The sequence below is a fragment of the Trichosurus vulpecula genome, chromosome 3, assembly GCF_011100635.1.
Source record: "Trichosurus vulpecula isolate mTriVul1 chromosome 3, mTriVul1.pri, whole genome shotgun sequence".
In the NCBI taxonomy this organism is placed as follows: Eukaryota; Metazoa; Chordata; class Mammalia; order Diprotodontia; family Phalangeridae; genus Trichosurus; species Trichosurus vulpecula.
The window spans coordinates 266479531-266601426 of NC_050575.1; the positions used below are offsets into that span (position 1 = coordinate 266479531).

A 121896-nucleotide genomic window follows, 5' to 3' on the forward strand; every position below is an offset into this window, starting at 1 on the left:
TATACAAGAAAATATAGGGCATGGAAAGGGGCAGTCTACCCTCTGGTCAGTTCTTAGAACTTTCATTTTTAGGAAAGTATCCAGTCCAAGCATGTCTTTATTTTTCTCCAGGGGTGGGGAATTTGCAGTCTGTAGGCCACATATGGCCCTCCAGGCGCTCAAGTACACCTTTTTGACTGAATCCAAACTTCACAGAACAAATTCGTCTAATAAAAGGATTTGTTCTGTAAAACTTGGACTCAGTCAAAAGGCTGCACCGAAGGACCTAGAAGGCCACATGTAGGCTCAAGGTTGCAGGTTCCCCTCCTCTGCTAGACTCTCCACGCTTACTTCAAATGCCACAGTAAGCTTCTCATCCTCACACTGTCTCTAAAGTCTTCTTAAGTCAGAAGTTCTCTCTCTGGATTCCCTCTCTACTTTACCTGTCTGTCCCATTCCCAGTTTTCAGCCTCCTTTCATGTGCTGTGTTCCCCAACTAGAATGTAAGCTCCCTGAAGGCAGAGACTAATCTTTCACAATTTTTATTTTTATTCCCAGCATAGGAAATTACTAATGATAGCTTGGTTATTAGGTCAAATAGATTGGCTAATTTGTCAAAAAAGGAAAATGATAAATGTTGGAGGGGATATGGGAAAATTCAGACACTAATACACTGCCAGTGGAGTTGTGAACTGATCCAACCATTCTGGGGAGCAGTTTGGAACTATGCCCAAAGGGCAATCAAACTGTGCATACCCTTTTACCCAGAACTACCACTACTAGGTCTGTATCCCAAAGAGATAAAAAGGGGGTAGGTGAAGAATCTATTTGTACAAAAATATTTATAGCAGCTCTTTTTGTGGTGGCTAAGAATTAGAAATTGAGGGGATGCCCATCAATTGTGGAATGGCTAAATAAGTTATGATATATGATAATTTGGAATATTATTGTGCTATAAGAAATGACAAACAGGATGATTTCAGGAAAACCTGGAAAGACTTACAAGCACTGATACAAAGTGAAGTGAGCAGAACTAGAACATTGTGCATAATAATAGGAACGTTGTTTGATGAACAACTGTGAAAGACTTAACTATTCCCAAGCAATACAATGATCCAAGACAATCCCATAGGACTTATGATAAAAACTACTATCCAATTCCAGAGAAACAACTGCCTTTGTTTGAATACAGACCAAAGCATACTATTTTTCACATTCTTTTTTTGGTTTGAGTTTTCTTGCACAAAATGACTAATATGGAAATGTTTTACATGATTGCACATGTATGACCTATATCAGATTGCTTACTGTCTCAGGAAGCAGGGAGAAAGGGGAGAGGAGGGTAGAATTTAGAACTCAAAACTTTAAAAATGAATGTTAAAAATTGTTTTTAGAAAAGAGAAAAATAAAATATTATTTTTTAAAAAATAGCTTGTTAACCTGACTGTTGATTGAAGGACATTCAGAGCACTGGACTAAAAGTTGAAAGACCTGGGTTCAAATCCTAACCAATGTTTCACTCAAGTGTTCAAATCATTCAACGTCTAAAATCCTCAATTTTCTTACCTATAAAAAGAGGCTAATTATAATTGTGCCACCTATGCCATGGGGCTATTGCTGGGAAAGTACTTTATACACCTTACATAGGGATAGGCACTTAGGAACTGGACCTGAGATTTTATTAGTAAAGAGAACACCTGAATGAGGAACCTCCTGAAGGCCAACATCTTCTTTGCAGCTTCCAGGCTTACAGCAGGAGTTCTTCATCTCTTTTAGAGCCATGAACCCCTTTGGCAGCCTATGGAACCCTTCTGAAAAGTGCTGCCTTTAAATGTATAAAATACATAAGATTATATAGGAAACGAAAGACTTTTTTTCCTATCCAAGTGAAAGTGCCCCCTCAAATCTATCCATGAAACCCCAGTAATGAATTTCTATCTTAGAAAGTTGCCTACACTCAGTTGAGTACAGAAATCTCTCTTATCCTATAGGAAAGTAAGAGGAGAATGGGATAAAAGAAGGGGGTAGTGCTGCTGGAAGGGAGGGCAGATTGGGGGATGCAGTAGTCAGAAGCAAAACACTTTTGAGGAAGGACAGGGTGAAGGGAGAGAGAGAATAAAATAAATGGGAAAATGGGATGGAGGGAAATACAGTTAGCAATATTAACTGTGAAAAAAATTTTGAAGCAAGTTTCTCTGATAAAGACTTCATTTAGGGCAGCTAGGTGGTGCAGTGAGTAGAGCACCGGCTCTGGAGTCAGGAGGACCTGAATTCAAATCTGGCCTCAGACACTTGACACATGTACTAGCTGTGTGACCTTGGGCAAGTCACTTAACCCCAATTGCCCTGCCAAAAAAACAAAACAACAACAACAACAAAGACTTCATTTATCAAATATATAGAGAAATGAGTAAAATTTATAAAAAAATAAATAAGACCCATTCACCCAATTGATAGATGGTCAAAAATTATGAATAGTCATTTTTCAAATGAACTAATCAAAGCTATCTATAGCCATATTTTTTAAAATGTTCTAAATCACTATTAAGTAGATAAATGCAAATTAAAACAATTCTGAGGTACTACCTCACACCTATTAGATTGGCTAATAGGTCGGAAAAAGAAAATGAAAAATGTTGGAGTGGATATGGGAAAACTGAGACACTAATGCATTATTGGTGGAGTTGTGAATGATTCAACCATTATATAGAGCAATTTGGAACTATGCCCAAAGGGCTATAAAACCATGCATACCCTTTGACCCAGAAATACCACTGCTAGTTCTGTATGCCAAAAGAGATTTTTTAAAAAAAGGAAAAGGACCTACAGGTACAAAAATATTTATAGCAGCTCTTTTCTGGTGGCAAAGAATTAGAAATTAAGGGGATGCCAATCAAATGGGGAATGGCTGAATGTGGTATATGATTGTGTTTGAATGTTATTATGCTATATAAGAAATGATGAGTGGGATGCACTCAGAGAAATCTGGAAAGACTTACATGAACTGATGCAAATTGAAATGAGGAGAATGAGGACAGCATAATATTTCAAGATGATCAACCGTGAATGACTTAGATACTGTCAGCAATACAGTGATCCAAGACAGCTCTGAAGGGCTTATGATGAAAAATGTTATCCGTCCCCAACGAAAAACTGATGGAGTCTGAATACTGATTGAAGCATACTCTTTAAAACTTTATTTTTCTTGGGGTTTTGGGGTCCATGTTTTCTTTTACAATGTGACTAATATGAAAATATGTTTTGCATGACTACATATATATACATATATATATATAAAACCTATATTAAATTGATTGCCTTCTCAATAAGGGAGGTAGGGAAGGGGAAAGAGAATTTTGAATTCAAAATTTTAAAAATCAATGTTAAAAATTATTTTTATATGTAATTGAGGAAAAATAAAATACTAAATAAATAATAAAAAAGAAAGAAAGTTGCCTACAGCACAAATGACTTGCTTAGGGTCTCAGAGCCAGGATGTTCTGGAGGGAAGATTTAAACCCAGATCTTCCTGGCTTCAAGGGCCAGTTCCATACGTACTATGCCCTGCTGCCTCTGTATAAACTATAAAACACTATGGAAACTTGTCAAACAAACAACAAAAATTTATTAAGCGCACACTGTACGTCAGGCACTATGTGTTAGGCTTTAGGGATACAGATACAAAAGTCAGATAGTCCCAGCCCTTGAGGAGCTTACAACTTACTAACTACAGAGGCAGCTAAGTGGCACAATGAGTAGAGCCCTAGACTTGAAATCAGGAAGACTTGAGTCCAGCCTCAGGCACTTACTAACTATGTGACCCTAAACAAGTCACACAACCTCTGCCTGCCTCAGTTTTCCCATCTGTAAAATGGGGATAATAATAATAGCACCTCTTGCCCAGTGTTATTTTAAGGCAAAATGAGATAACATTTATAAAGTGCTTTGTAAACCTTAAATCACTATGTAAATACTGGTTATTGTTATCAATAGGTTCAGGATATAAATAATGAGCTTGCAAAAGAGAGGGAGAAGGACTAATTAGACAGTGAGGAAGAGAAACACAGCAGAAAAGTATCATGTAAAACAAAGATGTCAGACATGTGGCCTGTGGGCCCCATGCAGCCCATAATACTCCCAAATGCAACCTGAATCAGATAAAAATGTTTCTAATTTTAGTGAAGCGATGTATTAATAAAAAACGAAATATATAAACATGTGTGGCTTTCTAAGTCAATATGGCCTGTAGGAATGCTTATGTTTAGAGGCACCTGTTTCTATTTTGAGTTTGACATCACTGGCATAACACCAGGGAAGAGAATATCCAAGAGAGAGCAGTCAATAGAGTTGGGCTTGGTAGAGAAGTCAACAGAGGTTAAAACTGAGGACAGAGAAAGGCACTGGATTTAGCAATGAAGAAGTCACCTTGGTGAGAGCAGTTTCAGTCACATGATGAGAACAGAAGCCAAACTGCAAGAGCCTGAGAAGTGAGTGAAAGTGTAGAAAGTGGAAGCAATGAGTATAGTCAGGTTTTCCTAGCTGTCTGTATATAAAAGATGGGGGAGATATATGAGAATAACTTAAGGAGATGATGGGGTCAAATGAAGGGTTTTGTTTATGTTTTTAGGATAGGGGAGATCCGGGCATGTTTTTAAGTAGAAAGGAAGGGGCCAGTAGATAAAGAGAGGTTGAAAATTAGGGAAAGAGACAACATGGAGAAGATGGGAGGGGATAGGATCAAGGGCACAAGTAGAGGGATGGGCATGAGCAAGGGTAAGGGCCACCACATCCTCTGGGACTGGAACAAAAGAGGAGAGGATGGGGAATGATGCAGCACTTCTTTGACAGCAGAATTGCTGCCAGTGAATGGTCTCAATGGCAAGTCAAAACAGAGGTGATTCATGGAGGTAGCAGTATATGTGAAAACAGAGGAGAGGGTTTATGTAGATCATCACATGAATATGAATTATTGCTTGAAAATGCCAGTGAAATGAAATTGGAGCATTCCCTGCTCTCCTTCTCTTCCATATCATTATTCTTTAAATACACTGAGGCATCTTTGCTGAAATTGAAGACAGCACAGCACTTATTATAGGGGCCTCCAGACAGCTGTAGCATCTCTGTGCAAGTTTCTGCATAATGAACACTTGTATTCCCAGAAACTCCAGTCTTGAAAGGCAGAGTCTTGCCAGATCAAGTATTTAAAAAGAAGTTTGTGGACTAGGAGTGGTGGGTAGCACTGAACTTTTCAGAAAATCAATCTGGAGAGACTGCAGCATCTCTACCTGAATTTATCACAAAAGAAACAGTTTTTTTAAAAAAGAAAATATTGGTTAAATCACAAAAGAGAAGACCGCAGTTAGGAATGATGGAGGAGTAATCAATGAACAAAGGAATTAAGCAAATAGATGTCAGGTGTATAATAATCAGTTAATGTGCATAAGCTAATCCCTAAGTTTGATCCATTTGGATTTTTCAGTTTTCAACTACAAAGTCTGTTTATTTTGGTGATGGCAATTATATTCACCAGAAGCTGCAATTTTCTTTATACTCAGAAAAAATGATAATATTTAAAACTGTGCTTCACTGGAACTTTCAAAAAAATGTTGGTTTCCTGAGAGTCTCTAATAAGGTCAATTAAACAACCAAACCATGAGAACTGAGAATTGAGATGTCAACAAAAGCTCATCCTATTAATTTTGGAGTCTTTATTACTTTTAGCACCAATAATGGTAATAACCAAGCTTCATAGAACATAGTCACTAATCCATGCTACCAACTTGATCGTTCTTTTCTAACTTTCCTTAAATGTGGCACCCAGAACTAAGCACAATACTCCAAATGCGGTCTGATGAGGGCAGAGTATGGGGGACTATCTCTTCCCTTATTCTAAATGCTATATCTCTATTAAAGGAGGCTTCTTTCCTCTGATAATGCCACCACACTTGCTGGTCCTGATTACCTTATGCCTGGATTATTGTAATAGCTTGTCTCTCCCCACTTCAGTCTAGCTGCCAAAATGATCTTCCTAAAGCACAGGTCTGACTGTGTCATCCCTCACAATAAACTCCAAGGGTTCCCTATCACCTCTGAGATCAAATATACAATTCTCTTCTCTTTATATAACCTGCCCCCCCACCTTTCCACTCTTCTCTACCTTAGACCCTCTCCTCCAACCAAACAATCTAATACTGGCCTCCTTACTATTCTTCATATAAGGCACTCCCCCTCCCAACTTTGGCCATTATTATTGGCTGTCCCTCATCCCTGGAAAGATCTTCCTCCTCTTCTCCCCCAACCGGCTTCCTTGGCTTCCTTCAAGTCCCAGATAAAATCTCACCATCTACAGGAAGCTTTTCCAGACCCCCTTAAATCTAATGCCTTTCCTCTGTTGATTGTCTCCAATTTATCCTGAACGTAGTTTGGTTGTACAGAGTTGTTTGTATGTGTTCTCTCCCATGAGTTTGTGAGCTCCTGGAGGCCAGAGTCTGTCTTTTGCATTTTTTATATCCCCAGCACTTAGCGCCATGCCTGGCATATTAATAAATGTTTATTGCGGCATACAGTCGGTGATTTTAAATGTTTATTGACTGACTAACTCATACTGCTCCAACTTTTGTGGCTAACAAATGCTGAACAGCACAAGGCCAAGAAGAAATTCCTGCGGTACTTCACTAGAGAGATTTCCTTTCCAAAACACTAATAACTACCGTTCAGGTCTGATCATTCCGCCAGATCCGAGTTCACCTTGTCGCTGTCATGCAGCCACGTAGCCATCTGTCCATAAGAAGTGCAGGAGATGACTGATGGTCGGTAACGGGACGAGGAATTCAAGGAAATAGCGGAACTAGTGAATTCTAGGGCGAAAGTTAAGCTACTTAAAGGCGGGGATTGTGTTGTTTTTGTATGCCCGTAGCCTAGTACACTGCCTTGCATTCAGTAGGTACTTAATAACTGCTCATTGAATCTAATTTAGTTAGAGGGAAAAATATGAATGGAGGCGGTTTAGATTGCAACAGAAAGGAATTGAGGAACTAGAGATCATAGCGAGAACAAACAATAGGCTTAAAGAGTCAGACAGAAAGAGAGACAGGATAAGATAGGAACTGATAATCATAGAGGACCACTTCAGAATTCAAGATCATGTGGGTGGTAGAGTTTTAGGTGATAGTGTCGTCCAAGGGATGACCACCCTGTCCAGTGGCTTAGAATGGAGTCGTTGGAATTGAGGAGGTTGATGAACCAGATAACAGAGAAAGGGTCACACAAATCATAGAGTATGCCGACGTCTCTTAGCTCAGTGGAAGGGCTGGGGAAGAGAGAGAGAAGAGGAAAAGTTCTATGAAAGCCAGAAGACTGGAGGAGTGTGAGAAGAAACTATTTAGAATGAAGGAGAATTTGCTAAGGATAGAACTGGAATCCTCGCCATCTGGTAGCTTCCTATTTTGTCTCACTCCTGCTAACTCAGTGCTGGTTCAGTTGTCTCTATTTCAAGACACCCTAAGAGAGAGACAGAAGGCAGCATGGGGCCAGACGGTCAAACCACCACTACCATCTTGACCACCATCTCCCCTTGTATCTTAATGGGAACACCAAGATCATTGAGCCCGAGAGCCATGGGAATAGCAATGCGCTCCAAACCACTCGATTTGCTTCCAACCCAGACTTGCTGAGCGTGTTGTTGGGGGGATTTGTGTTCAGGTAAAGGTTAGACAAAATAAGATCTCATGCTCTATGATTCTTGAAAATTAATTTTGCTCTGAGAATTTCATATATTGAGATAAGCATCAAGCAGGATATACTAATCAAAGCAAGCAATCAATTAAAATCAAACATGATAATGGAAGTGATAACTAGAGATATAATCAGGTTATAGGATGGGCCAACTGACTAAACTGAGAATGAATGATTTGAAAAGTGTCTCTTCAGGTTCGTTTCTTTAGATAAAGTATCTGAAGCATTTAGAGACTATGAAAAAATGATTATTTATTGAGTGCCTATTATGTTCAGGACATCCTTCTAAGGTCTTTGACTATCAGTGCTTGAGTTTGAATTGCAAAGTGATAGAAATGGCTTCCATGATGAACTAGGAGGCCTACAGATGTGTATTGAAGAATATATAGGATCAAATGAAAAGCAACAGAGCCCTAAGTGGCAGCTCTGCTTAGCTCTAAGTGCCGCAATAAACATTTATTAAGTGCCTGTCATTGCCAGGCATGGCGCTAAGTGCTGGGGATACAAAGAAAGGCTGTCTTTTGACAGACTCTGACCTTCATGAACTCACAGACTAATAGGGAAGACCACATTTAGGGCCCTAAACCTTGGCTTCTTGTACTTTGAGGTATTCTGCAGGTTCTGATAGTTAGAAGGTATGTGGCAACAAGTAGGACATTGCTCCAATGCAGAGCGGGTCACAGAGCCTGGCAAGAGATTGATTTTTGTACCCCAAAAGGAGGGCTGGATGGAAAAATTCTGACAACGGCCTCATAGTTTATCTGTCACATCAGTCTTATACAAGGCACCTTAAGCTGGAAGAAATGTGAGCTGAGAAAACCCAAACAAGCAGGAAAGCAAAATGCAAGACATGAAGGCTATTATGTTATCCCTTTGAGGTATTCACCGACTGAAATGTCAGGTCAAAGGACAGTAACATTTTAGTCACTACTGTTGGCATAATTCTAAACTGCTTTCCAGAATGGTTGTAGAAATTCAAAACTCTGTCAAACATTCAAATAACAATTAATTTCAACATTATAAAACAGTTTGCAAAAATATGAAAAAGAGATCCTACCAAACTCTTTCTATGATACAAATATGGTCTTAATACCTAAACCACAGAGGAACAAAGCAGGGAAAGAAAATTATAGACACATTTGTCTAACAAATATTGATGAAAAGTTTTTTAAAGAAAATATTAGCAGAGGGCACAAAAAAATTTAAAATGTCATACACTATGGCCAGGTTGTATTTGTACCAGGAAATCAGGTTGGTTTAATATGAGGAACACTATTAACATAAAAATTAAAATCACACAATTATATCAATAGACGGAGAATTTTTTTTTAGAAAATACAACACTCAAGAGTCTATTAAAATTCAAAAACAAGGGTAAATGGACCTTTCTTTAATATAAAAGTAGCATCTATCTAACATAAAAAGCCAACATTTTAGATAATAGAGAAATGCTATAGGCCTTTCTAATAGGATCAGAAGTAAAACAAGTATGTGGTTTGTCATCATTATTATTTAATATAATGCTACAAATGGTAATTCAAGCAATAAACAAGAAAAAAGAAATTGAGAAAATAAGCATAGGCAATGTAGAAATAAAATTATTCCTTTTGCAGATGACATAATTTGTACTTAGAGAAACCTACAAAATCAACTAAAATGTAATTGAAATAATAAATTCAGCAAAGCTGTGGTATATAAGATAAATTGTCATAAATCATCAGCATCGCATATAACCAACAAAACTAAGCAGAAAGGCCTAGAAACAGAAATTTCATTCAAAATAGCTTCAGAAGGCCTACAGTTTTTGAAAGTATATCTACACAGATTCACCCAGGAATTATATGAATCTACAAAACACTCTCTGAAAAAATAAAGACAGAACTACATAATTGCAGAAACATTAATTACTCCTAAATAAATTGAACCAATATAATAAAAATGATAATACTATCTAAATTAATTTACTTATTCAATTTTTTACCAATCTCCCAAAAGAATATTTCATAAACCTAGAAAAAATAATGGCAAAATTCATATAGAAGAGCAAAGGGTCAAGAATCATAAGAGTAATAATAAAGAGAAGTGGAAAAGAAAGCAATCAGTACCAGATCTAAAACTGTACTACAAAGCAATAATCATTAGAACAATTTTTGTGCTTGTTTAAAAAAAGGTAGGCCAACCAATGGAACAGATCAGGTATGTAGCATAGACTAGCAAAGAAGCATAGTTTGAGAAAAGTCACATAAACAACTTAGAACAAGGAAAAAAATTAATTTTCAAACTACAAATAAGGAAAGAGTCCATAACTTAAACAAATCATAGAAATCACACAAAATGAAATAGAAAGACTCAAGTTACTGAGAGAAGGACTCACTATTTGACAAAGCAATCTGGCAGAAATTAGGTTGGGACCAACACCTCACACCACATATCAATATAAACTTCAAATGGATACATAAGCAAGATATAAAAGGTTACATTAACAAATTAGAATACAGAAAAAATTACCTTTCTAATCTATGAATAAAGAGCCCATGACTTAAAGAAATGATAGAGATCATACAAGATAAAATATGAATTTTTAATCACATAAAAATTAAAATTATTTGTACAAATAAGTCTAATGTAATCAAAATTAGAGGGAAAATGGGTAACTGAGGAAAAAAAATCTTTGCAGCAAGCTTCTCTGATAAAAGCCTCAATGAACTGATTCAAATCTATGAAACTAAGAGTCAAAAGTTTTCAAAAGAAATTCAAGATATCAACAACCACAAGAAAAATGCTCTAAATCACTAATTAGAGAAACATAAATTAAAACAACTTAGATGTTCTACTTCATACCTTTTGAAAAAGTTGACAAATGTTAAATCACAAATGTTGGAAGGGCTGTAGGAAAACAAGTACATTTGTACACTGTGGAAGGGCTGGTAATGACTAAACAAATTGTGTATTATGAATGTAACAGAATATTATTGTTCCATAAGAAATGATGAAATAGACAAGTTCAGAGGAAACTTGAAGACCTTTATGAATAGATACAGAGCAAATTGAGGAGAACTAGGAGAACAATTTATACAATGATAATAACATTATGGAGAAAATTAACTTAGAAAGAGTTAAGAACTCTGATAGGCACAATGATAAACCATGAATCCAAAGGAATGAGGACAAAACACAGCACTCATCTCCTGACAGAGAGATGATGAACTTAAAATAAAGAAAGAGACATATTTTGGGACATGACTAATGTAGGAATTTGTTTTAACAGACTATGCTGCTATGAATTGAGGGATTTTTTTGTTTTTATTTTTTAATTTTCTGAATGAATGCAGGGGAGAGTGAAGTGGGAAGGGCGATTCAAAAACACTTGTTACTTGAAAAATAAAAATAATAATCTATTCAAAAAAGAAATTGGGGAAAATAAACATAGATAAAGGAAAAATTACTGCATTTTATAAATACTATGATGGTTTACTTACAGTACCCTATAGGGTCAATTAAAAGATTAGTTGAAATAATAACTGTAGGAAAGAAGTGAAATGTAAAAGAAATCTACAAAAATAACTGTCCTTTTTGTAGATTACAATAAAACCCAACAGGATAAAGAAAAAGAGATGCTACTCAAAATAATTAGAGAATGCATAAAATATTTGGGAGTCCACCTACCAAGATACGAACAGGAATTATATAGACACAAGTACAAAATGCTTTTCAGAAATAAAAGCAGACATAAATAATTGAAGAAACATTACTCATTCATGTTTGGACCATTTTAATATAATAAAAACAGCAATACTACCTAAATTGTAATTTATTTATTCAGTGCCATGCTAATCATACTATCAAAAGGTTACTTTATATTTCTAGAAAAGATGGTAGCAAAATTAGTCTGGAGGAGCAAAATTCAAGAATATCAAGGAGTATAAGGAAAAATGTAAGAAGGAAGAGGGTCTTTGGTATCACATATCATACTATTCTACTTAGTAGTGATAATTAAAATTATTTCATATTGCATAAAAAGTAGATCAGTAAAAAAATTACATTTCTATGACCCAAAGGCAGCCTAACATAATTAATATAGTGTTCGATAAACCCAGGGACTCCAATTCCTGAGGTAACGATTCACCATTCAACAAAAAGGAAAAAAAGCTAGAATGCAGTGTGGCAGAAATTAGTTTTAATCTGGCAACTTACACCATATATCACAAACTCCAAATGGATATTTGAACTAGATATTATAAAGGTTATATCACAAACAAATTAGAGAAACAAAAAAGATAACTTTCATAATTATGGAAAATAGAAGAGTTCTTGACTAAAGGATAGAGAGAATCTACAGGAGATAAAATGGACATTTTAATTAAATAAAATTGAAATTTTTTGTGAAAACAGAATTAATGCAGATAGAATTAGAAAGAAAACAGCTAACTGAAAAAAAAATCTTTGGAGAAAATTACTCTAATAAATGTATACTATCCAATATAGGTAAGAAATTGACACAAATATGTAAGAATAAGAGCTACTCCCAGTAGATAAATTGTTGGGGGCAGGGAAGAGTAAGAGCAAATGATATTGAAGGAACAGAGACTCAGGTCTTTGTGAAGAAAAGAGAGCAGAGGAAGAGGGACTTCAGGTCATTCTTGAAAGAAGAAATGCAACCTATCAACAGTCATATAAAAAAATTCAAATCACCAGTAAAAAGAGAAAAACAAATTAAAACAATTGTGAAGTTCCCTTTCATACCCACCAGCTTGGCAAATATGACAAAAAAGGAAAATGTCAATTCTTGGAGGAGTTAGACAATAGGTACACGAATGCACTGTCACTGGATCTGTGAAGCTGTCTGACCATTTTAAAAAACTCAAAAAGTCACCTAACTGAGCATATCCTTGGACCTAGTGATACCACTACTAGGCATACACACAATGTCAAAGGAAGAGAGAAATTACACATACTTCCAAACATATTTACAGCAGCATTTTTTGTTGTAAAGAGCTGAAAACTCAGGAGGTGCCTATCAGTTGGGGAATGGCTGACTAAATTATATTACATAAATGTACTGGAATACAATTGTGCTATAAGAAATGATGGAAGGTTCGAATCCAGAGAAGCCTGGAAAGTCTTATGTCAACTGATGCAGCGAATTGAGCAGAACAAGAACAATTTATAACCAGAATGCAATATCGAAATAGAAAATAACTGTGAAAGACTAAAGAATTATAATCAAGACAACAACTAATCACAACTCCAGAAGACTAATAGAGAATCATGCTTTCTGCCTCTTAGCAGAAGGGTAGTAGATCACAGGTTCTGAATGAGTTGAATATACATATCCAGACATGACCAATATGTAGATTTGTTTTGGTTGAGTATACTTATCTATTACAAGAAAGGTTTTATGTATGTATGTATTCGTTTGTTTGGTCGGGGGAAGTTGGGGCAGTGGGGAAAAACTAGTGATACTTTCTTAAAAAGAAAAAAAAAGTTTACCTATCATCTTGCACTTAAAAACAAACAAACAAAAAAAACCTTTTACATTCATTATTTCATGTCACAACAACAGCATGTATTAGGAAGACCAAATATCATTATCCCCATTTACACAAGGAAGAATTTAAATAACTACCCCAAGGTCACCTGGGTAATGAAATCATTTCTACTCTTTTAGTTCAAGGAGGGTGTGTTTGTTTTATCCAGGTCACCTGAGGTGAAAGCTTGGTAGACTTTCATTTTTTAAAAGTGACAGGCAGTACCAATAACTTGGCTTTATATGCCATACAGAGGCACCAGGGTATAGTGGGGAAAATTCATAGGATCAAGATTTAGAGCTGGAATGGTCCTCAAAGGCCATCTAGCCCAACCCCCTCATTTTTCAGAATAGGAAACAGAAAGGTTAAGTGACTTGCCCAAGGTCACACAGGTAGATTCAGAAATGAGATTTGAATCCAGACCCTCTGTCTCCAGAGTCAGTGCTCTTTCTATAATACCAGAGTGTCACACTTTAAGTCAGAAAACATTTGGATTTGAATCCCACCTCTGATACTTACTAGCTATGTGATCGTGGACAAATAACTTAATGGAGCTTCATTTTCTTCACCTGTTAAATGGAGAATTCATATGTACCTATATATGTATGTATATATATATATATGTGTGTGTGTGTGTGTATATACATATATGTGTATATATATACATATATGTGTGTGTGTGTATGTGTGTGTGTGTGTATATATATATACATATGTAACCTCATAAGAGCTATAAAAACCAAATTGAGATGCTATATGCAAAGACCTTTCAAACTCCAGGAGGCAGCTGGTGACACAATGGACAGAGCATAGGGCCTGGAGTCAGGAAGATCTAGGTTGAAATCTGGCCTCAGATACTTACTAGCTGTGTGACCTTCAACAAGCCACTTAAGTTCTGTTTGCCTCAACTTCCTCATCTATAAACTGGGGATAATACCTCTCTCAGTGGTTGTGAGGATCAAATGAGATCATATTGATAAAGTACTTACTGTACATACATACCGGGAATATTGCAGGTATTACATAAATTCTTATTCTCTTCCCTCCTTTCCTGTTCCTAAAGTGCTATATAAAATCAGCTATTTGTACTGTTACATGGGCCTAGGAAGTAAAATATAGATAGCCTACAACTATAGGTAAATGAGTCTTTATTGTGTACCCAATATTTCCAGGGTTCGATCCAACAAACAAACCAAAAAATTCCTGTAGTCTTTCAGGTAGTTGGCTATGCTTCATTCCAGCAACTGATTTATTTAGTTGTCAAGTTGAATTAATAGACCAATTTTATACCCAAATTTCTCATTTCTATTTAAATAAATGCTAAGAGAACAGGCATCATAAGTCAATGAGAACGATTTTGGGAAGGGATATTTAAGGAGTGGGGCATAGAATCCATGGTGTGAAAAAGTTATGTGAAGGAATTATGGGATTAAATCAAATTTCATAAAGCCCCAAAATGGTTTAGAAAAGCTAGGGCAAGGCATTGCTCATTGCCAAAATTCATAAAATCAGCCATCTGTGACTGAGTGCCAACAAAATGAATATGAAGTTCATGTATTCTATTATCTAGAGCACCTCAGATTATTGGTACTTTTTTAATTCAATGACCTTTGTCCTGCCCTAAAAGCATGAATCATAATCCTCCCTAATAGTAATAAAACGGTCATCCTCTGTACTCCTCCCATCATCCTTTCCAACAATTTATTCTATAAGACCTTGAATATTGAACTATGGGGGCAGGGAGGGAAATGTTGGCTAAATCCTTAATTTCACTAGTTTGCAAATTATCATTGTGAAAACTCTCTCATCTTTAATCTTCAGGAGCTGCTGGGGTTATGGAGAGGTTAGGTTATTTGCTCATGGTTACACCATCAGTACATGTCAGAGACAATACCTGAACCCAGGTCTTCCTGACTCCAAGACTGGCCCTTTATACCCTGGGCCACTCTACCTTTCTTGAATATTGATTCTTTTTCACTTTTTCTATGAAACTTTAAAGATATCTCTTAAATGCTCATTGGAAACACTTTATGACTTAATAAAAATTTAAGTGATTTTTAAGTCTTAGAAATGTAGGGAAGAGAGTACTTGAGCCAACTTAAAATAGAAACTTCATAAAATTAGATTTGGTGGAAAATAGTTGGCATAGACAATCCTAACTTCCAACGATATATAATTCCATTATGTTTTCAAAGGGATTGTGACCACTCCATTTAGAATGTGCAAAGTTTCAGAAAACAAATCTAGTGGAGTCCAGGGTAGACATGATGAGGGACTCCTCTCATCTTCACTTCTGGGATTTTGCTCCTGAAAGAAATAACCAGGGGCAAAGAGATAGAAATAGAGTGAGTGACCGTTTCCTACTAGAAATGAGAATGGATCTACTTTGGTCCTGGGAATTATCAGGCCTTAATGGGTCGGTTGTGTTTTTTTAGTTAATGGAACTTCTGCTTCCTCTCAGCTCATGGCAACTGAGCACATTTTTATTGTTCTCTTCTTCCTGCAGCTACCAGCACCAGAATAAATTATATCTTAAATGTGTTGAATGAGAGATACTAAGAAATCTCTATTATTTATGATCAAATTTGCCCAAAAGCTTCTCTACTAGGTCAGGAGCACAGGATAGGCAGTATTGCCATGCAATGCAATATATTCCAAATGTTTGGCTGCCATTCATTATGCTCTGACCACATTGGGACCATAGATGGCCATAGATGGCCTTCTGAGCCATCTGTACCATTTAAAATGCCAATACCATAACATCTCATTTACATTGACTCCACTCATTTGCTATAATTTAGGTACTATATGATTTTTTTATTGAGTAAAGAATTCACAATTTCTTTCTATGAATGTTCAGTTTCTTAAATCACATGGCAATGTAGTCTAATTTAAAATATGTGGTTTATTTAAATTGAGAGTTCAATTAATTAAGGATAAAGGAATGCTCTAATGTTTTTAGTGCAACAACTATCATTCTTCATTCAACAAACTGAGCAAAATAGGCAGCATGTTGTAGTGAAAATAACACAGGATTTGAAGTCAGAAGTCCTGGGTTCAAATTTCACCTCTAGTGCTTATTACCTCAGTGACCTTAAACACTCTGGACCTCAGTTTCCTCAACTCTAAAATAAAAGGATTGGACTAGTAAAGGAGGGAATAAGCAGTAGATGATGGTTAGTCATTGAAATTCCTTGGATAAGGAGGAGAGAAGAAGGGTCATTCAATTAGATCAATATTTGGGGAAAATTAATCTGACAGTGTACAGGATTAATTGAAGGAGGAAGACACTAGAAATAAGTAGTCCAGCTAGGTGGGTATTGCAATAATATGTAGAAGTGGAGGAATGGAGGTGGGTGGGGGCAGGAAAAAGAGCTTAAGAGATGGATTATGCCAAAAAGACTTAGGGTTATAAGACATTTAATTGGGCTTCTTGTAAATGGAAGTATACCTTGCCTGTGTCCCTAGCAATTGGCACAGTGCTTGAAACATAGTAATTCCTTTATAAATGATTGCTGATTGATTTTTATTACCTTACCTCATTTTAATATTAATGATTACATCTTGCATTTCTTCAGCGTAGTATATTTTAACCAAGTACTTTATGTATAGTTTATTATTTAACTCTTCCTGTGGTAGTGAAGTAAGACAAGTATCATTAACTTCATTTAATAAGAGAAAAACTGAGTGCTGGAGAGATTAAATGATGTGTCCAAGGTGATATAGCAAGTTAATGACAAAGCCGGGACAGGAATTCAGATTTTTTGACTTCTAGCTTTGTGTTTTCCCCTGTAGCACATGATTCCTCAAGTAGTGCCCATTTATTGTATGGCTTGGTAAATGATAGGAAAGGTCTCATCTTCTTCCATAGAGCTCATCACTGAAAATATGGAAACACAGTAGCTGACCTGGGCTTCGTATGTGTCTTTCCATTTCTCTTTTGATCACTCCCAACTTTGATTCTTTAGAGATTTTGGTATTCTAAGTCTTGCCCCACATAACATCACTGGGAGACTATTTGTATTTAAAAGATGGGTCTTTGCTAGGAAAGAACATGAAACTATTTAAAGTACTACACCATTCCCCAAATACAATACGGCCCACTTTCTTTCTCTTGTTTAGCTTTGGGCTTAATTCCTTGTCAATTGACCCAACCTTTTTTCTCCATTCACATAGGCCACTCCCTAGTATGGGCCTTCACCATTCCTTGCCTGTACTCCTGCAAAAACCTTCTAATTGATCTCTATGCCTCAAGATTTTACTGCTCCAAGCCTTCCTTCACACAGCTGCAAAACTGATATACCTAAAACAAAGGTCTGACCTTGTCACTCCTCTGCTCAAGAAGCTCTGCTAGCCCCCTCTTACCCCTGCTCTGTTTGGCCCCTAAAGGCTTTCACCCTCTTATTCCAACCTATCTCTTTGATTGATTTCATACACTCTGCATTCCAGCCAACTTGGCCTACTTGCTTCTTCTCATACACAATGTTCAATTTTCTCCTTCCAAGCATTTGTGCAAATTGTCCCCCATGCCTAGAAAGGTCTATCTGTTTACCTCTACACCTCTTAGGATTCCTAATTCCCTTCCAAGTTCACCTCAATGCCACCTTCTGAATGAGATCCGTCCTGATCTCCAATTATCATTTCTCTCACTCAATTCCCTAAAATTCCCTCATAATTATCTTACATATTTTTTAATTAGCTGAATATGTTATGTTTCTTCCACATAAAAAATAAGTTCCTTGAGGGCAGGGACTGTTCAGGTTTTAACTTTGTGTCCTCAGTATCTTAGACCAGGAATCTTGTAACTTCATAAATGCTTGTTGGAATGAACTGAACTGAATTTTAGTATTGTCTCTATTATTCAATGTGTTCTGGAAATTTTGCATCAGCTGCAAATTGGATGAGCATTATGTCTATGACTTTATTAAGTATTCGATAAATATATTTAATTCCCTAGGGCCAAGCACATATCCCTGGGGCACTCCAGGGGAGACCTCTTACAACTTGACATCATAAAACCATTTATGACTTCTCCAGCCATTCAATTGATTCCAAATCCACCCAACTGAAGGACAATTTAGAACATCTCTCCATCTTTTCCATGAAGTAAGGTTAGTCAATTATCATTTATTAAGCACCTACTATGTGTCAGACATTGTTCTAAGTGATAGGGACAAAAAAAGAAAGGTAAAAGTACCATCTTTCAAGAAGCATACAATCTAATGGGAGATGACAAACAATTATGTATAAACAAGTTATATACTGGATAAATTGGAAATAATGTAAATTAGATCTACAGCATTCTCTTAACCTGATGGCTTAGTAATGGTCAAAAAGCCATATAAGACCAGCCTGGCATGCTGTGTCTTTGATGGAGCCATGCTAGTCTTTTGTGGTCACTATATTCTCTCATAGATGTTTGCTAACCTTCCCTTTAATACTATGTTGTAGAATTTTGACAGGATTTCAAGGCAAGATCATTGGCCAATAGTTTGTAAACTCCATTCTCTACCTATTTGTGAGTACCAGAATATTTGCCCTTCTCTAATCCTACAGTATTTCTACTATTCTCCTCCAGCCTCCTAAGATCCTTGACTATGGTTCAGGAATCATATATGCTATTTATTTCTGTATCTGAGCATAGAGTTCAAGCTACGTGACTTGAACTCATAAAAGTGAAAATAGGTATTCTCTTAACATTTTTTTACCCATCTTGAGTATTAACTGCCTATTAGCCATATTTATTCTGTCCCTCCCAATCCTAATATAATTTTCTTGGCAAAGGAAATAGAGGCAAAATAGAAATTCAACAGCTCTTTCTTCTCTCTACCTCCATTTGTCAGCATCCCTTCTTCTCCGAGCAGTGGTAAAATATCTTCTTTGATCCTCTTTTAAGTAAGCCAAATCCTTTTCATTACCCTTAGCTTTCCTCACTAATTTCCATTCATTATGATCTTTAAAATTTCTGGAAAAATCCTTTCAAGACATTTAGGGGCATTCATCTTCTGTACCTGCCTTTGCAGGTACCTTGCCTACTATGTGTCAGGCATTGTTCTGAACCTGTCTTTTCAAAACTTAAGTCTATTAGTGAGTCGTTGTGTGTCCATATCTATGTTTCTGAACAACTCTCCTTTTTTCCTCCTTGTTGGAATAATTTCTCTTTGTGTCTTTATTTGATTCTTCCTATCTTTCCCAGGCTGATTTCTCCTATAGAATTTTATTCTGTAGGATCCTTCCTAGCCTGTCTCTGAACACATTGAAAGTTGTTCTCCAACATGTGCAGTATGTTCAGACTTGCTCAGTTTCCTCTCCTTTTTAATGAACTCTAAGAAGTAGAGTTCTGCCTTCAAGTTTCTCAGCATTTTGACTGTAGCAACTAGTTCTTTCCAGTTTGTAAGAATCAGACTCAGGTCCAAGTTTCCCTGTATTCCTATACCTTTTGAATGATGAAATGATCATTAAGGCATTTAAATTATTACCAGATCTGCATTTGGTGCTGAGAGAGCTCCAGTAGATATCTGGATAATTGAAGTTCCCCTACAATATCATACTTCTGTGACAAGCTCATGACTTTTTCCCTTGAATTACTCATCTAGTTCCCCCTTCTGTTCAGGTGGTCTCTAGAACTCTTTAATGATAAAATCACTTTTATTCTGCCTTCACTGATTTTCACTCAAATGATATCTGACATCTTTTTTGTAGTTTAGGAAACAAAGGGATCAGCTATATAGTCAGATTAAGGAATGACATATTAACCACCTGAATTGCTGCAGTGGTAATCATAAAATTTAATAAGACCTATAGTAAAGATCCAGACTATTGGGTGTATCCTTTGTGAAAGCTCCTCAGGAGAAACTATACATGAATTATACTGGATGAGAAGGAATGAACTGGTTGAATCTGCACTGATGAAAGAAGACTGATGAGATCATGGATCAACTGAATTACTGAGTATGTAGTAGATCTTGAGTTGAAAGAAACAAAACTATAGCTCTTTTAAGATACTGCTATTTAGACTGTTCTCTAAGTTAGAGTATATTCAGCAGTACTAACTGACATCCCACCTCATACACTTAACCAAATCCTGCAATATTCCTCTAGGAAAGGATTATAGATAGTATCTCCATATTACAGATGAGGAAATTGAGGGCAAAAGAAGTTAAGTGGCTTGCCCATGGTCATACAAATGGGAAGTGTATGAGGTAAGATTTGAACCCAGATCTTCTGACTCTAAGACCAATATTTTATTTGTTACACCATGTTTCTTCTTCTACTATCATATGCATTAGGTCTACATTTCCAGAAGACCCAGACACCAGTGCCTATTGCTTAAGTTATGACTTTTTTGTTTTATAGGAGCCCAAATAAACACTGTCCACTTCGCACGCCTTTTCAAAGGACAACTTGTAGCCCTAGTGGCTTTCCTTCCTAAATGTGTATATACGTGTCTTAACATGCCTTACAGGAAGGAGGATAGGGCCCTCTACTCTCTTGAGTCATTCTAATCTGGGGAGTGGCCTTGACTCTACAGTTGGTAAGAATTTTGCATAAGTAAATCATTATATTATTTGGTGACTGCCGTACCCATTTGGCAATTATATTGCCTTATACCCTCAATGATCACTTACTGTGTACATGTTTATTTTTCCATTTAGAATGCAAGCCCCTTGAGGGCAAGCACTACATCCTATATTTATTTGTGTGTTCCGCAGTGCTCTCAACACATGCCCAATATATTCAGTCGGTTGATTTTCTGTCATCCTTTTCCCGTCTATGGAAAACTCGTTAGTTATGTTAGTTATTCCTTTCTCCACAAATTCATCAGGAAGGGAAAAAATAATGCATTACAATTTAACAAGGTTTACTTAAAAATTCAAAGTATTTGGAAATTTGAATTTAGGCTTGAGGGGAGACAGGAAGAGATAGAAAGACAGAAACAGAGAGAGATTGTCACATCAGTATAAACTAGGTATGTATATGGACTTAGTGATCAACACAACTTCAGTCTGTGCCTTTTCACTCGTTCCCCTCATGCCTGAAATGTTCTCCTTCACCCATTACTGCTGTCTTCCCCGGCTTCTTCAAGACAACTCAAATCCTACCTTCGGCGAGATGCCTTTTCTATATTTCCCATGCTCATTCCTCCTTCCTTCTTAGAGTACATGTGGGAAGAAAATATTAGAACTTCTATTTCTGTTTACTTTTGTCTTTAAAAAGAAAAAAATTGAGCTTTACTAATATTTAACATGTGGATTAATTAATGGCACCGAGTGAGTGCCTTTACTCAGTCCAATGTAAAGTGGTAGTGTCAAGTATGCACCATGAGGAAGAGGAGGAGCTCCACAATGGTGAGAGCTTGACAGCAAAGTCCTCATTAATTTGTTCAGTTTTAGCGTGTTGCGAGTGATTACAGTTTCCATATGCCTGGGTAAGTGGATTTGCATATTGTATTATCTAACTAAACTGACCCTTACAAAATGGACAACTGGCTCAAAATTAGAGCTAATGCTAATAATATGAACACAATTGAGCAACAAGAAAATAGCAGGGCTGCTGCTTTTCATACTCCTGTCATGAGCTCTTTGTTAGCAATATAATCAGGTAAAAACAATAATAATCTAATCAGAACTGACAAGTGGGCAAAAAAATTAAAATCAAAATTACTTGAAATATCAACTTATATCTATGAATATTAATTGCACATCTCATCCTAAGTACATATGGTCCCTTGAGATATTAGCTAATGATAGTAGCATAAAGTTAATAATGAGTAGCAAGATATTAAAAACTAAGGTTTTCTTGTGACTGATACAAATGTGTCACCTATAAAATGTTTGATATCTGCATACTTTAAAAACTGGGAAACATGACTAGACAACAGTTTGTCTGTCTTGGGGTTTTAGTAGACTGCAAGGTCAATATGAGTCAACAGTTTGATATGGTAGCCAAGAAATTTGGCCAAGAAAGGCATACCATATTGGACTAGCCTGTCAACAGTTCTGCTGTACTCAGTGCTAGTCAGACCATAATGTATTGGAGTATTGTGTTAAGTATTTTTAGAAAATTTTCAGAGGAGTGCAACCATGGTGGTATAGGGCCTCAAGTTCATGCATATGAGATTGGTTGAAGAAGATGATTATCTCTAACCTGGAGAAAAGAAAACATATATTCTGGGTGGCAAATGGACCTTTCTTTAAGTATTTTAACTGTGGTCATGATAAAGATGGATTAGATTTATTCTTGTACCCAGAGGACAGAAGTAGGAGCAATGGAGGCAGAAGGAGGAAGAGAATTACAAAGGAGTGGATTTAGACTTAATGTCAGCAAAACCTTCCTAACCATCAGAGTTAGCCAAAAGTTGAAAGAGTTGCCTTGGGAGTTATTTGGTTTCTTTTCTCTAAAGGTCTTTAAGCAAAAGCTGAGTGCCTACTTCTCAGGTATATTATAATGGAAATTGGAAGGAAGGAGGAGTAACAGGTTGAACTAGATGGCTACAGAAGTCCCTTCCACATCTCAAATTCTGTGATTCTGTGACTTTCTTGATAGCTTTCCTCCACAAATATGAAAGGTATTAATGAAAATATAAGAAGGGAATGCACAGATCACACCCTTAGTTCTACAACTGACTAAAATGGGCAAAAACTATGCAATCCCTCTAAATGTATGTTTAGTTAATTACCAAAAAGAAAAATTCTAAATTAGTGGAGCTTTTAAAATGTTCTCCTCTGACAAAGATTCCTTTATCCAGGTGCTAAAATCATACAAGAATCCTTGATTAAAACAACCACAGGGAGAGTTGTTCAATAAACCTCTGAACATCCATGAACATCAATCGAGGCTCATAAAATAGGGAGACATATGCTCACATGAACCCATTGAGACTGCTTGACTGCGCACATGGCTTGGATGACATGAGAGTCACTGACAATCCCTTCCCACCCATGGCACTGCCATCTGACCTACTAATGTAACCTAAGGAGCCCTGGGGTCTTGCCATCAACTCAAAGCTTCACCCTTAGGACTTTCTCTAATCTTGTTTATCTGAACTTTCTCTTTTCTGGTTTGCCCAAATTAGAATGCGAACTCCTTGAGAGCAGAGCACCAAGATAACAGAGGCTGTCTTGATTTTTCTATTTGCATCCTTATTGCTTATCGCAGTGTCTGGCAAGGAGAAAGTTTAAAATAAATGCATGTTGAATAATTGACAAAGGGTACTAAAAGTTTGGGTTCCAACAAATTGGCCCCAGTTGGGAAGCTAACTGAAAAATAGATAGAAGCTTTATAAATTTGCACAAGGAAAAGATTTTGTTTTAAAGCAATAGCAAGCTAATTTTACAGATAGGAAGATTTGGGATAGGATGATCCAAACATTATGAACATGCCACAAAAATAACCTTGTTGCCATAGGCTCTAAAGTCAGTCATTCCTTTGCTAGAGTGCACAAGGGTCTGTAATTTGCTAGATGTTATTTCCTGCCACCTCTGAAATCTGTTTCTACCTTGTAATTATCTTCAGTGTTACCAGTTCTACCAAAGACATCACCAGAGGCAGATCAAATAAACAGAGACATATAAATAAATCTTGTAATCTCATTGGAGACAGGCTGATGATAGACAGAGGACAAACTAAGTGACCTTTCTACAAGGCATGCCTGCGGAAGAGAGAAATGCTTGGCTTCAGAGGGAAATTTATACACTGACACCTTCTGCTATTATATGAAATTGAACTCTGCTTAGAGAGTTTGGCAGCAGCAGTGGCTAAACAAATCTTCCCAGTGTGCCTGTCTCTGCTGGTATATTAACATCCATTTTGGAAGACCTCAGAGAGAAATTTCCAATTTGAAAATTGTTTGCATTCATTAGACACCTTTATTCAGAATGAAAACATCACCAATAACCCAGGAATAATGTATCCAGTTGTTAAGATTTAAACTCGATGTCAGAAGAAACTGTAAAATTTAATAGCTTTTTCCTTTGGCCATGGTCTAAATCACATGATCATTTAAGTTTGACTCCCCCAAAATGCCTGAAATGATGGAAGACATGCATAGTTAATTATATGAAGGTGATGGGATAGGATGGAAGCTCCTTTAGAGTGGAGATTATTCTCTTCTTTGTATTTGTATTTGCATGTAGCACAGAGCATGACACATGTTGTTTGTTCAATCGTTTCGGTCGTGTCTGAATCTTTGTGACCCCGTTTGGAGTTTTCTTGTCAAAGATATCGGAGTGGTTTGCCATTTCCTCCTCTAGCTCATTTATCAGATGAGGAAACCAAGGCAAACAGGATCGAGTGACTTGCCTAGGGTCACACAGATAGTAAGTATCTGATCCTGGATTTGAGCTCACGTTTTCCTGACCCCAAGCCCGACGCTCAGTCTACTATGCCACCCAGCTGCTGGACACATAAGGCCCTTAATAAATGCTTGTTGCTTGATTGTTGATTGACTGAATAAATTTAAATATTAGTTACAATGAAACTAACTTCAATTCTTATCATTATTTCTATGTCAAGGACAAGTGGGTTCTGACCACTCTATCCCTAGAGTCACATAGGTAGAATAAGAGGTGAGATCTGAACCCTCTCTCCCTGTCTCCAAATCTAGCACCCTAACCTCCATATCATGCTACCTCCTTAGTATTATACGTACAAGGATAGAAATGTAATGTTGGATGAATGAATGAAAAAGCATGTGTTAAACACTTACTTAGTGCCAGATACTGTGCTAAGCTGGGGATACAAATAAAAAAGTAGAAACAGTCCAGGTTCTCAAGGAACTAATGTATTAATGGGGGGAGACAGCACAAATAGGAGGCTTCATCTGAAAGCCAAATAGTTCTGCCAGCCCCTCAGGCTCACAATCTAAGAGTCATCCTGGATTTCCCACGATCTCTCATCCCCTCCCATATTCAAGTTGTCACCAAAGCCCATCAATTTCACCCTCTATTACATCACTCAAATATCCCCCCTTCTCTCCTCTGACCCTGCCACCACTCTGGCGCAGGCCCTCATCACTTCATGCCTGCATTATTGCAATAGCCTGTGGCTGAGTCCATCTGCCTCAAGTCTCTCCCCACTCTAATCTATCCTCCATTCAGCCATTAAGGTGATTTTCCTAAAATATAGGTCTGATCATATCACAAATCCCCCATCCCACATACACACACACTCAGTTCACTCCAGTGGCTTTCCTTTGGAGCAATTATAAAATTATCCATTTAACATTTAAAGTCCTTCATAACCTAGCTGACCCCTCCCCCTTTCTAGTTTCCTTACACCTTGCTCCCCATCAAGTACACTTTGATCCAGTGACATGTACTTCCTTGCTTTTCCTGCAACAAGACATACCATATATGGGCTCTGGACATGTTCTCTGGCTGTCCCCCATAGTTGGAATGCTCTCCCTCCCCATCTATACCTACTAGCTTTCTTGGTTTCCTTCCCCAGTTAAAATTCCACTTTCTACAACAGATTTCCAAATCCTTCGTAATTCTGATGCCTTCCCTCTTTTAATTTATATAACATATACATCACATGCATATGCATACATGTATGTATATGGATATATATACCCTTCTGGATCACTGCCTTATCATGGTAAAGGGGCTTGTGTACCTCAATGAAACTATGATCTATGCCATACAGGGTTACTCAAAACAGACAGGTCATAGTAGAGAGTTCTGACAGGTGATTCACTGAAGAAAGAAATGGCAAACCACTCCAGTATCTTTGCCAAGAAAACCCCATGGACAGTATTAAAATGATAAGAGATATGACACTCGAAGATGAGCCTCTCAGGTCAGAAGGTGTCCACCATGCTACCAGGGAAGAGTGGAGGACAACTATAAATAGTTCCAGTACTAATGAAGTGTCTGGGCCAAAGCCAAAAGGAAGCTCAGCTGCTGGTGTGTCTGGTGAAAGGAAAGCCCAGGGCTATAAAGATCGGTATTGAATGGCAATATAACCTGGAATATAAAAACTATGAACCAGGGTAAGCTGGATGTGGTCAAAGAGGAGATGGAAAGATTAAAAATTGACATCTTGGGTGTCAGTAAGCTTAAATGGAGGGGAATGGGTGAATTTAATTCAGGTGATCACTACATATACTTCAGTGGGCAAGAGTCCATTAGAAGAAATGGAGTAGCCCTCACAGTCAATAAAAGGGTAAGAAAAGCAGTACTGGGGTATAATCTCAAAAATTGCTGAATGACTTTTTGAATCCAAGGCAAACCATTCAACATGACAATAACCTAAGTCTGTGCTCCAAGCACTGATGCCAAAGAGGCCAAAGTTGATCGGTTCTATGAAGACATACAACATCTAGAAATAACAACAAAAAAAGATGTCATATTCATCATTGGGCATCAGAGTGCTAAAATAGGAAATCCAAAGATGATTGGAATAACAGGCAAGTTTGGCCTTGGACTACAAAATGAAGCTGGGCAGACACTAATAAAGTTTTGTCAGGATAACACTCTAGTCATCACATACACTCTTTTTCAACAATCCAAAAGGCAACTCTATACAAGGATGTCACCAGATGGTCAATATTGAAATCAGATGGATTATCTACTTTTCTAAATTTTTTTCTTTCTCTTTTTTGGAGGGGGGAAGACAAGGCAATTGGGGTTAAGTGACTTGCCCAAGGTCACACAGCTAGTAAGTGTGTCAAGTATGTGTCTGAGGCTAGATTTGAACTCAGGTCCTCCCGACTCCAGGACCAGCGCTCTACTCACTGCACCACCTAGCTGCCCCAATTATGTACTTTTTAACCAAAGGTGGAGAAGCTCTGTAGAGTCAATTAAAAACCTGGAGCTGACTATGGCTCAGATCCCGAGCTTTTCATTGCAGAATTCAGACTTAAATTGAAGAAAGTAGGGAAAACATCAGCCCATTTAAGTATGACCTAAATAACATCCCATAGGAATATAAAATGGAAGTGATGAATAGATTTAAGGGAGTATATCTGGTAGAGAGATGCCTTAAGAACTATTGGCAGACGTTCACAGTTTTGTGTAGAAGGCAGCAACAAAAAAAGAGCAAGTAAGCAAAATGGCTGTCTGATGAGGCATTACAAATAGCTGAGGAAAGAAGGAAGGGGAAAGGGAAAGGTGAAAGGGAAAGCTATACCGAACTGAATGCAGAATTCCAGAGAACAGCAAGGAGAGAGAAGAAGGTTCTAATAAATGAGCAATGCAAAGAAATAGAAGAAAACAACAGAATGGGAAAGTCAGGAGATCTCTTTAAGAAAATCAGGGATATGAAGGGAATGTTTCCTGCAAAAATGGGTATGATAAAAGACAAAAATGTTAGGGATCTAACCGAAGTAGAAGAGATTAAGAGGAGGGGGCAAGAAAATACAGAACTATACGAGAAAGATTTTAACATTACCAATAGCCATAATAGTATGATTACTAATCTAGATCCAGGCATCCTATAGAATGAAGGCAAGTGAGCTTTGGGAAGCATTACTAAAAATAAGGCTAATGGAGGTGACAGAATTCGAGCTAAGCTATTTGAAATGCTACAAGATAAGATGGCGGCTGGTAAGCAGGGACTAGTGTGAGCTCCGTACCGGAGTCCCTCCAAAAACCTATAAAAAATGGCTCTGAACCAATTCTAGAACGGCAGAACCCACAGAACAGCAGAGGGAAGCAGGGCTCCAGCCCAGGACAGCCTGGATGGTCTCTGGGTGAGATCTATTCCACACGGAGCTGGGAGCTGGGAACGGAGTGGAGCAGAGCCCAGCCTGAGCGGCGTGGACCATCCAGACCAGAAGCTGGGCGGAGGGGGCCCTAGCGCCCTGAATATGTGAGCTGCGGCAGTTACCAGACCCCTCGACCCACAAACACCAAAGGCTGCGGAGAAGGTTAGTGGGAAAAGCTGCGGGAGTGGAAGGAGTTCGAGGTTCGGCTTCCAGCCCCGGGGGCAGCGGAGGTGGGGCAGCTACAGCTGTTGTTACTTCCGGCTCCAGGCCCACCTGGTGGGAGGAATTAAGTGGCGGATCAGAGCAGGAGTGCAACAGCCTGCTAAAGATCTAAGCCCAGTCTGGACTGGGGGTCCTTGGGGAAGGAGGAGTGAGGCTCTGACAGAGCTGGCACCTCCCCCCCAATGTAGAACATAGAACTCGTAAGTCTACAAGCAGTCATACCCCACTGAAAAACTCAAGGGTCAAGTTAGTTGGTTGGGAATATGGCCAGGCAGCGAAAACGCGCCCAGATTCAGTCTCAGACTTTGGATTCTTTCTTTGGTGACAAAGAAGACCAAAACATACAGCCTAAAGAAGACAACAAAGTCATAGAGCCTACAACCAAAGCCTCCAAGAAAAACATGAACTGGCCCCAGGCCATAGAAGAACTCAAAAAGGATTTGGAAAAGCAAGTTAGAGAAGTAGAGGAAAAATTGGGAAGAGAAATGAGAAGGATGCGAGAAAACCATGAAAAACAAGTCAATGACTTGCTAAAGGAGACCCAAAAAAATACTGAAAAATACACTGAAGAAAACAACACATTAAAAAACAGACTAACTCAAATGGCAAAAGAGCTCCAAAAAGCCAATGAGGAGAAGAATGCCTTGAAAGGCAGAATTAGCCAAATGGAAAAGGAGGTCCAAAATGCTACAAGATGATATTGTTAAAAGTGAACAACTGACTGGAAAAGGTTTTATATGACAAGGCTTTATATTGTCACCTTATTTATTTAACTTACATGCAGAGTACATCATGCAAAATGCCAGGTTGGATGAATGAAAAGCTGGACTTAAGGTAGCCAGGAGAAATATCAATAATCTCACATATGCAGAGGATACAACTCTGATGGCAGAAAGTGAAGAAGAATTAAGAAGACTCTTGATGAGGGTGAAAAAAGAGAGAGGATAAAAGCTGGCTTGAAGCTTAACATAAAAAAAACCCTAATATCTTGGCAACTTGTCCAATCACTTCCTGGAAAATAGGAGAAAGAAATGGAAGCAGCAGCAGATTTTATATTCTTGGGCTCAAAGATCACTACAGATGGTGACTGTGGCCATGAAATTAAAAGGCACTTGCTCCTTGGAAGGAAAGCTATGGCAAATCTGGACAGTATGCTAAGAGGCAGAGGCATCATCTTGCCAATGAACGTCCTTATGATTAAAGCTATGGCTTCTCCAGCAGCAATGTATGGCTGTGAGAGCTGGATTGTAAGGAAAGCTGAGTGCCACAGAATCGACACTTTCGCATTGTGGTGCTGGAAAAGACTTTGGAGAGCCCCTTGAACAGCAATGAGATGAAATCGATCAATCGATATTTGAAGAAATTAATTCAGACTATTCATTGTAAGGTCAAATACTGAATCCACTGAATGAGAAGACAGGACGCTATGGAAAAGACCCTGATATTGGGAAAGGTTGAAGGCAAGAGGGCGACAGCAGACAATGAGGTGGATAGTGTCACTGAAGCAATGAAAATGAACCAGGACAGATTTTGGAAGATAGTGGAATATAGATGGAACATAGATGGGCCTTGCATGCTTTGGTCTCTGGGGTCACAAAGAGTTGGATATCGCTGAATGACTAAACAATAATATATACATATATACATACATATTACACATATATATGTGCATATTTGTTTGCTTGCTGTCTCCTTGAAGGCATTCTTTTGCCTTTTTTTGTATCTCTAATGTTTAGTACTTTACCTAGTACTAGTAGGCACTTAATAAATGTTTGTTGACTGATCACTTCATAAATGTGAGCTTCTTGGGGACAGGGATCATGATGCTTTTTTTTCCCTTTCTTTGTATCCCTAGTTCTTAGCATAATTCCTGGTATGTGGGTACTTAATACATGACTGTTGACTGACTGAAAGGTCCCACAGTCTTTAGTCCCACAGCTGCAAAGCAACTGGCAATACATCTTCTTTGGTGTCATTTCCACTGATAAAACTATATTTATTTCTAATGTTGAACCATTTAACAAAGCCAAGGACTCTGGTGGTGAGAACATTTTTTTCTGGGACTTCAGTATCTATGGTTGGAAGAGAAGGGATCAGGGTGGCAGGGCAGCAACAGCAGATACTATTGCAAGGTTCCATTTCCACAAAGTTTGCTTCCTAGGGTGATAGCTGCAAGAACCAAGCTATAAACTGAGCACGTGGATCCATATATATCCCATTAGATCGAAATCTCTCAGAGGGCAAGGACTATTTTTCTTTTTTCGTATTTGTATCCCCAGGACTTAACACAGTGTCTGGCAAATTTTGTTGTTTCATTTTACAGATGAAGAAACTGAGGCAAACAGGGGTAAGTGACTTGCCCAGGGTCACATACCTAGTAAGTGTTGGGGGCCAGATTTGAACTCAGAAAGATGAGGATTTTTCCTCCAGGGCCAGCACTCTATATACTTCAACACCTAGCTGCCCAATTATTTGTTGACTAAATGACTATTCCTGGAGCTCTTGAGCTTACCTGCCAATTTGTGGCAGTTGGTCAACTGGTGGTAGTGGTAGCAAGAACAGTGGGCCCCTCCTCCACAGTGGTTGCAATTGATGACAATCTTCAAAGAAAGTCTAGAAGTAGGTTGATAGTCTAGAGGGTACTGCTATCTCCAGGGCTCTTAGGTTCACAGTCCGAGGCTAGGCTATTCCCATTGGGGTCTGAATGGAGATTGCAGTCGAGGTAGTAGAGGTAATTTGACTTACCTTTCACATGCTACCATCTCTCTCTCTCTCGTTCTCTCTCTCTCTCTCTCTCTCTCTCTCTCTCTCTCTCTCTCTCTCTCTCTCTCTGTCCCTCTCTCTCTCTGTCTTTCCCTCTCTCTCTCCTTCCCTCCCTCCCTCTCTCTCTTGCTCTCTCTCTCTCTCTCTCTCTCTCCTGCCTGTCTCATAGATGGCAGGTGGTGGGAATGGCAAGTAAGTAAAACTTCCCCCGCCGCAAGTATTAGCACTGAATTTGGAGAAGACTTAAATTTTAATAAGTTGTAGGAAAGCAATTGCTTTTTTACTCTGTGGCAAATGAAATTGAATTTTGAATGCTATAAATACAACATTTTTCATGATACCTTTTATATGCACAGGTTAAGAAGTCCTTTGAGGGATATGAAAACAGTGTGATTAAATGAAAAATATTGAAAGAGAATCTTTACTGTATTTTTTTTAAACTCATGCAGGGGTTGTCAGATTAATACTGCAATCTCATACCTATTGAGAAGGCTTCTATTCTTCATTTTCACACTTATCAAACATTTTCAGCCACCTAGAAACAAATAATGTGAATTCTGAGCCTGTTGGGTGAGGATGTGCTTAACATGGGCAAATGCTGGAGCCCTAACCAAGCCCTGGGCCCCAGAGATGCTTTGGGATAAGATTAAGTAGCATTGTTCATTATTAGGAATAAAGACTCAGGCCTGAGGGAAGAAAAGTGCTGTTGGTAGAAGACATTCCTCCCTTCATCAAAGACAAAGTCATTTCTCATTCTTGACATCATTAAACTCAGACATATTAATGTGGGTTTTTATCTTTGCCATGTTAGCTACCATCGTTTTGTCACCAAAGACATAAAAACCATTAGAGCATTCACTCACTCCCACCCACTCTAAATTGCAAGTTGCCTTTTCGTGAGAACTAAAATACCAAACTGTCACGCTTCACACCTTATTTTAACCATTTACCAGAAAAGCACTTGGCTTCCCAAACCTTTTATACACTATTTTCAGACTCAAATGCTAGGCAGCAGAATGAGAGTGTGTCTGATTTTAGGAAATGCCATGCCCCTGAACTATTTTATGCAAATCAAGATTTTGTCAATTAAATATATGCAAAATCTTCTAGATGCTAAATGTACTTTAAAAATGTTTTTTATTAATATTTTAATTGTGTATTATGGATGTATTTTCCATTACATTTGTTTCTGACTATATCCCTCTCCTTCGCAATAAAGCTGTTTTTTTAAAGCAGTTTGACAAAACTAATAAACCCATCAACCTTGTGTGACAGTATACATTTCATATCTCACAATTGCTCATCTTGCAAAGAATCCTGTTGTAAAGTGCATCAAAACTGTGACATTGTAGAAAGCACACAATTTGGAGTCGGGGGAGGGGGCCCAGGTACAGAACTTCTACACAGAACCTGTGTGATCTTGAGTAAATCACTTCAACTCTCTGGGCCTAAATTTCCCCATCTGTAAAATGAGGGGGTTGGATTAGATGATCTCAAAGACCTCTTCTAGTTCTAGGTCTATGATCCTATAATCTGTTTTGTGGGTTGATGTTTTACAACCTGTAATTGTAAACAATTGAGGCTAATTTTGCCTCATCATGAAAATCTGTCTCCTTTAAGAGAAAGAATATATAATTACACCTTGAATATTAGATGTTCTTAAAGAGAGGCATAGTATAGGCAAGTAATCTAAGTAATTCAATCTCCCTAATAGCACATGGATTATATTTTAATAGGTTAATCATGCTCACTATTTGCAGTGATTTCTTTAATATCAGATGCTCCAATTTTAGCAATGATATTGTCCATGAACCTGATGTTTCCTAAGAAGCTGGTGGAGGAGGAAGCTCTGAAAAGACTTTTTTTTTGTCTGGAAGCTCCCAGAAGGTGCTTAGAGATGACCATTTTTCCTTTGTGACCCTTAGAGCTACTAAACATGTACTCGGTCTCTTTAAGTGACTAAGAGCTAATTATCAGCCAGCTGCGTGTCTCCCTATAGGAATGAACCCAAGGGAGAAATTGTAAAGAATTAGAGTAAACAATTATTGGACCATAGAAGCTGACTTCAAAAGATTTTTGCCCTCCTCCTGGAGTGGCTTAGCCCATCAGGAAGCATCCCCTTCTATGAAGGAAAGGGTTAGAGATGGGAAATTCATTTTTCTTAAGGATTAATCTTAAGGATTTTTAACTTGTTTTTTTAATTGATTGATCCAAAAACTAAGGGAATTGCTTCCATATGGGGCCCAGAAAATGATCTTTAAGACTAGATTGAGAAAACTAGCATAAACTTCTTCATTTGGTCCCTGAGGCCTCCCAATTTACCATTTCTTAGTAACAAGAAGATATCAAAGGGAATTAATCTACTTCCCCCAGGTTTTTTTCTCTCATCCCAAGAAAAACATGGAGAAAGAATGGGGAAAAAAGGAAAGCTTAGGAGGCAAAACCATAAGATTTGAAGACATGCCTTTGGAGAGTCACATAAGGCAGCAAGAACATTGGGTATTAGGATGTGCCAAGATATCCAGAACCACCCACCACTAACTACATTAATACATGAGAATTAAAAGGAAGGAAAAATAAAAGTGAGCCAGCTGTAAACTGCTTTGGAGAATGAATCAGCTTTGGGAATAATTAACCCACCTCCCAGATGCTGCTTCTAGGCCCTCCCACTCCTACCATTGCTTTTTGCCCTCCACCCCCTCCTGCTTTTCTTCTCCTTCTCCACAATAAAATCAACTCCCCTGCCCGGTTCAGATCACTTATTCCCTATGGCTGTTTCATTTTGCACAGCCTCTCTCCCTGTTGATTTACCCCAGAAGGCTCTGAGCCTCCTGCTAGTAGTAGCAGTCTCCATTCCAAACACGACTTGCAAGAAGAGCTGGGTTAATTTGGCTTCTGCATACACAGTTTTGTTTGTTTTCTTTTTCTTAAGCTTTATTGTTCACCTCCTTCCTTTCCTTTCCAAAGTTTTCGCCATTTTAGTAATGACACTGGAACTAGATGGTAATCCATAACTCTTCTCCCAAAGAGGAAATATGCATTATCAGCAGCCAGAGGGACGTAGGTTAGATTTAAGGGAGCACCTCTTGGCGGTTGTTGTTCAGTCATTTGTGTCCAACTCTCCGTGACCCTATTTGGGGTTTTCTTACAAAGATACTGGAATGGTTTACTATTTCCTTCTCCAACTCATCTTGCAGATGAGGAAACTGAACAAACAGGGTTAAGTGACTTGCCCAGGGTCACACAGCTAGTAAGCTGAGGCTGGATTTGAACTCAGTAAGAGAAGTCTTCCTGACTCCAGGCCCAGCACTCTATCTACTGTCACCTGGCTGCCTCACTTTTGGGAGTAAAGGCTATTAAAAACTAAAATCAGTTTCCAAAGAAGTTGGGAAATCTGTTATTCAGGAGATACTTCAGAGTGTGAGCAAAATGTGTCTTTTCCTCCAATGACTTCGATGATGTTGTCTGGACAAGGCAGTATAGTTCAAGAGAAGGACTACTTACTAGACAGTGAGTAAAGGTTCGTATCCCCCCCAGACACTTACTGATTGTCTGTCCATGAACAAATCACTTAATTTCAATGAAGATGAGGCTCAGGTTTTTCATTATAAAATGAGGATAATAACAACCATTGTACCTTCCCCAAAGAGCTGTTGCTAGGCTCAGTTGAAATTATCTACGTTTAGTGCATTGCAACGTTTAAATGCTATACAAATGCTATTATTATTAACAATAATAACAAAGATCATCATTAGCACTTGCCTTCCTTTCATCTTATGCTAACAATAGCAGCTAACATAGCATTTATATAGCATTTAAACGTTTGCAGAGTACTTTACCTACAACATCTCATTTGAGGCTTGATACTGCCCTGAGAGACAGTTTCTACAGGTATTATGGTTATTTCTCCCTTTACAGGGAAGGAAAGTGTGTTTCAGAAAAGCTAAATGTCACTAGTGAATATCAGAGAAGGAAATTTTTCTGAAGTCTTTCTACCATAGCACATGCTTAATTGGATTATAAACTCTACTGTTGGCATATTTCAGGGAAAGGGAAAGAGAATAAGTATTGGTGTACTATGTGCCTAGTATGTTAAGCACTTAAAAAAAAGAATATTGTCTCATTTGATTCTCTCAACAGCCCAGCAAGGTAAGTGCTGTTATCATCTCCATTTTACAGTTGAGGAAACTGAGGCAGACAGCAGTTAAGTGATTTGTCCAGAGTCATGCAGCTAAATAGGTATCTGAAGTGGGATTTGAACTCAGCTCTCCTCAGTGCTGTATCCACTGCTCCACCTAGCTTATGCCTTATGCTGTCTTCAATTTCCTTGTTACTCTCTCACCCCCCCTTTAGAGACTGAGAAGCAAAGTGACTCAGAATTATATTGGGCCCATAAGGGTCAATGGACATAAAAGCTATTCAATGCTAAGAATTTAGAATTTTTTAAATGGTTAAGGAAGAATCTGTGGTGTAGCAGAAAGAGTCCTAGGTTTGGAATCTGCAATCTGACAACCTGGCTATGAATTTCTACTTTGTCACTTAATACTTCTGTGACTTTGAGCAAGGCACTTAATTGCCTTGATTTCCTCACTGGTAAAATAACTGAGTGGGCTTAGAGGATCTCCAACAAGCAAAATACAATCAAAAGAGTGTGGGATTTGGTGCCAGAGAAACCTGGGTTTTCAAATCTCAACTCTGTCACTCATTACCTGTTGACCTTGGGCAAGTCTCTCCACCAGTCTGCCCCGACTCCCTTTCCTCATCTGTAAAATAAAGGGATTAAATTAAGTGACCCCTTCTGATTTAAACCTCTGATCCTATGAAACAAAGAGAAGGATGACATCTTGCTGCGTGCCAGAAACCGAGCCAATTACCCCCAGACTAAAAGTATTCAACATTGCATACTCAAAAGGGTGTGAATTCCACGGCAGGAGTGTGAGGCAGAAAACTTCCAATGTTATACAGTTGCAAAGTGTTAAGAAAAAGATACTTCAGTCAGTAGCTATTTGGGGGATCCATAGAAATTAAGATACTAAGTTCTCTCAAAGCTTCTTAAAGTAGCACGGGAGGAAGATGGCAGAGGTAGCCCAGTCTGATGTACTAGAAAGAAAGACTCCAAAGACAGTGACGATGTAAGTGCTCATGGTAGTGTCAGGCAACTCAGCAGTCTTTCATAACTTGCTGTCAAAACTGGTTTGCCTTGTGCTTTTATGTTTTCATTTGAGGAGGAGCAGCCAGAGTTAACTTGAAGGAATCAAGCCTGCCCTTTACCTTGCTTCTCACCATTGCAAAGAGCACGACAAACATAGTTATTTGTCGATGTCAGGGGAGACAGATCTCTTTGCCACATGTGGACCACCTTCACTTCCCCAACAGCTATTCAAAAAAAATAAAATAAAATAAACCTCACAAATGCTTTGGAATTCAAGACTTCAAGGGAACATGCTGACCCACCTCTTCACAAGACCTCTAGATGAACTCAAAGTCAAGGGGTGAGTTTCCCCTTTTAATCGCACAATTTCCTGCCTCTCCCCTTTCATTTGAACAAAATCCATGGGAAAGAGCTACTCCATTGTTTTGGGGTTGCCCCAGCACCATTCTGGGCTTGCCTGTCTTACTTTTTTAACTGGGGGAAGGGTGAGAAGGAGGAGAGGAGAAAAATACTCAAGGGCTGGGAGTTCATAGATGTGAGCTGGGGGGAAGGAGGTGGGAATTACATTTGTCTAATTTCTCTGTTTCGCAAAAACTATATTTAACCCTTTTCTTCTCCTCTCTCTCCTGGAGGGTTCTTTTAAAAATCTCTTGAGCCATATTATTCATTTGGTTTGATGCCTCGTCGCTGGAATTTAAGCCATTTGGGACCTCTCTTCCCTTACATGCTCTCAATTCGGGATTGTCTAGTCTTAGAAATCAGTACTCCATAGGGATTGTTTCTGTTGCCTGTGAAGCTCCCTACAGCCTCTCCTCAGTAGATGTTTAACTTCAAGAGACAAAGAATTTGTATCTTGTAGGGAGTTAGTGCCGACCCTGTGGCTGCTCGGACCCTAGCGCTTGGCCTGTTTCCTGGGTAATACCAGACAGGCTTAGTAGGAGTTGGAACGGTAGGCGCCCAGAGGAAAGACTTCTGTCCCTAGCAGCCCCCCTAACAGCACTCCCCCTCCTGCTCTGATAGCCATCCTTTCTCATGCAGGCAGAGTGCATCCACCAAGGACTCACAAGCCCAGTAGGAGGAACCCAGCTGGCCATTACCGAATGCTCTTGAACCAGTGCCTAACACAAACATGCTTTAATTAATGGGAATTTCTTTGATACTTTACAGGGGCATCCTGCCCCATGCCTCACATAGCTCATACAGCTCTGATATCCGCTGGCTACATGCCTGAGCCTTCCCATGCCTCCGTAGATACTGTAGGACAGCACCCCACTTTGTTCCCATACTCCCATGGAAACTACCTTACCACAGCCCTAGTTTTTCCCATATGCTTGTAGGAAACATAGTTTACAACAATCCAGATTCTTCCCACCAGATATCGATCTTCCCATGCTCTCATCCCCTTACCCCTTGAACACCTGCTTCTGCTTATGTAGTGCAAAACCCTATAAAACTGGATAATGTCTGCCAATAAATCGGAGTTATATCCATCTTGGCTCCCGCCTCATCATTGCGTACTGAGATAGGGCAACTTGCTGGTCAAGCCCCTAACAGTATCTGACTTTTCAAAAAATCTCAACACTGGCACATTTTTAATTCAAAGCTCAGGACATAAGACTGAGAAATATACTAGTATTGATTTGTTTGGTGGAGGCTGGGAAAGTGTCTGCTACCCATTCTACTTACTGGATTCTCACCAAATCTGGAATTCCAGAAGAAGAGACATTATGCCCCAGGTGTTAATAATGAAAATCAAATGGTAAAAAGTGTGACAATCCTATGTGAACCTTGGACCAAGGACCTTAAAACAATTTACAATGGTGACTGAATTAAGCCCTTCCCTAGAGAGTGAAAGTATCCTCTAGACCAGGGGTGGGGAGCCTGTGGCCTCCAGAACACATGTGGCTCTCTAGGTCCTCAGGAGTTGCCCTTCGACTTGAAGTTTGGAGTCAGTCATGACCTTTTAATGTTAGGTTTCAATCAATCAGGGAAATTGACTAGGAGAATTATTTTCTTTTTTTAAATAAGATTTTGTAGTATAAGATGACTTCCATCTACATGCTGGTATGTGGGTATGTTCAAAGTGAAGCGGAGGACTGAAAGATCAGCATAAATCAAGGCAAATTATAAAGTCAATAGTTCTGTTCAGTTATCTGGATTTGGAGGAGGGCAAAGGTCACTATCATCTTTACAAATAATTTATAAAACATATCCTTTTTTAAAAATTTTATTTTATTTTTCAGTTCTGAATTCCCTCCCCCCCTCCATCTTCCCCTCTTTCTACCCATAGCAAAGAAAATAAACAAAAAACAAAACAAAACACCTGTTACAAACAGTGGCAGGTGGTAAAAGAATGGATAGAGCATCATGCTGAAAGTCAGGAAGACCTGCCTGAATTCCTGCCTCTGACACTTGCTACTCTGGTGTCCTTGGACAAGTTATTTAACCTTCCTGTGTCTTGGTTCCCTTACCCTTCAAATGGAAGTAGATGGCCTCTGAGGCCCTTTCCAAATCTATGATCCTATGGCTATGGGGAAGGAAGATTTTTGTTGGTTGGCTGTTGAGTTACTTCAGTCATGTCTGACTCTGTGACTCCTTTTGGGATTTTCTTGGCAAAGATACTGGAGGGGCCGCTATTTTCTTCTCCAGCTCATTTTACAGATGAGGAAAGTGAGGCAAACAGTTAAGTGACTTGCCCAAGATCACACAGCTAGCAATTTCTGAGACTAGATTTGGACTCAGGAAGAGAAGTCTTCCCGACTTCCCAGAACTCTATCTGGGTCAACACCTAGCTGCCCCATGTAGTTGAGAATTAGGGAGTGGTATTCCTCTCTCTGAATGCTTACATTTATGACTAAACTTTTAATGTATACTAAATCCCCGTGGTGTTGTGTCACTGCAGCCGTGTCTTGACCCCATTTGGTGTTTTCTCAGCAAAGATATTGGAGAGCCTTGCCATTTCCTCCTCCAGCTCGTTTTACAGGTGAGGAAACTGAATCGAAAAGGTTAAGTGATTAGTTGAGTGAGGGTCACTCAACTAATAAGTGTCTGAGGTCAAATTTGAACTCAGATCTTCCTGATTCCAGGCCCGGCACTCTATCCACTGCTCCACCTAGTGGCCCTGTAGAAAAGTAACTTCTCTCAACTTTGGTTTCCTCATTGTAAGTCAAGACCTTTCAGCTCTGACTCTCCCTCCGGGACTCTTCCGTCCTGATTATTGAGCTCCTCGTATGTGGTTCACTATACATAGGCCTCATCGGCTGCCCTACCCTCCACTTCTACCCTGACAGTTCACCCCCTCTCCAGTTCAGAAACAGTGTCAACACTGCCATTGTTACTGGGAAAGCTACGTCAAGCTGCTGCCCTGTGGTTCCACTTACACGTCTGTGATGTTTTAGGAGAAAATGTCTCTCCTTGGTATCTCCTCCCCTATGTGAACTGTCTTTCCTTGCTCGAATGTAATATTCTTGAAGGCAGTGCCTATCTCTGCTTTTGGGTTTGTATCCTTAGAGCTTATTGTCTTCACAAGAACCCTCTGAGGTTGGTTACATTTTATTGTCCTATCACAAATGAAGGAAACTGAAGTTCAGAGAGGTTAAATCATTTTTTGGTGAGGATAGGACCAAGAAAAGCAGTGCTATATCGTGGAGAGCCAACGAGACTAGATGTCAATTCTGAGTTCAAATTCTGAGTCTGCCGCTTAAAAGCCTACATGACCCTGGACAAGTCACATAAATTTGAGTAGCCTAAAGCTGGGCCACCCTCCCTGGAGTGTTGTGAGGGCCTAATGAGATAATGTATCTGAAAGTGCTTTGTAAACTCTGAGGCACTATACAGAGATAATATCTACTTCCACTGTAACTGAAGGAATTACATAATTCTTAGTAAATCTGAATGCAGATTGAGATCATTGCATAGAAAGCAAGACATGGCAAATTTAGGTTAAAGCAAACAAATCTAATTTGACCACAAAGGAGGGGAAAGGGAAGGGAATGAGCATTCATTAAGCACCTACTGTTGCCAGGCACTTTACAAATACTGTCTCATCTGATCCTCACAGTAACCTTGTGAGGCAGTGCTTTTATTATCCTTTTTTTTCACAGATGAAGCAACCAAGGCAGACAAAAATCAAGTGACTTGCCCAGGGTCACCCAGCTAGTAAGTGTCTGAGGCTACATTTAAATTTAGGTCTTCCTGACTCCAGGCCCAGTGTTCTATCCACTGCACCCGCCTTTCTTCTGAAGACCGTGTCAGAAGCAAAAATGATGGGCAAACTTGTAATTGAGAAATACTAGTCGTGGGGGAAAATGAAGAATTTTCTTTTTATTTCCATTTGAGCATTTATCAGTGCTTACAGTTCTATTTTCAGTGTTGGGTTATACAGTACTATGCTCCCACCTCCAGCTACTTAATATAATTTCTAAGAAGTTGGAAAAATGCTAAAAAAAAAAAAAAGCTTTACTTTTTTCTATCGGTACATATCATCCTCTTGCCATAAAACAGCCAAACTACAGTGAACATTTATTAAATACCTATTGTGTGTAGAACACTATGCTAAGATAAACAACTATAAATCGATTTAAGGCTCTTTTCATAAGGAGTAGTTTAATAGTGAAAAAGACAGAAAAATATTGCTTTTGTGTAGACTAGGAGATTCATATTAATTGTAAGAGGATGTAAGATATTGCCGCTGTTACAGAAAAACATTTTGTTACTTAATCAGAGTGACACTTTGATACCTAATCTAAGAGAGGGAAGTTTTTGGTTTAATATATGCTAATATATGTATATAAAGAAACGTAGCTTCCAGACAGGATTTAGACAGCCTTTGGAGAAGAAAAAAAAATGGGTGGTTTAAAACATAAAGACTCAAGTCTCTTCATAAACCATATAGAGTATTGCCTTATTTGTGTGGAGGACAGTTTAATGCTGAGGCAGAGAAGATCTTTTATTTATTAAAAACTAGAGGAATGAATGTAAAGAATCAGTTTTAAGGGAACCAAAGAGATAAACAACTATGTTGAAGACTTGAGAGCTGCAAAGCCTTATGGTATGTTTGCTAATTTGCATTAACATGTTTTACAACTAATGAGGGTAAAGCTAAAAACATGATATCTAAACATTTGGAGTCTGAGGTATGATTTTTAAGAAGGACTATCAATTTAATAGTGCAGAATTGGGGAGCTGTGACTTTTGAAGTGAATTGCGAATGAGTTCTTAGTTGTATTTTCAGTGTTGGGTTATACAGTACTATGCTTCCACCTCCAGCTGTTTAATATAATTTCTAAGATGTTGGAAAAATGCTGAAAAATGCTTTATTTTTTCTATCAATGCATATCATCCTCTTGCCATAAAACAGTCAATAGTTCTAAGCCCATGAATTTTCCTCCCTCTTGTGCTTCTCTGCCGGGTTTCTGTAAGTGTGGTCATGCCCACTTTTCACCATAGATATTACATTCATTGTTGGGAAAGCGTGATCCAAGATTATTTATTTATTTGTTTGCTTGTTGTGTAATTTTATTACTTACGCATTTTAAATATTTTATTATCTATCATGTTATTTCTTTTGCCTTATTGTTAAGTAAATGGTTGTTTAAAATCTAAAAATGCCATTATTGTGAATGGCTTATGTAAATATCACATGCTGAAAAAGCTGTTCCCTCAGAATTTTGACAAGATAGCTGATAGAAAGCTTCAGTTGACTGTTTCCTAACTGATCAGAGACAATGGATTTCATTGGCCAAGAGCTCCAGTGACAGCTAATGCCTTCAGTGTCACCTGGGGTTGGAGTAAGGTCTATTACCCTCTGTGGCCATCTCTGGCCTGAGAAGGAAAAGCAGTGAGGGCTTTGCCTCTGTTTGGTTATCTTGATGTAATGGCTTGAAGAGTCTATTTGAGCTACGTTGCTATGAACTATGCTCTAACTGGAGAGTGCAGCATCTGGATCAATGAATAACTTTGCTGAGCTGGTCTGTATAGCCTGGAGACAGGCAGTTTGATAAGCTTTGCAGTTTTCTGGCTCAAACAGAGCTGCTATTCACATTAAGGGCTAACACTTTCACTTTAAGGGTCATGGTAAACTGAAAGAGCTTATTAATGCTTAATAATAATAATAACTAAGAGTAAAGCACTTAGCATAGCACAGTGCCTGGCATATAGTAGGAGATATGTTAATGTCGGCTGTTATTATGGTTTTTATTATTAATTATATAGCCCTTACTATGTACCAGGCATTGTATTAAATACTTTCTGATTGGCTGGTTGTGCAGATAGAAAATGCTTGGATGGGATCTCAGGATCTAGATTGGTGAGTAGAAGAAGTGTTTCTTCATCTCAAAAGGGTAACCTTTAGGAACTAAGAGAGTTTGAATGTAACCATGTGGTGCCAAACCATCTCTAGGAACTTAGATCTGCTAGTGTGAAAATAGGTTGGAGTGAGTAAGCCAAACTTAGAGAGAAGTGGGGGTGTCAACATTCCCTGCATGAGGGGCAATGTATCTGCATTGATATTGATATCAGTAGTGATATTGATATAGAAAGAAATATATTTATATTTTGTGACATTGCGGGCAGTGTTCACATACCACTCGGTAGCCCCATCATAATGGCAGTTTTGTCACATCACCTAAGCAAGAACGGAGACAGGAGACAAGAAGTTCCCACCCTCAAGGAACTTAGAGTTAGCAAGAGAATAAGACACCAATATTGGTGGATATAATATGCCATATTATATGATAAGCATACTAAAAAATCACAAATCAAAGAACCATGTGAGGTCTGAGGGCCCAGTAACACTCATTGCAGTAACCAAGGCAATCAGGGAAGCTTTCCTGGTGGAAGAGACATTTGAATTGCTCTCCAAAGAATAAGTAGGACTTCAATAAATGAAAAGGGGGAGGTCAGTAGAGGGGAAGGGGCTTTTGCTAAGTATGCTTGTTTACCAAGGTAACCAGCTAATTATTCCCCTGGTTATCTACAGAGTGTCAAGATATATCCCAAAGAGGATAGTTTTAGAAAAGGTGCAGTGATAGTGAATGCAAAATCCTGGCTATATGAGCCATTGTGTAGAGTTGGAGAAGCACTATCCTTCTCCAACTGAGAAAAGAGTCAGGAAGACTGTCCTATTAGGAGAACAGGACTAAAGTGACAAGGAAAGAGAGCAGTAATCTAAGAACTTGGAGCATTTAGGAATGATACAGAAAGGGAGAGTAAACCAATGTATGGAAGAGGGTGAAAAAAAATGTACAAGAGTTTGGAGCCAAGATGATGATTTAGCATATGGGAAAAATTATAAGTGAGAAGTGAGAAGCCAGGTATGACCTGGCTCAGCAATTACCCCTGAAGTGGGAGGATCTGAATGCAGGGCCCTGAGTCCTAGAGCTCTCCCACACAGCAATCCCAGTCTGGGATAACCAGATCATGTACTATATACCCGGTTGGAAAATTAGCAAGCTACTGGGAGTTTCTGAAAAAGAAAAGTGGGTATTCAGGAGTACAAATAGACTCAGAATCCTAGATGAAAGCATGTATTAGTGGGTCTGTGACAGCAGGAAGAGCATTTTGGGGAACTGGGAATATTCTGAGAAGAGGGATGGAAATGTGAGAGTGCATAATAATCCAGTTTGGCTTGAGCCAAGAGGATTAGGAAAGAAATAATGTGAAATAAGACTAGAAAGGTAGGAAGGTGCCGGATTGTGGGCAGCCTAGTTAGGCTGAAATTTTTCACTGTCTAAAATGTAACACTAAAACAATCAGGATTTGTTTTTATATATAATATAGAGAGGAATATGATCTAGGTAAGGGGAGAATAATGGGCTTCTTTAGCTTATGTTTTTATAACTGTCAAAATGATCTTAAAGCAAAAGTTCGACCATGTCACTTCCCACTAGATAAACTTCAGTGGCTCCCTATCACTTCTAGGATCAAATAGAAAACCCTTTTATCGGCATTCAAGGCCCTTCATAACCTCCCCCCGTCATCATTCTAGTCTTCTCACACCTTACACTACCACGCACTCTGGGATCCAGTCACACTGGCTTCATCGCCTTGCTTTTTCCTTGAAACATTCCAGCTCCCAACTTGAAGAATTTTCACTGGCTGAATGTTGTCCTTCCTCATCTTCACCTCCTGGCTTCCTTCAAGGTCCTAGATAAACGATCACCTTCTCCAGAAAACCTTTCCCAATCTCCCTTAATTCTAGTGCCCTTCCTCTGTTGGTTACTTCAAAGTTTATCCTTTATATAGCTTGACTGTCTCAATTGTTTGCACGTTTTCTCCCCTATTAGACAGCGAAAGCGAGGAGTGTTTTATTTTTATATCCCCTGAGCTTAGCACAGTGTCTGGTACATAGTAAGAACTTAATAAATGTTTGTTGATTGATTTATTGACTGACCAGCTCAGATTTATTTGCATGCTAAGTCAGGGATGATCTTGGGAGTATCTAAAACTAAGATAGGTATTTGTAACAGAGGACTTTGATCTCCAGTTAGACATTGGGGTTGAAAAAGTAAGTATTAATAGTAGTCTAGGGTTTTCTGTCTGGCTTGTCCCTGTTGGCTGGTGTATTTATGACAAAGAACCATCAGCCTACCCTTATTAGGAAGACGTTTTAGCCACCATAGCCTAGAGTAGCAACAGTAGCTTTTTCCATCTCATGCTTTTATCAGTAACACATTTTTGCTCAAGTACCCCCTATAAATATGTATTTACTTATTTATAAATTATGTGTACACAAAAAATATAAATTTTAGAAGTATGAGATAAAGATGAAATAGTATTGACCCTAGAATCTAGGAAGGCACTAGAATTTATTAAGCAGGGGACTGATATGGTCAGTCCTGTGCTTTGATAAAGATATTAAATCACTTTGGCAGCCATGTGAAAGATGGATTTGGAGAGAGGAGATACTTAAGTCAGAGAGTTCAATTAGGAGGCTATTGCAATAGTCTAGGGAGAGGTGATAAGAAGATGAAGTAGGATGCTATCTGTGTGAGTAAAGAGTTGGCAGAGATGACAGATGTTTCAGAGACAGAAATGACTCAATTTGACAACTGGTGGTTTAAGTGGGCTAAGAGTGAGGAGCTGAGAATGACAGTAAGGATGATGGTGGTACCCTTTGGGGAAATGAGGGTGGTCTTGTCTCTCTGTCTTACTGGCCATTGCCCCACGTAATGGAGACCATTACATCCAGGTAATCACTGTGTGGATAGAAAGGGACTGAGTGGGAATATGCCTGTTCAGCTGCTAGTACTGATCAGGTTACTGCTAAGGTTATAATCACCTTAAGGGTCCAACATCAGGTGAAGAAATAGAGAAACTGAGAGCTTGCACAGCCATGGAAAACCAGAGACAGAAAAGGGTGGGCAATAATCAGGGAAGTGAGTAAAAAGGCTATATTAGAGATAAATCCCGTAATTGGCTATTGAGAGGAAGGTGAGAGGTGACCTATATTCTCATCCCAACAATTGGTTGGTTATATACCCCTTATGGAAGTGCAATGTGTCTCCAGCAGGGCTGGGGTGCCATTTTGGAGAATATTAGCTTAGTAAACTGAAGCTAAGATGGCTAAAGTGAGCCTGAAGTTATGAAGCCAAAAGATAGTGATAAGAAGCAACATCTAGTGAAGATAATGTACCTGCTAATTACCAAAGCAATACTCACCTGAGATTCCATGCCCAGCTGTCACCACAAGGCTAGCAGGGATCATCAGAGCAGCCTGCCTCACAAAGACTCAGGTCCAATAAAAGTCACATGATGATATCAACAAATCAATAGAAATCCTAACAATGTATCACAGGTGTGAAGTGTTCTTCCACGAATGTGTCTTGGCCATACATGTTCCTCTTATGTACAATCTATCTATCTGGAAGTATATGTTTATGGTTAACAGGGACGAAGTGTAAAGGTCTCAGCTTTCTCTGGAACCTGTGATTAGTTAGTTATATCATTCAAGAATAGGAAAATATGGCATTTTTTTCTAATCACTGACAGAGGGTTTCTTTTGCCTTTTAAGCTGGAGTATTTACTCCAGGCTAACCTGTTCGGTCCTGTACCTATTGATTCAAGGGGCTCTCATAGGTCTCGGACCACAAGTCCTCCCTGGGGATCCAAACCCCTGGTTCTTTCTTCTTATTATTGTCACCCTCCAAGGGATTGCTGGAGACCTTTGTGGCTAGAACCTTGGCATCTGATATTTTCTCTTAAACCCAATGTTTTCCTTCTACCACCAAATGAAGGACATCTACGAAAGAAGGCTATTTCTTTATTAAAAGCTCACTGAATTGAATTGTAGCATACAGTAAATTAATGAGACAAAAAACAAGATCCATGTGAGAAGGGCTTTTGTTTGTTTGTTTTTACATCTGAGAAGCACTGCCACCTAATGGTTTGGATATTTTGAAGCTCAAGAGAAAGAGTTAATTCTCAAGCCATGGACTTGATGTCATTTAAACTTCTTTGGGTATTAACTGCTTTCTGTGTATAATAAGAAAATGTGTTTCCATACTATGTGTGAGTATCAACATGAATTAGCTCCAAAAGATGAACCTTCAGCCTAATACTCCCATTCTAGCTTTCAGGGTACATAAGTTCACCTTATCCAGTTGCTTCCAGGAAAAGAATCCCTGCTATTTTCTCCTACTACAAAGTGTGTATACAAGACTGTCCTCACCCTTAAAAAACAAACAAATTAATGCCGTTCAGAAACCTTTTACACTGTATCTCAGCCTTTGATCCACTGGTTAAAGAATCAGCTCAATCTTTGTAAAGTGTTTTCAGTTGCTAAGAGAAACACCATATAAAACGCAAGATATATTTTTAATTTTATTTATCGCTTTCTCATTAGGGTAGGAGAAGAGGAAGGGAGAGAAGATGGATTTTCTGAAAATAAAATATAATTTTAAAAACATTATTTATGCTCTAAGTGTTGAGAGATCAGACTTTCATAAAGTCAATCACTTTGAAAATACTCATGAACAAGAGAAAAAAGAGGGACGCCAAGGAAAATAGTTGTGCCCAACTTATGTACTTCGTTCCATAAGTGAAGTTTTCCTCAGGACTTCACACAATTGTATATAAAATAGGGCAGCAAATTAGAAGCAGTAATGACATACTAACAATTATGAAAAGTGACAGTGCTAGGTAACAGGGAGGAGATAAAAGAACTGTGAAAGGTGATATAATAGGAATGAGTCCCGCACCCCAAACCCAATTAATGCAATTAATGATATACTATAATATTCTGATACCTTTATCAAGTGAGAATACCTCTTTCAGTTATAGCATCAATCAACTAAAGATGTTAAGTGTAAACATGAAGAATCCCCGGGCATCTCTATTTAATCAGTCAACTGAAAGGCATAAAATAGATGTGAAAAAACTAGTTCCACAAGCTGGGAAGTACTGAAGCGCTTTGAGTCATTGCAGGAAATTAAGTGATGAAATGTCCTGGGATGGACACATACTGGTTGAAAGAATTAGACCCTCTACTGGGCCTATGTATATCAGAGAAGGAGATTCCATCAGAAGCATCCTAGCTCATGCATTGGGAGTCAAGCTTTGGAAATGCTCTGAGAAGTCAGTACCAGAGACCAGCAAGGTGGGGGAGGGGAAGGGGAGAGAGCCCAAGGAGCAGTAAGACACTTCTCCCCACACCATGTTCATAGAAACTGGACTAACAACAAACAATGCATTCAGCCAGGAATTGAGAGAAAATGAAACTAGATACACTGAGGAAAGGCAGCTTTAGTACTTGACAAGAGCCCTGACCTTCAAGACCCATCAAGGAACTTCGGGGAAACTTCATGAGGACTCTACATAAGGAAACACACAACTAGGAGCTGTGAGTCATCCCTATACTATACATACTCCCTAAGCTCAAGTCCCTTTTCCTCTGGACCCTTTTTTTATGTCCCATACTTTGGAAGTAATATTTTTGTATCACCTATTCTTGCTGTACTACCTTAGCAAATACTCATTTCTGAAAGCTAATTAACTCCGGCTAACTGATATCAACTAATAACTAATGGGAGAATGTGCCAGTTGGGACTTATTAGTGATAGTACTAGAAAACCACCACAAACTCCTCAGAGATACCACTAGAACTGAGGAAAGAAATAGTCAATCTGGTGAGTGCTGGAATCGAGAAGTGCCCCTGGAGGGGGTGCTATAGTGGAAAAGGGAAATCTAAAACCACAACACTATGGAACCACTGGGAGGAGCATATAGTCGTAAACAGTGCCATAGCTTAGGAGGGTATCAATGAACTATAGCTCAGTATAACCATCGATGTTTATAATGATGAACTTGAGTTATGAAGAAAAGGCTAAATTATGGTCCATATAATCTAAGACGACAGGTAATCCATTTTAAAAACAAAGTATGCCCTACAAAAGGTTAGGCTTAAATAACCTAAAAATTCATTAATATAGAACATTTCGTTGCTTGTAGATTGTTACTGTTATGACAGGTAATGTAAATGACAGTTACTAAAGGTACATGTGATGGTGTTGCCAGAGCCATATCCACCTATACCTGGCTGCTTCCTGTGCTTTCTAAAATCCACAGAATTGACCAGGATGTCATGTAATTAATTGATTAATTAACCATCTGGGGGGGGACATAATGTAGTATGTAATTTGGCCACCAGATGGTGCTTGTATGACATACATGTAATGGGCCCCCTTCCTTGGGTCCACTTTCTTTTCCAAGCCTCAAAACAATAGCAAATGAATGAATGAATGAATGAACGAAGCATTTTTTAAGCACTTGCTTTATGCAAATGGAAATGTAAGTCAGTCCCTGTTTTCAAGTCAAGGAGCTCACATTCTGAAGGGAGAGACAAAACATGGAAGGTTTTAGCAATAAGTCAAATTGAAAGATCCCATTGACCTTAGGGTATAGCCAGCAAAGCAGATGCTTCTTTAATGTAATTTCCACTGACGAGATATCAGTTTCTAATGGTGAACCATTTGATGGTGCCAAGAACTTTCTTTTCCTGTGTTTTCAATAGCTGTGACTGTAGTACCTATGGGAACAATTGTCAGGCTGCACCTCCACAAGGGTTGCTTTCCAGGATGAAGACAGATTGTGCTGGGCTGGAAACATTGCTATCCCCAAGACCCTTTCATCTGGGGCCCTAGGTTCTCTCTATCAGGGTCTAAGGGAAGATGTTGGTCAAAGTAGTAGTGGCAGCTTAACTTGCCTGGCACTTGTTGCCTCCTGTCTCTTCCTGAAGCCTTGCTGCTTCAGGTAGCCTGGCTTGCTTGCCTTGTCTGTGGCAGCTAGTAGGTGTTGCCTCCATGCTTAATGACTGTGAGGGCTGGGCTGGAAGCAGAACCAGTGGTCTGGAGATGCTGCCACTCCCAGGGTCCTTGCGCCTATCTGACTGTGGGTGGCAATTCGGTGGTGACAAGGAAGAAAGGTCCTCTCTCCACAATGATTTCTCCTTTCAGTGATGGTTGTGAGGGCAGACCAAGAAGCAGATCTGGCAGTTTTTGAGGGGTGGGGGACACTTCTTGGGCCCAGGGTCTTGGGTTGTCTCCATCAGGGTTTGAGGGGAGGTGGTGGTCAAGATAGTAGCAGTGGTTTGACTTGCTTGATAGATGCTACCTCCTGCCTCACCCTCAGGATGCCTTGCTTCAGCTCCCTAGCTAGTGAATGGGCCCTCATAAGAATTTAGAAGTATGATCAGAAATATGTCCAATGTTACCAAAATGGGTAATCCTCTTCACCTCCACTGCACGTCCACTCTTTTACGTTTAGAAATTATTCTTCTCATTTGTGGCTCCTCATTCATATGATTTGGCAATGTTCCTAATAGGCCATGTTCTTTCTTGAAACACTCTAAGGTAAGCAAATAAAATAGCATAGGAACACCCCACCCCAGCATAAAACTGTAACCAATCTTCAAATAGAAAAGTCAGGTTCTTTGTACCTTAGATAAGCTTCTCTTCAACGCCTCCCCTTTCCCCCACACCTCTTCTCAGCCTGTAGAAGGATGAAATAAGCAGGAAAAGATATGGCATATTTGAGAAAACATTGAGATTCCTTTGGTAACTGCTCTAATGGGCTGGGAAGGTGGGGTCACTGGGTTTTGTTATCACTGCGACTGTGGATCAGGATGAGCTTGCCTCCCCTTCATCAGGAGTGAATCTGATCCAGGCTACTCTGTTTCCTGTCTATTTTAGGTTCACAGAATTCTAAGTCTCTATTTGGAGCCCCAAAGTCCTCCAGGAGGAGTCTCAATTGTCCATTCATTCCACCCCCATTGGACTGTAGCAAGAGCAATATGGCACTTTTTTCTCCCTGATCTAGCCTCTAGGAAAGGAAAATCTAAACAGAAACTGGACAGGAAGACCTCAACTTGTGATAAAAAGTCTCTTCCAAGGGAAAAGGAAATTGAAAAATCTGAGGATTCTAGGAAGTATGGACCTGCATCCCTTTTCTAGCTGTCTTGAGCCCTAATGATTCTTTATGTCTGTCACTCCCAGGAGGCCTTGGATACTCTTTTTACACTATAAATAGGTCTAAAATCTTAATTGAATTAATTCTTTCACTTATTAAAGCACCTGTTACATACAAGAGACATAACTGAAACAATGCTAAGAACTGAGGATACAAATTTAAAAAACAAAATAATTCTTGCCCTCAAGCAGCTTACATTCCTATTACATTAAAATGTATTATTTATATTACATACATATATATCAGATATATGCACATATACATATATGTACTGTAGGTATTGTAGAGAATGTAGACTTCTTGAACACTTTTCTTTCCTCTTCCTCTACTCCTCCATGCAATCAGTTACCATAATACCTATCACATCTGTCTTTTCCTTTCTATTCTTAGTGTCACTACTCTAGAACAGGCACAAATTATCATCAGCTTGAACTTCTGTGGTTCCAGCTTCCTAACTGTTCTTATCTCTGGTCTCTTCCTCTTCCGATCCATCTTCTATTGTGATGTCAGTTTAAACTTTATTATTAACAGATATGGCCATGTCACTCAACTGAATAAAACCTTTCAGTAGCTCCCTATGGCCTTCTTGGTGAAGTTCAAGCTCCTAGCTTAGGCAGTTCAAGGTCTCTCATGATGATCTCTCCTTACCTTCCCAGACTTTCCTCACACTCCCCTCCTTTCACATGGGTTCTATTCTCGTCAAACATTTGCGATCCCTCGTGCATGCCTAACACTTTCTCACCTCTGTGGCTTAGCTCAGATCATTTTCTATGTTTGGAATATTCCCCTCCCTGCCTGTTGAAATCTTGCCAGGATATCCATTCCTTTGGAATAGCCAAGGTCATTTCCGTTGTAGGATGACACATTGTAACCTTAGTGGGCCCTTAATTTACTTATTTTAAAATAATGGACTTTAGTGTTGAAAATTCTGTTTCTCATTCTTTTTGTTCCATTCTAAGTATCTTCCCTATGATTAAAGAAAGGGAAATGTGTCATCCCTCATTATTATACATTTTGTTGAAGAAGAATGAAATTATTAGCAACTGATCTCCTATCTCAGGGAGGGCAGATTTGTTTGAAAGATTCTAAACTGATCAGGAAGTACTTTGCACTCATACAATGTCTCTCTAAATCTTTGTTGGTGTTTCACTTTAGACTATTAACTGTCATTGGCCGGGTGGGGAGGATGGAGGGAGGGCACTCTCTTCTTGGCATTAAGGATGATTCAGATCAGTCCTTATGATTTATATTCTTAATTTTTAAAAGATTTTTTTTAAAAAGTAAGATGGCCTTCAGGTATCGTGTTTCTTAAAGGCCCACTGAATTACTATTTACATTAAGGTCTATACTAACTGATGCCAATCTCACAGTTTACTCGTCAAACATTTGCAATCCCTTGTGCATGCCTTAACCTGGTTGCCTCAGCTTCTCATCTGCAAAATGAGCTGGCAAAGGAAATGGCAAACCATTCCAGTATCTTTGCCAAAGAAACACCAAATGGGGACACAAAGAGTTGTACATGACTGAAATGACTCAGTAGCACTCAGGCATAAACTCTCTCCATATCCACAAACTTGAAAGGTAATTTCTTCCTTGCTCCTCTAACTTATTTATAATGGACCTTTCATATCTAGGTCAGGTATTTGAGCTTATCTTGGTGAAAGCATGAAGTGTTGTTCTAAATCTACTTTCTGCCAGACTATTGTCCAATTTTCCTGGAAGCTGTTGTCAATTAGTAAATTTGGGTTTATCAAACTACTGTGTTTATTTGCTTCTGTATAATGTGTACTTTATCCATTCCAATAATTAATCTATTTTTTAGCTAATAGTAGTGAAGAATAGTGAAGATATTCTTTTGGGTTTATTTCTTGGGCATCTCTTGAGCCATAATATTTCTAATACTTTTTTATCATGTTTGGTATCTTCTTCTGTTTACTCATATTTCTCGACTCAGTTTCTGATTTGGGTTTTTGTTCTAGAACCAGGCTTTACCCCAACCTAGACTTTTGGATGGGATGGTCAGACCCTATTTAGTCCTGACCTCTATTTCTTGGGCTCTTACTATTGGCTTCCAATTCCCATAATGTATGTTTTCAAAGTGCTGGCAGGGTTCAATGTCCCCAGTCAGAATTCCATTGTTTATTGTCCCATATCTGAGTGCTGTTGCACATTTCTACTCCTCAAATGTCTTCCTTGGTTGGGGCAATATTGTGAATTTATTTTTAATCTGAGACCATGCTGGCTTTCCTGGTGGGGGGTACCTCTTCCACGGTTTGTGTATTCTGGTTGTCTTTATGTACAGAATCTTAGGTTGGATGAAGGATCTTATTGGTGTTTCTCTTTGGATTTCTTAGTGATTACTCAAAGTGTTACATTTTTTTTAATCACTGTTGAAGTCAATGTGGGAAATCTGTGCATTTCTATAAGCTTTTATGTTTTCATCTTAACTGAAAACCTAGTTGGTCTCTTCACAACCCTTATCTTACTACTTTACTGGTTGTTTACTTTGTGCTATGTTATTTTAACTACTTTTAATTAGTTGTGTACTTCTGGTTTTCTCCCCTCCATTCACTTTCTCATCCCCTAACTTTCCATACTTCTTCATAGCCATGCCTTTTTTCTCTTGCATTAGGGCTGCCCTGATGCATGGGCCTGGCCTGATTCACAGACCCCTAATTCATCCTGGAAGTGAAGTTCCATTTAGGACAATATTACTAGATTAACTTTTTTTTTTTTAAAAGCCGGTATTGTAAAATTGAAAATAGCCACACAGGTTACAGGACTGCCCTGGGCCAGCAAATAAGCTGTGGGTCAAGGAAGCAAAGTTGGAAGCAGAAAGCAAGCTTCTAGAAATTCAATCTCTGTAATATTAATTGAGTTGGGACCTTTTTTCCATTTCAGAATGCTAAATTAATTGTCTTTGATTGAGTCTTACTAGGTGCAAAGCCCCAGGCCCAAAGGAGAGTTGCTAAGACCAGAGCCAATAGTATGCGCCTAAGTTTTGGCAGCTCAGATGACGTTTGATACTGGCTAAAGAGTGTATAAAAAGAGAGAACAGAGATATTTGCTTGAGGCTCTCACTCCTGGGGGAGCGTTGGCGTGAGACTCTGGGTAGCCACTCTAAGAGCCTCCCAGCTGGTGAACCCAGATGTTGGTTTCTTGGTAACTATGAATTGTATTTGGTCTGTTTATAATGTATGTTTGTAATTTGTTTGTGTTTGCTCTGAAGTTCAGGGTGCTGGCTTTTTCCCCTGAACTAAGTGAATGATATTTGTATGTTGGATTGAAATAAGATTGTTAACCCCCTAACATTACTTTCCTTAGTAAAGCAGATCAAAAGAACTTGTGCTGGCAGCATTCTTGTTGTTTGGTTTGTGTTGGTTTTTCACCCCCACAACAGCTGCTAGCCAAATTGTTGAAATAATCTCTCACCTTTCTGAGCAGAACCAACCTCATCTCCCTGAGAAACTTTAAAAGCTAGGTATTTGAAATTGGAGAACTAGGTAGAGCAGAGGTTAGAGTGCTGGGCCTGGAGTCTGGAAGCGCTGAGTTCAAATCTGGCCTCAGATGCTTACTATCTATGCTATCCTGGCCAAGTAAATTAACCCTGTTTGTACCAAATCCACATCTGTAAAATGAGCTGGAGAAGGACATGACAAACCACTTCACTATCTCTGCCAAGGAAACCCCAAATGTGGTCACCAAGTGTTAGACATGACTGAAACGACTGAACTGTTGAAATTGCAACAATAAATGTCATAGGCTTGCCCTGGGGCTTAGGACAGTGCATGGGCCTTGGGAGCAGGCAGGAAAAGCAAGGAACACTCAAGACAAGGGGCTGGTGTATTGGTCCTGTTTTTTTTTTATGTAAGAATTGCGCATGAACAAAGTAGGAAGAAAAGGAGTCTAGCAGTACCAGATCTCAAACTATACTACAAAGCAGTAATCATCAAACCTATATGATAGTGGCTAGAAAATTTAAAAGTTCATCAGTGGAACAGATTGGGTACGCAAGGCCCTGATGAAATTGAATAGTAGTATAGTGTTCAATACAACCAGGGACTCCAACTACTGGCATAAGGCCTCAGCATTAATTGTTTCCCTTCCCATCCCAGCTGCACTGAATTTAAGCAAAAACTTTTACATTTTAAGTAATCAATACTGCCTACTTTACTTTCTGGAATCTTCTTTATCCTTCTTTAGTCATGAACTTTTCATCTATCCATAGATCTAAAAGGTAATGTCTTCCTTCTTTCTCTGTTTATGATGTGACCATTTATATCTAGGTTATTCATCTATTTTGAGTTTATTTTGGTATATAGTTTGAGGTGTTGGTCTGAATCTAATTTCTGCCACACTACTGTCTAGTTTTCCCAGTTTTTGTGAAATACACTGGAATGAGGGCTTACCTCAGTCTTTGTGTTTATCAAACACTGTTACTAAGTTCATTTGCTTTGGTATGCTATATATTTAATCTGTTCCACTGATCAAACTTTCTATTTTTAACTGATACCTAATTGTTTTAAAGATTACTGCTTCTCAGTTTGAGACCTGTTCCTGCGAGGCCTCCTTCTTCCTCTTTTTTCATCATTTCCCTTAAAATTTGAGACCTTTTGCTCCCCCAGGTTAATTTTATTATTTTTTTCTAGTTTTGTTAATTTGATTGGTACTGCACTAAGTAAATTAATTTAGGTAATGGTGTTATCCGTATTATATTGGCTCAGTCTACATTCAAGCAATTAATATTCTTCAATTATTTAGGTCTTTATTTCTGCAAACATTGTTTTGCTTTTGTATTCATGTAGTTCTTACATATATCTTGGTATGTACTCTCCCAAGTATTTTATACATTCTGTAGTTTTCTTTAAATAGAATTTCTCTTTCTACCACTTCCAGCTGCATCTTGTTTGTAATATCATGAAATGTTGGTGATTTATGTGAATTAATTTTATATCCTGAAACTTTGCTAAATGTATTGTTTCAATTATTTTCTGTGGACTCTCTTGGGTTCTTTAAGTACACCATTACATGATCTGTAAAAGTAATAATTTTGTTTCTTCTTTGCCTATGCTTATTCCTTCAATTTCTTCTTGACTTCTGCAATTTCTGGCTCTATATTAAACAGAAGTGGTGACAATAGACATATACTATATATGTATGTACACATATTATCTATCAATCTGTCTCTCTATCTAGAGACAGACACTACTTACCATGTTATGGAAGAACTTATTCCCGTTTTTTTTAAACATAAATGGGTGTTGTTTTTTGTCAAAAGCCACTTGTGCTTTATTTACATAATTGCATTATTTGTTGCTCACTTTTAATCTAGCCAATTATGTTCATAGTTTTCCTAACATCAAACTGACCCTGAATTTCTGATATAAATCAAACTGGGCCATAGTGTATAATCTAATATGTTGCTGTAGTCCCTGTCCTAATTTTTTTTTGCACCAATGTTCATTAGGGATACCGTGCTACAGTTTTCTATTTTCACTTTGCCCTCATACTGATGTCTGGGCACTTGTCTTTCATGATTTGTTGCAATATGATCTTTTTTTGGTCATGGCTTTCAGGTATTCCAGTGATTCTTAAATTATCTCTCCATCTGCTTTCCAGGTCAGTCATTTTTTATATGAGATACCTTATATGTTCTTTCATTTTTTTCAATCTTTGGACTCTTGTTTTAATATCCTTCTTTTCTCATGGAAGCATTAATTTCTATTTGGTACAATCAAATTTTTAAGAAGTCTGTTAGTTGGGTAAATTTCAATATCTTGTCCTAAGTTCAGTCTCTTTCCAAGTACCTCTTCTGTATTTCTCATTTCTTTTCCAATTCTTTCCTCTATTGCTTTAATTTCTTTTATATATTTTTAAAAATCTTATATCATTTCATCTAACATCTTGCTATTCAGCTCCTACTGCATGTCTCAGAGACATCTCACTATGGCTAAAATGGAATCTATTATCTTTCCCCTCCTCTTCTACCCAAACCTTTGTGTCCTTAAAACTTGCCTATTTCTGTTAAGGCATCACCCTCGAAGTCTTCCAGGGTTATAATGTTATAAACACCTTTGAATATTCTGTAATGCCTCACCCCTGTCCCATATTCAGTCAGTTGCTGTCTTCCTGATTTTCAGTTCATAATATCCTTTACATCTTTCTCTATAGCAACCACCCTTATTCTTAGACAATTATAATACCTTCCTAACTGATCTCCCTGTTTCTAATCTCTCCTCTTATACCCAGCTGACAAAATAATCGTCCCAAGCTACAAGTCCAAATATGATATTCCAATGCTCAAAAATCTCGAGCAACTCCTCATTGCTTCTATGATATAATACAAACTCCTTCTTCATGGCATTTAAGTTTAGACACAGTGTGGTTCCCACCTACTTTCCCAACTTTATTATATATTACTCTCCTTCAGAACTTTATAGTCCAATCAAACTCAACATTTGTAGCACAAGATTCTTCATTTCTGGCACTCCTGTATCTCTGCCTTTCATTTACTGAAGGCTCAGCAGAAATACCACTTCCTTTGTGAAGCTTGCCATGACCACTTCAGTTGTCAGTGCTCACTCTCTTCTTGGTTTCTCATCTCCACACTTACTTGTGTATACGTTTTATCACCACCTCACCCTAGCAGAATGTAAGCTACTTGAGGGAAGGGACTGTTTTATCTTATTTGACCCCCTGTGCTTAGTACAATGGTTTATACATAGTGGGTACTTAGATTTTTTAATTAACTTGGGCCTGTACCTGAACAATAATTCCATCCATAAGATACACAATGAGTGGTCACTGGGCCTTTACTTCAAGACCTCTAGGAAAGAGCAACCCACTACCTCCCAAAACAACCTGTTCCACTTTTGGATAGCTCTATCAGGAAAATTTTCCTTACATCAAACTTAAATGAGACAGAGAACACTGCAGTAAGAGACGATGGGACAAATTTAGGGAACAGCAAGTAACACAATTTGTTGAGATCATGATCAAGAAAGATGGGGTGTGGTCAGTTGGGGAGGGCCTTAAATGGCCAGCTAAGGGCTTTATTGAATTCTATTTCGCAAATAGTTTACATTAGTTTAAGCCATGTGGTTAATGCCAGTGCTTGAATTCACAACGTCAGCTGTGTACAAAACTGAGTGAGGGTGTATTTAGCACTATTCAGAGTTTCTTATATGAAAAAATAAAAAAGTCTCCTATTCTGTGCACAGAGGGTCATAACATCACAAATTTAAGGCTGGAAGGGGCCTTAGAGGCCTTCTCATACAACTGCTTCATTTTTCAGATGATGACATTGAGTCCCACAGAGATTAAGTGACTTGCCCAGGGTCACACAGGTGATTTGAAACCAGGTCTTTTGGTTCCAGTGTCAGTATTCTCTCCCCTGTATCACACTGAATATTCTGATCATGACCTAAAATCCCGACATTTATCCTGAATATATTAAATTACTTTAAAAAAGGATCTGTGTTAATAGTAGGAATAAAGGAATTATGATATTTCAAAATATGAAATTTTCTAATACGCAGTTTTCAGAGTAGCAATATCAAATTAATCTTAATTTTGCCTAATACTCTATTAAACTTATGGAAACTTTTTAATTTACTCTGTTAGTTTACAGTGGTAGGTGAAACACATACGCAGTTTCATTACTCTTTATAACACGGGCCTTACTGGCAATTTTTTCTTTTCAAATAAGTTCAGACTGGCAAACTGTTGACTGAATCTAGGGGAAAACAATGAACAGCTTTATTTTTGTAGTAAGTGGAAAAACAAAAGAAAGCCAAATGCAATGTTTTCTACTTCACTGAAAATAAAAGCAATAGTTATTTTAAGAGCAGAACTCATGAAACGTCACATTATTGTATTTAAATGGCAAGCTGTTATTAACAAGAAAAATACTATTCACAGTGGATGTTACAGGGTCATCATTAACTGAAGCAATACTAGTATTCTTTGTGTCTTTTCAAATATACACCCTGATTTGGCCTGACTATTTCTGATCTTTTCTCAGCTTGCTTGATATATCCTAGGATGAAGAAGTTAAATAGGAGCAACAAATAATTCCATGTATTTGGAAACTCCAAATCACTGCTTCAAATCTATTCCAAAAACACAGCCTCTAAACATAATAAAGCCAATGTTTTGAAATTAAACAGCAATGAAGACAAGACCTTTAAAATAAATAAATACTTTCACATTTCTAATTTACCTCAAATGCTAACTTGAGGATCAGAAGATGCTACAGATTGTGATACTTTGGCATATAAATTTAAAATATGTTGATTTACCTGTTTGTCTGAAATAAAAATTTTGTGTCAGACAACAATCAGCAAAAGGTTTCAGGTTTAATTACAAGTTTTGAAATAAGTTACACAGGAGAGCCTCAATACTTTTTGCATGCAAACATAAAGAAAACATGGGAAGACAAATTAATCCACAAGAATAACTCAATTTTATTTTGTGGTAAAGAATGTTTAAAAAAACAAATAAACAAAATACCATCTCTTATGTTGACCAAGATAAAAGTAAAAGGAGAATCTGAAAGGACTGGAATTTATATTTTAAAAACATTTTGCCCATGTGCCTGAAATGTTCAAAGACTAAGATTTCGATTATTTAGACTATAGTTTTCTCCAAAGATCATAGGTGGAATATAAAGTAAGACTATTGTACTGATAATTCTGCAAGGTGATAGAAATTTCAGTTTTAATTTAATTTAATTCAATACAAAAAGGTCCTTGAATTTGACAACTGACCTTTTTCAAGGTTTTAATACTTTTATAAAATGAAGATAGAACCATACTGGAGTTACTCATTCATGTGTTAAATACATAAAATACATAGACGACAGCACAAATTTTTTTTAAAAAAAGTGGCTTTGTACAAGGTTTTGAAATGCCATTAAGGGCAAGTAGTAATCAGTTTGCTTACAAAAATCCACCCCTCCCTCTTTTTCTTTAACTACAAAAAAAAAAGGGTACTCACTTGAAAATCCATTTGAATTTATAGTGTTCATAAATTTCTCTGATGGATAGATGTAAAGTGTAGTGTAGTATACTAATCTTTTTTGTATGAATCATTCAAAGAGAATTCATAAACAGCCCAATTACATTTAGTGCTCAGGAGAATAGCAAGATTATGCCCACTTTAACCTAAATTCCTAATCCCATAAGAGGACTTCAAAGTTAAACTAATGGCTCAACATATCTATCTCTTTCAAGCAGAATTCCACAACTTTGATGCTTCACTTTACTCATAATTTTTTTAAAATCAGATTTTCTTCATTATTTCCACTATCATTTCTTTGGACTTGGAAAGAACAACAAAAGAATAATTTTTTTTTTTTTACTTTAAGAATTAAGATTCAGTCAATCCATTTCAATAAGCAAAAAAATATGATAAAAATGTGAGTGTCTGCATTGTTGCTCAACCTACCTAAGAGATAAAACAGTGAGAAGTATTAGGTAATGAAAGGCAAAATAAAGTAAAAGTATCAGCCCTGCTAAAAAAAAAAAATAAGAATTATAGGTTTCACATATTGGCTGTATCCTCTCTGTTATCATTATGAAAGACTAGCAATCTTCAGTAGCAGCAATGTGACATCTAGGAGATAGAAATACAGGTTTGAAATGACTTGAAAGTAAAATTTGACACTGGGAAATTCTATAAAACCTGAGAATACTTCTCTTTTAGTGAGGATTGAACATAAAGGAAAGGGGATCCACATATGTATCCACAGGGCCAGATAGTATAAGCTTTAAAAAATTATAAAATCCATTAGATAACAATGTTTGGAGTGGGAAATCAATAGCAATGCAAAACTTTCATTTTGCAAAGAAAATACCATGCACTGCTTGTGTGTATAAACTCTTTTGAAAGGATTCTAATCTAAGCACTTTCCAGTACATTTTAGATCACTATTTGTGACAAATACAAAGATACTAATGCAAAAAAAAAATAAGACTTTGGCAATTACCTGAAGGAAATACACCACACATTTAAGTGTGAATTTAACAATTTTGAAAATCAGTTTTAATACTTCTTTAATTCACAATTTTGTTAAAAGTAATGTTATGCCTCTTTAAAAATATTTCCGTTCCAGGGTGGCTAGGTGATGCAGTGAGTAGAGCACAGGCCTTGGAGTCAAGAGGACCTGAGCTCAAATCTGGCCTCAGACACTTGACACACTTATTAGCTGTGTGACCTTGGGCAAGTCACTTAACCACAATTGCCCTGCCCTCCCCCCTCCAAAAAAAAAAACCAAAACAAAACAAAAATATATTTGTTCCTTTAACTTACCAAGAGGAAGTGAGTCTACTCAAGACACATTCTTAATTTAATGGTACTCCATAAATATGTTTTCTCTTCCTTTCAAAACCCTAAATGAAAACTTTGTTAGATAGGCTGTGTTCTTTCTTCTTAAACACTGAATTGGGGGCCATTTCCAGTCGTCCTAATCTGTATCATGCCACTGGACCTATGTGGCTCTGGAGGAGGGAATGAAGCTGGTGACTCTGCACAGCCCTGCCTCACTTAAATCCAATTCACTTGCAAGTCACCTTCCTGATGTCATGGTACTCTTCGAAAACAAAGGACAAACGACGAGGTTTAGACACTACTGAGTTTCGAAGATGTGGCCTAGAGGAAAGAATCTAAATGAACTATGGAATAACATAGGCGGTAAATGGAAATATTTAACTACTTGTAAAAATTACCCAGGATATCAGATGTTTAAAATAATCCCTTTTCACCAGGGCTAGAGATAAGCATATTTTGACAGCTGAAATACTGTTCTGTATGAGATGTTTAGTCTCCTTGACAATTTCTCCACAGATGATATTTATCTGAAATGATTAGCTTAACTAATTGGACTCCCCCAGGGAACTACACTGATTATGTAACCATATTTTATATGTAATACTCTCTAACAACAATATCAATGTGTCATCAAACAATGTGATTTTGTTTTAAGAATTGCTCAAAGAATAGCTCTTTTTTCCCTAAGAATACTAAAGATTATCGATAGCATTTGTGAAGTTTTAGGTAGTGTGCATCATATTGTTTATTAAGCTTTGTATTTCTTTTCTACCTTGTGGAGTACTATTATCTTTATTATCTAAATTAAATGAACCTAGGGGTAATCTGATAACAAATGATCTTAGTAATGGGCGATTTAAGCACATGGGTGTGGCAGGGAAGCCATGCTTCCCCAAATGGCTAACAATTTATCAAGTCTAACATGAAAAGATTCTTTATTACAAATCACAAATGGAAATATTAGATGAATACAGTATAAACATACTCTGCACAAGAGTATCTTAACTAATGTAATTTTTATTTATTGTGACTAATCACAATACAATTATGACTAAATTCCACCATAAAATCATGAAGTATCTTTGTAGTATTGTTTAACTGTTGGCAATAATTTATAAGATTGCTCCTCTGGAATTAACTGCCCCTTTAATCCTATTTTATCCAACACTGTGGTATCTAAGAACCAGTTTAGGACATTAGGTTGGGCATATGCCTGTTAAAAATGGTGATTTTAATTTATTTCAGAGTCCCCAGAGGCTTTTGCTGTATCCTACTGGTTTTTGATGAATAAGATTTCAGGCTCTGTAGGCTTTCCTTTGGCTCAATGATTGGAATGCTGCTTCTAATGCTATCATATCCTCCTTAGTATATTGTTGAATAGTATATTGTAACTTTCTGGTTCTCTCTTGTTTTTGTTCTCTTGTTCCTTGCTTGTAGAATTCAAGTTTTCTTGTATTCATATCTGATATTTCTTCTCATCCAATATCCAGCCTTTAATTTCACTACCATTCACAAATCTGGTTTTAAGAAAGGTGTATTGGTAACTGAGATGGGACTTTTTTACTGTTTTCTCTTTTAGAAATGCTAAAGTAATTAAATGCCTTTGATTAAGCCTTACTAGGTGCAAAGCCCCAGGCCCACACCCTTTTGCTAACTAGATGCTAAACCCCAGGCCCATACCCTTTTGCTGACTAGGGGTGAATCCTTCGGGCCCTGACACGGTTATATAAGATCCAAGGTTGGACTTTGACTTTTGGGGCTCTCAGTCACTGGAAGAGTGGTGTGGGACTCTAGGCGGCTGCTTTAAGAGCCCCCCAGCTCGTATATGCAGATGTTAATGCTTTCCTGGTAACTATGAATTGTGATTTGGTCCGTTTATATTGTGTATGTAATTTGTTTGTACTTGTTCTGAAGTTTAGGTTGCTGGGTTTTCCTCCTGAACTAAGTGAATGATATTTGTATGTTTAATTAAAGTGAGACTGTTAACCCCTTAAAGTTACTTTCCTTAGTAAAGCATATCAGAGAACCTGCGTTAGCGGCCCTTCTGTCTGCTGGTTGTTGTTGGTTTTACATAGCCACAGCGGCTACTAGCCAAATTGTTGCTACAGAAGACAATCATTATTTACCCCCTAGGAATTCCCTGGAGCTTGCTAATGACAACAGAATATTGGGTAAAGTGGATCACAGCATGGTAATCCCTATATTTTTAAATGACGCTAATCCTTTTTCTAAAAGTGGACCTAGAATGCCTTGCCTCTACACTGGTTGTATGAGAAACAAGAAATTTGTGGGGGAAAGAACATTGTTCCTTTGTTTCCACTTTGAAGTTCATCTTCACTGGGAGGGCAGAGAAGATGCAAAAATAAGCTGTCAAGGGCTAAAATTATCTTTTGTGGGAATTTTTTCACTTGTGACTAAGAACCTCAGAGAACTACTTTTTAGAAAACTATTTTCCTTCCTTTCTCTTTTAACTTTTGATAGTAAAAGGGGCTTTAGAGAAGCTTTAGAGAAGCATTTTGTGAAACCTCTAAGCTTGGCTAATTTTTCAATAAACATAATGGCGATTTGTGAAGATCAAAAGCATTTCTGCGAGTACTTTTATTCTTTCTTTACTCTGCTTCTGGCCTGAAGCCAATTTTATTTATTTTTTTTTTTGAGTTATGGGAATCTGGGAAGGAAGCGTTTTAAAATTCAATCCCATTTATTCACAACTAGGAACACAAACACTTGACAAGATTATAAAATGTTTCCCTATACTTTCATATACCACAGATGAAAACATGCCATTTCTTCTACCTATTCAGTGAATTCAGTGCTCTTCTTCCACCTGGCACTCACTGTTGACAACTCCCTTTCCTGACATTCTTTGTGAAATATTAGCACTTCTGTTTGGACTATAGGTCATGTAAGCAAATTTTCTTTATATTAAAACTATTCACCAATTTTTTCATATGTTCTTTTCACTATAATTTTTAACTTCTTTATGGTCCTTTCTCAAGTCCCACAGGAATGTCAATTCTCTATTTCCTTCCTGTGTTTCTGTCACTGTTTCAGTCACTCCTCCCACTTTAAATCCTAAGGCATTAAAAAAATTATTTCAACATCTGCTTATCATTATAGATTTTCCAAGAAGTGAGAATTGTGATACAAAAAAGCTACGTTGTCAAATATGATCTTACATTAAAGTTATCATCTCTATGTACCTATTCTCAGCTAACTGATATCTGAACAACAGACTACTCAGTGTGGACAGATTTCATATTTTTTAGACTGGACAAGAATATTATTGCTTGGGGTAAATTTAATATTTAAATGTTGTACAGAATTAGTAATACATGATGAATATCTGTAATAGTCACATCAAAACTGGAATAAGAACAAGGCAATGCTTTTCTTTATTTCATATTTATTGAAAGATAAATCTAAATAAGGAAACATTAGAATAAAGTAAAATGTTGTACAGTATCCACTACCTTTACATAGTTATTAAAGTTCCTTTAAATACTTTGTAGGCTTACTGTTAGGTTCATACCTCCACTTAAGTTATAATTTTGTTCACTTTAAATGTCCACATCAAATGAGTTCATGAAATGAACATAAAAGGGTAAAAAAAAATCAAGCTTTTCAGAGTGACTATACATGGTCAATAATTTGTCTACCTTGAGCCTTTTTTCACATAAACATACTTTTCAAAATGCGCTTGAAATTTGGATCAGTTTTTATCTTCAATGATGTATGACAGATCCAAAATCAAACTGGCTGTCTCCACAGCAACTTGTAGGCCATGCAGCTTTGCAGTAAAACAGTCCAAAGTCAGATGACCAGTGGAGTTTGTGGCTTGCTGGATAGAAGAGTTTTGCGAAGCAAAAGAATGAACGCCTTGTAAGAGGCACCAGTTTAGTTCTTCCTGGTTACCATAGAGTCCACAACCACATTTTGAAACCAAATCCTGCCATTTCATATTTGAGGGAAAATCTGGTTGAATTGACCAAAAGTGTCCATACGTCCTATCGGTAAGAATTTTACCCTTATCATGCTCTAGAGAGCAAGCAACAGATTGTAGTGCATTGCAAAATGCATTAACAACTATTTTATATTCTGCTTGTGTACAGTCATTGACTTTGAGAATGCATTCTGGAACACTGATACCCTGAAACGAAATAAAGGCATTGCAAAGAGATACATGCAGTTAAACAACTGTTAAAAGATTGGCCAGTCTTGTAATTTTTCAAAAATTGTTGAGAATTTCGGTTGAAAATCTCATTAAAGTAACTTTTTTTTTTAAATTTAAATTTATTTATTTAACATATTTGGTTTTCAGCATTGATTTTCACAACAGTTTCATTAAAGTAACTTTTGCTATCAACTAATCCAATTGGCTGGAGCATATTACTAAGAGAGCTATGTGGGTCAGGCCATAATAGTTTTGTTCCATGGTAATGAAACCCATGTAGCACATAATCGTTGTCAGCCATCTCAAAGGCATGCATTAATCATTAGCTAAGGTTCTGAATGCAAGAGTGGAGATGGATTAGTGAAGATTTATCACTATCATTGGACAAAAATCAAATTCACTTATCCTTGCCAGAAGTGGTATCTTCACAGAAAAGGGATAGCACGTCATAATAATATGTTTTTGAGACATATGATAAAATTCCAGAAGGGTGATGCAAGTATTTTTGCACTGATTAATACTTTTATAAACAAATGCAATGATTTACCCAAAATTGAGCCCCCAGGATTTGATAGTTTAAAAGTAAAAACTGAGGGGCATATTTACAGAAAGCAGTTCTGGGACACACGAATGCCTAGGTTCAAGTCCTACCTCTGATGCATACTTGCTGGGTGACCCTGGGCGAATCACTTACTCTCTCACTGCTTTAGGCAAGTCTTTAAGACTACAAGGTGCTGACATGCATTGGTATGAAGTGTTTCCTCACCTGGAAGCTCCTTATATCAATGAAATCATAGGTACAGACCCTATCCCTATTTAATTTTCAATCTGAGTTGGAACAGGAGGTGAAAATTTAAAAATATTCAGGGATCAATTTTCAAGGAAAGATTCCTATAAGAATGGAAAATATCTTGAAAGGTTATCACCACCAAAAATAGTGACAACCAAGACTTTGTAATCTTCATGAGCATAGGCTATACACATTTCAGAGGTATACCTGAAAATATAAAAAGGGATGGGCAAGTCTTTGTAGGTTATTCCTATAGAAGACTATATCTTTACAATAATACAATTGATTTAGTAATACAGAGAATATCAGATGTCTCCATGCTTACTGTTCTAGTGCCCTAAACACTACATAGTCTTTTCATTGATATTTAGAGTCACACATTTTCAGACAAAGCCAACATGTGGTTTTGTGTTGTATGACTATGTTTATTTGTTACAAGGGGGGTATGTATTCATTTTTCATTGTGTGTGTGTGTGTGTGTGTGTGTGTGTGTGAGAATAGTGATAGTGATACCACAAAAGGAAAACAAGAATTGTGTCAATGAATCATTAAAAAAGGAAACTGAAGAGGGTAGGAGGATGTTCAGAAAAAGAAAAAGAAAAACAAGGCCATGTTGGAACTACTACATTATATCTGAATTCTACAAAAACAAAACAAAAAGCAAGTTGTAAATCATGGCAAAAAAAAAAAGGCAAACTGTACATAACAGAGGTTCGTAGTTTCATGTGCAATTCTCTTTTTTGTTTTTTTGCATGTTAAAATGTTTATTAATATTTTTAAAATTCATAGTAAGATTATTTTTAAAAAAATTTACAAAAAGATTTAGTCTCTCATAAGACATCAGCCTAGCAACCCAGAGAGGCAAAACCAAATAGATGAAAAATGCATGTTGCCTAGATTATGACATGCAGGTGGTTGAGTCCAGCCATCCCTCTGTAGAGCTGGGAAAAATATACAGATGGAAAATGACCAGGTTCCGGAATTAAAATAAGAAAAAAATAAGATTAATCAAATTTGGGAAGTTGAACAGAGCTTTCAAATACCTCAAAATGTTCAATGACATTACAAATATTTTTATATATATATATGTGTGTGTGTGTGTTTGTGTGTGTATACATATATATATATGTATTTTAAATACTAATATTCTTCTGGTGATGTTATATAGCTACAGCTGCTAGACTGCAATGATCTTAAATGAATCAAATGGCAGGGGATCCAAAAGGCAATGAAAAGGGGCAGAGAGGACCTATGGAGGCAGCAAAAACATACCATGTCACTTTTTACAAGCAAGTTGAAATATATCAAGGACATGCATGATTAGGAAAGGGAAGTGAGCTGGTCATATACTGAGAACAAGGGGTAACAGATGGATAGCCCAAGTATTGCCACAGTATTCATAAAATACAAAAAAGATCTAGAGAAAGGCATCAACTAGATGCTCTTTGGAAAATTTATGGATGAAAATGAACAATAATTATGCTGGATAAAAAGGTATGGATGTATCTACCCTGGTGGAAGAAAGTGTCCACTGATAACATGGTGCTGAATTTTTTAAAATATATGATAAGCCCTACAGGAACAAAGACAGACAGGAATGAATTAATGTATGAATAAAGGATTTGCTGAGTGCCTACGATATGCATAGTACTATACTAGGTGCTGGAGATAGAAATAGATAAATCAAACACTCCCTGGTCTCAAGGAGCCTGCATTCTGATGGGGGAGGGTAGAGCTGGATCATGAAATAAAAGAGCTTACAAATTACTGAGAAGGAAAAAAAAAATCATGTATACCAGTAACTATGATTTATGGGAGAATATAATAAAGGCAGAGGAGAGGTTTAGGTAAAATGCTAGGAGAAATATGAGGGAAAGATCACTTTCAGATGGAGAAATGAGGTGCCCAGGTACAGAAACATAGAATTTTGGAGTTGGAAGAGATCTTAGAGGCGATCTAGTCTATATGTTTCTGAACAAGGGAAAAGATGACCAACAAATGGTCATCTAATCTTTACCTGAAGATCTTTTTCTAGTTTCAACATGTGGCACACTATACTTTCTCCAAAAAGCTACCATTGACTACTCTAATCTCATTTGAATATAGTTATTTCAAATACATCAGAGTCCATTCAGTATGTTAATTTATATTCATTTTATACTTTGTGGGTAAAAATTCTTATAGTTTTTATATTTTTCTATCAGTTTGGGAATTTAAAGATTCATGACTTTAAAATCTTCCCCTTCCTCTGAAACATCTAATGGATAATCTCTGCACACAGTAATCTCTAAAGAAATATTATGGCTGACCTACGACTGAATAGCAGACATAGAGAAAACTCTCCTAGATCCATTTCCAAATGAATAACATAGATATTCCTTAAATTAGATAATCATATAACTCTTAACATTGTTGAGGATTTTGTTTCTTGGTTGATTAAATATTTTGGTCAACAGTTATGTATATCATTTATATTACCAATGTTTAAGGAAGCATAATAAAATCACATATATGTAATACTAATTATACTGAGATTCAAAAGGCATTTCATTATCTTGTGATGTCTCACTAAGTATATGTTTTTGAATCCAGTAGAAATTCTATAAATAAATGTTTGTTAAACTGAACTGCACTGTACATGCGCAGAATTATTAAAGAATTTCAGTTCATAGTATTTAGAACTCACATCTACTAAAACCAACATTATCTGGAAGTACAGGAGATGAGATATCCTAAAAGGGCTAAATTGCTGGGCATGATACTTTGGTATACTGATATTAGATGTGATGTGCGCACTTAAACACCCCAAATTTCCTCTGTTGAGCACATACCCTTTGACAACATATTGCCTCAAATCTTTTACCCACGCCAATCCATCCTACACTGTTGCCAAAATGACTTTCACTAAGTTTAGATCTGACCACACTAGGACATGTAGGATAAAATAAAAAACTACTCTGTTTAGCCTTTAAAGCCCATCACAACTTTGAGTCCAACCTCTCTTTCCATCCTCGTTGTACACTACTCCTCACTCCATCTTCTACAACCCTGCTTTTGAGCAACTTTCTTCCATATTTTAAGAGACACTCCTTTTGTACCATCTTTCACCTCATAGCAAGATGCAGCTCAAGTACCAACTTCTGCAGGAAGGTTCTCATGTTCCCTTTCCTTGCTAATGCCTCCTTCCCAAAAAACCTTGTATTTTAACTATTTTGTGCCTGCTTATATTTATTTACTTTATAGTGATTCTGTACATATTTATATACATACTTGTTATCTTCCCCATTAGAATGTAAGCTCATTGAAAGAAGGGATTGTTTCATTCTTTGTACAGATATCTCAATGACCTGGCATACAGTAGGTGTGTAATAAATACTTGAATATTTTTTTTAAAATCAGCAATATAAATTTATACAATTTGAGTGACAAAAAATATATACTATAAAAAAGTTTCTAAACAAAGTTTCATAATTAGTGATTGTAAATTTGGGTACTTGGCAAAGTGCTAACAAAATCTAATTAGCAGTTCTTGGTCATGCTGGGTCCCAAAGACACCTCCAACCCCTCTGCTTAGACAGTGACATAGCTGAAAAGCCAAAGGGTTTGCAGATTCTGATGTTGGGTTGACTATAGGAATTGGCCCAGTGTAGTCTTCTGGCTCTCTTTCCAGTATTTATATCTGCCCTTCAAGGTTACAAGGATAAGCCTAGGGGGTTCAGGGAGTTGTGTCTAATTTTTTCCTACTGCTAGGCACTTGAACCCCCATCAGCTGCATCCTCCCCATTTGTGTAAGTCAGTTATTAATTCCATAGTTCCATTTAATCACTTAATACCCATTAGCTTTTACAAAAGGAAATTTTCTTTAAAGATTTATACATTTCCAAGTGTAAGCATTTTCTCCAGCACTGGGGGGCACATTCTCCCTTACACCACTTTGGTCTTTGGGGGAAGATTAATTGATTCTTGTTCACTGAAAATTACAATTGGAATCACCTCAGTCAAGTATTAACTTGGGGAATAGGGGCCACAGAACCAGATGAATAGCTGCAATGTGGCACACAGCCATCCTAGGAAGGCTACATGGTATGATGAGAAGAACTGGAATTGAAGTGAGAACCCAGGTTTGTGACTTATTAACATGTGACCTTGGCCAAATGACACTGCCTCTCTAAACCTTATTTCTTCATCTGTAACTTAAGAGAACTAGACTACATGATCTCTGAGGTCTCTTCAAGCTCTAAATCTATGATTTATGAGTAAGGTATCAGCATTAAATGTGTAGGGACTTAATAATCACTTTTTAAAAATGGATTTATGAAATATTCATAACATTCCATAGGATCTCTTCTTTGCTTCCCTGGTATTATCTATTGAGGAATCATGATATATACTGAATCATGAAATACTGGGAAAGAGTTAGGAAGACTTGGGTTCAAATTCTGATGTGGGCCTGGGCAAATCCTTTAATTTCTCAGGACTTAAGGTTTTTCACCTGTAAAGTGAGGGGCTTAGACTTAATGTCCTCCAAGATCCCTTCACACTCTAAATCTATGGTCCTATGATCCAATTTAACCACCTCAATGAACAAAAGTAGGATTCAGAAAAGCTCAGGGATTTGTTCAAAGTCATAAGAGGAGGAAGCAGAAGGTGGTATTCAAATCTAGGTCATAAAACTCCCAATACAATGTATTTCCTACAATAGCATGTTGTTTAAGGGGGTTTGTTGTATGGAGAACCTACTCAAGTGATTTGGTTATTCACTAATAAGGAGAACTCCGTAGTGTAATCCAGCTGATTGAGAAACTTACTCATGAGGGGGTTGAAATTATACCCACAATCTAAAAAAAATGTAAAACTAGTACAAATGTGGCTAATCTCAAAAAATGAGTTAAGGCTTACTTACCTTATGTCTTATAAAGGAGGCCAAGTGAGTTTCAGTACAGCCACCTCCCAGCAAAGCCAAAGGTTCCCTGATTGTTAACTGTAAGATATGTTGTGCTGTTTGACACACAAGCTGAAAAACAGATATGCATCCACCAACGTCAGAAGTTGTTATCACTCCTAAAAAGAAAAGAAAGCCCAAACCAAAAAAACTTTCAAAGGAACACATGACAGACTCAATAATCCAACTGCAATTTTCAAGGGACAAGAGTAAGTGCTGACATGGTTCAAATGCCAACTGAAATGGTTTTGGCCAACAAATAATAGAAGCTGCGAACATGTGCTTGCTTTAGGGCAATAGAATATTCATCTCTTTCATGACAGGTAACATGGTATAGTAGAAAGGGACCTTTTCTTGGAGTTGAGGTCTGGGTTTGAATCCTGTCTCTCATGCTGAATACCTGTGTTAGGACAGACAAGTCACTCAAAGGCTCTGAGCCTCAGGCTCCTCATCTTTAAAGTAAATGCTTGTACTACCTACTTCACAAGGTTATTATAGGGAAAGAACTCTGTAATTTTTAAATGTTTTTTTAAATGTCAGTTATTGTTATATGCAAATAGGCTTCAAACAGGATGGTTTTTAAATGTTTAGAAACCAAAGTATTAAGGATACTTCTGTAACTTGACTAGACTCTTCTGGACAAGAGTACTCTACAGAAAATGTGGATCAGACTCTTTTTGAGCAGATACAGCCACAACCTTGAAGTAGGGATAGGAATGGAGCCTGGATCTGTTTTCATTGGCATAGGGAACCCGTGGAGGAGGACCCTCTAGCTAATAATGCGAGCAGCACCTTCTTGGCAAATTATCATCTCTAAAGAGTAGGTGACACACAGCCAGTATGTATCAGAGGCAGGATTTGAATTGAGGACCTCCTGGTTCTCTATCTACTGCACTGAACTGATTCTCAGTAACCTTGTGGTAACAAAGAAAATTACAGCCTTATGCAAAACAGTGATAAAATTGAATGGACTTATTTGAAGCAATTTTGTCTCTCTTACTTCTGCTATTTTTGTTCTTTGGTGACAACTGACAACATTGTGGAGAAAGAAGAGTTCATCGAAGGATAAAAACACCACAGTGCCCGTCTTATTTCCCTATTTAACTTCTGTGCTTAGATGGAGAATTCAAGACTCTTGACCTACCTTCAGTTCATTCCAGGCAGTCTCATTTCTGTTACAGAGAAGCAAACTGCAGACAGTTGAATCATTAGGAATTAAGTGAAAGTAGTGTTTTGAACCAAAGTTTGCGGAGCACAAATCCTTCACATATCCATAACTGGTAGGTGAGATAAAATTCAGAGAACCAATAGGTTGTGCACCTATTCAACAAAACAATTTAATTTGAGAACATTTTTTCTCACAAATGGGCTAAACATGAAGCTGGTTTTGTAAAAGACACTAACTACTAACACATTATATATTTATTTAAGGGGAAAGTGGGGAAGGATGTATCACTGTGAATTAAGTCTGAATTATATGCTATCATAAAAGAATGCAATTTTATTTGTTATATTTATTAGGAATGCTGTAGAAAGGATTCATGATTTTGGTAGACATTGGACTATATGGCCTCACATACTTAAAAGTGGGCTAATAAATTGTTAATGAGATGAGTTCCTTTGGGGATCAGAGTTTGCTGACTGATCTTACTGAGAGAGATTTTTAATAGAGACAAGGCAGAGAGGCATAGGGAGAAAGGATTTAGTCAGAAGTCTTGGTTCAAATATCAGCTTTGTTATTTGCTTTCTCTATGACCTTGAACAAGTAATTTCTACTCTTTGGGCCTCAAATTCCTCATCTGTGAAATGATGGGGTTGTATTAGGTGACCTCTGGACTTTCCAGGTATAAATCTATGATTCTGTGTTTCCCTTGCATTCTCATTTGAGTTATGACTTTCACTTTCAGTTAGTTCAGCTGCTTGAAGCATGGTGTTCATGGAGCTTTTTGGAGGTACTTAGTTTTGTCCCATTATAATTTTTCTTATTAATCTTTTTTTTAAAGATATTCACTGGACAGTAGTAAGCTTCAGTTCAGCTCCATCCAAGAAGACAAAAATGAAAACAGTTCCTAATTCAAGGAGCACACATTCTCCTGGAAAGATATAACATACAGATAAGTAAATACAAAATAAATTGAATAAGAGAATGCTAATAAATGGGGAATCATAGAAGGCTGCACAGAGAAGAAGGCACTGGAGCTCAACTCTTTAGGATGAACCCTTTGGACAGGAGGAGAGATTGGGAAACAGTAAGATTAGTCACCAAACTCAGATCCCCAAAAGATCAACAGTTTATTAGCCTACTTTTATAGTATATGAGGCCATCTAATTCAATGTCTGCCAAAGAGGCAAGAGGCAAAAGGTCAGGTTCAAGGAACAGCTAAGAGTTCAGGTAGGCTGGAACACAGCTCACATAGAGAAATAGGAAATAACCTTAGAAAGGCATGAAGGAACCAGACTCTGGAAAATCTTAAATGTTAGAAGGAACATTTTGTATTTTAAACCAAATATATTTAATAAGCACATTTCCCAAACTTTTAAAGAATTAATCATGTTTTAAAGTAGAAAAATCAATATAAAATGTGCATTATTAGAAAGATAATTTTACAACAATTTTATCCTTATAACCTCTCCATAACATTTGATCCTACAGGCTACCACTTCTTCCTGCAAATGTACTTTCTGAGTTTTTTTTATTACAATGTTCTCTACTTTCTTTCTACCCTGCTGACCAGTTCTCATTCTCCTTTGCTGAATTATCATCCATGTCAGCCATTATGTGCCTCCTTAGTATACACTCTCACCAAGGCACTGTCTTATTCTCTTCTCTCTGACATACTCTTAGTGACCTCAAAAGGTCCCATGGGTTTAATGATAATTTCTATGTGTAACATGGTACAGTAGACACAGACTTGTTTTATACTTCTATATATCCAACCCTAGTCTTGCTCCTTTAACTCCACTTCTGCTTCACTAACTGCCAATCTGACATTTGAAATTGGATGTGCCACACACATCTTGAAGGGAACATGTCCAAATTAGAACTCATTATTTTTTTCCCTTAAAACCAAACATCCCTATTTCTTTCCAGTGAGCAGTTATGCTCCTAATCACCCAGTTTGTAATCCTCAACTCCTCTTTCTCCCCTCCATCCTACACATCCAATTAGTTGTCAAGTCTTGTTGCTTTTTACCTTCACAACAGCTCTTCTTTCTTTCTATTCACAGACACTCCACCCAGGTTCAGGTCCCCATCACTTATCTCCTGGAATACTATCAAAAGTCTCCTAAATGATCTTCCTGCCTTAAGTTTCTCCTTTCTTCATACACCCTACATACATTTGAAAAATTATTTTCCTTAGGCACTGGTATGACAATGTTGCTATCTCTATTCAATAAACTCCAGTGGTACTGATTTTGACCTTTGAGCCAAATACAAAATACAGAAAGCTAATATAGAAATAACATTAATGTTGGCAAATAATCCTATATTGTCTCTCAAAATAACATCCAATTTATTTTTGTTGTTATTCAATACTTTCCACATCTGACACTCTAAACCATAGTTGGGCATGGGTCTAACCATGTTACTTTCCTGCTCAAAATACTTCAGTAGATCCCTATTATCTCTAAATTGTCCCTGTATTGTCTACAAACTACTTAGTTTGTCATTAAGAGGTAGGTTAAAAGGGAGGATAATACAGGGGAAGGAATTCACAAGCAAATAAACTTCCTGATCATGAGGGAGGATTAAAAGAAAAAATGAAAACTGTAAATAAAAGAGATGGCTATCAGTTGGGGAATGGCTGAATAAAATGTGTTATAACTGTAATGAAATATTATTATGTTGTAAGAAATTACAAAAGAGATGATTATACAAAACCCTGAGAAACATGAACTTAGACGAAATGCAAAGTGAAGTGAAGGAACCAGAGTAATTTATACAATGTCAAAACTGTAGAGAAAAACAAATTTGAAAGACCCAAGAACATTGATCAAAGCAAAAACTAATCACATCTCTAAAGGACTTAGGCAGAAGCACATTATTCACCTCCTGATAGAGAAGCAATGGACTCAAGGTGTAGGAAAAGACATACATTTTTGGACATGGTCATTATGTGGCTTCATTTGAATTGACTGTGGCTTGTTAACTACAAAGACTTTGATTTGTTTTCTTTCTGTTTTTAATTGGGGGTTGGTGGGCAGGTGGTTAGCAATAGTGATGGCAAAAAAAAAAAGAAAGAAAGAAAAAGAGAAGGAAAAAAAAAGGAGGGCCACTAAAACATTTATAGTAGGGCACATAAGAAAATAGAAGGAAGTTCAGAATGAAGGGCAGGTAGGTGGCAGAAATGCAAACATGGATAGTGCTAGACCTGGAATCAGGAAGACCTGATTTCAAGTACAGCCTCTAACACTTATTAGCTGTCTGACTTTGGGCATGTCACTTAACTACTGTCTACCTCAGTTTCCTCATCTGTAAAGGGGGATAATAATATCATTTTTCCCAGGGTTTTTGTGAAGATACAATAATATTTTTAAAGCACTTTGTAAACTTTAAAGCATTATATAATTCCTATTTGTTGTTACTATTATTCAGAAGCACAGTCAAGCAGGACAAGGTAATTTTACTTATTTTTAAGGTAAGATATTTTAATCATAAAATTACAACAGCAAATAATTAACTCAGACCAAAGAAAATCCACAGAAATTACTTTAAACAGTGGAACATATCTCCACACATATTTCTATCAGAATTAGGAGCACCATCCAAACATCTTCAACTACTATTCTTAATTAAAATTATTTTTTATTGGAATGGAGTTGTAATGGAAGTGCCTTGAAGACTTAAGCATATGTAGATATTTTGTAACTGTTTTGGTCTGCTAACCTAGACCATACATAGAAATCTTTTCCGATTTGTTGCCAAAACATGAACTGGATGTGCTGTCCAAAATACTTGGTTAGTTTTGGCCATTCTTTTGTGCCACATTATTTTTGGCTATTCTCTCTTGGTTTGATGCCTTTGCTGATGATGTTCAGTAAGAGACAATTCTTTAAGGGGAAAGGTCTTAGGCCTTTTCTTTTCTGAGGCTGATAGGTGGCCCCAAGAAATAGGCTGTGGTTTAAGGTTTCTCTGAGTTTGTATTTTTCCACTTTAGGTGACAGGATTGAAGACTCTGACATTGTGAGTTGTTTTTTAAATTTAATCTTATTTATTTTTGTGTTACATTTTAAGTTCTGAATTGTCTCTCTCCCTCCTCCCCATCCCACATTAGAGAAAGCCATCATTTGACACAGACCTATAACATACTATACCTATAATATTTTTTTTAAAAAGCAAGCAGTATGGAAAAGAGATTTGCAGTTTCCCATATGATCTTGATATGCTTTCATTCATTTTATATATATAATTTTTTGGTGTTTAAGCTAGAATAAAATAGTTAAATTAATTTTTAAAAAAGAGCCATGTAGACTCTGTTCCCCACTCATTCATTATCTCTTTTCTTCCTTTACCCCAAATCCCCCTTCTCAACCACTGGAGCTTTCTTTCCTATCTTTAATCAAACCCTCAGCCTTACAACTTCCACTCTCAGGAAGGGGCAGCTACATGGCACAGTGGATAGAATGCTGGACCTGGAGTCAGGAAGACTCATTTTTGTGACCTGCATAAGTTACTTAACCCTGCTTGCTTCAGTTCACTCATCTGTAAAACGAGCTCTAGGAGGACATGACAAACCACCCCAGTACCTTTGCCAAGAAATCCCCAAAGGGGTCAATGAAGAGCTGGACTTGACTGAAAACTCTCAGGAGGTTGCAACCCATTTCCTGGACCTCTTTTTATACCAAATCCCAGGTTGGAACCCCACTGAAAACAATATTGTTACTCTTCCCACCTTTTTGTACAGTTATATAACTTTAATTTGACAGCTATTTCCAAAGGTTAGGAAGGACCCAGCACAATTTTGGGAAGAGTTAAAAACTGCTATAAATTGTTACAACCCAACTTGGACTAATGATCAATTAGTGAAATCTATTCCTCTTCATGTGCTGTTGTACAAAGCTGGAGAAAATCACAAATCTGCTAATTATGAGTCTACTACAAATTTTTGTTTTGTAACCTCAATTGGGCCTTCTCTGCAGCAAGGCAGATTTTCCTAATTGATTCAAAATTCCCACTTGGAAAAGTAGCTCTTCCCAATCTTTTCATCCCTTCTCAAACCTCCTCCCACCCTCTCCAGCTGAGAACCTTGTCTCATATTTCACTGAAAAAATAGAACTATGTGCTGAGAGCTCCTCTTCTCCCTTCCTCATCTTATTTTACTCAGTTGCTTTCTGGCACTCTCTCTTTTACCCATCTCCCATGAACACAAGTGAACCCATTCTATTCTGGCTTATCCATCAGATTGTCTCCTTTATCATCCCCACTTTTTCAATAAACTTCAATCTCTCAATGTCTACTGGCCAGCCACTTCTCTAGTGCCTAAACACATGCCCATGTTTCCCCTTCCTCAAAAAAAGCCTTCATTTAATCTATCCTTTCCTGCTAGCTAACATACTAGTTCTCCCTTCCTTTTACACTATATTCCTTGAGAAGACTGCGTACAACTGGTGTGTCTCCTTCCTTTCATTTCACTCTCTTAACTCTGTCATCTGGCTTCTATCATTCAACTGAAACTGCTGTCTTACAACTGATCTCTTATTTGACAAAGGGTGTTTTCTCAGTGCTAATCCTTTTTTACCTCCTCTTCTCCTTGATACTCTCTTGCTAATTTTTCATAGTTCTGCTGTCTCCTAGGGCTACTTCTTCCTACCTGACTTCTCAGTGTCCTTTACTAGATCATCTAAGTTGTACCTACTGTACCTACTAAACTTGGGTGTCTCCCAAGGCTCTCTCCAGGGCCCTCCTCTCTTCTTCCTTTATACTATTTTGCTTGATAATCTCATCAACTCCTATGGATCTATCATCTCTATGCAGATGATTCCAATTTTTAAAAAACCTAGCCCTAACTTCTCTTTTGAACTCCAGTAATACATCTCTAACAGCCTATTTGACATTTTAAACTGGATGTCCCATGAATAACTTAAACTCAACATATCCAAAACTGAACTCATTCTCTTACCATCTTTTAAGTCATTAAAGAGTATTGAGTTTGGCCATTCAACTGGTTTTGAATCCATCTAGCTATCATATTGTGTAACTTCCATTTTTCTATCTTTTCAATAATATTAGTATGAGATACCATATTCCTTTGTTAAAATCTAGATAAATCAATTAGATAGGCATTTATTAATTTACCACTATGTGCCAGGCACCATGCTAGGTGATGTCTATAGTTAACTATACCTATAGCATTTCCTGATCTACCAGTTTAGCAGCCATGTCACAAAAGAAACTGAAGTCTGGACCAACCTATTTTCAATGAAGCCATGCTAAATCTTTGGATTTAATGCTTTCTTTTCAGAGGATCATTAACTATCTTCTTGGTTGACCTATTAAAAATTTCCCCAGAAATCAAAGTCAAGCAAGCACAGTGATCCATCAACTATAGACTGTAAACTCTTATCTTTTTTGAAACTCAGGATATATTCTCTTTTCCAGTCTTGTAGTACCTCTCCCATTTTCCATGTTCTTTCAGCTATCATTAACAGTGGCTCAGCAGTTATACCTACCAGTTCTTTCAGTATTCAAATTAACCTGGGCCAATTGACTGGAGTTCATCAAGGACAGCTATACTCTTACTATATCCTTACTCATCTCGGGTACCCACTTTCAGTTATTTTTGTTCTCCTTTTCATAACAAGAGTAATTTTCCTTGGTATAGTAACAGAAATCAAGTAAGAAGTGAATAGCTTGCCTTTTCTGGAGTCAACATTCTAGCCCTTCTTTGATTTTTCTTTTCCCCAACAAAATTTCAAACAAAACAAAACTTGTCTTTGGTTTGTCTTGCTAGCTTCAGCTCATTCTGAGCCTTAGCATTCCTTATACGATTCTCTTAGGATCACGGAATACATTTTTGTATTCCTCCTGTTATCTCCTGAAAATCTGACTTGTTTGGTGAGTTTCTGATGCATACGTATCAGTCTCTACAGACAACTCAGTTTTCTTCCTCATACTTGTCTCATAAGATCATACAGATTTAGAGATAGAAGAGTGCTTTGAGGTAATCCTAGTCCATTCCACCAAACCATTTTTTGGTTATAAAGAAGTCAAGTGGCTTATGCAGCGAAACACAACTACTAAGTGTTTGTGGAAGGATCTGGATCTACGTCCTTCTAACTCCAAGTCCAATGGCCTTGCTGGACCAATATACCATGCTGCCTTGGTTTCCCATTATATCTCAATCTCCTTCTTCATAGTGTATCCATCCCTCTTGCACTGGCTACTCCTTCACAATATTGGTCCTTGGTATTCTACCTAGGCTTTCTCTGCATCTTCTGGTCCTCTAGATCATACTCTCTAACCATGGATATCCTCAGAGTTCTGTCCTGGGCCCTCTTCTCTTCTTCCTCTACATTACTTCACTAGGTGATCTCATCAACTCTCATGGATTTAACTGCCATCTCTATGCTGATGATTCTCAAATTTACCTTTCCTATACCAATCGCTCTGCTGACCTTCAATCTCACACCTCCAACTGCCTTTCAGACATCTCAAACTAGATATCCAGTAGATATCTTAAACTCAGTATGTCCAAAATGGAACTCATTATCTTTCCCCTTAAACCTCCCCTCCTCCTACCTTCCCTATTACTGTAGAGGGCAACACGATCCTTCAGGCTCATAACCTAAGAGTCATACTGGATTCTTACAACCTCTCACCTCCCATATCCACGATGTTGCAAGACCTGTCAATTTCACCTTTGCAACATCTCTCAAATATTATTCCAACAGCTGGTGGGCCTGTCTTCCTCAAGTCTCTCCTCACTCCAATGCATCCCTTCATGCTGCCATTAAAGTGATTTTCCTAAAACACAGATCTCATGTCACCCCTTGCCCCCAACTCACTAAATTCCAATGGCTTCCTATTGTCTCCAGGGACAAATATAAAAAGTCCTGTTTGGCATTCAAACTCCCTTCATAATCTAGCCCCCTACTACCTTTCTGGTTTTCTTACACCCTATTCCTTGAAATGTACTCTTTGATCCACTGACTCAGGATGTCCCATAAACAAGTTATTCCATCTCTAGAGTCTGGGCATTTTACCGGCTGGTATGCTTTCCCTTCCCTGCTCTTTGACTATTGGTTTCCTTTAAGTCCCAATCAAAATCCCACTTTCTACAGGAAGACTCCTCCAACCCCTTTTAATTCTGGTGCCTTCCTTCTTTTAACTATTCCTATTAATCCTATACACACCTCATTTTGAATATATTTGTTGGCATGTTGTATGCCATTAGGTTGTAAGCTCCTTGAGGACTATTTTTTTTTTCTCTCTTTTTATCCCCAGTGCTTAGCACAGTGCTTGGCATGTAGCAGGCACTTGATACTCATTAACTAATTGACCCATTATAATCTGCTCTTGAAAAAAATCTAGTTTGCATGTCAGACTATGTCTGATTTCCCTCATTTCTATGTCAAATTCTGGGAGTATTCACTTTCCCATAAGGTTCCCATATTTCTAGTTCCACAATTTCCTCTTGTTGGTTTCACCACCTTTTGAAAGACAAGATTAACATTAAGGCAAATAAAAAGTTATTAGCTGTTCTGCATTTAGTACTGCAAAATTCCTAGGAGGTCTGGATAAATGAAATCCTATATAACTATTCTATCATTACTTTTTTCTTAAACATCTTCATTTCCTTTCTGTCCAGGTAGTATATAATAAACTCTGATGACAAAAAAATCGCTTGTTTCCCCCTCCACTGATCTATGACCCATATGTTCTCCACCATCTCCTACTGCCCCCATCTATGGATTTCCTCATGATTTTATCTTCTTAGTATACAACGCTAGTAATTCCCTTGCCCTTTTAAATTTCCTGCTTCTTTAAACTAAGGAACGTATACCCAGAGCCATATTGTAGTCATAGATTCTTACCCACTCAATCTCAGCAGTACCTCTTAGGTAAAATTTGCTTCCTAGCATTAGGACATCTAATTGATTTTGCTTATTGTAGGAATTGACAAATGACCAAACCCTGGAAGGAAATGAGGAATTTGAAGAGGTGAAGGTAGGGGAAGGTACATTCCAGGCATGGGAAGAGTCTCTGAAAAGGCTGAGGCAGGAGATGAGACGCTGAATTTGCATGCAGACTAATCAGTAGGCTAGTTTGGCTAGGGCTAGAACTTAAGTTTGCATGAAGGAAATACTAGGGCCTGAAAGGCGGATTAGAGCCAGACTGTGAAAAGTTTTAAATACCAAGCTAATTAGTTGTATTTAATCCTATAAGCAATAGGGAGCTACTACAAGTTCTTGAGTAGAGGGAATGACATGATTAGACTGGCGCTTTAGTTATTTTGGCAGCTGAGTTGATGAATAGGAGGAATGAAGAATGTGGCAATATACTTGGAAAACTTGAGTAACTGTCCAGGTAAGAGGTAATGGATGAGGGTGTAGAGTGATGGCAACATGACTGGAGAGATACAAGGGATGTGGATTTAGAATAAGACGTGGCAACTGACTGGATGTGGGTGGTGAAGGAGAAGGAAGAGTTAATGATGACACTAAGTGTATGAACCTGAGTCATTTAAAGTTGTGTTGATGTTCTTCACAGAAATAGGTAATTCTGGAGAAGGAAAGGGCTTTAGGAAGATAATGAATTTCTCAATGGACATTCTAGCCCACCTTTTAGGCATCTGCTTAAGTTACCACAACCTAGGTATTTAATGGAGTGTGAGTGTTAAAAAGAAAAGGGAGTTTCTGAGAAATTAAGGACGAGTCCTATTTCATAGCTTAACTCCAACAAAGCTGACAAGAGCATGCAATAAATTATGAATTATTATGGGAATAAGTGATCTAGACAACCAATGGGGCAACTTTGACAGTCTGGACTTGGTAAACTAACGTTCTATGTGTACAAACAGATGCTTCAAATATTATGTTTAGGGCAAAACTTGAAATGCCATTCAAAAAGCATTAAATACTATGTGCCAGGAACTGTGTTAAGTCCTAGGGATACAAAGTGCCTGTATACATATGCATATACATATATCTATATGTATATAACATGGGGGAAGGTGGAAGGAAGGAGAAAGGGGAGGGAGAGGGTGCATTCTGCTTTCTTTCTTTACTGCTATTGACTTACTATTCACTTGGTGTCTGAGAGAAGCTGACGTGAAAAAAACCTTTGCTGTATAATCGACTATGTACTTATCTATCACATGGGGAATTACAAGCTATGCTAACGCTAAATATACCCCAAATGAGAAAATCTTAATTTGTTAAAAAAAAAAAATTCTGACTCAATATTACCTGTCATTTCACACAGGGGTTCCATCAGAGATATTCCAACTCTGTCTATGGTAATAATGCGATGCTGATGGAGGTACTGCTTCAAAGCTGGATGTATAACTTTTTGGCATACAACAATATCTACATGATCACTAATGAGCTGATTTCCCAATTTAAGCAACTGGTCCAAGACTGCACTTTCAAGAGAAACTCCGTAACTGACGACTAGGGCTCCTTCTCCAGGGTCAGAAATATCTCCAGACATAGATACACAAAAGAGTGCCACCTTGAGGGCATCTGAGGGTAATTTTTTGATAGGAAACTTGCTCATCAATTGAACTTCTGGCATTTCAATGACTATTCCAGGCAATACAGTAGAATTCATAACTCTTTCATCTTTTAAAGGTACAATTATACTTTTCCCCAAAATAGCATGGTCTTTAGCCTTTTCTGGAATTGTAAGCAAAAATGCCTTCAGAATCAAAGTACTGATATGTTCAGCTTCTTTTTGGTTGAGCAGGCAAGCAGGCTTGCTTGTTAATATGCTTTGTACCAAATATAGGAGAGTCTTCATATTGCTAAAATCTACAGATACTCGGCAGCCACAGGTCTCAGAGTTGAGATAGTCAGTGCAGAGACTCAAAAGATGCTTACTTATTTTAATGACAGTAGAAGTTGACAAGTTTAATCTCTGAAAATTTTCAACCAAGTTTAAGCAGAGAATGGCTGTGAATAAGCCACAGTCACTAAAGCGTAATATGTGATTTTGCACAGAGGTTGTCAAAATCTTTAATATAGGATGGGTGACAGAAAGGTTACTGAATAAGAATGATGATGATGACGTTGTACAAACGGAACCTCCAACACCATTGTGTAGTTGCTTCAGTCTACCAGAAGGGCCATAGCAAGAGGTTACAATTTCTTTTAATAGAGAGAGAGATTTACTAATAATCTCTTTTGTCAGTAGCTCGCAGGTACATAATGAAGGCTTTTTAGCTTTAACACGAGACATCTTACTTCAGGCTATATACAGGTAGTAAAGATACGTTTTATTTTCTTAATCATACTTTTCAGACAATGTATTTTCACAGATTTTTACAATTAACTCATCAAGGATCTGTCAGAACGTATGGCACACTAGCCATGCAATTTTTAAACAGTTTATGCTTCTGAAGTTCACTGGATCATGCTGACTGAACACTATACCATCAATACTTCCTCAGATGCTTTTACTTAACTTCTTTGATATTCTTTTCTTTGTTTTCAAATTGAGATTTGGCAGAGTGTTTTGCAGCTACCTGTATAAAATATGTGCCAAGATGGACACCTATGAAAGTTAGTCCAGCTACAAGGAGCCAGTTCTTTCTAATCCAGCTGGTTTGTTTCATCTCTTGATCTGAAGCCAAAGTGAAATTCAAGTTCCAAAGACAATTCTTTTGCTAAGATACTTCCTTCTGTAAGAAACACAAACATAAGACATTAGGGAGTTAGGCTAGGTGACCCCTAAGGTTTCTTCCCCAACTTAAACATTCACATATGCTTACAGACTACAATTTTTAAATGTTATTTCTAACATTCTGTGTCCTCAGAATAAGGTACAAAGAACTTCAAATTGGCACAAGCAGCAGCTTAGCCTCCAGAAGTTCAGATATGTAAATTAATTTGGATTTCAAGTCCCTGTATTTTTGAAGTTTTGAGAATAAACATTTACATTTTAATGATTTTGGAAAGCAAAACAACATGAATTATAAGTCCACAAGGGAAACTTGAATATGGTAGGTAATCTACAAATGCATTTCACCTCAAAATGAAACATATTCTTTGGTCTAAGTTTCTTTAGATAACATCAACTTTATTAAATGGGGTGCACACTTAATACTGTATTTCTGCCTATAATCAAATTCAATTTCCTTGGAAACCTGAGGTATGAATGATGTATTTACAGCAATTATATCTTACATATAGCCATCAAAACAAAACTTTTGACATCTTTAATTCTACAGTCACTATTTAATAGTTTATACTTATGCCATATAACCCTTGCATCCTAACATCTTGGAACAAAAAATATGAATAAAAATTGCACTGAATTTAAAGCAAAATTTTCCTAACAATTTTTCACTGTAATTTTTAGTTTTGAAGTCTTGTCCAGGGCAATATATCTTTAAAATCTTCAGTTATTAATAACACACACAAGAATGCCAATGATGTGCTGGGTAGCAGAGTGAACATAGGATCTGTCTTGATCTTTGATCTCAGATTCTCTGATCTTACAAATGAAACTTTATGAAATGCCAAATAAATGAACAAGCTGAAACAAAGTATGATTTTTATTAACTACAGTAGTAAATTATATATTATGAGGAATGAAATTCCTTTTAATATGGAACTACGTGAGAAGAATAAGACTGATAGTTTGAAATGGTAAAGCTTGGCCCTTCAACATACTTGCCATTTTAGTTTCTATTTATTTTTGGAAATAGGTTAACCTTGTGACTCTATAAAGGAAACTGAATTGTGTCTAAGTATAATGAAGCCAGTAGCACAAATTTTGAGGATAAGCAGAAATCACAGTGAAGAGAAGATCTGAAGATAGTCACTACTACAGAAGTCAATGGGGCAAAGTAAATTAAAGGAAGTATACAGTCTTTTCTTTCAAGGATTGTTTGTAGTTAGAGGAAAAATCATATTTACCTAATAGCTGAAAATCTAGTTCTTCTGAGCACAAATTGTCTATCTCTATGGTATGTTTAGGAACATCATAATTGTTTTCACTTTAGTAAAATCAAAAGAAAATGTTTACTTGAAATTCTGGTTTTATTTCTATGTGATAATCTCTACTTGTAAAATCAATAAATTGATGTAACAGATATGTTAATATATTTAGAAAACTTTTTCTATTTCTGTCATCAGCACAGACCAATACAATTATTTTTTTCATAGTAAAGAATTTTTTAAAATTTATTTTTAGTTTTCAACATTCATTTCCACAAGATTTTGAGTTACAAATTTTCTCCCCATCTCTACCACCCCCATCCCAAGATGGCATGTATTCTCATTGCCCCTTTCCCCAGTCTGCTTCTTCTATCACCCCACTCCCTCCCCCCATCCCCTTTCCCCTTACTTTCTTCTAGGGCAAGGTAGATTTCTATACCCCATTGCCTGTATATCTCATTTCCCAGTTGCATGTAAAAACAATTTTGTTTTCACATTTGTTTTTAGAACTTTGAGTTCCAAATTCTCTCCCTTCTTCCCTCCCCACCCACCCTCCTTGAGAAGGCAAGCAATTCAATGTAGGTTATACATGTATCGTTATGCAAAACACTTCCATAATAATCATGTTGTGAAAGACTAACTATATTTCCCTCCATCCTATCCTATCCCCTTTTTAGTACAACAATTATTAAGTCACTACTATATGCAAGATGCTGTGGTCAGCACTGTTTGGAAGATGTGAAGATGAATACAAAACAATCCTTGCCCTTAAAACGCTTATAACTCAATGCATGTAAATGGGGGTAAGTGGCAGGAAAGGGACAGTAAGAGAAAAAAAGGACAAGTGAAAAATAAGTGCAAAGCAAGAAAGGCACAAGCAGTTTTACAGGGGTTCAGAGGAAGAAGAAATTATATCCTGTGAAGGGAGTTTTACAATGGAGTTAACATTTGAGATGTCAGAAGTTGTACAGAAATGTGGAAAAAGCATGAGCTATAAAATGGTAGAAAAATTTGTCACTGAATGAAAGGCTAAAGGCTTTATTCAGTAGCCTGTGGTTTCTGAGCTAAGGGTTAGTGGTGAAGGCTGTGACATGATCAGACATGCACGTGAGGAAGACTGACAGTAGTGCCTGTAGGATGCATTAGGGAAGGGGAATGCAGGCAACAAAAAGACTTGTTAGAATGCCATGGCAGTAATCCAGAAAAGAGAATGAAGGGCAGGCAGCTCCATGTAAAAGTGACTGATTCGCTAATGTTAACTTCAGATTACAGTCCTAAATCTACACAAAATTAAGGATTATAAGAAATATCCTGGAGCCTTGTTTTAAAATTGGAACAAAATATCATCACCTACCATTCAATTTCTTGTTCCACTGTGCTAGAAATTTTCTCAATATCCAACCCTAGTATCTCCATCTACCTTATCCACTCACACTTATATGTTGCTGAAGATTGATACTAGTTTGCTAAACAGATTTACTAAAAATGTGTTTGTCAAGGTACTCACTGAAGGCTTTCTCTATTACACAGACAACAGAAAATAGTCTATGCCTCAAATATCCTACAATATTTCTGAAAAAATAACTACCACTTCCCTCTAGTCCCCTACCCTACACTTTAAAAAATCACCCTTCACTCTTTGGTCCTTTGTTCCAATCCCTGATGAGGAGGTGGCCATTCTTGCCAAGGCAAGCTCTCACTTTTCCTCTTGGTTCCTCCTGTTTCTGCAAATTTGCTACCTCCTTCATTCCCTCTCTTCTACCTTCAATCTCTCCTTATCTGCTGGTTCCATCCCTGGTGCCTGTAAACACACTAATTTCTTCCCTATTGCTAGAAAACCTTCACTTGACCTTGCTAAACACTTAAACTAACCTAGCACCCTAAGTTGGTTCTCCTTTTTCACTGCCAAACTTTTAGAGAAGAGTGTTTCTAATGCTCTCACCTCTCACTTTTTTCAATCACCCGCAATCTGGTTTCCAATTCCACTTCACCAATAAAACTGTTTTTCCCAAGGTTACCAATAATTTCTTAGTATCTAAAGACAACAGTCTTTTTCTCATTCATTATCCTACCTGGTGACTTTGCAGTTTTTCCCAATTTGACCACCTCTTTGTCCTATCCACTCTTTCCTTTGGCTTCTATGACATTGATTTCTCTTTGTTCTCTTTTCTTGTATCATATCTTCTCATCAGCGAAATCATTATCCTTTTCCCTCCAACTGTGGACATACCTCCAAGGTTTTGAAGTCGGCCTTCTCTTCTCTTTCTACTCCCTCTCTTTTAGTTATCTTACCAGCTCCCATGGATCCAATAGTCATTTAAGATCAGATAAATACTAAATCTACCCATTTCTAATCTCCTGAACTTCAATCCTGAAATTTGAAATTTCTATCTGGAATGCACTGCTGGCATCTCAAATCCAATGTGTCCCGCAAACATAACATTTCTAAAAACTTCTCTTTATCGAGGGCACCGATGTTTACCAATCTTGAACCTACCCTTGGCCTTCTTTCTCAACCTCCATATCCTACCAATTGCTAGGTTTTATTGATTCTACTTCACAACATCCCTCACATCTATTATTCTCTCCACTCACATACTTCCACTATACTCCAGGTACTCATCTCCTCTCTCTTATTATTGCAATGGCTTCATAACTAGTCTTTCTGCTTTCCATTTCTCCCTCTCCAAACCATTCTCCACACAGCTACCAAACTAATATTCCTAAACCAAATATCTAATCATATTATTCTTTTACTCAAGAGTTCCTGATTGCTTCTGGAATAAGGCAAAAAATCCTTAGCTTGGTATTTATAGCCTTTCATAACCTGGCTTTCACCTACCTTTCTAGTTATATCATTATTCACACACACACTCTCCCTTCTCATCAAACTAGATGGTTAGCTGCTCCTTGAATGACACTCCATCTCTCATTTCTGTGTCTTTGCACATGTGCCAGCCCCCCCCAGTACAGAATACACTTATTTGACTTAATATCCCTGAGAATCCCTAAGCTTCTTTTAAAATACACCTCAAGTGTCAATTCCTATATGAAGCCTTCCATGATATACATAACTGTTAATGCCTTCTCCCTTTTGAAAACACAGTTATTTACTCATCCATGTATATTGCATCCCTATGGCAGGAAGGAAAACTGCTTGAAGGTAGGGCTTGTTTTCTTATTTCTGTATCCCCATTGCTTGACATGGTGCTCTGCATGTAGGAAGTGCTTAAGGCATGCTTGCTGAACTGAATAATGGGGAAAACTAACTTTTATATGGCAATTTATGGTATTACAGAACATTTTTTCCCACAATAACCCTGGGAAATGGATAATGGGCAAGTACTACCAGCACCATTATATAAAGAAATCTGAACTTGTATCTTTTGAGCAGCTAGGTGGCATAGTGTCTGGCCTGGAGTCAGAAAGACTCATTTTCCTAAATTGAAATCTAGCCTCAGATACTTACTAGCTGTCTAACCTTGGGCATGTCACCTAACTACGTTTGCCTCAGTTTCCTCATCTGTAACATGAACTGGAGACGGAAATGGCAAACCACTCTAGTATCTTTGCCAAGAAAACCCAACTGGGATCACAACTGAAAAACAACTTCAGATAACAAAACATGTACCCTTTCTACTACACTATGCTGCTCCTCAATGTAACACAAAAATCCTTGGTATAATCCTACCCACTTTCAACTCAGAAATCTGGCTGATAGAAAGTTAGGGACTGAAAAAGAAATTTTAGTTGTCCAAATAAAACTTCAAAATCCAGTAGTAATTCTTATGTTTCAAAATGTAATTCTGAGTTCTTTAAAGAATTTCTCTCTTGATCTCCAGTCTCCTATCTCAAATGGCCTATCCAACATTTCAAATGGCTGTCCTACAGACATCTTAAATTCAACATGTCTAAAACTGGCCTCTACCTTTTTCCCAAATACTTGCCTCTTCTGAATGCCCTTATTACCATGGAGGGTGACATCATCCTCCCAGTCTGCTGGGCTCAGAATAACAACAGACCAATCCTCATTTTCTCTCATCCTCCATGTTCAATCTGTTGCCAACTCCTGTCTATTCTACCTTTTAAGTATCTCTTGTATCCAAACTCTTCTGAACTCCTTTGAAACTGCCATCACCCTGATGCAGACCCTCCTCACCTCATATGCAATAGCCTGCTACTGGCCTACCTGCTACAAGTTTCTCCCATTGCAGTCCATCCTCCACTCAGCTATCAAAGTGATCCTAAAGCACAAGTCTGTCCATGTCCTATCCCTATTCAATAAACTTTAGTGGCTCCGATTACCTGCAGGATCAAATATAAAATCCTTTCTTTGGCTTTCAAAGCCCTTATAACCTGGCATCTTCCCACCCTTTTCTATGTTCTTAACACTTTACTCCCCTTCAGTGATCCAGTGACACTGGCCTCAAACAAGGCAAGGCACTTTCACTGGCTGTCCCTCACACCTGGAATTTTCTCCCTCCTCACCCCTGCCTCTTCAATTCCTTTAAGTCTCAGCTAAAATCTCACCTTCTGCAAAAAAGCCTTTCCTAGTTCTCATCAATGTCAACATCTTCCCTCTGAGATCATCTCCAATTTATCTTGTGTGTATCTTGTCCATAACTATCTGCATGTTGTCTCCACTTTTAGACTGTCATTATCCTGAGAGCAGGGACTATTTACGTGTGTGGGGGGGTGGGAAGCATATCCCTAGTGCTTAGCACAGTGCCTAGCATGTTGTTGTTCGGTTATTTTTCAACCTTGTCTAATTCTTTGTGACCTCAGTTTGGGGTTTCCTTGGCAGAGATACTACAGTGGCTTGTCATTTCCTTCTTTACAGCACATTTTACAGGAAGCTGTGACAAACAGGGTGAAGTGACTTGTCCAGGATCACAAAGGTAGCAAGTGTCTGAGGTCAGATTTAAACTGGGGAAGATGAGTCTTTCTGACTTGAGGTCTGGCACTCCATCCGCTGCAACATCTAGCTGCCCCACCTAACTGACAGTAGGTACCTAATAAATTCTTGGTGATTTGATTTAAATTTCCCTGAAATCGTGCTACATAGTAGTTACTCTCTTGCAATTCTAATCTCTATGATCTCCAATCGGCCTTTATGGCATCACTTTTTCAAAAGTGCTAATGAATAATAAAACGATCCTAGAGGAAGAATACTATGTGGTTTGGTTGACTTTGCAAAAACGCACTCAAGATCTTAATAAATCAAATTGCAGTTACGCCTAATTCACTATACTATTCAAACCTCTCTAACTCTCCATATTCACATATTCACAGTTAAGAGACAAATAATGACCTGAATAACACACAAAAATGATTATATGAAAATTCTCTGGTGCTTCAATTAAGCAGATGATTTGTCCAAGTTTTTTTCTTTACACATTCTCTCTTCTCTTTTTTAAAAAGTGAAAGTTTCTCTTTAGTACATATTCTTTTAGTTGCTATGTCTAAATCACTTACCTAAGCATTGCATGATTGCTATTTGACTTGGTTTTGGCTCTTCTGTGAAATCATATGTGTCACAATTCCAGGTTCTGGAACACTGTCCTCGTTAGCATTAGCTGTTTGGAAAATTGGATTGCTCTTAATGCTCTTCCACCCTATGTGAATCAGTCCGATAGAAGGTATCATAACAAGAAGAACTTTGTAGTCTCTCCAAAAGGTCTTAAGACTCATAGTAACTTTGGCAACAATGTACCTACATAAAAAGTTAATTATTTTAAATAATATGCTCCCCAAATTGCTTTTGTAAACTACAAAAAGAAACAGCACTGGTCAAAACAGTAAAATCTGAATGTCAAACATCTTTAATTACTGTGTGCCACACCATTAATTAACAAAAAAGAATATGTACAGGCAGAAAGCAGAAGCAGGAAGCTTGGCAAACTCATAAAGTAATATTTGAAAATAACTTCTGTTCACCTTTCATTAAAGAACATTAATTATTATACCTGCTAGGAAACTTATAATATCAACCTTAGGAAACAGATTTACAAAGAGAACTAATTTTATTTAGATGACCATAACTATGTTTTTGAGTCATATTGAAGCTGATATTGATAAATTAGATAAATCTTTAACAAAAAGTAATCTTCTGACTACTAAAACCGATTAGCTGTTTATTATTTGGGCTCTGCAGTGAAGTAGAAGACTTAAGAGACAATTCAGAAGTAGGCAATGACAAAGCCTAAAGGTTTAAAAAAAAGACCCCACAAAGAAAGGCCAAAGGAATTAGGGTCAATTGGCCGAAAGAAAACAAGTTTGCATAACTATTTACAGTATTAAAGAATATGAAAGGATTTTGTTTATATGAACTACTGTGTTTGGGGCAATAAGGAATAGGCTCGAACTTATAGTAGCAGAATTAGATGTTTAAAATCATTTTTCTATTATAAAGACTGAGACAAATCATTGTTGTAGAATATTGTGCATATAAGGCACTCTTTTTTTTTTTTTCACTTAATCAGACAGGATTTTTTAAAATAATAAAAGATTACTCATCCTAGGTAGATTTAGGGGCCATCCTGCCCTACAGCTAGAGGAATAGTTTAGATTAGGAGCTCTCAAATATTTTGGTCTTAGAACCTCTTAGGGCCTCTTGACACTCTTAAAAATTACTGAAGAATCCCCCCAAAACTTCTGCTTATGTGGGTAATAATTACCCTTTGTTATATTCAACTTCATTTTCTTCAACACTTTAGGCAATACTGTCAACTCTCTAACATCCTATGTTTCTTCAAATCATTTAAATCTATGCAAAGCACATTTGAAGTAATGTCAAATTACTTTTTTAACTCAGTGTTTCCTCTATCCACCCTTTTCAACCTGCACTACCTCAGTACCTGTCATCTTTTGCTTAGAAAACAGAACATTTCTTGAAAGAAAACTTGGAAGAAAGAAAATTATTATTTCTGAAATCAGTATTTTGTAGGTGATAGAAAAAATAATTAAAAAGAGACTAAAAGTATTTTGGAAAAAGTTAAATTCATACTGAAATAGTAATGTTCAAAATATAATAGTAACATGCAATAAATCTACAAGGCAATTTCTTAATTGAGAAGCACTTCATATAAAATAAATGGACACGAAAATAGAGGTTGTCTAAAAATTCTTAATGTTAACATAATTTTCTACTACTTTATTTTGCGGTACTATAATTCAGGGAAGTGCTTCTACGGGGAGGTGCTTCTGTTTAAAGTTCAAGCTAGGAATCCAGTACAATTCATTATTTGCTGAATATCACCAAACCATAACATTTCCTATTTAATAAAGTATTTCATTTTGATGATTATTTTAATGTTTAATAACTTATATGTTCCAATCAACTTAGACTCATTATTTCTTACGCAATCATTATGATTAATGGGGAGAGAGGGTTGAGAAAGCAGATAATTATTTTCTGCTAGCTATCTCTAATGTCCTTTGTAAGCTTTGGATGTCAGCTGGATGGTATTTTATACTTTTAAAGGCTATTTATACATACTATCTCATTTAATCTTTATATTAACTCTGTGGAGTTTACTCACACTAAAGAGAAATATAATGACCTTTATTCTAACCAATAAGGTAGAAGCAAATTGCCATTTTTGAAATTTTAAAAAAGCTACTCCTATTCCATTACTTTATGAATTTTTAATACTTTCCAGTGTATTTCACATTTCTATAGAAAAGACCAGAAGAAAAGGAATGCTTTTTACCCATTTCATTGATATTAGGCAATTTATGAAAGGCTCAAAAAAGTACTATACAGATCAGCAACAACTTAGCAAACTGGAGTGAGGGGAATTGAGGGGCTAAGTAAATCACCCAGGTCTGCATGAATTAAAGTTGGCCAGACTGCCTCTGCTTTGCATTTGAAATATTAATTTTATTAATCTCATTTAATCTTCAGAATAACTGGACAAGTATCTCCTATTTATTACATTATTCCTCCCCCACTCATCCCAACTGTTATTTCATTTTTGCAGGGTTTGGTCTGCATTCAAGACAACACTGTCAATAGGGCTGAACTGGGACTAGAACCCTACTTGTCCAGATATCAAGGCAAGGCTTTTCCCACTAAACTTATCTAGTGTCAAAAGTCTGAACGCTGATTCTTACTGTTGTACCCTAATTTGTACAAGAGATCAAAGAAAAAGGAAAAGGATCTATTTGTACAAAAATATTTATAGCAGCTCTTTTTGTGGTTTCAAAGAGTTGAAAATTAAGGGGATGCCCATCAATTCAGGAATGGCTGAGCAAGTTCTGGTATATAATTTTGATGGAATTCTATTGTACTATAAGAAAGAATGGACTTATGTGAACTGAAATTAAGTGAAGTGAGCAGGACCAGATGATTATACACAGTAAGAGCAATAATGATCAATTGTGAAAGCCTTAGCTACTCTGATCAAGACAATGATCCTAGACAATTCCCAAGGACCCATGATAAAAAATTTTATCCACCTTCAGACAGAACTAAAGAATTCTTAGTACAGATTGAAGCATACTTTTTTTAAACTTTGCTGTTCTTGGGGTTTTTTAAAATGTGTATTTTCTTTTGCAAGATGGCAAATATAGAAATGTTTTGCATGACTTTACACATATAATCAATATACTACTTTGCTTTTCAAAGGGTAAGAGGGGCAGGATGGAGGGAAATTAGAACTCAAAATTTTAAAAACTGTTACTTTTTATATGTATTTTGGAAATATTTAATGAAATAAACATATTTTAAAAAGAATTGGTAGTTACTAAAATACTCAGGTAGATGATTAAAGAACATCAGATTGTAGCCTTGACAGGCAAGGAACTATGGAAAAAAGCTTAACAAATCTAGGGATTGACATCTGACATTAGCTCCCCTTTTCACCTGATCCTCTTTTACTTCTGACATATAAAGGATTAGCTAATGGTGATCCACAAATGAGTCCCACAATTTTTAAGCCAAGGTCAGTGGGCCTATTTATGGTGTGCTAGTGGATATGACCTTGGATCCTGTGTCTTCTGTCCTGCTGATATTTAATTAAATAATACAGCTAAACTAATTTTAATTTTCTCTAGCATGTCATTTGGTTCACTCACTCAGTGAACTTAGCTTAAATCAGGGGCTCATTGTTATTTCTCTCTCGTTTCAATCACCTGATTCCAGCTTTTAATTCATATTCTTTTGAATGTGATGTCCATTAGAGGAAAACATTAGATCACAATTACTCTTTAAAAAACAACCACGACTATAGGAATCCCTTTTTCCATCTGTATTTATTATCTAGGTTCCCCCTTCTTCCAATCATTATCTATGACTGTGACCTCTAAACTGAAGCACCTCAATCTGCTATATTTGAAATGTGAAGACTACTTGGGGATTCAAGGGATAGCAAATGTAAGCAGAAAAGTTCCTAATTGGCAATGAAATTAAGTGCAATTTTACACAGTATTTATGGTCCATGAAGGCCAAAACTGTCTCTTAACTTTAAAGTATATCATGGCATTTAAAATCAACTTAGAAGACTTCTGGGTTAACCAGATAAGATGGAAGAAAACTAAACATTTTCTCTAATCCATAGGGCCTCTCAAACCTCTGGAAAATAGAAATTATGCAGACATATGGTCACAAATATGGACACATATGTGTATACGTATATATACAATACACATACATACTTTACATATACATTCAGGATGTATGTGTGTAGGTGCCATATGTGTGTATACATACCAACATATGTTTGATCTACCTGGCTACTTTTCCTATTTTGGTTCTCTTTAGTGCATTTTTATTTGGTCTCCTGGTTAAATTAATAATTCCAACAACAACCAACAAATTCTTCAAGTGACCAGGAGTAAGATCTTCAAATGTAAAGGAAAGACAATTTGACTAACACAAGACTATTCTGCACTAGGGGCAGTAGAAGTGATGCAGTAGATAGAGGGCCTAGAGTAAGGAAGCCTCCTCTTCCTGAGTTCAAATCTGGCCTCAGACACTTAACTAGCTGCGCGATCCTAGGCAAGTCACTTAACCCTGTTTACCTCTGTTTCCTCATCTGTAAAATGAACTGGAGAAGGAAATGGCAAACCACTCCAGTATTTTTGTCAAGAAAACTCCAAACGGGGTCATGAGTCAGACACAACTGGACAGCAACAAATTCTAGACCCATCAAAAAATGCAGAAAGGAATGGCATGAATTCCAAAGAGCAAATGAGCTAAAAATGCAGCTCAAGGTGGCAAATCTCGCAGTAAAATCAACTAAGATCCTCCAGCTGGCCCTTCACAGAAAATGGAAAGCAAAGCATTTTCAGGGTCTAGAGTTTATAGGATTTCTTACATCCTCTAGCTAAGCTGATGTCCAAATGCTCCCCTTTAGGATACAATACAAAACAAACTTCAAGACACTCATCTTTATTTCTGCTTTTGCTTTAATTCAATAAGGATTCTGATTGAAGATACTCTCTTGCTCTTGTACTTGAGATAATTTAATTGTGAATAGACCAATTTTTAAAATGTTAACCAAGTGATCCTTTATTTTTAATGTGATTCAAGGTTTCAATTATTTGCAATCTTGAGTTTTCTTGAATTTTATTTGTTGGCGTTCATTCTGGTCACAAATTTTTTAAATGGCAATTGAGATGGGACATTTTTTTTGTTTGTAAACCAAAAAAGGACCGAGTTATCTTTGTTTCTGTAACAACTATATTAAAACTAATTAAACTAACTTCAGCTTTGCTAATTAGTCTCCCAGCTTGCAAACACCTGAGTGTGACTGGAGATCTCCACTACTCACTCAGATCCTAGCAATCATTTCTACAAACATACTATTCTCCTTGGCAACTTTCCTCATTGTTACACAGCCACTCTCTGGGCTTTCAATAGTAGGGCTAAGCCAAGAATTAGCTCATACTGGACACAGAGAGGTGGAATTATAAATCATATTTTTAAAATGCCTATTTTTGAAAAGTTACTTTTGCAAAGGTAACATGGCAAATAAAAGGAATGCTGGATTTGGAGTCTGAGAGCTTGTTCAAGTCCCTCTGTACCAACTACCACCTGTAATTAAACAAGTCAGTCTCTCTGAGTCTTAGTTTCCTCATTTGTAAAATATGGCAGCTGAAGTGGATAACCTCTAAGATCCCTCTAATTCTAAATCTGTGATCCTTACCATTTACGGTACTGTAGAAAATCAAAGATGAGGATGTATTTACAAATTTAAAGAATAATACCAAATAATGAAAACAGCCCTTTTCTGCAAATGTACTAATCTGTTGCTAATTTTTTAAATAAATTTCCATATCTATTTCATCATTACAGCAAGTCATCTATTTTTCCCCTTTCTGAGAATCATTTAAGGGTGACTGATGTGTGCTGGAATAAATGGGGGCTGAGGGAAGGTGTATGATTATGAAACAACCCAAATTATGTACATGTAAAGAATTTGCTGGCTCTTAACTGTAAAGGAGACAGCTGAAGGTGACTTAGGAGGTAATGGTGATCTGGGAATAGATTAAGTGCCAAACACCTTGGTCAGCAACCATAAACATTTAATACGTTTGTTGATTGATTGGGCTAGTGCAGGAGTTCTTAACTTGAGGTCTGTGACTTTGGATGAGAAAAAAAATTTATTTTTATTTCAAAACAATTGATTTCTTTGAAATTTTATGTATTTTGTTTAAAACATTCTTCTTAGAAGGAGATTTTACTAAAATGCCACAGGTGGCCAGGACAGATAAAAAATTAAGAACTCCTGGTCTAGGAACCGATCTTGTGGAATGAATTCAAGCTACAGAAGATGCTGATGGACCTACTCTAATTCAATGTGGCCTAGATTAATTTCTAGTCCAGAAGTCCTCTAGGCGTTGAGGGCAGTTCGGGATCTACATTTTAGCAGGACCTGGGATTTTATCACAGCCACAGAATATTTTCATTAGTGCAGTCCTCAACCTCAGAATTAGCAACCTGTGACATAACCCTTCAAATTCACTCCAGACTGAAGTAGATTCCTACTGTCTTGGGCCTAGGTTAAATGGATTAATTATTTTTTTAGAGAAGAGGTTTGAGTGTTACCTATCACTATGGAATATTAGCTTGAGTAAAAGTGTCAATAATCAACAGAAGATACATGAGACCAAATGAGGCAGTTCCTAATTGTAATTGGCTAACGTTTAAATAATAGCTTAAGATTTACAAAGTACTTTACATGTGCTCTCTCACTTGGTCTTCCTAACTCTTATAAAGTAGGTTCCATTATCTCTATTGTACAGATTAGGAAACTGAGGCTGAGAGAAATTAAGTGACTTACTCAGATTGACATACCTAGTTGTCTAAAGCAGGATTTGACTTCTCTTCTTCCTGTCACCAATTTCAGCACTCTACTACACCAACTAGCTTGCCGTAAGGTAGCAAACAATTCTTAAACTCTTAAAGTTTTCGATATCCCAATGACGTTAGGGAAATCTAACACATGGTCCCCTTCCTACTAGACACCTTCCAAAAGTGTACCAGAGATTGACAACGTGCCTCAATTATAGCATACAATTTATTAAAAATTGGGCTTACCTTAGCCACTATCATCAAGTATGAAGGCATAATTCAAAAACTCGGCTTCCAGTGTTTTGGACAGAGAACATTATGTATAAGACTGTGGCATACTATTTTTGTTTTGAGAATTCCAAAACAACCTAAGACAGTTTATAATCTTGGAATGACAAAAAAGGAGCAATAGGAATTGCTGCTGAGACTAAAGAGAACTCCAGGTAAGTGAAGTGAGTCCCTTATCCCAGGAAGAGAATTTGGACATTTGAAGAATAAAAAATTGATAGGTACATTATCTTCTGAGTTCTTGAGCCACATACCTGGCTTAGGTGGCCCGGTCACTGAACTTCAAGATGGATAAGTCAAGGTGAGAGAATAAGAGATCTAATCCTCAGGCAAGAAACACTGCTAAAGGAAGGCAAAAAAGAAGGAAGAATCCATTTCGTATGTTACTTGTAACGTTACTTTCATGTTTTTGCTTGAGATTTATTTGGGTTTCTGAACAATTTAAGGTTAGAATCCTAGTATAAAAAACAAAGGCAGCTCTGAACATTTTTAAATTATATCTACTCATCACAAATATAAATGTAACACTGATATTTGGAGGTTTCCTTTTTGATGGGCATTTCATGTTGTCTATCAAAGTTCCCCTGAGCTGTCAGTATTCAATATTCCCACTACTGGTTATACTTTACCCAAAAGAAAAGTACCCATCACTGCTCTGGGCCTCAGTTTCTTTACCTATAAACTAAGGAGATTAAACAACTTTAAGGGGCCTTCAAGCTCTAACACCATGTGACTATGAAAACATTTGTCTGTCTTTGTAAAACGGCTCAAAGGGAGACCCACAGACATTTCTTGATATTTTGGTTAAATGCTGAGTGCATGAAATGAATGAAATGAGAGAAAAATAATAATGTAGACTTGTTTTTGTAGCTTGCATTTAGTGATGGGTCTACCAATTTCCCTTTTAAAATTCTGCAAATTCCATTTGAAAATGCAAAAAAAACACCTTTACTCAAATGTTTTCAATTGAAACTAAAATTATCAATTTTTAAATTAATGGTTCTCCTGTTTCCTTCTCCACTTCTTCCTACCTCCAATCATACCATATGATTTAGAGTCTACAACACAATTACTAACTGCAACTTTCTATGATAAAATGTGGTATCTTTTCCTGGGATCCTTAAAAACAAGACACACATCTGAAATGCAAATTCTTTTGTAGTTGGTAGGCATTGTGGGTCTTTAACTTTGTGGCCTCTGAATACATTTCTCACTGCTATAAAACCATATTAATTCAAGATGCTTAACGACCTGATTAATTTGTCCTCTTGCTTTGATTCTCCTGGTCTGGAAGCAATCTAGTTAAATGGCTTCGAAAAGTGCAAAATGGTTCAGAAAAATTAGCCACAGGAGCTGTAAAGATAGTCCTACAAGAATGATCAATTTTAAAGCAAGCAATCTCTAAGATGTTCTTCCTTGGCCACACAAAAAGTGGACTACAGGGTAAATTCCTGGAAGAGTAGGGTTGTTTCCAATAAATAGGGGTCGCTCTCCTAAAAGATTATGTCTTTAAAGAGTCAAATGTGTCTGTGTGTGTGTACAAAATGAAAATTAACATACAGAGTTCACCCTCTTATTTAAGTCGGATTTTTTTTGAGAGGCGTCTCTCTTGGAATTTTCCAAAGGACCCCCTGCAAGTCAGCTCAATAAATTTGTTGAATAAATGAAGGAACTCTAGTTACTTTCCCCTCGGTCCTTATTTTCAATGATATATCAAAATTCTTGGGACCTAAAGAAAGGAGTTCCTTGGCAAAACTGATCCGGATAATCGGAAGCAAGACAGAGGAATGTGGAGTCCAGTTCGCGTTTTGATACACAACTCAAATTTACTTGCTATGTGTCAATCTTATCTCGCACTGGAACCATTTTGATGTACAGCTTCAAGTCTGAGCATGACTCCGAATCTCAGACCGTAGGAGGCACCTCCCAAAAGGACCGGAGTTCAAGTCCTGCATCTAACACTTTCTGTGAGACCTTAGGCCGACCACTTAACCGTGTTGGAACTCGCTTTCCTCATCTATAAAATGACAGGACTGGACTAGAAGGCTGTTATTAAGAGCTAGGAGGGCCCTCTTAAACGTTTATCGCTTAACTCCTAACGCAAAGGGTTAGTACAGCACCAGCCGCAGTCAGCGTTCCAGTCTCGGCGCACCTGGACACATAGGGATCACACAGAGGTTAGTGTTTGCGCGAGACTAGGCAGGAACTTCCTGAGAGGCCAACTGCCCCACCCCCACCCCCGCCTCCCGGCATCCTTCAGGCCCCACCAGGACCCCGTCGACCTTCACCCAGAAGCCCCAAGGAGCCTGGCTTAGCCCCTGCGCAGGGAAAGCAACTCTGGCCTCTTCCCACCCGGCCCCTGGCCTCCGCCTCCCTACTCTTGTCTCTCTCTTTGTCTCCTTCTCTCACCTGCCCACCCGCAGCGCCGCCTCCGCAGGCCGCTACTCCGACACCGGCCGAAGAGAAGGAAGCCCGCCTTCCAACGTCCGCAGCAGGTGATAGGCGCCGGCCACTGAGCATGCGCCCCTTGGCGCGTGCTGGCTCCGCCCCCTTGCATTCCACTCTCCGGGTTTTACCCAGGAGCGCCTCGAAGGTTGCCTAGCTGTGCGGAGAGAATCCAGTAACCTGACCTTGGAGGTCAGGAGAATGGGAATCCATGGACTGGACTATACTGGCATGGATTCTTTGAAAACAGATTTCTTTTTAAATGGAAGAAGAGCAGCCCCAGGATGAGCAGTCCTTGATAAAACAGTTTAAGATGTCAGAACATGCCACAAGGCCTATGCCCGGGTGACCTCACACTGTTCACACTAGGCAAAGCAGTCATTGAAGTAGTATTGATTAAGAGCTTATTATTTCCTAGCTCTGTGCTAATGGTTAGGGATGTAAAGAAAGGTGAAAATAAACCCCTTACCGCTAGGATCTCACATTCTAATAGGGAAGACACTTAATACATGTATCTATCTATGGGATATCCGTACATATACATAAAGGGACGTTCATATAGCTCTCTATATATGTATAACGCGTTGATACGTACATATACTTCTCTATATACACACTGGATTTTAAGATTAAAGACTTTTGAAATCCCCTATATGTGTGTATGCATGTCTACATAATGTGTGCATATGTATACAGGTACACATGTAGACATAAATACAACACATTTGCATGTGTAACTGTGCATATGTGTACCTATGTCTACTAAGTGACCCAATGAATAGGCCTGGAGTGAATTCAAGACCTGAATTCCAATTTTACTTAGGGCAGTTTTTAGTTATGTGGCCTGCTGATATATATATACAGAGTGGATGGAAGACAATCCCAGAAGGAAAGACAGAAGCAGATGAGGAGATAGGACAAGGCATTTTGCAGAAGAAGGTGGGATTGGATTTATTGATACAGATAGATAGATACATAATATCTATATCCATATATACAGATAGACATACATGTATATGTATGTGGACAGCTAGGTATCGGCAGTGAAGACTCATCATCCTGAGTTCAAATCTGACCTCAAACACTTACTAGCTGTGCGACCTTGGGCAAGTCACTTAACCCCGTTTGCCTCAGTTTTCTGATCTGTAAAATGAGCTGGAGGACAAGTCAAACTACTCCAGTATCTCTGCCAAGTAAACCCCAAAATGGGGTCACAAAGAGTTGGAAATGACTGAACAACCAAAAACTTGTATACACACATGTGTGTGTAAAGTGACCGAGGGAATGTTCACTTTTCAGGGGGCCAAGTGGAAACTTCTTAGAAGGAAATTGCTTGCTTCGAAAGTGACCCTACTTGTAGGGCTGTTTTTTTTTTACAACTCATGCGGCTAATTTTTCTGAACCCTTTTGCACTTTTTGGAAGCCGTGTGTGTGTGTGTGTGTGTGTGTGTGTGCGCGCGCGCGCGCTTCCTTAGGATACATATGCATATATTCTCCATATATGTGCGTAAATATGTAGATACACACACACACCTCTCCTGAAAATATGTAACACACACACATATATGTATATTTGATCAAAGTTGAGAAATCTTGGCGCTCCTCCAATCCCTCGGCTTTCCGAAAACCCAGAGGAACGGAACTTGAGGTAGAAAACCCCCAGAAAACGTGGGCAAAAAGGTCTTGGAGTGTCCACTTTTACTGGGCTGGTTTCAAGCCGAGGCCATCAACTTACGGGGCTTCATGGAAAGGACCGAAAAACTTATGAAATTTGACTTCATTACACATATGTTTACCGACTATATCCTTTTTCCTACCACTTGGGCTTTATTGTAGCACTTTTTCTTCTCACCGCTGGTAAAGCTCCTATTTTAAAAAGCGTATATTCTGTGTTTTATCAGATCTTCCAAACAAACCTCTTTATTCCCTAGCAGTCTGTGTCTTAGGACATTTTAAATTCCTGCACTGGTTTTCTCACGTTCAGGGAGATGTCATTGCACCTGGGGACAAAGATACACCCCTTAATGCTGTCTCCGCCCAGATGATAATTATCGACCTTAAGCTCCAGGATGGTGGGCAGCGAACCACGTGACCAAGCTGGGGGGCGGCCCGAAGAGCGCAGGCGCTCTTGTCGCCATCTTTGTTTTGGTTTATCATGGGACCTATTGCTTTGGCTTCCATGTTTAGTATGGGCGGCAGTGGTAAAATTGAGGTCCGCCCTTTACGAGACGGTTTGGAGTCCATTTTCTTTTTGGGCAGAGCTCCCTGTAGAGCGGTGGGAGGCTTTACTTTCCGTCGCCATGTTAAGTTCAGGCAACGGCTTCAGAGGTCGCTGGTGGTCTATTGCCGGGGTCACCCGAGATCGAGGCCAAACTTAACCCACGGGACTCGCGAGCGGGGCTAAGGAGGCGGAAGCACCCGAGTCCCTAAGAGGTTCGGTTGAGAGTCAGGTGTTCTTCTAATTTGGGCTTTCACAGCCAAGTGCTAAATGAATGAGGGGGAGGGGAGAGGAAGTAAAAGCTATTTTCCCCCCTCCCCTCTCCCCCTCCCCCCCGGCCCCCCCTCCCCCCCGCCCCCAGTCAGTCTCCACCGGCTTCTTAGGTAAGAAGTTTCTGCTTCGTACCTCGCGCCTTTTTGCTGCCCCGGGGCTGTGCTCACTCCTGTGAGGGCTAAGGGTGGCCCCTGGTGGATGGGTGTGGTTAGACCTGCTAAAGGTTCCCGTTCCCCAACCCTACCTTAGCTTCTGGTGATGAGATGCCTGATCCACCAATTCAGGATCAGGAGCCGGCCGCAGGAGGCAGGCTGAAAAGGAGGGAAGGGAACACAAGCATTTATTAAGCACCTACTGTGTACTAGGGCTTGTGATAAGCACTTAAGAAATACTCTATTATCTGCTCCTAATAACATCCCTGGGAGGTAAGTGCTCCTTACTGTTGAGAAAACAGGGAGACCCGTTAAATGATTTCTCCAGGGTCTTACCGCTAGTGAGTGCCAGAGGCAGAATTTGAACTCAGATCTTCCTGACTCCAGGCCCAGGGCTTTATCTCCTGTGCGGTGGTTGTGGATGAAATTACGAGAAGGGTTGGCCCCAATTATGGAGACTTCCTTGTTCTGTAGACAAGGGTCCCCTGCCCTACAAAGACCTCTAGGTGAAGACTCTGGATGGTCATATGTTTTTAATGTCTAAGAATATCTCATTACCTTATTTACAAATGTGTTCTGATCGGGGAGCTTCTGGAAGTAGCTCTTAAGCTTTTTTTTTTTTTCGTAGCTAGGCTTTTTCATAAGGATTGTCAAAAAAAAACCTTTGCAGAAACTGCCTTTTGCCTTGCCTGGTAGTGCCTGGTAGGCGCCTAATAACTGTTTGTTGACTGACTGAATATACCAGGATGTGTGCCCATTAGCTTTGAAATTGGATTGCCCTCTCACATCTCAGATTTTAGTTTGGTTTATTGCACCCCTTACTGGCATGTCTCTTCAGCTACTCTGGCTCCCTGCTTCACACCCGTCCCTTCCCCACCCCACATTGTTTGTCTTCAGATAATTAGAGGATATTAAAGATACCATCGAGTGGGAGCCTGAGCCATTAACTCTTTGTCAAGCAATGTCTGGAAAACTCCTCTAAAGGGTGCACAAGAGTAAATTCTATTAAGATACAGCTTACCTGCAGCAAGTGTATTCCCTGCCTAAATATTTCCTGCTTAGGGAGTGCTGTAAACACAGGTTGTGTTTATATAGGTAGTCCAACAATTTTGGCAGTAATGGAGGCTAAATAATTAATTTCATTGATTTTCTTGAAAATCCTAATGTAGACCAAAAGAACGGCATTTAATCTCTAAATTATGCAGTATTTCTTAACCCTTTTTTTATATGGGCCCCGTGGCAGTCTGGTGAAGGTTTGGACCCCCTTTTCAGAATAATTTTTTAAAATGCATAAAGTAAAATATAGAGGATTATAATAGAATCCAATTATATTGAAATTTTTTCTCTTTCAAACCCGTAACCCTACCCCCCCCCTCCCAGTTAAGAACCACTGCTCTAGAGCTTACTTTCCTCATGTATAAAATTAGGGGACTGGACTAAATGACCTCTGAGAGCTATAAAAATTCTGTTCTTCTATGGAGCACATTCGCTTTGTATAAATATATGCCTATGTACAGTTCTTGGCCTATGGACTTATTGCTAATATGGCTAGAGAGGCACCATGGATTAGTCGGTAGATGTTAAATAGTTTTAATGAATGAATTTAATGAATGAATGAATAAAATTATTAAAACACTAACTGTGTGCTAAGTGTTGGAGACACAGATACAAAAGGAAAGAATGTCCTTAAGGAAGGATTTTAATGTTGTTCAGTTGTGACGCCATTTGAGGTTTTCTTGGCAAAGATACTGTAATGTTAGCCATTTCCCCCTCAAGACTTTTACAGATGAAGAAATTGAGGCAAACAGAGGTAAGTGATTCACGTAGCTAGAGTGTGCGGCCAGATTTGAATTCAGATGACTTCTTCCTGACTCCAGGCCTGGTACACCATCCACCGTTACCACCTAGATACCCTTGAACAGCAACAAAAATTAGGGGTGAACTCAGAGAGAAGGCACAAGGATTAAAGAAGACCGGATAAGGTTTCTTGCTGATGGTAGAATTTTAGCTGAGACTTGAAGGAAGCCAGGGAAGCAGGGAAACAGAGATGAGAAAAAATTGCAGGCATAGAGACAGCCAGTGAAAATACACAGAGATGGGAGATGGAGATGATGCCCTGTTTGAGAAACAGCAAGGACATTAGTGTCACAGAATGACCGAGTAATGTAAAAGGGAGTAAGATGGAAGAAAACTGGAAAGGAAGGGGCCAAGTTACAAAATACTTTGAAAGTCATTTTTATTTGATCCTGGAGGTAATAGATTGGAGCCTTTGGAGTTTTATTGGAAAAGAGGAGTGATATAGTCAGACCTGTGTTTTAGGACAGCTGAGTGGAGGATGGCTTGGCATGGAGAGAGATTTGAGGCTGGCAGAGCCATGTTGTCAGTGTCAGAGGACAGAAGGTGGCATATTCTAGAGATATTATGAATGTGGAAATCACAGTACTTGTTCACTGATAAGATAATGTGAGGAGAGAGAGAGTGAGGAGTTGAGGTGATTCGTATTGGAACTGAGAGGCTGGTGTTAGCCTTGACAGTCATAGGGAAGTTAGAAAGAAGGTATCTTTTCAGAGTAGATTGACACACCCCTTCCAGGAATAATCTCAGAGTTGTTTTGATCATGATTCCAGAACTGGAAGAGGAGTGAAGAGGATACCTGCAGGGCTGTAAGACTGTTGGCTAGCATTGAAAAGATGGATTGAAAGTAGTGTTGCTGAAATAGTGGGTCAGGAAAGACAGTTACCAATCAAGAACAGTGGGTGCTCTGGGGTAGAAGTTTTGGAGATAAAAAGGTCAAAACCACCTGGACAAAGGCTACCCTACAGAATAGGGGGTAGGTTTGTGTTACTGGCACTTATATTGTAGTCCAGCCTGTGGTCTGGGCAGCAGAGTGAAATCTCAGGGTGGGAAATGAAAAACATGCTCCAGATTTTTTTGAACTTCTCATGTGTGACCCTGGGGTGAGTCACTAATCTTTCAGTGCCCCAGCTAGCTCTAAGACCCTAAATTGCTGAATAGTTGAAGATTTCCATTGGTAGAGTTTCCTTATTGAGAGTTTAATCTTTCCAAAAAAAAAAAAAACACAAAAACTCATTTTTTTTGAGAACTAGAAATACTCAAGATATTTAAAATATACCTTATGGACAAAGATAATTGGTGTATACTTAGAATAACTAGTTTTTCAATTCACTAATAATTTAGAGTTTATTAAATTCATCAAATGAAATTAACTTGTTAGTATGTTTGTCAGTGTCTTAGTCATAACACTCAACTGTTCTCAGCATGCCAGATTTCTGTTAAGCTATCAATATATTATAATCTTAAAAAGTAATATTGACACATTTTCATGTGAATTCTTCTTTTGACAATTCTTTTGTTGAAGTCTGTGGACTTGAAGTCCTAATTCTTCTCCAATTTCACTACTCATAGTCACTAGGGGAAAAATACTGTATTTGACTTATATGTCACATCATGTTAGCACAATAGTTCATGTACAAATCTTTCCTTTTTATAATGTGGAAAGGTTAACAGCATTCTTAGGACAGATGTTCAAACTAGACTCATAAGAAAAGACTGATTCACCAAATTTCCTTCCTCTAAGCACCTTGCTTTCCTTTGGCTGGAGTTTTCCTTCTGTGGCAAACAATGATTGATCTTCTTTGGAAAGGGAATTAGCAGTATGAAACATTAGAAACTTGCCAAATGACTGAGTTTTCCATTCAGATGCCTTTCCCCACCCCACCTCCCCACCCCCTGTAGGATTTTTTTAAGCATGTGTTTAAAATGGATTCATGAGATTGTACAGTTTAGATAGCGTAAGTGGGAATTGGATGGGTGGTCCAGGTCACTGTTTGACTATTTGTGAGCCAGGAAAAATCACCAACTTCTGTTCCTCCACCCTATCCATTTTTTTATTGGGAAAATAAATATGAATATTATCATTATATATTTCATAAGGTTATTGAGAAACTCAGTGAGGAAACTTGTGCTTGAAGAAGAAAGGGAGGCACATTGAATAGAGCATTGGACCTGGAATCAGGAAGTCCTGAGTTCAAAACCAGCTGCTTCATCTCCCTGGGCAAGTCATTTCTGTTTGCCTGTTTTTAACCTTGTCTGTGAACCTGAGGTAATGACACTTACCTTCCAGCATTGTTAAGAGGATAAAATGAGATGATATTTGTAAAGTGTTTTCAAACCTTAAAGAGCTATATAAATATTGGCCATTATTATCATTGTTGGTAAACTTGTTCTACGGATATAATATGCATTACTTATGAATTTTAACACATTTAGTTATAATTTTGATTGTAGTGGCATCTTTTGGGTCCTAAGTTTGGGAGTAGTTGTAGAAACGGCCATGGGAAAAGGTATTAAATGATGTTACTTTTATGAAAACGTTCTCACCAAGAAAAGATAATTGTTTAAGTCTTGTATAACAGGGTGAAAAGATGCAGGATGTATCTTAATTTTACTATATTTAGTTTCATGTCGCTTTTTGGAATATATATATGTTTTATGTGCACCCAAAATTTCTTACTGCAAAACGAAATTATTTAGTGGCCAGAAACCCCAGAAGGCAGATATTCATGTTACGACCTGTTCATGCTTAGATTTTACCTTTGGCATTTTCATTTTTATGATTTAAATTTTTACAAGTTTAGCACATGTGGTTTTTTAATGCAAATTTCATGTGCCATCTTTTTAGTGGAATATATCTCTTTTTATGTACTTAATAATTTAAAATACTTTAAATATTGAAAACCTCCCTTATGTCTTGTTTTTTACAGCTGGAATGAAGTCATTTATATACATTAAGAAGACCACTCATTAGTCAGTAAAATATAGGCTTGTAAAGCCAAGGGTATATTAAATAAAACCTCATTCCTTTAAAATAGGAAGAGGGGATAACTTAATTTTCATGCTATTACATATACATGTTTTGAAAGTATAAACTTGAGCTATAGAAAATGAGTACCTTGTTCCTATAGTGTTTATAATTCATGCTTGCATAAATTAGAACTTGGTAATTATAAATGAAATATGAAACAACTTGCCAGTTTAATTGTGGGATAGTATTTTAGAATTTTGGTTGTTGTATATATTTGTATTCCCAGTGCAATGCTTGGCACATAGTAGATAGTTATTAAATAATTTAATAAATGAATGGAAAATAATTTATCAGATACTTACTGCATGCCAGATATTGTACTAAGTGCTACAAATAGATACAAACAATTGAAATACAGATACAGGTCCTTAAGGAGTTTACATACTAATGGGGAAGTACCATACTCTTAAAGGGTTCCCAAAATGGGGCAGCCCCAACTCAGCATCATGGTTTGGAATTAGATGGTGTTTTGGTGCCAGGCAGGAAGAGGTGTGAAAGCTCAAGTCTGAGGGTCAGGGTCAGAGGTGGCAGTTTGAGCCAGAGCTCTTCTGTGTAGGGAATTCTAGGTCTCAGTGTCTCATTCACCATGGCATTTATTAAGCACATGTTATGTACTAGGAATTGTTGAGTATTGCGGTTATAAGTTCAAGTGAATAGGACAGTCCTTGTCCTTAAGTAGCTTCTACTCTAATAGGGATAGACAACTGTACATAAGGGAGAGCTGGAGCCTGGGAAGCATGATGGCCTGGCCCTAAGCAAGAACAGTGAAAGACCACCTCTCAGATCCCAGGGTGCCAGGGAGAGAGTCTGAGTTCTTGGGGGAGGAGGGCCAAAAGTGCCTGCAGATGGTTTGGAATTGATGAGGAAATAGTGTGGTGTCCTGGTTCTGGGCATACTAAGGCTTTGAAAGCTCATATATCAGAACTAAGAATCCTAGAAAGTAGGTTTTTAAAAAGGTACCCTAAACTGAAAAAAAAATTGGAATGATTCAGTCAAACATAGTTAATACTATGCATCAGTAATGTTACAGTTGTGATTTTTTCACTTCTCTTGACATTGAGCCTAATAAGTACTAATTGATTGGTTGGTTTAAATCTTCTCGTTAATTCTCATAATAGTTCTATGATTTAAGTTGCAATGAGTATTAGAGGTACTTGTCTTTTATCCTGGGAGGCTATTGCAATGGCCTAGGAAAGAACTGATGAAATCTTGAACTGGGGTGGTAGTTGCTGTGTGAATGGAGAGAAGGAGCAGATGCAGGGAGATGGATGAGGCTTGCCCACTGATTTGATGTTTGGATGTGGAGGCAAGAGAGAATCAGTAGAGGATGACTCAAGACGCTGGGTAACTGGAAAGATACTGTAGCCTACAACCAGAAATAGAGAAGTTAGGAAGAGGGAGGTGTTTCAGAGGAAAGATACTAAGTCCTGTTTCAGATCTTGGGATAACTGTATTTAGCTGAGCCCTTTCTTGCACAAGTTGGAACCTCCGAATTGTACTCTTTAACTTTAAGTACTTTATGGCTGTAAGACCTACAAAGATGGAAATAGACCATGAGGGATTATTCCAGGCTCTGGCACTTTGGCTTCTACAATAGTGGGCATGCCCGAGAGTTTCTAAGTTGAAAAGATACTGATGTGGGAAGTGAAATGTTAAATCCATATATAGGGAAGAGTGAGTAGGCCAATTTGGCTAGAAAGTAGAGTGCCTGAAGAGGTGTGATTTTTGATCATTCTGGAAAGACGAGCTGGAGTTTAGTTGTGAAGCGTTTTAAAAGCCAAGCAATTTGTGTTTTGTCAATGGAACATTAGGAAGAAATTGAAGCTTCTTGAACTAGCAGACCTGTGCTGTGCAGAAACAAGAGAGCTTGAAAGCATAGAGGGCCAGTAGGAGGCCATCATTATAATTCTGGGTGAGAAGATAAAGGCATTAAGTCATATGGTATCTTTGTGACTAGAGAAAATGAGGGAGGATGAAGAGTTGGGACTGACTCTGCTTATGACTTTGTGTGACTGCAAAAACAATGGTGGGTCCTAAACAGAGGTACTGAAGTTAGGAGGCCTGGGATTAGGGGGAAAATAATGAGTTGTTTGGATATTTTAAATCTGAGATGCCTGTGGACTATCCAGGTAAAGATGTCCAACAGGTTCTTAGATAAGATTAGAGCTCAGGAGAAAGATGAGTACTGATATGACAATGTAGGAGTTTTCTATATAGAAAATGATCATCAGATAGAGGGAAGTAAGATAAGGGAGGGTAGGACATCCTTTCAGAGGGCAGACCATCATGTCCAACAAAGGAAACTAAGCAGGATACACAGGAAAAGAACCGAGAGAGCAGTGTCATCAAAACCTGCAGAGGGGAGAGGATCTGGTACGAAGGGCTGGTCAGCAGTGTCAAATGAGGTAGGGAAAGGAAAAGTGAATTTAATCCCAAGCATTGAACTGTCATTGTTCCGCAAAAACACTGGCATATCCCATTTAGTAATTTCTGTGACATTAACTTTAGCCAGATTCAAACGTCTAGCATTTTTTTTTAAGTCTCAGGAAAATAAATTGTTAATTTCAGTGGGGGTTCAGACCTAGTAGCACAAAAACAAAGATAAAATTATGTTTTTACTGTGCATTGTATTTTTCCACAGAATAATCTAGTAGGTCATTGACTTTTATTTTTTAAAGTTTATCTCTAATTTGTATTAGATACCATTTAACCCTGTTTTTTTTTTTCTTTCAGTTTCTCAGTTTTATTTCTTAAGAGTTTCACAGTCAGTTAATGTTTTTCTCATATTGTCATTAGGCGGATCTTTAATCCTTTTAACGTTGGTAAGCCAGATTTCAAATCACAGAAAGTGAGATCAGAAAGGTAGCTAAAGGAAAAGGTGGAAAGTTAGTTTCAGGATTTCTGATGTTGGTCTGTCTTATAGGACTACTCCTGTATGACTCCTTGGTGAAGATTACAGTCTTAGTTGGTGATGCTTGTAGAATTTTCAAAAATTGCCCATTTGAAATGGAAGCTTTGTTGAATAAACAGCTGTGGTAATAGTACTTGTTAACATTTGATGCCCCAAAGGCAACTCTCATGGGATAGACTTGCAGAATAATAAGCTTTTTTTCTCTTTCATGAAAGTAATTTTGAGGGCTTATAAAAGTGATGTTTAAAATTAAATTTTCCTCTTGTGAAGTCTGTGAAACAGGTTAGAAAAACTTCATGAAATTTTCAGTCTCAGAATTTAAGGATAATATCTATATGCTGAAAATTTTTCTTTAAAGACAAAAATTCAATTATATCACTGATTTATATTCCATTAATTTCAATGTGATAAATGCTTAGGTTCTACATGAAATATCCTTAATGTTCTGTGTATATATTTATTTTAAGTCAAAATACTCTGAACTTTGGTTACCTGAGTATTCAAATATCCAAATGGATCTGTGATCTTATGGGTTCTGGAGTTCCCTTTCAGGGTGCAAATCATATCCTCCCATGTTTCACATCCTGTGAAACTCTTATCTCTGTCCTTCCATAAGCTTGCCACAAAGAATACATACAATGATTTGGAGACCATTCTTTCTTTCTCTTGACATTGTGAGGCTACCAGTGGATTGGTCTGGTCTGGCTGTCCACTTATCCCTCATACTGTGTATGGAACCAGCTCATCATCTCTTCCCTTTGATGACATCTTTTACTTTTGTTTTTTGGAGTTCATCATTGTTTATATGTTGTATCCTACTTACTTACCACAGTAGCAGGATTGCTTTTGGGAAACTGCAAAGCTTTTCTACTTAAGTCAGGTTTCCCATGAAAGTAACAGCCCATTTTTTCTAAAATAAATTTTTATTACTATATTTTGTTTTTTGAAATAAAATTTTATAGATATTTTTACATCACCAGAATTTCTCCCCATATCCATGGTCTCTCTACTCCCAGAGAACCATTCTATTGAGAGAAATTAATATTATACTATTATATTAATTACTAATTATTAATTTGTGATCCATCCTTTTCCTCCTGTTTCTATTAAGACCCCACTCCTGAAAAGGACAGTCTCTAAGTAAGATAATCTTCTCCCAGCCCCAAAACATCTACCTAGGCAGGGACCCCTAGTTTTGTTTAACTTTTTTTTTTTACTCAGAATCCAGCCTCCAGATGGGAACATGTCTCTTTGCCCTAGATCCCCTTAGAGTTTAGGACATAGGTTGTCCTAATGAAGGAGAAAACTAGCCAGAGAGAGCCAGATGGAAATAGCTTCCCCTGCCCAGATAACTTGAGGCTGCTGAGTCTCATGATCAATTCAGGTTTTCAGCAGGAGGAGTTGAAGACTTTTAGCCCACCTCTTCCTTAAATGTTCACCAATCAAGGTTGAGTTTCACTTGGGAGTTCTCTGTCAGAAAATACACCTCTGATTTAAAGTGATCCAGAGTCTCCCTTGGTGCCTTTGGTTACCTAGGGAAATCAGTGATCATCAATTTATTGCTAATTAGCTAGCCTAATTAATAAACTATTAATTACCTGGAAACTGTGTGTATGTGTGTGTGGGGAGGTTATTTATAATTTTTTTTCAAAAGAAAAAGAAGAGGAAAAAAATCACCAAAACTGATCAGTGTATCAAAAAAAAAGTCTGAAAATATACATAATGTCTCATACCTGTAGACATACCATCTCTTCAGAGGAGTGGAATAGAGTGAGGGGTGACTTATAACTCTCCTTTGTGGGTCATGTAGTCTTTGTAATTTTGCAACATTCATTTTTCATTGTTTTATTGTTCTTTTCATTTACATTATTACTGTTACTGTGTATTTTGTTTTCTTGTCTCTGTCTACTTCACCCTTCATCAGGGCAAATAAGTCTTTCCATGCTTCTGTTTTCATCCTTTTTGTCATTTCTTACATCACAGTACTATTATATTACATTGGTGTACCAAAATTTATTTAGCCATTTCTGAGTCAGTGAATATCTACTTTCCTTCTAATTCTTTGCCACCACAAAATATGTTACAATAAATATTTTGATGTGTATGGGGGCCTTCTTATCAATGACTTCCTTGGTGTATATGGTGAGTAGTAGACTCTCCGACTCAAAGAGTATTGGCATTTTATTTTATTTGCATAACTACAAAATGCTTTCAAAATTGTACTGATCGACAATTCTGTCAAAAATGCACTAGTGGCCTGCTGCTATCTTCCCACAGCTAGTCCAGCATAGACTATTCCTATCTTCTGTCATCTGTGCCAATTTTCTCAATGTCTGTTGAAACCTCAGGGTTATTTTGTCTTGCATTTCTGTTTTTAGAGATTTGGCACATTCTTTTGTATGGCTGTTAATAGTTTACAATTCTTCTTTTGAGAACTATTTGTTCGTATCCTTGGGTTACTTACTTATTAGGGAATTAGTTTTGCACGTGTGTGTGTGTGTGTGTGTGTGTGTGAGTGAGTGAATTGTCTACATATCTTCCATACCAAATCCTTATCTGAGATACTCAATATAAGGATTTTTTCCCATTTGAATTTCTCATTATAAATTATTAATTTTCTTTTTGTAGATGTTTTTCAATTTCATGTAATCAGTATTCTCCATTTTATCCTTTGTAGTAGCCTTTAATCTTTGGTTAAGAATACTTCTTCTACCCATAGGCTTAAAAGATATATAATTTATTTCTCTTATAATTTTTGATCTTTAATATTTAGGTCCTGAATCCATTTTGAATTTATTGTGGAGTAGGGTATAATGTGTTATCCTAAGCTTAATTTCTGCCCAACTGATTTTCAGTTTTCCCAGCAGTCACTTATCAAATAGGAAGTTTTTCCTTAAGTAATTTATATATTTGGTTTATTGATCTGGGTAATTGATTTCCATTATTTCTGCTTCTCCTTTTTCTAATCTGTTCTACTTCTATCCATTTTAACCGATGCCAAATGGTTTTTATGGCTGTTGCTTTATACTATAGATTGTTCTTAAAGTGTTCTCCCTTCATTCTTGCCTTTTTTCATCATTTCCCTTGATTTCTAGAGCTTTTCTTTCTCCAAATGAATTTTATTACTTTATCAAGTTCTGTAAAGGATCCCTTTAAAGGCTTGATATAGCATTAAAATTATAAATTAACTTTGTTAGTATTGTCACGTTCATCATATTGATATTCCCCAACCATGAAGGAAGGAAGAAAAGAAATGAGCATTTATTAAGTGCTTCCTGTGTGCCAACCTCTGTGCTAAGTATTGGGAATACAAATACAAGCACACACACGCACACACACACACACAAAAAGCCAGTCCCTGCCCTCAAGAAATTTACGTTCTATTGAGACAAGACAACCATGAAAAAACCTGAAAAGTGTGGCAAAAGGGAAGGTACCTGGGGTGGGGCATAGAAGCCAGGAACAGGATCATTTGGGGAATGAAGGCCAGCCTGCTCCCCTCCATAAAATGGGGGCTTCATGAAGAACTCACCAATGGAAAAAGGGAATCGGTCTTGCAGAGGGATATTCCTGTTTGAAAAGGCCATAGGGATGTCTGGGTGTACTAGAATAAAGAAGCTGTGGGCACTGAGGGAAGTTACAGGTTGAGATAGCATAAACATTACATATTCAGCTATTTTAAGTAATTCTTTATTTCTTTAAGGAGCACTTTATAGTTGAGTCTATACAAGTAATTTGTATACTTTGGCAGATTGATCCCCAAATATTTTATGCTTTTTATAGTTATTTTCAATGTTATTTCCCTTTCCATTGTTTAGATTTTATTAATGCATAGAAATACTTTTGATTTTGTGGCTTTATTTTATAGCCTGGAACTTTATTGAAGTTATTGCCTTGATTAGTATCTTTGCTGATTCACTCAGATTTCAAAGTAAACCATGACATCGCAGCAGATAAGGAACGTTTTGTTTCCTGTTTTGTGTATCTTTATACCCTTAATTTCTTTCTTTTGTCTAATTGCTATTGCTAGCATTTCCAGAGTGATAGCAAATAATTGTGAAGAGGGTGGCCATCCTTTCTTCACTCTAATATTTATTGGTAAAGCTTCTGGTATATTTCCATTGCATATGATGTTTGCTTTTGGTTTAAGATAGATAATCTTTATGATATTAAAAAGGTCCTTTTTGGTCAGTTTTCATTTTCAAGCATAAATGAGTGCTGTACTTTGTCAAAGACATTTTCTGTGTCTATTGAGATAATCATGTGGTTTTGGATGCTTTTGTTTTTAATATTATTAATTATATTGATAGTTTTACTTATGTTGAATCATCCTTGAGTTCCCTGTGTGAAACTACCTTGGTTATTCTTGGATGAATTGCTGTAGCCTGATAGGATTTTATTTAAAATGGCTTAATTGACATTCATTAACGATGTGGTTGTTGTTCAGTCATGTCTGACTCTTTGTGACCCCATTTAGAGTTTTCTTGGCAAAGATACTGGAGTGGCTTGCCATTTCCTTTTCCAGCTCATTTTATAGATGAGTAAACTAAGGCAAGCAGATAAATGACCTGCCTGGGGTCACAAAGCTAGTGTCTGAGGCCAGATTTGAATTTAGAAAGATGAGTCTTCCTGACTTCAGGCCCAGCATTGGTATATACTTCTCCTTCTTTGTTCTTCTCCATGTCTGAAATTCTCTTTCTGATTACCTCAGTCTCATAGAATCTCTAACCTTCCTTCAAAGAATAGCTCAGATGCCATCTCCAACAGGGAGCATTTTCTGATGGCACAAATTGTTAGTCTCTTCCATCACCCCCACCCCCACCACCCCAGCAACAAAAAAGAATACTTTTTATCTCATATATATTTTATATATGCATAATAGCATGCATGTTCTTTTCTGCCAGTAGAATGAGGACATGGATTGCTTCATGTCTATCTTGGTATCCCTACAACCTTAGCATAGTACCTGGACCAGTAGGAGTTTAATAAATATTTGTGGATTGATCAATTGAATCTAATGGAAGAAAAGACAAATACCAAAATTACTGCTACAAGGGGGAATGGAAAGTAAGAGGAGAAGCCTGGGCAAAGTGTATGAGAGATTTGAATAGCAAGAGAGCACTTTTACCAGAGTATGGTAAAAAAGAGTTTTGTGGTAGAAGTGGTACCTTAGTTGAGTCTTGAAGGCAAAAGGGGGAGTTTGATTATAAGTAGAAGATACAAGACCATATATGGCATGATGAGGAAAGAAGAGTGGGTACATAGAATGGTTCAGTTCAGCTTGAAGAAACTACATGAAGAAATTATGAGAAAAAGCTCAAGGAAGCTTAATTTATATTTGGAGGAGCTTAAATGTCAGGATCAAGAATTTATAATTCATTTTATATGCCATGGAGAACCACTGAAGGTTTTTGAATATAGGAATTTTGTGAGTAGGGTAGTAAAACAGGAAGATGACTCAGGCACTGATGTGAAGAATGGATTGGTATACAAAGGTTGAATGGGAGAAAACATACATTGGAAGCGGGAAGATCATCTAGGAAGTTATTTTAAATGATCTTGGGTAGAAGAAATGAGATCTTTGTATTTCTCTTGACTAATAGCATAATATCTTGTACCTGATAGGAGTGAGGTTTATTTTAGGTACATTTTTATTAATATCATTAAATTATTTTAATGTCCTCTTGGATCTATGATCTCATTGGTGTGGATATTCATTTCTTTGGTTCAGTTTGAAATCCATTCACACATTCCATTCACACTCCTGTGAAATTCCTACTTGCCCATAACTTCTCCACAGGGCCTTGCTCTAGGTCTCTTGACCCTACTTGGGTAACAGTTGAACATATAGGCCATCCGTATGTTACCTTTTAAACTTGCTACATAATTGTCCCACCTTAATTCTTGTTCTGGGTATGATTTGACTAGATGGCCTCTGAAGTTCCTTCCAACTCTGTGATTCTGTGTTTTATGACACAGTTTTCTATACAAGAGAAATGAAGGACCATGAAAACTGTCAGGGGCAATGTATTTTTATACTGGGTAGTTTTGAGTTTGTTTTTTAAAAGAACTATAGGTTCACAGAATCACAGAATTTCAGAGTTGGAAGGAAGCTTAATGGCCACTTAGTCCGATCCAAACCCAAAAAATATCCTCACTTTAACATAATCTCCAAATGGTTCCTATATCTTCTTCCTGAAGATCACTGAGGGATTACCCACTGCCTTCTGGACCGTTCACTTCACTTCAGGATAGCTCTAATTGTTGGAAGGTTTTTCTTGACATCAAACATAAACGACCTGTTGGCAATTCAACTTCCAACCCCTCCTCCTGGTATTTCAGGCAAAAAGAACAAGATTGATTTCTCTCCTACATTACACTCATTAAACAACTTGAAGGCAATTGTCATGTATATCTGAGTCTTCTCTAGGCTAAACATGCCCTGTTCCTTCAACTAGTTTTCATGTCGTATAGATTTGAGACCCTTCACCATTATGTTTACCCTCTTCTTGACACATTTTAGTTTCTCAAAGTGCTTCCTAAACTCTGGTGCCTAGGATTAAGCACAGTATTCCAGATATCATCTGACTGGGGCAGAGTATAACAACTGCTACCAAGGGTATGTGGTAAATGTTTAACAGCTGGCTCTCTGAAAAAATGAACATATGCATGATACATGTTTACATTATTGACAGTTTCTCCACTACTTTTTAAAAGTCTAGATAATCAGCAATAACAATGCAAGCCCTGATTTTTGTAGCAGTTTGCCAATTTTTGATGTTTAAATGCTCACACTGAAAATTTTAGCAATCTGTTCTCTGATATAAAACTGGCTCTCTAGCACACCCTTGTCTACCACCTCACCCTCTCCTACTGCCTCTGCACTCCATTTGGATGGCTGAAGGCTGCCTCCTTACCTTTCTCAAAAACCATGCCTTATACCCAGTTCACTCTGGAGCTCATAGATTGCACAATAGGTCCCTGCCCTCCTAGCACAGAATGAATGTAAATACCAAACAGTAATTGTTTCTCTTTTGACGGGGAACCCTGAGGGTCTCCCCCTCCCAGCTTTTTTTTTTTTTGAGTTTTGATTAAAGTTCCATTAACTTCTTAAAGAGGGCCTATTCACTGAATGGGCATTGCCTCCTCAAAGTGAGAACCTGAAAAGACCTTGGCCTGAAAGGGCCAGAGCCTCCCAGTGCATCCTGGGCCATCTCCACTTGTCCTGGTGAAAATCAGGCCACTGGACCCAGATGGCTCTGGAAGAGAAAGTGAGGAGGAGAAAGTGCGATGACCTTGAACAGCCCTCCCTCACTCAAATGAAAGTCAATTGCAAGTCATGTCATCATTTCCCTGATATCATGGTCCTCTTTGAGAATGAAGGACAAACACAACAACAACAACAACAATCTAGAATTTATATCTTTCTTAATGCAGTCCAACTTTGTATTTCCTTTTCTGGATACCAAAAAAAAATCACAGTTGACTCATTTAGTTTGTGTTCCATTAAATTCACCTAATCATTTTCATAAAAACTGCTCTCTAACCATGCCTCCCACATGCATATTTTTTTACTTATGATAGCAGATTTTTTTAAAAACTGAGTATAAGATTTTACATGTGTCCCTACTACATTATTAGATTTAGGACAATCCTTTAGCCTGTCAAGATTTTTGTATTCTGAGTCTGTCATCCAGTGTATTACTTATCCCTCCCAGCTTTGTGGTATCCGAAAATTTGACAAGGAGGCTCTTTATTCCTTTTCGAATTCATTGATTAAAAAGGCAGGAGGCCAAGCATGGATCTCTGAGGCACCCTGCTGGAAATTTTTTATCAAGTTGACTATGAGGCTGGTACAATGAAAAGAATGCAGAATGTGGAGCCAGAGGACTTCTGGGCTGACTCTGCCATTTACTGCCTAGGTGACTGATATCATTTAACATGACCTGTCCGGGCAAGAGTTTTCTCATATTAAAAATTGACTAGCAAGGTAAGCTTCCAGCTCTAAATTTGTGATCCTAAATCTTTCAGAAGGCACTTAAGAGATAGGAAAGAAAAAACAAAAAGGTGAAAGTTGAAAAAAGTTTATCATGATCCCAAACAAGCTAAGTAGTGGTCCTTTCCCTGATGGCTTCATTACTCAGCTTCAGGAAATGCTTCATCCTAAAAGATCACTTAGACCTCATCAGTACCCTGTGCTGCTGGGGCCCCTCTGATTGGAGGGTAGAGTGTACCTCCCAGAGCTTCCACTTAAGGAGGGCACCGAGGCCAGCCATCTCTTTATTTCACACCTCACTGTACTCCTTTGAATTTCTGCATCATACTTCCATGATAGCAACCTTCCTTTTACCTCTCCACCTTTTTAGCTTACTTTTGTGTTATCTTCCTCCATTAGATTGTAAGCCTTTTTTTTTTTTTTTGTATTTGTTATCTCCAGGGCTTAGCTGAGTGCTGGGCACACAGATGCTTAATAAATCTGTTTTTTAAGCCTCTTTTGTTCTCTAGATAAAGCCCTTTTTTTGTTTTTTTCTAGTTCTCCTTAGCTTTTCTTTTTGCCAGCCTCCATCCATTCTTCAAGTTGTAGTACCAGACCACATTTTTTTTGGTGTGCATCCCTTGCTACTTGCCCTTGCTTTTATATTTTGTATATATCTTTTAGAAATCTGAGTTGATTGGTATGTTCTTTAAGCAGCCACATCAGTGTCTTCAAGACAGTTCCTTCTTTTCCTTCCCTTTGGAATTGTTTCCCTTTGTGTGGTCAGAATTTAATTCTTGAGAGTATCCCTTTCCTTCTGGGCTGACTCAGTCAGATGATTACTGTCTATCCTCCCTCCGAACCCTTTGAAATCTGTTCTTCCAGAATCCAGAGTACCAGACTATTCCTGACTTTACTTTGTTGTCATAAACTTTTAAGATAGTCATCACTTTTTCCCAAGGTTCCTATCATTCTGATCCGAGTAGCCAGTTCTTCGTTGTTGAGAATCAGAGCCACAACATTTTTCCTCATTTATTTTTCCTACCATTTGAAGGATGAAATTACCATTAGTTCAGTCCAGAAGTTATTAGCTGCTCTCCTTTTGGCAAGAGAGCTCCAGCATTTGTCTAGACAGTTGAAGTCAATGATCTCTACTTGTTACATCTCTATTCCAGATTTGACATTTTTTCCTGAGCTCCTTATATGTTTCTATTTTGTGTCCAGGTGATCTGATAACAAAATCAGTTCTTCCGCCACTGATTTTCACCCAAATGTTTTGCACCCTGCTTCTCACCTCTGGTTCCTGGATTTCCTTACACAAAGTATACTTTTTATATATAATGCTATACTTCTCCCTTATTCCACTTTCTGCCTTATGCCTATGTTTTTGAATAAGGTATGCCCATCCAGAGCTGTATTCAGGTCATAGTTCTCATCCTACCAAGTATCAATCATAATTGAATCATAATTATGAGATCAGATTTGTGTTATGACATCTTGTTCATCTTGCCTATTGCCTAAACTTTACTACAAGCTATTTTCTTGGATTTTGTCTCCTGTGAATTTCTGGGTATCTCAGTTGCTAGTCATTCTTCCTCATAATCACTCTCCATGGTATCTAAGTGGGTGAATGTATGTAGGCAGTGTTCTCCTGCCTTCTTTTTCAGTTTAAAGTAATTTGGGGGGGAAAGGGGGTTACCCATTTAATCGACATCATTTTGATAACAGCCAGATTTACACAACAGCCAGGCTCCTTTCTTATAACAGAATTCACCCTTGGGGTTGGCTTCATTTGAGTTTCTTAGTTGTTACAAACTCCCAACCTGTGTCTCACAAAGGCAGAGAGCCACAGGGAGGGAAGGCCATCGGACTGCTGGATTTTAGGCCATTTTCTTTCAGAGCTTGGGGGTGGGGGGGGGAAGGGAAGAGGTTGAATGGGGGGTTCTGTGGATAGGGGATATGTTTAAAATGAACGCAATAAAATAACCACCTACAAAGGGGAAGGGAGGGATCAGAAGTGTGCACCACTCACTAACTTTCTGTTTTAAACATGAAGAGAAATCGAAGATTGGGAATAGATTTGGGCAAGAAAAGAACACACCATCCTTTAAGGTAGATTGAAGCACTGATTTTTAAAGCAAAGAAATCAGAACTAGAACACCTTAAATTTTTAATCCTTTCTTTACAGGTTTACCTAGACCACTTTCGATTAAGAAAACTCTAGAAAGTTAGTAACTGCCACAAGTTAAAGTCAGGAGGTAGCCCATGTCAATTTCCCGAACAGTCCTGGTTGCAGGACGTTGGAAATATGCTGCTCCAGGTCTCTGCTTGCCCTAGTTCGAATCAGTCATGAAAGATTTAGTCCACGGGTTGCTTTTCCCCATGTTTCTTTGTAAACTCTTCAGTGTTCTTATAGAATTTTTATGGTCCTTAGAGTACTCTTCAGCTAGGTCAGCCTGAAGGGGGTGTTCAGGCTGGAGGTCATTCACCAGTGTAGTGAGGGACTGCATGACTTGGGTCAGTTTTGGTTGCTGGCTTCCCGTTTTTAGCACTAATTCCTAGTCAACAGAGCTGCCCTTTTTCATTGATGTTAGGGTGGTAAATCCTTATTTTAAAAGTGATCTTAGGTGGTTTGAATGGATGCTCTGCTGGGAAGTCGACTTCTGTTCTGAAGGCTCCCTTGTCATATGGAGGGTTGTCAGGAACTTGGCTCTTGCTGAGTTAATAAATTAGCTTTGTTGGCCTGGATGTTATGAAAGTTTTTCATCTCACACTTGCCGATTCCTTCCAGCTCCATCAGTCTCCTGCTGGCTGCCATCTTGGGTCTGGGGCTCAATTTAAAGTAATTTCAATTAATTTTTAGTACAGAGTCTTGCTAGATTTTGTTGTTGTTCAGTCATTCAGTTGTATCCAACTCTTCATGACCCTGTGGACTGTCCATGAGGTTTTCTTGGCAAAAATACTGTAGTGGTTTACCATTTTTTTCTCTAGTGGATTAAGGCATACAGAGGTTAAGTGATTTGCCCAGGGACACACAGCTAGTAAGCGTCTGAGGCCAGACTTGAACTCAGATCTTCCTGACTTCAAGCCCAATGCGTTGTATCTGCTGAGCCACTTAGCTGCCTCCTGGCAGATTTTATTAGGCACCCCCAATACTTGAACACGGGCTTGTCATTCCTTTATTTTAAGTTCATTGTTTCCATGACACTATCAATCCATCTCCTCCTCTGCTGTCCCCTTTTCCTTTTGCCTTCAGTCTTTCCCAGTATCAGACACTGAATAAATTATTTTTGATTGATTGATTTATAGGTGCCCCTTTACTAATCTAGGAAACCCAATATCTCTCCCCTGGCAACTGTAATATCAAAAGAAACTCAAGAACCCCTTTCTGATCTAGCCAATGATTACCACTCATCCCGTAGATCTTGTACTGCTAACTGCTAATCAGATAACCTTTCATGAAGCATGTATTCTGGCTCAACTTTCTTTGGGTATCGAGACCTACTCAGCAGCTGTGTGTATTTCCCACAGAGTAACACATACCTCTTTTCTCTAGAACCAAGCTT

The 121896-nt window shown here is 37.8% G+C and overlaps 2 protein-coding genes and 1 pseudogene across 5 annotated transcripts; 1 reads left to right on the plus strand and 2 right to left on the minus strand.

Annotated features, from left to right (window-relative positions):
* Positions 1-64266: 64266 nt before the first annotated feature.
* MKKS (McKusick-Kaufman syndrome) lies at positions 64267-99985 on the minus strand. 4 transcript variants are annotated; one of them, XM_036750954.1, is made up of 6 exons: positions 99881-99985; positions 90361-90598; positions 82192-83624; positions 71928-72103; positions 70745-70855; positions 64267-65027 (listed from the first exon to the last, which is right to left on the minus strand). In XM_036750954.1, the coding sequence occupies exons 3-6, from the start codon at positions 83180-83182 to the stop codon at positions 64590-64592; spliced, it is 1716 nt and encodes a 571-aa protein (XP_036606849.1). In that variant the 5' UTR covers positions 83183-83624; positions 90361-90598; positions 99881-99985; the 3' UTR covers positions 64267-64589. The 4 variants fall into 4 exon arrangements, with proteins under 4 accessions (XP_036606849.1, XP_036606850.1, XP_036606848.1 ...); XM_036750955.1 differs by lacking the exon at positions 99881-99985 and adding an exon at positions 97726-98252 and having other exon boundaries at positions 90361-90461; XM_036750953.1 differs by lacking the exon at positions 99881-99985 and adding an exon at positions 97726-98251.
* Positions 97759-102008, plus strand: LOC118842476 (proline-rich receptor-like protein kinase PERK2). Its single transcript, XM_036749962.1, has 3 exons — positions 97759-97772; positions 99671-100064; positions 101901-102008. Exons 1-3 carry the CDS (start codon positions 97759-97761, stop codon positions 102006-102008), a joined length of 516 nt encoding a protein of 171 aa, XP_036605857.1.
* Positions 102009-120688: 18680 nt separating this feature from the next.
* On the minus strand, positions 120689-121148 carry LOC118845106 (annotated as a pseudogene).
* Between the last annotated feature and the right edge of the window lie 748 nt (positions 121149-121896).

Coding starts and splice junctions, on each gene's coding strand:
- MKKS (XM_036750954.1), bottom strand. CDS start 83,182: ATGTCTCGTGTTAAAGCTAAAAAGCCTTCATTATGTACCTGCGAGCTA. Junction 72,104..82,191: donor ACCCCTGTGTGAAATGACAG/GTAATATTGAGT, acceptor TTTGTTGAATAG/GTGCACAACCTATTGGTTCT. Junction 65,028..70,744: donor CCTCCTTTATAAGACATAAG/GTAAGTAAGCCT, acceptor ATTTCGTTTCAG/GGTATCAGTGTTCCAGAATG.
- LOC118842476 (XM_036749962.1), top strand. Junction 100,065..101,900: donor TACCCAGGAGCGCCTCGAAG/GTTGCCTAGCTG, acceptor TCTCACGTTCAG/GGAGATGTCATTGCACCTGG.